The following is a 112662-nucleotide window of genomic DNA, read 5'->3' on the forward strand; positions in this document are numbered from 1 at the left end:
ACATTGTGAGGTGTGCATCAAAGTGTGGACAAACTAGTACATGTGTATCGTTTTCATTCAATATTCCGAATAAAGCATGTAGCTTATATATGACATTACACAAGATTGTGGACCTAATGGCTACACCAAATGAGATTTACTACAAATTAAAATAGTATGTACAGGATTTTTTTTAGTGTCAAAGTCTGAATTGGGTTAGCTACGCGAAATCACGTGGCTCCCATACAGTTGTTTCCCAATGCGCCGGGTTTTCTTTTCGTTTTAAATTCTACTTTTGTCTGATAAGATGACACTACTTACACGTTATTTGATTACATACAATGTACATTTCATATGAAAAATATTCAAAAATATTCAACATAATGACGAATAATAAATTCATATAAATTATAATAAAAACTTTGGCATTGGACCCTATTTGAAATGCAACCACATGTGTCGCAGGTGACTGTTACATATGGACAATACAAGATATATACAGCGAAATGGATCGGAAACTAATATCATCAAATGACGATTCGAAAAGTCATTATATACGACTGTATTACATGAAAGACGAACAAAACCAGTCTTATTGATGATATTTACCGGTACATGATTGTCCTAGGTATCAAGTTGAAGGGAAATTGTTTTAACACTGCACGCTTTTCTCTATTGATTGCTGGTATATGTATGTGTCAAATTAAGCATTGGGCCCATTGGGGGACACGCATATATGAGTCATATGAAAGGAGTTGGCCTAAAAATTTTGTATTTTGACGATGTATTCATCTATTAGTATTTTAAAATTGAAAATAAATATAATAATCAATAAAATTAATACACAATATTTAAATTTCTTTAAGCGTTCTGAGAAATGAAATTGGTAGTAAGGAATTCACATAAAATTAACAAACAAATATAGGCCTAATAAATAAATAAATAATTAAACAATAAAAAAGATTTGTATCAGTTTTCTTTTCTTAAGTAATGATATATTTCTTTAGTAAATGACTCTTCTTTTGTCTGTTACCAATATGTCTTGACATATTTCCCATGATTTTTTTTATTAAACTTTTTTTTGCATTTTTTTTAACAATGCACATGGTACACATATATTTATAAATTGTAGATCGCATGGGTAATACAATTTTTACTTTGATTGACATTATCATTTAGGAATGCAAATTTGTTGCAAATATTCTTATAAATTCTAGCATCAGAAACTATTCGTGATTATCTCTGTTCTCATATTTTTTTCATATATGAATATATAAGCTATAGTTATGATAATTATAATCAATATCAATAAAATTGCATACATTTTTATCGTCGATACACAAGGCATATTGTATGTAAATTATATCCTGCATATCCAAATATCTTTACCATGTTAATATGTGTTGATGAAAACATCAATAATAGATTTCATTTCCAATCATCTTCATCAATCAGAATTTAATTTGACATCCAAGAAAATCACCAACAATTCAAGTCAAGTTTAAACTTTACAATTAGCTTGGTTTATTATGTTTAATATTGTAAGGCTTATGTACATGTTAACAAACAACAGAAAAATCCTGCAGTTGAGTTTAGAAAAAAAATCGAAACACATGAATGCACTTTCCACAAAAAAAATCAACAATCTTGACATTTAAGATTATAATCAATCATTCTTAAAATAAAAACAATAAAAAATAAAACTAAAAAAATCAGATGCTGATGATAAATTGAAGAATTTTTCAAACAAACTATGATTTTTATTTTTTTTTATTTTTGTTAAAATCTCCTTTTTTTAACTGAAAGAATAAAATAAAAAAATCTTTCTTCTACTGTTTATCATGTTTTTTTTATCAAATTGTCTGTCTATCCATTGCATGTGTTAGATGAACATTTTAGGCCTGCAAGTCATCATGGAAATATCATTATCCCAAATGGGCTTCAAAAGTAATGTTCTCTGAGGGTGGCGTAGCGCGGCGGTAGTTTACAAAATGTCGGTCGAGTTTAGCCGAGAAAATTGTCAACATTAGTTTCAAATGCATCTATCTGATTAAAAAATGGTGATAAAGATAAAAACTCGACGTCTACAGCTAGAATAGCATCCCCTTCTAACATCCAGGTACGTGTCAAAGCCGGGTTTGATCGGAATAATTTTTGACAAGACATAATCGATGGTCGGTCGTACCTCATTTGGTTTCCCACGACCTTCCGCTACAACAGTAGCTAGCTACATTGTAGAACACCAAACACCAATGCATGTCAAAAATATGACAACCAATGCTTATATTTACATTCAAAGTAGTCATTATCATTTTAAAAATAAAATAGATAAAAAATATGAAAATAAAACTTATACGTCTGTACAGAGAAAAGTATCAGTGGATGCATATGGAACAGCCTTATGTAATCCTATTATGTAATCGTGTTCGTTTTGTATGTCTTGACAAAGGGGCAGATCGCTTCGAAAATTTGACAATTTTGTTTTGTCCACACGGTTGGAATTATTTCCTTGTCTCATATCTACCATTTGAAGTAATTCGTATCCAACAGATATACGTTTGATTGGATCCCATGTCATCTATAAAATCCTGTTGATATTACTTCTTTGACCCTTATTGGAAAATAACATACATTGGAGTTAGTAGCAACATATAGATACCGGCAGTGGCAACGTAAATATTGTATTTTTAAGCCCCTGACTTAGTGTGTACATGCAAGCTTCAAGGTATAGGTATAGTACGCGGCAAACTTTAGGCTCACTCTAGGTAAGAAAATGTGCTGTAAATATATATATTGTCTTATCTGAAGAGCTCATAACATTTGCCTGCACAGTACCGGTAGGTCGCGTGGCTCACCAAACAATCGTATATATTATTAGAGATACTGCGACCCAGCTATTATCATCCCATAACTACCAAGACTATGTAACACGGGGCACGCACATTCGATATTTTCTGTAAGATTTTATTTTATGTCATTTGTAAATATTTACTTAAATAATCATGTGAAAATCTGCACAAAATGAACAAATAAATTCAGATGGATTCAAATACAGTCATCAGAGAATAAAAGATTTGCTCCCATCGCAGTCTTAGTACATGTTTTTTATTGAAATTTTTTTTATTGTTGTTATGAAGAATATGGCTATACAATTAGATGTTTATCTGTGGCCAATGAAGTTATACAGCTGTGTGATAGAAGGAAAGACTGATTAACAAATCTAGATCATATAAAATGTCTGACATATCAACACCTGGAACTCTTCTACATGCCACCTATATATCAAGTATTTGGTGATCAAATACCCAAGAAAAATAGAACGGTGCCACGCTGCAGCATCAGGTCGATGTCTATCACAGCTATTTTGATATCTTCTTAATGTCAATTTCCGGTTGAGTAAATACTAGTTCATTAGTTTTACATAGAGTGGCCAATGACTTTGCATCAGGTGTTGCAAAACTATTTCCATAACTGAACACGCAATGAATACAAACAAAGTTATCTCAAACGCAAAAATTATCACCAAATTTACAATTCTGAATTTGTATATTACAGAGTTATCTGCACTTGCGGGTAGGTATTGATTGTGACGTCATGTGTTTGGGAGCGTGACATCATACGTTTCGGGGAAAGCGACGTGAATTGCGCTCACAAAATAATGACGTAACAATCGATACCCCCTCGCAAGGGAGCTAAGTCTGTAATATGCAAAGACGGAATAGCTGATTCAATGTTACGGCATCCGCTTTTTTATTTACAGACTCAGTACCATGGGCTCAGTTTTGACATTGAGACTAGTTTCGGATACAATCATTGATCGATATTCTGTTTAACAACATCCTTGGTCGTATTAGACCTGATAGTTAAAACACTGTGTTCACATAAAATCCATAAAAATGACGAGAATATATGTTGGTTTTCAGAACGGTTACCGTAATTTCCTGTGTATTGGCCCGTGGGTATAATTTATGCGGGCTATCTGCCGATCGAGTGCTATCTATGGAAATCTATGTGTGGAAACTATTGAAAACAACCATATTTTTTTTTTAATTAAGATATGCCTAAATTAACAGAAAACAGCAAGTGAATATCTGAGGTACCCTCTTTCAAAGCATTTTTAAATAAGCTACTGATCTTGCATTTGAAGTACATTTTCAAACAAATGTATTAATATTTTTAACTTTACGTGTCTGTAAATGTTCTTGTATGGTTTTTTTCTAATAAAATAACTAATTTACAATAGACTCGCATGCCATTATCATTGCACTCTACATTAATATTTCACCGCATAGAAGGTACTGTGTAATATATATGTCGAGTGCGGATATACGCCGGAATAGGCGCTAATCAGTGAACAATAAATGCCATCATGATAGAGCATTACCTAATCTGACATTAATGGTAATTTGAAATAGGTAAGTACTTTTTACTGATTGCTTTCTTGATGTGATGTAATATACACAATTTTTTAATCAGTATATTTTTAAATTTTTTGATTGATGCTAATAGAGCCTAACAGGAAAACCATTGAATCTATATCAGTTTAACTCAAGCTTTTCGCTAATGCAGCCACGAGAAAAGACAAGCCAAGAGGTCGAAGGACCACAGAAATAACCTTAGTTCAGACACAGATACGCATCCATAGAATTACTCATCCTCGATACTCAAGGAGTTACTATCACTGACGTTACATCCGCCCCTGGTCTATCTCATATTAATGCAGATCATAAGAAAAAATCTGACCAATCATAGTCAAAGACTTCATTAGAAAACCAGTAATAGTAACCCTTGAGTATCGATGATGATGAATATAATATCAGTAATAGTAACCCCTAGAGTATCGAGGATGATGGATATAACATCAGTAATAGTAACCCCTGGAGTATCGAGGATGATGGATATAACATCAGTAATAGTAACCCCTGCAGTATCGAGGATGATGGATATAACATCAGTTATAGTAACCCCTGCAGTATCGAGGATGATGGATATAACATCAGTAATAGTAACCCCTGCAGTATCGAGGATGATGGATATAACATCAGTTATAGTAACCCCTTGAGTATCGAGGATGATGGATATAACATCAGTAATAGTAACCCCTGGAGTATCGAGGATGATGGATATAACATCAGTAATAGTAACCCCTTGAGTATCGAGGATGATGGATATAACATCAGTAATAGTAACCCTTAAGTATCGAAGATGATGGATATAACATCAGTAATAGTAACCCCTTGAGTATCGAGGATGATGGATATAACATCAGTAATAGTAACCCCTGGAGTATCGAGGATGATGGATATAACATCAGTAATAGTAACCCCTGGAGTATCGAGGATGATGGATATAACATCAGTAATAGTAACCCCTGGAGTATCGAGGATGATGGATATAACATCAGTAATAGTAACCCCTGGAGTATCGAGGATGATGGATATAACATCAGTAATAGTAACCCCTGGAGTATCGAGGATGATGGATATAACATCAGTAATAGTAACCCCTGGAGTATCGAGGATGATGGATATAACATCAGTAATAGTAACCCCTGCAGTATCGAGGATGATGGATATAACATCAGTAATAGTAACCCCTGGAGTATCGAGGATGATGGATATAACATCAGTAAATAGTAACCCTGGAGTATCGAGGATGATGGATATAACATCAGTAATAGTAACCCCTGGAGTATCGAGGATGATGGATATAACATCAGTAATAGTAACCCCTGGAGTATCGAGGATGATGGATATAACATCAGTAATAGTAACCCCTGGAGTATCGAGGATGATGGATATAACATCAGTAATAGTAACCCCTGGAGTATCGAGGATGATGGATATAACATCAGTAATAGTAACCCCTGGAGTATCGAGGATGATGGATATAACATCAGTAATAGTAACCCCTGGAGTATCGAGGATGATGGATATAACATCAGTTATAGTAACCCCTTGAGTATCGAGGATGATGGATATAACATCAGTAATAGTAACCCCTGGAGTATCGAGGATGATGGATATAACATCAGTAATAGTAACCCATGGAGTATCGAGGATGATGGATATAACATCAGTTATAGTAACCCTGAGTATCGAGGATGATGGATATAACATCAATAATAGTAACCCCTGGAGTATCGAGGATGATGGATATAACATCAGTAATAGTAACCCCTGGAGTATCGAGGATGATGGATATAACATCAGTAATAGTAACCCATGGAGTATCGAGGATGATGGATATAACATCAGTTATAGTAACCCCTGCAGTATCGAGGATGATGAATATAACATTAGTAATAGTAACCCCTGGAGTATCGAGGATGATGGATATAACATCAGTTATAGTAACCACTGGAGTATCGAGGATGATGGATATAACATCAGTTAAAGTAACCCCTGCAGTATCGAGGATGATGGATATAACATCAATTATAGTAACCCCTGGAGTATCGAGGATGATGGATATAACATCAGTAATAGTAACCCCTGGAGTATCGAGGATGATGGATATAACATCAGTAATAGTAACCCCTGGAGTATCGAGGATGATGGATATAACATCAGTTATAGTAACCCCTGGAGTATCGAGGATGATGGATATAACATCAGTAATAGTAACCCCTGGAGTATCGAGGATGATGGATATAACATCAGTAATAGTAACCCCTGGAGTATCGAGGATGATGGATATAACATCAGTAATAGTAACCCATGGAGTATCGAGGATGATGGATATAACATCAGTAATAGTAACCCCTTGAGTATCGAGGATGATGGATATAACATCAGTAATAGTAACCCCTGGAGTATCGAGGATGATGGATATAACATCAGTAATAGTAACCCCTGGAGTATCGAGGATGATGGATATAACATCAGTTATAGTAACCCCTGCAGTATCGAGGATGATGGATATAACATCAATTATAGTAACCCCTGGAGTATCGAGGATGATGGATATAACATCAGTAATAGTAACCCCTGGAGTATCGAGGATGATGGATATAACATCAGTAATAGTAACCCCTGCAGTATCGAGGATGATGGATATAACATCAGTAATAGTAACCCCTGGAGTATCGAGGATGATGGATATAACATCAGTAATAGTAACCCCTGGAGTATCGAGGATGATGGATATAACATCAGTAATAGTAACCCCTGGAGTATCGAGGATGATGGATATAACATCAGTAATAGTAACCCCTGGAGTATCGAGGATGATGGATATAACATCAGTAATAGTAACCCCTGGAGTATCGAGGATGATGGATATAACATCAGTAATAGTAACCCCTTGAGTATCGAGGATGATGGATATAACATCAGTAATAGTAACCCCTGGAGTATCGAGGATGATGGATATAACATCAGTAATAGTAACCCCTTGAGTATCGAGGATGATGGATATAACATCAGTAATAGTAACCCCTGGAGTATCGAGGATGATGGATATAACATCAGTAATAGTAACCCCTGGCAGTATCGAGGATGATGGATATAACATCAGTAATAGTAACCCCTGGAGTATCGAGGATGATGGATATAACATCAGTTATAGTAACCACTGGAGTATCGAGGATGATGGATATAACATCAGTAATAGTAACCCCTGGAGTATCGAGGATGATGGATATAAACATCATTATAGTAACCCCTGGAGTATCGAGGATGATGGATATAACATCAGTTATAGTAACCCCTGGAGTATCGAGGATGATGGATATAACATCAGTAATAGTAACCCCTGGAGTATCGAGGATGATGGATATAACATCAGTTATAGTAACCCCTGCAGTATCGAGGATGATGGATATAACATCAGTAATAGTAACCCCTGGAGTATCGAGGATGATGGATATAACATCAGTTATAGTAAACCCTGGAGTATCGAGGATGATGGATATAACATCAGTAATAGTAACCCCTGGAGTATCGAGGATGATGGATATAACATCAGTTATAGTAACCCCTTGAGTATCGAGGATGATGGATATAACATCAGTAATAGTAACCCTTAAGTATCGAAGATGATGGATATAACATCAGTAATAGTAACCCCTTGAGTATCGAGGATGATGGAATATAACATCAGTAATAGTAACCCCTGGAGTATCGAGGATGATGGATATAACATCAGTTATAGTAACCCCTGGAGTATCGAGGATGATGGATATAACATCAGTAATAGTAACCCCTGGAGTATCGAGGATGATGGATATAACATCAGTTATAGTAACCCCTGCAGTATCGAGGATGATGGATATAACATCAATTATAGTAACCCCTGGAGTATCGAGGATGATGGATATAACATCAGTAATAGTAACCCCTGGAGTATCGAGGATGATGGATATAACATCAGTTAAAGTAACCCCTGGAGTATCGAGGATGATGGATATAACATCAGTTATAGTAACCCCTTGAGTACGGGTATCGAGGATGATGGATATAACATCAGTAATAGTAACCCCTGGAGTATCGAGGATGATGGATATAACATCAGTAATAGTAACCCTGGAGTATCGAGGATGATGGATATAACATCAGTAATAGTAACCCCTGGAGTATCGAGGATGATGGATATAACAATCAGTAATAGTAACCCCTGGAGTATCGAGGATGATGGATATAACATCAGTAATAGTAACCCCTGGAGTATCGAGGATGATGGATATAACATCAGTAATAGTAACCCCTGGAGTATCGAGGATGATGGATATAACATCAGTAATAGTAACCCCTGGAGTATCGAGGATGATGGATATAACATCAGTAATAGTAACCCCTGGAGTATCGAGGATGATGGATATAAACATCAGTAATAGTAACCCCTGGAGTATCGAGGATGATGGATATAACATCAGTAATAATAGTAACCCCTGGAGTATCGAGGATGATGGATATAACATCAGTTATAGTAACCCCTGCAGTATCGAGGATGATGGATATAACATCAGTAATAGTAACCCCTGGAGTATCGAGGATGATGGATATAACATCAGTTATAGTAACCCCTGCAGTATCGAGGATGATGGATATAACATCAGTAATAAGTAACCCCTGAGTATCGAGGATGATGGATATAACATCAGTAATAGTAACCCCTGGAGTATCGAGGATGATGGATATAACATCAGTAATAGTAACCCCTGCAGTATCGAGGATGATGGATATAACATCAGTAATAGTAACCCTGAGTATCGAGGATGATGGATATAACATCAGTAATAGTAACCCCTGGAGTATCGAGGATGATGGATATAACATCAGTAATAGTAACCCCTGGAGTATCGAGGATGATGGATAAAACATCAGTAATAGTAACCCCTTGAGTATCGAGGATGATGGATATAACATCAGTAATAGTAACCCCTGGAGTATCGAGGATGATGGATATAACATCAGTAATAGTAACCCCTGGAGTATCGAGGATGATGGATATAACATCAGTAATAGTAACCCCTGGAGTATCGAGGATGATGGATATAACATCAGTAATAGTAACCCCTGGAGTATCGAGGATGATGGATATAACATCAGTAATAGTAACCCCTGGAGTATCGAGGATGATGGATATAACATCAGTTAAGTAACCCCTGCAGTATCGAGGATGATGGATATAACATCAGTTATAGTAACCCCTGGAGTATCGAGGATGATGGATATAACATCAGTAATTATAGTAACCCCTGGAGTATCGAGGATGATGGATATAACATCAGTAATAGTAACCCTGGGAGTATCGAGGATGATGGATATAACATCAGTAATAGTAACCCCTGAGTATCGAGGATGATGGATATAACATCAGTAATAGTAACCCCTGGAGTATCGAGGATGATGGATATAACATCAGTAATAGTAACCCCTGGAGTATCGAGGATGATGGATATAACATCAGTTATAGTAACCCCTGCAGTATCGAGGATGATGGATATAACATCAGTAATAGTAACCCCTGGAGTATCGAGGATGATGGATATAACATCAGTAATAGTAACCCCTGGAGTATCGAGGATGATGGATATAACATCAGTAATAGTAACCCATGGAGTATCGAGGATGATGGATATAACATCAGTTATAGTAACCCCTGCAGTATCGAGGATGATGAATATAACATCAGTAATAGTAACCCCTGGAGTATCGAGGATGATGGATATAACATCAGTTATAGTAACCCCTGGAGTATCGAGGATGATGGATATAACATCAGTAATAGTAACCCCTGGAGTATCGAGGATGATGGATATAACATCAGTAATAGTAACCCCTGGAGTATCGAGGATGATGGATATAACATCAGTTAAAGTAACCCTGGAGTATCGAGGATGATGGATATAACATCACTAATAGTAACCCCTGGAGTATCGAGGATGATGGATATAACATCAGTAATAGTAACCCCTGGAGTATCGAGGATGATGGATATAACATCAGTAATAGTAACCCCTGGAGTATCGAGGATGATGGATATAAACATCAGTAATAGTAACCCCTTGAGTATCGAGGATGATGGATATAACATCAGTAATAGTAACCCCTTGAGTATCGAGGATGATGGATATAACATCAGTAATAGTAACCCCTGGAGTATCGAGGATGATGGATATAACATCAGTAATAGTAACCCCTGGAGTATCGAGGATGATGGATATAACATCAGTAATAGTAACCCCTGGAGTATCGAGGATGATGGATATAACATCAGTTATAGTAACCCATGGAGTATCGAGGATGATGGATATAACATCAGTTATAGTAACCCCTGCAGTATCGAGGATGATGAATATAACATTAGTAATAGTAACCCCTGGAGTATCGAGGATGATGGATATAACATCAGTTAATAGTAACCCCTGGAGTATCGAGGATGATGGATATAACATCAGTAATAGTAACCCCTTGAGTATCGAGGATGATGGATATAACATCAGTAATAGTAACCCCTGGAGTATCGAGGATGATGGATATAACATCAGTAATAGTAACCCCTGGAGTATCGAGGATGATGGATATAACATCAGTAATAGTAACCCCTGGAGTATCGAGGATGATGGATATAACATCAGTTATAGTAACCCCTGGAGTATCGAGGATGATGGATATAACATCAGTAATAGTAACCCCTGGAGTATCGAGGATGATGATGGATATAACATCAGTAATAGTAACCCCTGGAGTATCGAGGATGATGGATATAACATCAGTTATAGTAACCCTGAGTATCGAGGATGATGGATATAACATCAGTTATAGTAACCCCTGGAGTATCGAGGATGATGGATATAACATCAGTTAATAGTAACCCCTGGAGTATCGAGGATGATGGATATAACATCAGTAATAGTAACCCCTGGAGTATCGAGGATGATGGATATAACATCAGTAATAGTAACCCCTGGAGTATCGAGGATGATGGATATAACATCAGTAATAGTAACCCCTGGAGTATCGAGGATGATGGATATAACATCAGTTATAGTAACCCCTGGAGTATCGAGGATGATGGATATAACATCAGTTATAGTAACCCCTGGAGTATCGAGGATGATGGATATAACATCAGTAATAGTAACCCCTGAGTATCGAGATGATATCGATCAATAGTACCCTGTATGATTGATATAACATCAGTAATAGTAACCCCTGGAGTATCGAGGATGATGGATATAACATCAGTAATAGTAACCCCTGGAGTATCGAGGATGATGGATATAACATCAGAGTATAGTAACCCCTGGAGTATCGAGGATGATGGATATAACATCAGTTAATAGTAACCCCTGGAGTATCGAGGATGATGGATATAACATCAGTAATAGTAACCCTGGAGTATCGAGGATGATGGATATAACATCAGTAATAGTAACCCCTGGAGTATCGAGGATGATGGATATAACATCAGTTATAGTAACCCCTGGAGTATCGAGGATGATGGATATAACATCAGTAATAGTAACCCCTGGAGTATCGAGGATGATGGATGATATAACATCAGTAAATAGTAACCCCTGGAGTATCGAGGATGATGGATATAACATCAGTAATAGTAACCCCTGGAGTATCGAGGATGATGGATATAACATCAGTAATAGTAACCCCTGGAGTATCGAGGATGATGGATATAACATCAGTAATAGTAACCCCTGGAGTATCGAGGATGATGGATATAACATCAGTTATAGTAAACCCCTGGAGTATCGAGGATGATGGATATAACATCAGTAATAGTAACCCTGGAGTATCGAGGATGATGATGGATATAACATCAGTTATAGTAACCCCTGATCGAGGATGGTATCGAGTATCGAGGATGGATAATAATCAGTAATAGTAAACCCTGGAGTATCGAGGATGATGGATATAACATCAGTAATAGTAACCCCTGGAGTATCGAGGATGATGGATATAACATCAGTAATAGTAGTAACCCCTGGAGTATCGAGGATGATGGATATAACATCAGTTATAGTAACCCTGAGTATCGAGGATGATGGATATAACATCAGTAATAGTAACCCCTGGAGTATCGAGGATGATGGATATAAACATCAGTAATAGTAACCCCTGGAGTATCGAGGATGATGGATATAACATCAGTAATAGTAACCCCTGGAGTATCGCGGATGATGGATATTAACATCAGTTAATAGTAACCCCTGCAGTATCGAGGATGATGGATATAACATCAGTAATAGTAACCCCTGCAGTATCGAGGATGATGGATATAACATCAGTTATAGTAACCCCTGGAGTATCGAGGATGATGGATATAACATCAGTAATAGTAACCCCTGGAGTATCGAGGATGATGGATATAACATCAGTAATAGTAACCCCTGGAGTATCGAGGATGATGGATATAACATCAGTAATAGTAACCCCTGGAGTATCGAGGATGATGGATATAACATCAGTAATAGTAACCCCTGGAGTATCGAGGATGATGGATATAACATCAGTTATAGTAACCCCTGGAGTATCGAGGATGATGGATATAACATCAGTAATAGTAACCCCTGGAGTATCGAGGATGATGGATATAACATCAGTAATAGTAACCCCTGGAGTATCGAGGATGATGGATATAACATCAGTTATAGTAACCCCTTGAGTATCGAGGATGATGGATATAACATCAGTAATAGTAACCATTAAGTATCGAAGATGATGGATATAACATCAGTAATAGTAACCCCTTGAGTATCGAGGATGATGGATATAACATCAGTAATAGTAACCCTGGAGTATCGAGGATGATGGATATAACATCAGTAATAGTAACCCCTGGAGTATCGAGGATGATGGATAAAACATCATTAAGGTATCCGTTAATTGGCATTGTTGATGCCTTATCCTACACAAAAATGTTCTTATTTGCGAAAAAGTAGTCTGTGATCAACAACAAACAACATCAAACTTTTTGTTTAATGAGATTGATCATAGTATTGATGTATGTTGTATTGACATAGGCTCTAAACAAGCAGAATATCGCTTCAAATCTTATAGTACATAGGTAATACAATTTAGACACGGACATCGAATAGATGTTATTTTATAGTTCGAGAAACAAGTTTGTTACGTAATAACAATTATTGTACTGTACTGGATATTGATCAAACATTCTTGCAAACTGTATCTTTGCCAGTACTTAAGGATAATTATTCTTTCGGGCTGGAAATAACATGAAACCATCTTGCCATGTCTGCTCTACAAAAGCCTGTGGTTGTCAGAGTAATCGTGAATTGTTCCATGAAGTGTGTCCAGGACGATGTCTGTTGTTGTAACAACCGCATCCACCATGACATACACTTTCTACTCTGGTGTTCATTCAAACACGGTTTTAATACCAAACACTGGCTACTACGCTCTGGAAAAGTATTTGAATTTATTGAGTAAAAAACATTTTACCTGTGCTTAATGTATCTTTGTGTTTTCAGAACATCAATCACAATTAAATACATAGAGGTTTTCTCAACAAGTGTTTTTTGGGCATGGAAATTATTACAAAAGTAAAGCTCGTCGTGTCTTTTGTAACCTTTAAGAAATAACTTACGAGTGTGCAATAAATTCCATATCCAATAACCCCGAGTTGTGTGACCTGATTCTACCACAATTAAATCATCTAAAAAAAGGCCAAAATAAGACATCATTATCTGCCGACATATGCAAATAAGATGTAGTAATGTTAAAAGCACTCATTGATATCGAAATATCTTTACTGCATAAAGAATGTGTAAATAACAAAATAACAAAAAAATAAGTATGAATACCTTTTCCATACCTTTCTACTTACCGAACGTTTTTTTTTATTCTAGAATTATAACTTAATTAATAACAGTTACTTGAACAATAATCGTTGTCAAACTACATTCGGACATGTTTTGACAAAGTGACAACTACTTCCCGCCAAATAACGATCAGACCATTGTAACCTAACCAAGTTAAGGATCCACACCTCTGAGGCTTCAATCCCGTTGAAGTCTCGTTTTGACATAGATCAAGGAAATCATGAGATTTTAAGAAAGAATTTATCTTTAGCAAGTTGTCAGTTGCAAATTTTGTCAAAACATTACATTTCTGTGCTTAGTAGATTATTGTACGAGGATTTTAAGAAATGAGCCATTTTGCGGCCATTTTATTTTTTAAACTGTGTTTTTTGGTAAGTGGTAAGGGATAGTCCGGTAAAATTGCTTATATAATTAGGCTTTTTCATTTATTTATATTATTATAAAAATTATGTTATATTATTATATATATTAGGCAAAAAGAATTAAAAAGCCTAATAAGATAGGCAGGTTCAGCGGACTTGGTAAGGGAGACAGCTCAGGATCGCTTGAGCTATGACACGTCAAGCATTTCAATAACTATGATTTATTTAATATCCCTTTTCTGAAATTTGAAGATATGAATAAATTATTTTATTAGATTAAAAATAACAACATCAATAGCCCCACCTTATACCGGTACATTTTTTGTATTGCTTTTTTATGTTAATATATTATATATTGATTAAACACTGTTTAAAAAACTAAAAGTATTGACATCTAGGCTGTATTATAACAGGAAACTATACAGTGAATGTACAAAAAGTATATATCGTCCTTCTTGATAGACCAGGCCGTCAATGTTGACGATTTGTGGTCTGTACAGTGACTGAAAGTGAAGGAGTTTTTGGTTATTTTTTGTGCAGCTTTAAGAAAAAATAGGAAAAAAAGGAGAACATTTGAGTTTGTTTGTGAACGCTTCGAGGACTGTATATGGGATGTGTGCCTTTGAGTCTTCGAGTGTTATGGTTTTTACTGCTGCTACCGATAAAAGGTTCCATCGTGTGATTGTATATGGAAAGAAGGAGTATATATATGTGTCATTGGTAGCAGATATGCAACGGTATGCGTGTGAGTGTGCGTGTCTAACTCTGAGGTGTGTTTTCTAGGACTTGTTTGTATATGATTTTAAAGAAAATGTTAGTCTTGACAGATTCTGCGTGTGTGTAGTGATGGTAGTTTGAGTTTGTGTATCATATCTGTAACTGAGTTTGTATTGTGGTATCTATTTAGGATGTGTCTTGCTGCTCTGCGCAGTAATATGATAGGGGAGATAACTCTAGTCTAATCAACGTCCTTATCAACGAAAAATAATGGTTCTATGGTGCTAAAAATGTTTGTCACAATTTTGATCCATTTTCATTGTTGAAAGAATGTTTTGAGTACATGCATTTTTTGCCATATTTCAACCAAAATCATCACCAAAAATTAATTATGACGAGAACTACAGTATTTTTCTTGAAAAGGTATTGATATACATATAAAATACATATATCATAGAACATTTTGTCAAAGATTTTTTTATTTTCGGGGTAGATTTACCGCAGACGAATGCTTTTTTCATGTATGGAATCTACTCAAAAATGACTAATATGAATGTCGATTTACAATTTGTAGAAAACATGAAAAGTTCAATTCCTTTGAAACTTTGACAGAAGATGGATAACAACCTATTTACTTCATAGAACAAGTATAAAGAATATTTAACGACTGGAATTTCTGGGCAATGTGAGACTGAAGCTAATTTGAACTACCGGGCTCAAAAGACCAACGAACATTAATGTTATACATTGTTTTAATGCTTAAATGTCAGACATCTATCGCATCAAGGCAATGTCTGATCCTATTTGAATGCTACGTTTAGATAAAGTTTGTGGTCCACTGTGCACGAGCCTTGTTGATGATTACTATGTTTACTTAGTTTTGTAATATATCTCGTTTGGTGAGTTTATGAAGTCAATGACATTGTGGAATAATGTATACAAACCACATGTTTTCCTAGTAGCATGGGATGAGAACGACACTCATATGTTATAACGAGCACACATCTTGGCACATCTCACGACATTGTCAGCATTCGACAAAACAAATGGGCTCTCCGCAGCAGTTCTTGGTTTTCCACTGACAGCAACCCGTTCGATGAGGACATACCCACAGCTTCGACAGATTTCGACAGCTTGTTTTCTGTAGACGAAGTATGTGTCATTGTTGAAATTGACGTAGAAGTAGCAGTTTGTAGATGTCATCGATGGAGTCGTAGAAGTTGAAGATGGAGTCGTAATAGTTGTCGATAGAGTCGTAATAGTTGTCGACGGAGTCGTAGTAGTTGTCGGTGGAGACGTAGAAGTTGTCGGTGGAGTCGTAGAAGTTGTCGGTGGAGTCGTAGTAGTTATCAATGGAGTCGTAGAAGTTGACGATGGGGTCGTAGTAGTTGTCGATAGAGTCGTAATAGTTGTCGATGGAGTCGTAGAAGTTGTCGGTGGAGTCGTAGTAGTTATCAATGGAGTGGTAGAAGTTGAAGATGGAGTCGTAATAGTTGTCGATAGAGTCGTAATAGTTGTCGATGGAGTCGTAGTTGTTGTCGGTGAAGACGTAGAAGCTCTCGGTGGAGTCGTAGAAGTTGAAGATGGAGTCGTAATAGTTGTCGATGGAGTCGTAGTAGTTGTCGGTGGAGACGTAGAAGTTGTCGGTGGAGTCGTAGAAGTTGTCGGTGGAGTCGTAGAAGTTGTCGGTGGAGTCGTAGTAGTTATCAATGGAGTCGTAGAAGTTGACGATGGGGTCGTAGTAGTTGTCGATAGAGTCGTAATAGTTGTCGATGGAGTCGTAGAAGTTGTCGGTGGAGTCGTAGTAGTTATCAATGGAGTGTCGTAGAAGTTGAAGATGGAGTCGTAATAGTTGTCGATAGAGTCGTAATAGTTGTCGATGGAGTCGTAGTTGTTGTCGGTGAAGACGTAGAAGTTCTCGGTGGAGTCGTAGAAGTTGAAGATGGAGTCGTAATAGTTGTCGATGGAGTCGTAGTAGTTATCGGTGGAGTCGTAGTAGTTATCGGTGGAGTCGTAGAAGTTGTCGATGGAGTCGTAGAAGTTGTCGGTGGAGTCGTAGTAGTTATCAATGGAGTCGTAGAAGTTGACGATGGAGTCGTAGTAGTTGTCGATAGAGTCGAAGTAGTTGTCGAACGAGTCGTATTAGTTGTCGTTGTTGAAGTGAAAGTGGTTGTCGCTTGAGTAATTGCTCTTGATGTTGTGATAGTTGGAGTTAGAGCAATAATAGATTTTGTGTAGTGGTAGTTTTTGTTGTTGGGGTATTAGTTGTGGTAGTTGTTGGATTAGTAGTAGTTGTCATTGAAGGCGTTGTTGGAGTTGTAGTAGAAGTAGTTGTTGGAGTTGTAGATGTTGCTGGAGTTGAAGTAGTTGTCGTTGTTGGAATTGGAGTAGAAATAGTTGTTGGAGTTGTAGTTATTGTTGGAATTGAAGTAGTAGATGTTGTTGTTGTTGGAGTAGAAGTAGTTGTTGGAGTTGTAGTTATTGTTGGAATTGAAGTAGTAGATGTTGTTGTTCTTGGAGTAGAAGTAGTTGTTGGAGTTGTAGATGTTGCTGGAGTTGAAGTAGTTGTCGTTGTTGGAATTGGAGTAGAAATAGTTGTTGGAGTTGTAGTTATTGTTGGAATTGAAGTAGTAGATGTTGTTGTTGTTGGAGTAGAAGTAGTTGTTGGAGTTGTAGTTATTGTTGGAATTGAAGTAATAGATGTTGTTGTTGTTGGAGTAGAAGTAGTTGTTGGAGTTGTAGTTATTGTTGGAGTTGAAGTAGTTGTCGTTGTTGGAATTGGAGTAGAAGTAGTTGTTGGAGTTGTAGTTATTGTTGGAATTGAAGTAGTAGTTGTTGTTGTTGTTGTAGAAGTAGTTGTTGGAGTTGTAGTTATTGTTGGAGTTGAAGTAGTAGATGTTTTTGTTGTTGGAGTAGAAGTAATTGTTGGAGTTGTAGTTATTGTTGGAGTTGAAGTAGTAGATGTTGTTGTTGTTGTTGTAGAAGTAGTTGTTCGAGTTGTAGTTATTGTTGGGGTTGTAATAGTTGTCGTCGTTGTTGTTGCTGGACTAGTATTGGTTGTTGGAGTTGTAGTAGTCGTCGTTGTTGTGGGCAAACCTAAAACATGGGATAAAATGTTAGTGACAAAAGGTGATTAGCTTTATTATATGACTAGTGAAAATTGCGGCATCATAATGATGATTGTGTCTTCAATAAAATCGTCTGAGAAATCTTGTGAAATTTTGGAAAATCATAACAAAAACTATTTTACCTAGATTTGAAAAGTTGGCTTTATACTCTCATTAGCCAAAGCATATTTTGTACACATTTTGTGGCAATTTGAAAATCGGTTTCAATTTATGTGAGCTTTGGCATTGGTTCCATAAAACTCTAGATTTTCAAAACTGTATGATCTAACATTATTGACATTGGCTAGTAAGTACAACATGGCATTACTGGAATCAAAAATGTTCATACATATATTGTATAGGAATTTAAATGTGTTTTCATTTTAAATGAGAATTCGTGAGACGAGTCGAAGAACTTGATTTTACTTTTGCGTGACTATAACTTTTTTTAAATAACTTCGAGATGTGTTTCATAGCATTTGGTATCCAATGATTCTTTAATGATCATCATTAAGATACATTGTTCTTCAACAATATACTTATGAGCCTGTATTCAAATGGCAGGTAGAAGGCGATTAAATTTCCTATATTTCTTATTATTATAGTAACTTATTGTCTTCTTCCTAGCTATTCTCTTGATACAGCCGCACATTTGGATGCAAAATAGATTGATTATGATTTAACTTTCTATTCGTAAGATAATATAGGGAAAACAAATGTATCGTCTTATGGCACACATAAACGACATATCCAAGCAGTAAGAGGATGTCATCATGATCTCATTTTTCGACAAGAAATCAAAAAAATGTAAATTTTAAATATTTCGCTTCGGTTTACGTACCTGATGGAGGATAGATCCAGTTCGCACTAGTACATAAATCCCGGATACCAAGTATATCTTGATTATCCAGTTTTTCATTATAGAGTCCTATACAGATAATAGAGCCCATAAAATAATTTCCTCCGTCCATATCCGCTCCCAGACGAATCCATCCCGGAGTTGATAGGGTTTGGTCGGAGTGATAGTCCCCGTCGTGGTATAAGCTGTGTTCGCCTAGATAGGATTCGTATCTTCCATTACTTCGAGTAACACAAAACAACAGTGTATACCAGGTATCTAATGGAACACTTGTTGAAAATGATTTCGTCTCCACTATTCCACTGACAGTTTTCGACAAGACTTTTTGACCCGCCATCACTGAAGCCTTGACCTCCGTTATCAGACCTGATGTCAGTGTGGATTTGTAATGAAACAAATTGGAGCCTGAAGCAACATTAAAGTGAATGGAGATGGTGAAGTCTGACCCATCGAAAGAGGCAGATCCAACTGCAATGTCGACAAAATCGGAGCCGTCCAAAGCTATCGCCTTTAAATGGCTAGTCTGATGATCCACGTCTACAAATATGAACCCTGGTTGGCTGTTATTTTGGGGGGGGGGGGGGGGGGGGTTGGTATACCTCCCAACCATAGGTATCACTATTTAGGGGCCATATGTAAGTCTGTCCATATTCTGTCCCTTCTGTATAGGACTGATCTGAAAAGGTCGTATAAAATACACGTGATATACAAATACCATAACATGCTCATGTGTCTCATTTACTCAAGCGAATTACTGTAGGAAGCTTTCAAAATCAGACAACGAAAAGTGAAGACTAGGTCTTCAGATGATAACGATGACCAGGGCCAGAAGCTCATTTGAATAATACATGTGCATGTATTTCCTTTATTAAATACATATTTAAATTACAAAATAAGGTATGTACAGAGAAAATGGTATGAGTCTGTATTTGAATATCTTGGTTCAAAATAAAGTCTAGAAAAATAGCGTTACAAAGGCTGAAATATAGCCAGTGAGGTTTTTCTAAAAAGTGTTTTGTCCTAGAGGACTTTAAATTTAAAATTGACCAAAAGCACACTATTAAAACAACAATTAGTGATAGTTTTTTAAAGTAACAAACATTTACATTCTATAAAATTACATGTAGCGCATGTATATGGAACGCCATAGCTGTCTCGTATGTCAGTATGATTGAACTGTTTGTACTGTTTCATTGTATGTATGAGTGATGTAAGCATCTCTGCGACTTTTTACCGGGGTCATTTTCTGTCATGTGCCTGCCACCTAATGAATGACAGAGGCGTTGAAATTCTTTTTTTTTTAATTATAAAAAAGAAAGTAATGCTCTTTTAGTCATGACATACATTTCCATGCGTCTGAGAAAACCAAATAAACGGTTGAAAAAAAAAATATTTATGATATAAAAAAATAATTCAATTTTACTTGTAACAAGCATTTCCGTTAATTTAAAAATTTACTTTATCAGCCTATAATAAAAAAAATTGCGTCGTTTGTAACGTCGCTTCTGATTGGCTTGGATAACGGCGTATTGATTTCATAGAAAAAAAAAGTGCCTCAAAATGAATTCGGAATTTTGGAAGATTATCTGTATGATTGAATGATAAGGATTAATTTGAATAGATTCTTGTGTTATATCTCCACAACATAAAACTCTATCTTTAAATATAAAGTAGATATTCGCAAGATAGTTACATGACATGCGTTATGATGAAGTATTTATAATACAAAATATTTTAAACATGACATGCGATATGATAATGACCTAAAAAACAAAATACTGTTAAACATAAAATATAATATGATAATGTCCTAACAAGTTATTGTTAAACATGACATGTAATATGATAATGTCGTTATGATTTAAACAATACTCACAATAAATTATAACCAGGATGATAAGACTCATTATCGATACAGAGCTGGTCAGTACGGCCATGACGTTTTTGTTACGAAGTATTGTAAAACGTTTCAAGGAATGCGATTACGTGACGTGGTCTCGTGCGTCGCTTCTTAATCATCGATCAATTGGATTTACAAAATATGGTTATACCAGATATGCGATACTAGCAACAAATGTTCAGTTGCGGGACACTTTGATATATTTTTCTACCAATAGTTTCCGGGATGTTATAGGGTAGGTCGATATTGAGCATGCGTGTAAGTAGTATAGAATCCAAGTTATAACTGAAAACAGCTTCTTCAGCAAACACCCACTGACATTTAGATATTTGAACAAATACAAAAAGAGCAATTGCAAATGAATGAAATTAAAGTTCGTGTTTCGATTTTTTCACTTTCTTTCTTTAATGTAGATCTCCTGAAGGTTGTCTTACTTCCTGGTATATGGAGCCTGGGGTACTAAATACCGCAGTTCTTAATGAAATGATTAACAGGTTCGCACTGAACACTGTATCAGTTAAAATGATGAAAATAAAAATGAATATTACGAAAAGAAATTCACTTCATTTTAACCACAGAATCGATATATAATATATGTTCTGAAGGTTCTATCCAGCATCATATCCGTGTGCATTCTGAAGAATCGTGACTTCTAAAAATCAAAAAGCATTATGCTTGTGAATGGGTATCGGTATAAGTGAGTGAGCATTGATCACTGGCGTGTCGATACAAGGTGTCAAGGCGGTGTCAAGGGAGACGTTAGGAAGAAAGGTCTTACCGCATAGCTCCTTTGTTTGATTGGAGTTGTTATTGAACGTATTGTCTGTTACAATGCACGAGCACGGGTTAGTTTTTGAATACTAACCTGTTTCGAGCACGTGCGCGCAAAAAAAGACAGGTTGATTGAAAAAATACACACCTTTCCATCCCTATATCCCACTCTCCCATTGTCCTCGTCATTGTCATCATTGTCATTGTCATTGTCACTCTCCCATTGTCCTCGATATGATTTACCTGTACCTATTATGCTTGTGAGTACTTTTCAGTATTAGGGGTTCTTACACATCAGTTTGTCATTATCCATCGTAAGGAGCACAAGGATTTTTGCCATGTGTAAAGATAAAAACTTTGATTCTGCGAAATGCTGCATCAAAATGTTTTTTGGGGAAATGTACAGTATGAAACAATTGAACTATTATCAAGCTCTAATCAGCAATTGCAAGAAAAATAAATAAATGATAAAAGAAATTGTCGGAAACTTTAAATGTAAGTACATTTTATATAAAATTAATTCCATCTGTGCTTTTAATTGTCAATGATAACATGCATATATATGTAAAGGTTCCTGAGGAGTTAAAACTTCCTTACAATACGGAGTCGCTATCATATCATACTTGAAATAATAATTAATGAAGCTTTTTGATGTACATTTAAATAAATGTTATTTTCTCATTGTATTGTATTTCAAAAATCTTGTCAGCATTGGTTAGTTGGTCTATTGGTTAATTTAATCATTAGAACCAGGTGAGGAACAAGGTGAGTAATGATTATCTCCCCTCTCTTACAACATTTGTTACCATGGCCGACTGCACACATGTCCAGCCCCTGTCATGGTCATATGTAATAATCCTGATTGGCCATGAATGGGGGATTCAGACCATTCATGGTCAAGTAATCCTGATTGGCCATAAAAGGAGGTTATTGTGGAGTCAACTGTGGTAGCAAGACATTTATTGGCCACACTTTTCCTTTGTGAGAGGTTAGAAGTATGCAGTAATAGTATTTTTTAACAGAAGAATGTCAGAATTACAAAATATTAATCTGTTTTTTGTGATGTATGCTTATGACATGGTGTTATTATCTGAAACTCCCGAGGGATTACAAAAGATGCCAGATTCTCTTCTATTATATACAAATAAATGGAATCTTATTGTCAACACTTCTAAAACAAAGGTGATGGTTTTCCGAAACGGAGGTAAATTAAAAAATGAAAATGTATGGTTTTATGATGGAAATGCTTTAGAAACGATAGAGGAATTTAATTATTTGGGAGTTTTTTTAACTTCAATGTAAAATTTAGAAAAGCCCAACAAAAAATTGAACTGAACAGGGAAGAAAAGCTTTGTTTTCTATAACAGGAGTTTCTAAGAAAAACTACTTCAACGTTGAAACTCAACTTCATGTTTTTGATACATATGTCAGTAGTATCTTTAATTATAGAGCTGAAGTCTGGGGGTTTCATAAGGCGCCTGACATTGAAAAACTTCATTTAGGTTTTTTTTAAACGATTATTGGACGTTAAAAACTACAGCAAACTTTATGGTATATCAAGAATTAGGAAGAATATCTTTAGAAATAGGGAGAAAACTTAAAATTTTCAAATATTGGATGAAGTGAGAAATGAAATTTTTAGGATAGGGGTAGGGTATTTGTGGCAGTTTGGGGATGTATATACATCTGACTATATAATAAATGTTATAAAATGTAAATTATGTGATATATTCCAGCAGGACTGTAAAGAAAAAAATTGATTCGTCTTCAAAGTGTTCTTTGTACAAGTTTATTGGTCAAAATTTCTGCTTACAACCTTATTTAACAAAACCAATTGGTGTCATGAATTTAAAAGAAATAACAAAAAATACGATTGTCATCTCAAAAATTAAACATTGAAACAGGGAAGTGTAACAATTTAGAAAGAAATGAAAGAACATGCAGATACTGTAACTCTGAGGACATTGAAGATGAATTTCATTTTATCTTAAAATATGAATGTTATTAAGCTTTAAGAAAGCGTTTTATTAAGAAATATTATTTCATTAGACCGAGTCTGTACTAATAAATTCAACTTTTAGAAAAAGAGAACAAAAAATAGTTGTCAAATTTAGCAACATATAATAAATTAAGTAATAAAATAAGAAATAACATTTTATAACTTAAATATTAGCATAATCCCTCTACACTAGCCTTATATATACTTACGAGAGTTGTTTGTGTGTCAGTGTGTATGTAAGTATGACGAGAGGTTTTTTGGGTTTTTTTCATGGATGTGAGTGTGGTTTTTGTGTATTGTATTTGTATATACACTGTATGTTTGTTTCAAACCGATGAGCCCACATGTACAGGTATCTGAGAATTAGTTACAGATTATATAATCATGGAACCACCAGAGTGTCCTAAGACCATTTTTAGACGTTTTAGAGGTCTAGATCAAAAAACGATAAAAATCATATTCTACATTTTTATTTCTGAATAAGTCAACTCCAATTATTGTTTTACCTGTGTACGACATATATATACACGTGTATATATATGTAATATATATCCCTAGGTATGATCAGGGATATTTTATTTCCATTTACTTTTATATCTTCATTTTAAAAATGGAGGTGACAATAATAATAAAAAAAATAAACACCTAGAGCATAGATGTACGGGGTTTCCATAATTCAAATCACAATCCAATTAACGGATGTCCTAACCTGATTGACAGTAAGAAAATACCAAATACCCGATATAGTCCACCGAATAGAAAATTGCCCGCGGCCAGGTAATACAGGTAAACAACATCCTGGTCCAGGTATAACATAACCATCAAACCAAAGGCATCCTAATTATATATCTATATCGGAGTATCTACTCGTATATCGATTTAAAATTGAAAGCGACCGCATTGTCTAAAAAAATAGTTTGTTTTGCTTAATATTTCAATAATTTAATATTTTATAATATCAAAAATAAATTCTTTCTACCACATGTTGAAACGGATTACGATATTGTAGTAAATGTATGTTTGAAACACACAACACAATGTTTACAAGTAATGATCAATCATCGATGTGTATGTACGTCAAGCATCATATCCTCGATTCTTTAATCAAGGATTTCTTTACTTGTTACGTAAAATGTCATTTTACAGTCACAAACTTTGCAATTTACAATGTATCAATTATCAAAGATACAGACTACAGGAAAATATTATCTAATTAAAGCTTAATAAATTAGAGTAATTGAAACATCGAATTTCATTCTTTTAGTTATTTACATTCGAACCAAAGTTATTGTACGATTAACCTTACTCAAAATTAATCATAAAAAATCGTTGATCGGCTTTTCCTGTGACCGTCGATGATAAGTGATCCGCACAGAAATAAAAGTTTTGGATTATTTTTGTCGAGGAGTTCAGCAACGAATAAGCTTTAATTAGATATTTCCTGTAGTCTGTATCTTGATACATTGTGAATTGCAGTTGGTGACTGTAAAATGAAATTTTACGTAACAAGTAAAGACATCCTTGATTAAAGCATCGAGGATATGATGCTTGACGTACGTACACACCGATGATTGATCATTACAAACATTGTGTTGTGTGTTGCTAACCAAATAAATTGATATACATTTATTACAATACCGTAATACGTTTCAACATGTGGTAGAAATAATTTATTTTTTATATTTTAAAAGATCAAAATATTGAAATATAAAGCAAAACAAATCATTTTAGACAGTGCTGTCGCTTTCAATTTTCAATCGATATACGAATAGATACACCGATATATAAGATATATAATTAGCCATGCCTTTGGTTTGATGGTTAGGTAATACCTGGACCAAAGTGTTGTTTACCTGTACACAACGCCATTCATCGAACTCACCTGTAATTACCTGGCCGCGGGCAATTTGCTATTCGGTGGACTCTATCGGGTATTTGGTATTTTCTTACTGTCAATCAGGTCAGGACATCCGTTAATTGGATTGTGATTTGAATTAGGGAAACCCCGTACATCTATGCTCTATTTTTTTTTTATTGTCAACTCCATTTTTAAAATGAAGATGTAGAAGCAAATGGAAATGAAATATCCCTGATCATACCTAGGAATATATATTACACACACACACACATATATATATATATGTCGTACACAGGTAAAACAATAATGGAAGTTGACTTATTCAGAAACAGAAATGGTTCTAAGAATTATTTCAACTAAAGGTTTAACCTTAAAAAATATTCAAGTCAAGTACTGTAATAACGGAATCGTGGCATATAGCAATCTTCCGTAAGTTCTTAGGTATTAGTAAGAATTCTAAGCATGTATTTTCACCGTTTCGAATCTACATGTATAGTCATACAAGAAGGGTTACAGCATTACTACACTAAATATACTTATTTAAATATCACTAAGTATGTTCATCTATCACACTGTTTTATCTCGGTATGATATACAAAAGGATCGACAATAAATAGGCTATTTTAAGGATTTAGTATAATTTTGAAATAATGATTTTTTTTTAAATCTACACTTATACTGTAATTTAAAAACATATATCAGAAATATCATTGATGTATTTCTGCTTTTTATTTAACGTAATGGATAAAGTTTCAAAGGCAACAATATAGATATATATATTTTTTTTCGGTTTAAGTTCGGTACCGTTATTCCAATATAACATAACTGACAACCGTCCACATTTTTATCTTAATTAAAAAACTGTACCGTGTTTGCATCGTTATGACAGAAGTTTGAAATAAAAACACGCATTCTAGATATATTCATGCTTATTTTTGTGATTTTACTCGTAAAAATATTATACTGTTTTTATTACACAGAAATTTACATAATATGCTATCTAAATCTCAGTCCTGACTGATCCGAACATCATTTTGATATATCTATCAAAATTGAACTGATTGTCTAATCTAAAGTTCGATAAATGCTTGTTTGAATGTTTGAAATGGTGTAAATGGAATGTTTTAAAACTGAAAATATCCACATCATAAAGCTAGAATAACCATTTATTCAAAAAACTCATATTGTAGATCTAACGTATACGTATATATGCTGTATACATTTAAAGTACTAAGCTTACCTATGTGTACCCACGGACTACTCTGACATCACAAGACCACGTGACCGCCTAGCTCATTATCTCTGAACTGCAGTCGACACTACCCGTAAATCACGACCAAAACCAACCGATAGCGCTAGACGATTCGTTGGGTGGGACTTGATTTTTCATTCATCTAGCAATATCCTGACGTATTATCAAAAAAAATTTTGGCTGCACAAATCCATTTATAAGTTTTTTAACGTGTGCCCAATCCTTTTTTGTATTGTAAAAATTGCAAATAAAATATGTTTAAATCAAAATTTCGACGGCTTACAGGTTAGTTTCTACACGTGCTAATAAAGCCATTTCCAGCATAAACTGAAATTATCATTTTTGACTGCACAAATACATTAATCAAGGATTTATACTTGTATCTCGTCTTAGTCCTTGCTTTCAGTATAAGCAGAAACATATATGTTTCTGCAAGGACGTATTTATAAATCCTTGAAGTTTCTGCATGGTATAAGCTTAGATCTATTTTTTCGTGATGAAACAAATTTCAAAATCAGAGTCACAAAACAATAGTGTTCATAAATAAATATTTAAAAAAAATACACATTTACTGAAATCATTTCGAAGATTCACTGTCAACCGCCTGCAGCATTACTCTTCACAATTATAACCTGTACTATTAAAATGTGTACTGCTACCTTCGAAAATTATTAAATTTGATTAGCTCCCTTGGTATAATTTTCAGCCAATCAAATACCTATATTTTTCCAAGCACCGACGTTGCTAAATACAACATGGCTGACGTCGGCGAAGATGGGAGTTCGTCACAAGAGAAAACGGCGCCTCCTGAAGTATGTGTTTAAACAATTTAAAGTTAAAAGTTTAAAACCACATAAAAGTAATCACTAAGTTATTACGAAGCAAAATTCTCATGATCATAGTAAATCATTTACCCCAAGACGCGAGTACACTGCTGTAAACCAGCAATGCACATGCTGAACAGATTAGGCTAACCTATCAGTCATGTATCGTGGCTATATATAGAAACTCACTTCAATGGCAGTAAGTCAAAAACACGCCTATATTCATTTATTTTCAACATATACAGGTACATAACAATTGCCGGTGATGGCCGGATACATGCATAACATGTATTCCGGAATAGTGCAATACTTACAAAGACGACATTAAAATTCTCTACAGTATACTCCTACACTTGGTGGTTAGTAAAATATACATTTGAGAAATACATATAGATCTTTATATCATGACTGAAGGCAAGGCCTTAAAGGGCACAGCCAGATGTTTAAGTAACCATTAATTTTGTGGTGTTAAAAAGTTCAATTTATCACAGGAGTTCGACGTCAAACTCCTCAGTCCTGTGAATTTATGGAAATAACGAAGGGTTTATAAGGATCTGTCATGCAAGGTTTTAGACAAACATGTCGCAAGCGCTTTTGTGTTTGTACACTGATCGTGACATTTACAGTGTTATTTAGCAGATTATATTTAATTCATTTCATATCATCCTAAGGTCCTAGGCCTGGTGTACGTTGCACTATCGCTTACTAACCCGTGACGATAGACTGTTCTAAGATATATTTATAAACTTTCCCAATATCTCATAAGAGAAACAGAATAAAAAACATCATACATGCAATATCAGTCTGGATGCCTGAGCTGTAGATCTGATGTACCCGTTAACTTAGAAGTGCTTTGCTTTTTGTGGGCTACAGTGCTCTTATAATACATGCTCCCAAGTGGCATGATGTTTGTGAACATGCATTCTTCCGAAGTTCCGATAGACCTGTATGCCATGATCAGTGTATATCATAATAGACCTCCTATGGCTGAACTAAAAAAGTGTTGTTGACATGTTTCGGCTCAAAGGAAGCTGTCCTCAGAACCTGGTTCTTAAGAACAACCCCCTTCGAATTTGAGTTGTAACATGTCAACATCACTCTGAGTACCGTATTTTTGCGCGTATAGTGCGCCCCCACGTATAGTGCGCAGGTACGTTTTTGAGTTTCATTTTGGAAAAAAAAAATTAAATGGAAAGCCGACCGAATAGGCTAATCAACCACAGGTGGCCGCCATATTTGAGTACTGACTGCACACTTCCGTATTCTCAATTATTTGAATTAGTATTGAAATCAGGATGAGATCTTACAGAACCATTTCAATAAATGGTAATAAGAGTAAATTTTACAGTCAAGTGCCGATTGGTCTGTGTTAGTGTAAGAAGGTTTTAGTTTCGTATTTAATTTGCTGGCACTGCATGTGGCCATTACACACGCTTCCGTAAACATTTGCAAGTTCAAAAGTTTTTCACATGCTGGAGAAACATATTTATAAGGTAATCTGTTTAATGTGAAGAATCAATTACACACTTATACATCGTTTCAAGCTCCAGACTATATTCAGTTAGACATTTAGATTTGGAGATAGATTACTAGAGATTCACGATCGTAACATGTGTCCAGTCATGAACACATGTGCTCCCAAAACGAACTAGTCGAGTGAAGAGGACTGGATTAAATAACCTCAATCTTTGATTTACAGGATGAGAACTATGCACCTCCACCTGCCCTAGATCTAGAACCACAGATTGTCACCAGTATACCGCAGGTTCCTGTAGCAGCACCACCGAAACCAAAACCTCGCAAAGGTAAAGACAAATTAAAAATAATGTAAAAGCTAATAAAATGTAAACCATAATACAAAGTTGCAGATATTAGGTCAGTTACCAACCACTAATGTCTATCCCGACACAGGGAAAAGGTGACATAAATTATAAAACACTTCTGTTCAAACTTACTGGCTACTGGTGGAAACTGAAGCTGGTAAACTAAAATTTATCTGTTTAATTTAGTAAGGTATTTTTCTGTTGATTACATCTTTGGTGGGGTTATAATATTAATCAGTGCCATGGTTACATGGTTTACGAGGGGTTATGCACAGGTGAAGACAATTGCTGTGAATATTCTATTCATGAACGCCATGTGACCAGTTTCCTCCAATAAATGCTTGAAACTATTGAATTACATCTTGAGAAAAATAGTTTAGATATCAAATATAAAAAGAAATATTTATCTTGTTAAAGCTATAAGAGCTAGCACTTAGATTGTATTATCTTCCATATTAGCTTTCCACAACAGAATTGATATTGGTTTATTATTGTTATACTAATTAAAAAATTTCCAGTTTTAATTTTCATGCATGACCATTGTTTTTCAGCACCTGAATTACCAATCTTTGAAAGGAGAAACTGGCTGATACACCTCCACTATGTTAGAAAGGAATATGACAGTTGTAAATCTCTCATCAAGGAGCAGTTGGCAGAGAGTGGGGGCATGTGTGAATATGCTGTATATGTACAAGGTAAAGTATACAGGTTATCACTGGAGCAGGTCTGCAGGAGCATGAGAAGGTAGAGGTTTGTGTATATGTTTTAGAGCATTAGAGACATTTTTGAGAGAGCAGACACGAGGTATATTTACAGACAACAGGAGCATGTACAGGTAAGTTTTGGAAGGCAATGGTTCACATGGGGGTATTGAAGTGACATAGAACTTGTATAATTGATGTTATTTTTTAAAGTTATCAACCATAGAAAAATTAATAAATTGCAACTCATCCATACAGGGAAAGAACTGCTATGTTTAGATTTCTTAATATTGGTAGCAATATCAATTCAGCAGTCCTTTTATATCTGTATGTACTCAAAACTTGAGATCCTGTTGATCCCAATGTCAAATTTCAACTTTATGTCAAAAATAAGGACGTAGATGAGAAGGATATGTCACTTGGGGTTTTGGACGAATACGTCACAAGCGCTTTTGTGCACTGACCGTGGTGTTGGGCAACAATGGATTTTCCTTTGATATCCGCCAGAGCAATCTTTGATGTAGTGCGAGGGTTACTGTCTTACTTTCTGAACCAGGCTGTCATTTCATGAGATGTCATATTTTTATAATGAAAATTTACGACATATCTTCTAAATCTTCCGTCCTTAAAGCAAGGATTAGACACCATGAAATGTATTAAGCTTAACATTTGTGTTTCATTTGACTTGATAAGATAAATATCTGTCAAGAAAAATGGTTGTTATTCCCAGTTCATAGGCATCTTGCATGGTGTTTTGTAGCGTAAAGAGACAGCGAACAAATGCTTCTCACTTATAAATCCTTGTGTCAAAAACACACCAGTAAAATTTGGTTTTAACAAACAACAAATTTATGACAATTACATTGTATACATATACATATCATGATTCATTTTCTGTCATTTTCTATGTGTGTATCAATATGTGTATTGAACTATGGTTGTTACGAAGTAGTTTTTGGTCAACAGAGATTCGTTATAACCATGTTTTACGGTGCATTGTAATTTTTTTTAATCATATCTATTATGTGCCTTGCTTGCTTTCAGCCCTGATCCTGAGACAAGAAGGTAAAATTCAGGAGTCTCTGGAGATGTTTCAGACCTGCACACTGTTGAATCCAACCAGTGCAGATAACCTAAAACAAGCGGCTAGATCATTGTATGTTATACTTAAATCACTTATTCACTTTCAAATAAACATTATTAGTTTCCTATGATCAAAACTGAAATTGTAAATGTTGTTTTGTTTAATCATAGGCTAGCATATGCATTTGCTCAAGTTACTACATGCAATCTTTACCTTTCTATTAGTTAAAGGGAGGGCCCAGTATATCTATTAAGGGGGTGCCCAGTGTTATAAGGTCAGAATGTGCCATGACAATCTAATTCATCTGCTAATTATATAATAATAAGTATGTGTTAATGAATGTATGCTTCTGAAGCAGTGTACTCTATATGACTTCCATAATGATTTTATTTCAGATTTCTCCTTGCCAGACACAAGGCAGCGATAGAGGTTTATAACGAGACAGCTAAGATATCACAGAGAGACTGGGTTAGTTGTCTAGATACATGTATGTTAGAAAACTGGGTAAATTATCTAGATGTGTAAGAAATACTGGGTATGTTTTCTAGATATGTTAGAAAGACTGGGTTAGTTGTCTAGATACATGTACATGTATGTTAGAAAACTGGGTAAATTATCTAGATAATTCTGATATGTAAGAAATACTGGGTATGTTTTCCAGATATGTTAGAAAAGCTGAGAATGTTGTCTAGATATGTAAAACAAAGGGGGGTTGAGTTGTCTAGATATGTTAGAAAGACTGGGTATGTTGTCAAGATATGTTAGAAAACTGGGTAAATTATCTAGATATGTAAGAGAAAAAAAAAGGGGGGGGTGCATTGTCTAGATATGTTAGAAAGGCTGGGTAAGTTGTCTAGATATGTTTGAAAGACTGGGTTACTGGTAGTTGTCTAGATATGTTAGAAAGACTGGGTAAGTTGTCTAGATATGTTTGAAAGACTGGGTTAGTTGTCTAGATATGTTAGAAAGACTGGGTTAGTTGTCTAGATATGTTAGAAAGACTGGGTTAGTTGTCTAGATACATGTATGTTAGAAAACTGGGTAAATTATCTAGATATGTAAGAGAAAAAATAGATATGTTAGAAATGGTAAGTTGTCTAGAAAAAAGTTGTCTAGATATTGTTAGAAAGACTGGGTAAGTTGTCTAGATATGTTAGAAAGACTGGGTAAGTTGTCTAGATATGTTAGAAAGACTGGGTTAGTTGTCTAGATATGTTAGAAAGACTGGGTTAGTTGTCTAGATATGTTAGAAAGACTGGGTAAGTTGTCTAGATATGTTAGAAAGACTGGGTAAGTTGTCTAGATATGTTAGAAAGACTGGGTTAGTTGTCTAGATATGTTAGAAAGACTGGGTTAGTTGTCTAGATATGTTAGAAAGACTGGGTAAGTTGTCTAGATATTTTAGAAAGACTGGGTAAGTTGTCTAGATATGTTAGAAAGTCTGAGTATGTTGTCTAGATATGTTAGAAAGACTGGGTAAGTTGACTAGATATGTTTGAAAGACTGGGTTAGTTGTCTAGATATGTTAGAAAGACTGGGTAAGTTGTCTAGATATGTTAGAAAGACTGGGTTAGTTGTCTAGATATGTTAGAAAGACTGGGTAAGTTGTCTAGATATGTTAGAAAGACTGGGTTAGTTGTCTAGATATGTTAGAAAGACTGGGTTAGTTGTCTAGATATGTTAGAAAGACTGGGTTAGTTGTCTAGATATGTTAGAAACGGCTGGGTAAGTTGTCTAGATATGTTAGAAAGACTGGTTAGTTGTCTAGATTTGTTAGAAAGACTGGGGTAAGTTGACTAGATGATGTTAGAAAGATGGGTTAGTTGTCTAGATATGTTAGAAAGACTGGGTTAGTTGTCTAGATATGTTAGAAAGACTGGGTTAGTTGTCTAGATATGTTAGAAAGACTGGTAGTTGTCTAGATATGTTAGAAGGACTGGGTAAGTTGTCTAGATATGTTAGAAAGGCTGGGTAAGTTGTAGATGTTAGAAAGACTGGGTAGTTGTCTAGATTTTAGAAAGACTGGGTTAGTTGTCTAGATATGTTAGAAAGACTGGTATGTTATGTTAGAAAGTATGTTAGAAAGACTGGGTTAGTTGTCTAGATATGTTAGAAAGACTGGGTAAGTTGTCTAGATGTTTTAGAAAGACTGGGGTTAGTGGTCTAGATATGTTAGAAAGACTGGGTTAGTTGTCTAGATATGTAAGAAAGACTGGGTTAGTTGTCTAGATATGTTAGAAAGACTGGGTAAGTTGTCTAGATATGTTAGAAAGACTTGGTAAGTTGTCTTGATATGTTAGAAAGACTGGGTAAGTTGTCTAGATGTTTTAGAAAGACTGGGTAAGTTGTCTAGATATGTTAGAAAGACTGGGTTAGTTGTCTAGATATGTTAGAGAGGCTGGGTAAATTGTCTAGATATGTTAGAAATACTAGATATGTTGTATAGATATGTTAGAAAGACTGGGTTAGTTGTCTAGATATATTAGCAAGTCGTATGTATATGTTTTATAATGCATCTTTGATTTATTTAAGAGAAAAAGATAAAGGTCTTCACATGGACATTGGTGCATAGTTATCCCATCATTTTAAGGAACATAGACCATGTAGAGAATTATTATTGTGTAATGATGGATTTTGTTAAAGATGCTCCACCGCTGACAAATGGTATTTTTTCACTATCAAAAACATGAACGAACAATTTAGTATTTTTCTTCAGTTACAAAAGTTTCTTACTTTACTAAATCACTATATAATTATTTTTTTTTGATTATTTTTCTTTGTAATGTTTTAATTTGAGGTTTATTTTTATGTTTCTAGGAGATATCCCATAACCAAGGTGTATGTTACATGTACCTCAGGGACTATGCTAAGGTAAGACTATTGTATAACATAAAAATTACCTGGTCCATTAAATTATAACTGAAATATAGTCAAAGCAAGATAATAAGGCATATCAAAAACACATATTAAATAAGTTTGCCATTATATTTCATTGCTTAATTTTATAAAGCCTGAATTTTTATATCAGTTGTAACTTGATAACATACTTGTATTTCAGGCTAAGGAATGTTTAACCCAAGCTCTGGCGTTTAAACGCCATGAGATATCGTACGTGATGCTCGGGAAAATCCACCTTATGGAGGGAGATATAAATGCTGCTATAGAGATTTACAAACAAGCTGTAGAGTAAGTTAACTGATGTAGGATAACAACTATATTTACTGTACAAAGATCTTCAATTACTTTAACTCTGTTCAGTGCATTGATCCTATTATCTCTCAATAAAGTGTTCAGAATTTGTCTCGTTACTGCTTTAGATTTTATACTGCCAGAGTGGTTACTGTTATGTATTAGCCAGTGTGTATTATTTTTTAGATATTCACCTGAAAATCCTGATATGTTGACCACTTTGGGACTATTGTACATGCAGGTAAGTGTTTTCTTGTCCTGCAACCAATATATTCATATGTGATTTGCCATATGTTTGTAAAATGATTCCTTAACCAAAAAATCTGATACCTTGGTAATGCAAAGTCTGTGACAAAATTCACAGTGAAGAGATCAATGTCAATCTTTTGAATTTGAATATATACCCAGATGTGATTACTGCACAGCTTAATGATATTCAGGTCTAATGAGTATACAAATTGTGACAATAATAATTTTGTTATCTCTTGTACTGTTACAGTAAATAGATAATTTTCTGTTATACATTATAATACATACTCTGTATATTAAAGATGCTCCACCGCAGACAGTGCATAAGCCATACTCTTCATTTGAACAATAATTGGTGTTTAATCCTGTATATATATGTCTAATTAATACAAAAAATAATATAAAATAATTTATGTTGCTTTGTTGCATGCGCAATCAGTACTTCATTCCATATAGGACATAATGCCACTGAATGTTTTCGGGACACTATCAATTTTGATATTTTTATTTTGAAGTAAAACTAAAATCTTAAACTTTTCAATGGTGATAAGGTGTAAAGTAAGTAACTTTTGTAAATGAAGAAAAATTCTTATTCATCTGCTCCTATTTTTTATTGAAAAAAACCCCACTACCATTTGTCAGCGGTGAAGCATCTTTAATATACTGTTACATTACCGGTATCGGGAACAATATCTTTCTAAGGTTATTTTGGTCTGTATGGTCATAAAAACAGTTTGAACTTGTTAGTTTATGAAATAATGAGGTAGGTCCATGAGCACTCATACTAAGAATAATTTACTTTAAAAAATGGTTTAACCAGTTGTTACACATGTACAAATACATCTTTAAAGGCTTCTTCTAAAACATGTTCTGTTCCTTCAGATTGGACAGTATCAGAAAGCCTTTGAAAACCTTGGCAATGCCATGACGTACGATGCTTCTCATGTCAAGGCGATAATGGCTGCAGGAAGCATGATGCAGACACATGGAGACTTTGATGTCGCCCTCAACAAGTACCGAATAGCAGCTGTAAAAACACCAGAAAGTCCTACTCTGTGGAACAATATTGGAATGAGTTTCTTTGGAAAGAAGAAATTTGTGGCAGTAAGCATTATACCCTTTACTGAGAGAAAATGATCGAGGTTGGGACTTCACTCACTTGTTACCATTATATCTATAGAGCTGATATTTTGATGATGAGGTTGACCTGACTTAATTGGTGAACTTATATTTCCTTGGTTCTTTTACTAGTTCGTACAATTCATGCAATTTCAGGGTTATCTCAGTATTACAAGTCCAGATGTCTTCATTATAAGGAGGTTCAACAGCCTATGTTTAATTATCAGAGAATCTTTTGTTACGAATCAGTCAAAATCACATCCCCTTCTGTATACATATTTTGGTACCAATATCAGGTTTAATGTAAATATCTATTGAGTGAGAACAACGATCATATTAATACTATCCAGAAAAAAACTCTGTGATTCTTGTGTTCATCTTCCAACAAGAAACTTTATCTAGGTACTTGTTTGAATATTGACTGATAGTATAAATGATAGGGAATGTGTGCTTAAAAATAGATTTAATGTTTAATTTTTCTTGATATAAATATCAACATTAACTTTTGTAATGCCCCTTTCAGGCCATCAGCTGCCTTAAGAGGGCTAACTACCTGGCACCGTTTGACTGGAAGATCTTATATAACCTTGGTCTTGTCCACCTAACAATGCAGCAGTATGCCTCAGCATTCCATTTCCTCAGTGCGGCTATTAACCTCCGTCCAAAGATGGCACAACTCTTCATGCTTCTAGCAGGTAATTTAAGCACCCTCAAAAGCACCCTCAAATTGTATTCACGATTGATGAGCAAAACTTAGAAAATAATTTACTGTTGTGTACTACAAACAGATTTCCACTGTAATTATTTTATTTCTCTGAGTATTTACTTGTTTTCATTTTTTACTACAATTCACATATTGATTTATTACCAGTGGCCTTGACACACCTGGAGGACCCTGACAATGCGAGGCAAGCGTACGAACAGGCCATCACACTGGACCAGTAAGTACAATATAACTATATGGACATCACAAGTTTGTTTAGATATATCTGTAATGTTGGTACTTTGTTGGTGTCATTGATCATTTTACCAAGTTCTGGTATTGGCGTTAAAAATGCAGAATTTGAGAAACCATTTTTAAGTCCACTTTTGACAAAGGTAATCATATTACATGTAATTGTATTTTACACATATCTGGTATTTATCATATTAAATTGTATTTTACACATATCTGGTATTTATCATATTATATTGTATTTTACACATATCTGGTATTTTAGTGTCTAAAACTGCAGAAAATTTGTGGATTTTGACAATTTCTGTAAATCAATTCCGGTTGTACGGAAACTGTAAATATTCTTTGCATCCATCAGAACACAGAATAAACAATTAACAGAATTAAGTATTTACAAGGTGTTACAAAGTTGAGAATAATTTCTTGATTGGTTCTAGTACTTTTGGGGTGAAGACTTTGAAAGTCTGCGATAAAAGCCTACTTTTTGACAAAGTTAACGAAATCTGATCTTATAGAGACTTGCCCAAAGTCTTACTACTAGTATCACTACAGTGTACTTTCATAGCATCAATCATATGTAGAAATATTTGTTCTGTTTGTCCTCTGTTACATAATTTCACTTGTTGACAGGAAAGATCCGGGGATTTCCTTAAACTTTGCTCTCTACATGTATAACAATGGACAGAAGAAGGAAGCAGCCAAACAATTTAAGGACTTTGAGATGAAAATGAAAGTTTTAAAGGCAACCAACCCCAATGGTGGTGACCCAGAGGTAGTGTACTTAATGTTACGTTGTTGTATATTATCACATATTTATGTTATAAACTATACAGCTATAATAGCATACTGTAAACTTTTATTCGCGCCTATTCGGATGATTTTTGAATCTGATTTTTTTTCAATAACTTATTGTATGCATTGTTCAAAGATTTATGGCATAACAAAATTTCAACTTGTGTATTACCATAGTTGCCATATTACGAAGCCTTCTTATATTAAAATCTCCTAGAAACTCTTAATGTATTGGTTTACATTTATGTATATAAAAAACATAGCAGATGAAATTTCTCTTTTTTTCTATAATCCCAGTAATAATCCAGTAATCTCTGAAGACCAACACTGTTATGGAAGGTGTAATTAGAATTTTTTATATTTTTCAGATCCAAGATGTTGCTAGTAAGCTGGCTGCAGCTCTTCAGGTTGGGGATAGTAATCTTTGGAAACAGACACCACAACCATCAGCACCAACATCTGATCAGAATGCCAACAGTGTGCAATCAAAGCCACCCCCTAGCCTTGATGATACACAGGTGAAGAAGCCGTTTGGGTCGATACCCGACTCAGGACCGTTGCCCCCACCACCTACCGACCCTGCCGGGGACATCGCTGGTGGAAGAGGCGCCCCTACCCCAATTATCCCTCCTTACAGTCCGTACGAGGATGACCGTAGCGGCAGTCGTTTGGAAAGTGAACCAACATTTCACCCTCCACCCAAGATTGATTCTCTACCTCCCATCACTGGCGGAGCTGGGCTCAAGTCTGGAGCATTACCTCCCCTTGGCTACCCCATTGCAGCGGGTCGTACAGAACCGCCGGACCTGGACAACCTACCTGACCCACCATCAGATGGCTTACCATCCTATTCCGAGGCTACAAAGGACACAAAGAAACCAGAGCTGGAACCAGCTACATAACTGATGTATCTTCACCCGCAAATTGACATTAGTGTTATGATCAAACGTTGTTATCCTGTGCCGTCCATTTGTCTGATAACTGGATCATTATTCTCTGCCGTCCCCATATCTCTGTAGTATTGATTTTGTTTCATTGATGTTAAGTGTTTCACGAGTACAATGCACAGTAAGTAGTTTTAGAATCACTATTTCATTTGGCTTATGGTTTAACTGTATTTCAATCCTGATCAAGCATTTTAAAGTACATGTACGTACAGTGTACTTCTAAAAAGATCCCTTGTACAGTGTACAAGTGTACAGGTATCTGTGTACAGTGTAACAGTGTACAGAGTATTGGTCCAGTGTACAGTGCAATGGTGTGTAAGTGTACAGAGTACCAATCAATGTACAGTGTAACAATGTACAGAGTACCAGTGTACCAGTGTTCAGAGTACTGGTGTACAAGTATACAAAGTACTGGTGTACACTGATATGGTGAACCAGTGTACAGAGTACCACATGGTAACAATAAATCTGAATTTTGATGGAATTGATTTAGAGTTAGAAAGACAGAATACATGTTTATTAATTAACTATCTATGTTATTACACTAGTATGGATTTTCCGGCCGAGCTGTATTTGGCCAAACTCGGCCAATATTGAAAAAAATTGACGCAACTCGTCTAATATGATATTGGCCGATTTTTTCTCGTATTGGCCGACTTTGAACTCGGCTAATATTGAAAAACGCGCCAAATCGAAAGCGCCTCGTCATTCGGAAGTTCTCTGTGTTATTAAGTTATTTGACCTAGCATCTAGAGGGTTTACGAGATCAGTCAACAAACAACATGGAGATTGACGAGTCGTCTGTCAAAAGGGCCAGGGACAAATATGCAAAAAACGGCGAAGATATGCATGGTGTTTTGATGGATGACATGACTAGGTATGAAATTTTATCTAGGACTCGGGATGCGCACGTAGATTTATCACTGACTGTGCAGTTAGTAATATACTTAGACTAAGTTATAAATCAGATATCTAGACCAAAAAATTACAATGTTAAATGTATGCAGACATAGATAGTTAATTAATAAAAGTGTCATAAATCAGCTGTTATGATATTGGCCCAGTTATTAGGCCTTGGTCTGTCACATTGGCCCTCGGCCTTCGGCCTTGGTCCAATATCACAGACCTCGGCCTAATAACTGGGCCAATATCATAACAGCTGATTAATAACACTATAATATTAATGATTGAACCACAGCATGCTTGGTTAGAGAGTGACCTTAGTAGTTTAAGGCTGTTTCAGCTTTTTTGTTGAATTTTAACATGAGATTAATTTCTGATAAAATTCTAATGATATGTTATTGAAGTGGAAATGAAGAATTATGAAATTATTTATTTACATGTAGAAAGGATACTGTTTTATTATTAAATGATCACCAGCATTGTGTGAGAATCTGTTGTTTTGTACCATCTCCATGTTCTGTCTGTGCCCTGGGCTCTATATCAAATTTTCATAAAAAGTTCATATTCTGGACTGTTGTCCATGTGATTCAGGCCATGTACCGCCCCAGGTATAGTATAACTTTCTAAAATGAAGAATAATGGGGTTAACTTACAGTACGATAGGTTTCTTTCTGCTTCCAAATATATAGATGTGTACATAATTTTGTAACATGACCAGACAGTAATACAACAATTCACATTTAAGTTCTATTTACAAGTTTATTTACATTATAAAGATAAATCACAATCCACATAACGCACATCTTCAATACTTCAGAGGTTAAAATTGCTATAACTTATGTATCCACCCCTGGGCTATCTCATAGTAAAACTGGAGTCAGCTCAGGAGAACAAATCTGAACCAATCCCATGGCAGGCCTGCAAAATTGTCCTTAGAAGACTACAGAGGTTTGGGTTTTTAACCCACCATCATCAGATGTTGGGCTTTTCAAATCGCCTTCTGTCCATTGCTCGTCCGTGTTTCATGTGTACATGCAGGTTGCCCTGGGGGTCTAGTTATACATATTGCATTCGGACTGATTGGTGAACAATTGCAAGATGACCGACAGGCCGCCATCTTGGATTTTGATAATTAAAGTTTATTGCTGCTATTTCTCAGAAAGTACTTAAGCATTCTGTCTCAAATTGTATATGTAAGTTTCCTTAGGACCTTAGTTGTGCATATTGCATTTTGGGACTGATCGGTCAACAAGATAGCCGACAGGTTGGATTTTGAAAATGAAGTTTGTTACTGCTATATATCTCAGAAAGTACTGAGAGGATTTTTCTCAAATTTCACATGTACTATGTAGTAAAAGTTTGAAAAGCAGAGAAAAGATCCCTCTTCCGTTGTCAGACATAGATCATTCTTTGGTGGGCGCTAAGATCCCTCTGCGATTTCTTGTATTAGTTAATTATAACCTCTTATCAACAGCCAGGGGCATGTAAGGATGTGTGTCAGGTTTGTTGGTGGAAGAAAGCTGGAGTACACGGGGGGGGGGGGGGGGGGGGGGAAACCACCAGCCATTGGTCAGTACCTGGCAACTGCCCCACATGGGATTCAATTCTTTTCTTACCTTGAGCTTTTGGGATTCGAACTTACCCCCAGAGGTGGAGGGCTTGTGGTAATATATATGTCGAGACATCTTATTAACCACTCGGCCACCAGGGGTGGATATATGTACATATGGCAAGCCGTTTTGATATTTAATACATAATAGCTTAAGTTAAAAAGTTATTTAGCTTAAGTTAAAAAGATTTTAGCTCAAGCTAAAAAGATTTCAACTTAAGTTAAAAAGATTTCAACTTAAGTTAAAAAAACTTACATAATCAAAGTTTTTTTTACTTAAGTTGAAATCTTTTTAACTTAAGTGGAAATCTTTTCAGCTTAAGCTGAAATCTTTTTAACTTAAGTTAAATAACATGATAATGCAAAATACTCTTTTCTAACTTAAGTTGAAAAGATAGTTGCACTATGATAATGCAAAAAGAATTTGTCTAAGTTAGATTTCTCATTTTTGCATTAACACTTATTTTAACTTAAGTGTAAAAATATATCGATCGCACTTCCATCGAAATTGTGATCATGCAAAAAATGTGAAGTCAACCGTGAAATCGCCTTTGGACTAGTCCAATATATTCATTCAATGAAAACACTCCATACATAACAGCCAATCATAGTCGCAGTTTCGAAACTGCTTTGCATGCGATGACAACTGCCTAACAAGATGGCGGCCCCAAATATTTATATGCCGAATACCCATTGCCCGTTGCATTTTTCTGTTAATTGTTAAGTCAAATGTTCATTTAGCGCATTCTCTATTTACTCATCTAAAAAATTTCATTTGTTAAAAAGTCATATTAGACCAGCTACAATTTAATCAAAACCAATCTGAAAAGTTTTAAAACCTAATAAGCTGAAAAGTTTTACTTAAGTAGAATTTTTTTTTTAACTGAAGCTGAATTTTTTTTTAACTTAAGCTGAAAAGGTTTTTTAACTGAAGTAGAAAAGTTTTTTTGACTTAAGTAGAAAAGTTTTTTTAACGTAAGCTGAAAAGTTTTTTTTTAACTAAGTAGAAAAGTTTTTTTAACTTAAGCTGAAAAGTTTTTTTTAACTTAAGTAGAAATGTTTTTTAACTGAAGCTGAAAAGTTTTTTTAACTTAAGCTGAAAAGTTTTTTAACTTGAGTAGAAAAGGTTTTTAACTTAAGCAGAAAAGTTTACCGTTCAAATATCAATCTGAATTGCAGATAGTACGTTGCCGGCCATTTATGCAATATGGCTGTTCAAGCTTGTCGGGAACGTACAAATGGACTAGACCAACCCATTATAAATAGAAGGGGATGGCAGGTGGAATGTTGGAAATACGATTTTTTTATCTACAACCTGATTTTTTTTAGCTTAAGTTGAATAAGGTTCATTTGCATTATCACTTTTTTCAGCTTAAGTCAAAAAGATTTCAACTTCAGTCAAAAAGATTTTTTTTTGACTTAAGTGAAAAAAAGTGATAATGCAAAAAACCTTTTTTTAACTTAAGTTGAAATCTTTTTAGCTGAAGCTAAAATCTTTTTAACTTAAGCTAAATAACTTTTTAACTTAAGCTATTATGTATTAAATATCAAAACGGCTTGCCGTATGTACATTGTAACGTCATTTACGGTAATCCCTGGAGTATTGAGGAGATACACCAGATACATAGATAATTAATTACTATTTAAATCTCTGAGTACAGGAGACGACACACACACTCCCCTGGGACCCCCTCTTCACATCCATCCTACCACCTATAACTCAGAGGTGACAGCTCCAGTGTCAATCTCACTCCAAACACAACATAAACACTATAAGGATAAAAAGTCACAATATATACAAAACCTAAATATATCCTAATGTATTCATTCTTCTACAGGTAATCATTAGCTGTTATACATATACTGTAACAAACAGTAGTCATCCCTATACCTTAATCAAATCAGAAACTGTTTCTGATCAAATTATTTATCTTGAGTTCTGCAGGAATAAAAAGTCTAAAATTTTCATTTGAACTTGATTGCTATTTCTCAGAAATGAGTTGTCATCCGTAACTTATCGGTTTACTCTTCGCGGGTCTACCTTCTCTACAGCAAGTCTGCTACAATATTTTTAAAGTTGTATGTTTTTCGTTCTTAATCATTTCAAACCAAGAAACGACGGAAAATAAAATGATTTTCATCGTCTACTGCATATATAGAGAGAGAGTATGTGATTTTTATCGGTATTTGGGCTTCAGGAATTTCAGTGCGGGAGAAAGCACGTGAGCGAAATTTTCAACAGTCCAACTGATGCATGAGGCTCTACGCGTCGCTTATCATTTATTACTTGTGATGTTTTAGCATAAACCCTATTTTTCTTTGGAAAATAACATTGGATGGAAACATTTCAATATATTATTGATTTATATCCTGTAACCTAAAAATTTTAACATTAAAAACAACATTTGTGTTGTTAATCAAGAGTTGCATGGCTATTGGAATTGTCTGAACCTATATGCACGCTTGGCACGGGACACGTGACCTGATGAGGGTCAACTAGCTGTGAAGCTCTACCAGCATCGGACGACAGATATAGACTATTTATAGCTACACCATGTCCACTGTACGTACGTGTACGGTTTAGGTATCGTACAGGAAATAGAGGATACATGTATCAGTACAGTGCGTATAGGTGACCGCGGGCCATAACTAGAACTATAACAATATAACATCTTTCCAGTTCAAGTGGATTTTAATAGGTGTTATGGCAGAGTCTAACATACTAAGTGATACCATGTGAGGATTTATCCAAGTCTGTGATTAGATTTCTGACGGGAACGTTACAGCGCAGGTAAGAATCGCCATTACTCGTTTTATAGGGTAGGGTAAAATTCACAATAATCAAAACCCACATCGTAATTTAATCAGCGTTTTTCGAATATCATACTTTTACATAAATCAAGTTGGATTAATTTCAGATTAACTATTGAGTGTGTTCGAGTGTTTTTCTATCAGCATTCACTTTAGCAGCAATTTAAGATCATAATGGCGGAAATTGTCAAAAACTTGAGAAAAAAAACTTTATCCTAAACTTATGACCACTGATTACTCATAATGCAGTTTATTTCCATGTAAAAATAATGTTGATACAATATGTTTTCTGACAGCAAACAACTGTAACTTTATGCCCTGTTCATTTTGTCAGTCAAGTGCGCAATGGCCGCCTTGCAGACGAGTGGAAATGACAAAACGCGGGAAATGTTCGTCACGTGCATGTGACGTATCGTATGTGAGTCGGAGCCCAATGTTTGATTGTACTTCGTGTTTGTGATTAACATGAAATGCGTGGTTAGATATTATATATATAAAATATATATTATCCCATTCTCTGCTATTATGAAAATTATGTAGATTTCACCAGCGACGTAGATCTATATTATATCTAAAGTCTCTGATATTTTAGACCATGATTTATTGTAACGGTTGTCTCCCCTCAAACGAAAAAAGTAACATTTTACGTTCTATGAATTAATTTTCTTATCTGAAGGGAAGTAACTCTGGCAGTTCAGAATAGTGTTGTCTTTGTGTCGTGTAGTTTTCCATATAAATTAATTATTATACATGTACGATAAGATATAGAGAGATGAATTCGAATGATTAGATATAGAGATGACTATGATATTTGAGGTATTGTATATTTGAAGCAATTCACTACAGACATCCCTTCTTTTGCAGCATTAGTGAACTAAATGTGCTCGAATTACATTTAAAGATATCGTCAAACAACCCACTGTAACTTGGGGCGGCGGAATGGCAAAATGAAGCAACTAATTAAGTTTTTCAGTAAACATACGATATTTTAATATTGATGAAATGTTCGTGTCACTTGGCGATTTATTTACTATTTTTAAATGTGCTGTTTATATATATAACTTCAGTCCGGTTTTGTTTGATTTTTTTTTCGAAAAAATAAGGTATAGATTCCAACACTTGTCTCTTATATAATGAACCCATAGCCTAGAATCGATATCATGGAATTATTTTGATGTTATATGTGTTAAAATTATTTGTTATACTACTATACTATACTGCAAAAAAAATGATATTTCTAGATATTACTATAAACACACGAAATACAAAGTGGCATTATGACGAAAAAAATACCTGCCCCGGGTGAGGATCGAACTCACGACCTTCAGATCGCTCTGTTTAGTGTGATTATGAGACTGACGCGCTACCTACTGCGCTACCGAGGCGGATATTGACGTTTATTCAGTAAATGCTATTGAATTTATTCAATTTTTTGTTGCAATCTCACTTTTATTTGAACTTTGAAAAAAAGAAATTTTCATTACACACAGTAAACCGTGAAATAGTTACATGATATTTCCCAACATTTCATCATTTTTTGACGAAATAACGCTTTTAATCGTCGCCAATGTGGGATCGAGGTTTGTACTTCCGGTCGTATCTACAATTCACACTTCCGGTATCGACGAAAAATAAATCCGAAATGGAATCATTGTGTTTTAAGGCAATATTTTGCGCATCAATTCATATTCAGTATGCATGCATTAGGAATTGCATATAGAGGGAAAGTTAATCAGTTTTCAAATATCATTCGACGCCCGCATGTTGTTGGCATGAGGACAAAGCTTTCCTCTGTTGTTACAGAACGCATACGTTCGTCGGGTCATAGACTAACGGTTACAATATATAACTAAAAATATTAGCATTATTTAAATAATATAACGAGTAGTAATCTGTGTTGTAAGACAGTAGAAGAAAGATATATCACCCCTCTGAATATAAATGCTCTGTGTAAATTTATATTTAGAGAGGCGATTACTCGTGTATTCATAGCTAACGTTAGATCTAAATTCTGAACCTTAACCATAATATGAAAGATATGCTTATATTTTATTATGTTGTGAATAATGAGTGACCATTCATAGCTACAATGTTTGCATAGATGTCTCGATCTACTTTTTATAAACCATTTGTTTGTCTATTATATATATAAGCTTTATCCAATATTTCTGTACAGTAAGACTAAGGAGAGGGCTTATAATACATACATGTATGTACATGTAACGTTTGACCTAATGTGTTTCAAAATCATTTTCATTGTTCCATAAAATCGATTGAAATCAATCGGGAAACATTTACCATGCATATGTGTGCATTGATGGGGGTCTATATCGCGATGTTAAATCTTCCCATTTCCCCAAATTCTATGTGTCCTTTACCTTTTCAAAATTGTATGAGTGCATGACTGATCATGATTGGGTACTCACTGATTGTATGACCGTTAAACTTTACAGTGCACTGCTATTTTTGCTTTATTTTCTAATTATACGTTAGTGTTATGAAATTGTTCTCCCAAAGGATGGATCATCTGCTGTTTTCTTTGACCAAAGTTAAACAAATTCTGTCCTTTTAATTTCAAGAAATTGTTTTTTAAATTGATCCAGAGACCAAAATAAGCGTTTATACGTGTGTAAATAAATACTGGCGTCATAAAATCGAGGCAATGGACTGTGAAATTGTCGCATACATATACTGTCAATATTTGAATCTATGTCATGTGATCTAAACTGCTATGTACATACATTCATTTGATGACCACTAATTCACAATTTAAACGAAGAGTACGTATTTTTTGTTGTTGGCCGCCTTCATCAGAAATCAGGAACTTTAGATTCAGATATTTGGTTTTGAGAGCCTTTGTATTTGTCTCAGTGGTGTGTTAGACATATAAACAAACAAAGATGTAAGATCTGAATTAATTTAATATCATAGGAAATGTAGAAACAATGACAGGTTTCATACGGGCTGATAAATCAATACTACACATATCACAATTGCATATTTAACGTATTTAACGTATTTAATGTATTGCACTCAATGTAAATAAAAATTGCACTTATCGTCTCCGGTCGGGAGAAAGCAATGTGTTGTCCGTGTATTTTGTGTTAGATCTAACTATTCTAATACAACCATCTCTTATAAAAAAAAGTGAAAAAAAGGATTTTGAAAATTGTAATCTGCAGATCATATGATCATGACTATAATTGATTCACAATAAAGATCTAAATTTCATTTATATTAATTAAAAGAATGGGAAAATTCAAAATGTATTCATTTATTTCAATCCAATATTACCTTTATTTTAATATATATCTTTATTTAAATATTAAAAATACTGTATTGATTTGAATAAGATAACATGTTTCATAATAATGGACAATTAATTAAAATAATGTTCTAAATTTACAAGCACTAAATTAAGAAAATACAGATAAGTGTTAGAGTAGTATGCAAAATATTTCAATTTAATCTGATAGAGAAAAAAGTTGATTTCTTTTTAATTTGATTTATTTTAATTACTTTGCTATTAATGATTTTATTATTATTAAGATATCTTTTCTAAAAATAAATTCACACCGAAATTCTAAAAAAAAATAATACCGTTTTCATTTTTAAAAACGTGAATATTAGTAAAATCCTGAAATTCAATACCTCCGGATCTACTATTACAATACACCCAAAATGGCGGCCATTACGATTGCAAATCTTGTGACATCCATCCGATATAGATAGGCCTATTAAACATTAAAAACGTGAGTAAATCATTTACAGTTGTAAGCAGTATTTGTTTTCGAAGTAATGCTCACTAGCTGTAGTCATTATTTTCTAGGCTGCCGATCGGCTGCTTGACTTCAGCTTACGTAATATACACAGACCTGAAAGTGACACCACAAGCCAAGGTGGAAATAGCCCAAGGCTGCTAATTAGGGCCACTGGGGTGTTGGTCAGGGGGTCAGGGAGTGGTCACACTTCTTTTGTTTACTTAATTATCAAGCCACTACCTTGTATTTTGGTAGTTTAGTAGAAGTGTATTGGGGACAAACAGGGCACGGCGTTAGGTCATAGGGGCATGGCGCGGCGCCATGCTAATCGGGGCTGTGGGAAACACTATAATTATAGCGAAAATCAAGCATGCCATACCAATGTATAGCAATGTGGCATGCCACACATCAAATCTATCAATGCCATACTTTTAAGTACCGAAATGTAGCCTCAAAATAATAGAAATTATCGCACATATACCTGACATACAACCAAAATAACTTAATTGAGTAAACAAATCATTATACTAATAACAACAGGAAGGAATATATATACCACTACTATCTGATTAAATTATACATTGTAGGCCTATCTTGACCTTCACGATGTAACGTTATTGCTATACAGATACTTCGAATTCTCCTTACAGACAGTTGACTATCAAGGCGGTCCTCTGGTATTTGATATACTGCAACAAGCCAATGTCTTTCTCAATTAAGGCGACATCAAAACCACAACTTTCGTCTTGATGCTATCGTTATACACGCTAATCCAAATTGTACTATCCTAATTATTAGTGAAGAGAGATGTAGGTACACATATTACATGTATGGTGTTCGATTTAGTTATATGCCTGGTTTACCAACTCAGTGTCCTGTCGACACCACAAATGTAATACGTAACATGTTTATAGCGTAACATTTACATACCGAAGTCAAGCGCAGGTACATGTACCGGGGTACGGACAAAAGCCCCCCTGGACAAAAGCCCCTTAGGACATAAGCCCCTAGGACAAAAGCCCCTTGGACAAAAGCCCCTCCATACTAATGGAAAAGAGGACAAAAGCCCCTTCATTTTTCAAAAAAATTAAATTCAAAAATATAGTAAAAAAAAATATAAAATATTTTCTTATATCAGTTTTTTTTTCTTCAAATATACATGTAGTTCAAAATAAGACACAATGTAATAATTTACTGGATTATTGGGATTTTACTAAAAATTTGATAAATTGATTTCATGATTTATAGAAAAAAAAATGTAAAAAATTATATTGATGTTAATCTAATTATGACACTATATGATAGAAATATTTTGTAATTAAACATACTTTCCTAATTATCTATATATAATCAATGCAAACATCAAGCTGGTAGGTGTGTTATGATAAAGTAAACATTAATGGTTTCTTGTATATATAACATTCTAATGTCTATGTATACATGTTTTTTTATTCTTTCTTTGGTATCAATAACTCAAAAATTAAAAGAATTCAAATGATCACATCATAATTATGCTTTTTTATTATGTTTGACACTCTTCTCTGAAAAATAAATAGCAAATAAATATCTAAAAAAATAGAAATAAGAAAAAATACATTATTTTATAAAGAAGGGGCTTTTGTCCGGAGGGGCTTTTATCCTAAGGGGCTTTTGTCCGGAGGGGCTTTTGTCCTAGGGGCTTATGTCCGGGGGGGGCTTTTGTCCAGGGGGGCTTTTGTCCTACACTCGCATGTACCTGTACCACATTTTTTTAGAGGTATGCACACATCATTTATTTCTCGCCAACAACTTCTATTTCAATTACACCGGTGACGTCACATATTTGTTTACACTGGAAGCAAGCAATAATCTCCCTTCGGCCTGCACGCCTCGGTTTAATCTGGATAGTTTCTCGTATTTCTTCATCCGGAGCAATGGGTTTCCTGGAAATTTTTAAAAGGAAACTATTCACTAACATAACCGATGCTGGCTATTCCAAAAAGTGGATAAATAGAGGTCTGACAGATCAAACGAGATCTTAAGAATAATCAATTCCATAATTTCGATTTGTTTAGTTTAAGCTGACCGGTTAATAAAAAAATCGATGTCGACTTATTGAGAACTTCTTACGCTTCTTCGATGAATGGCTTGATATTGCCTTTTAGAAGAGAATTCTTGCTTTTTTTGATAGATGCCTAACTTTGTTCTTAAAGACAGATGCCTAACTTTATTCTAACAGATGGACAGATGGATACATAACTTACTGGTATGCTGACTGATAGATGCCTAACTTTATGCTGACTAATAGGTGCTTAACTGTATGCTGACTGATTGATGCAAAACTATGGATGGGGACTTACTTGATCTTGACCGCTGACGGTTTATGCATGCCCGGTCCCTCTAGGTTTATGTAGCCCCCAGACAGAGGTACAGACAGAGTGTTGACCAGCTTTATTATCACGTCAAGGGGTTTTCCAACTGTAGCCGTCCCCTCAGCCTGAAACAATATTTATATTGGAACACAATTAAAGATGCTCCACCGCTGACAAATGGTAGTTTTTCACTGTTAAGAAAAGGAGCAGACGATTAAGTATTTTTCTTTAGTTACAAAACATACTTAAATTACACCATTACCACCATTGAAAAGTTTGAGCTTCTAATTTTCCTTCAAGTTAAAAATATGAAAAATAATTAATTGCATCCCGAAAAAATTCCGTGGCACTATATATTCTATATGGAATGAAGTACTGATTGCGCATGCACCAAAGGCGAAATAAATTATTTTATATTATTTTTTGTGTTAATGAGGCATATTTATACACGATTAAACACAGATTATTGTTCGAATGATGAATATCATTTATGCTCTGTCGGCGGTGGAGCATCTTTAAATTCACTTGTAACTGCCAAGTGACATTTGTATCCTTCCTAGACCGTGTTGTCATTATTTCTAACTACGACAACCCTATCTACCTGCGTTATATAATACTTTATTAGTCTTTCCCAAATCTTTAGGTTTTCCTTTCGAATGAGAGAAATAAAGTGTCTTTTGTTTATCATAAATATACTTAGAAACTTTTTTGTCTGTTTGTCCATTTCCTAGCGCATCTGGCTCAATCCACACTTTCTTCCTGAAATCAGATTCTACTTTAAACGTTTACCTTCACAAACTCTATGAATCATTTAACACACGATATGGTACCTTTAGATCCAGGTTAGGGTGCTCAGCTCTAAATATATCCCTCCGGATGAAGTGTTGGCCAGTTTCTTTGACCGTGGCCATGACGTATATGCTCACATGGCTATCCGGGTCAATATTGTTGATGTAGTCTGCACATTTAACAGTAAGTTCAAGCTCACCGCCTGTAATAACGAATACATATACATTTGCAAGAGTTTTAATATATTCCGGATATCACGTTTTCGACATTACTGATAATAATGTACTGTATTACATATGACTTAACTGATAGTCAAAACGGCATTCGGCTTTGTGAGTGATGAACCATTAGCCCCAAACAAACGATGGACTGTATGACGACTTTTGGTTGATGAAATATCCTAAGCTTCTATTTGATGTGAAATATATGTTCACTATAAAGTATGTCTCATTCTCCAGGCAATTCACTTTCCAGCCACTTTTGCCAGGAAATGCAGGTTGCTGCATAAGCATGGCTTCACTATTTATTTACCTGGCGCTGGTTCCATGTTGGTGATGCCACTCTCTTGGAGATCAGTTTCTGACTCGGATCTTATTATGTATTTACCTGATGCGGGTGTTCCACGATGTTAGTCGAGGCTTTCTCAAAGTTATTTTACCTGGTACTGTTTTCATGACGTTGGTCTAGACTCACTCTGAGTTATTTTACCTGATGTCGGTTCCAGGTTGTGAGTCGGGGTTCTCTCTTGGTTGTTTTACCTGACACTGTTTCAAGGATGTTGGTCGAGGCTCTCTCTGAATTATTTTACCTGGTGCGGGGTTTCAGGATGTGAGTCGAGACTGTCTCTGGGTTATTTTACCTGACGCTGGTTCTAGGTTGTTTATTTACCCGATGCGGGTTCCAGGATGTTAGTCGAGGACTCTTTCTGGGTTATTTTGCGAACACAGATGATATCTAATGATGTACTTACCTGACGTTGGTTCTAGGATGTTAGTCACGGGCTCCTTGCGAACACAGATGATATATAAAGATGTATTTACCTGACGCTGGTTCCAAGATGTTGGTAGCTGTGCATTCGCGGAGTTCTGTGGCGGGAACAGATGTGTACTTTGTTGAAATAGCCGTAATGTTTCCTTCCACCACTCGATTTTCAACACTCGTGTTTTGCATGCTCAGGTTGATTTGAATATCGCCATTTTTCTTCATCTCGCCGTTACAAGTAAAGTCTATATCAGAAATGGCCGGAGTTTTGATAGAATCCCAGTTCCGACTAGATAGGTTGTTAGACCTGCCCATAGCAGCAGCGTACTCCTTGGAATCTGTTGGATTGGAAGCGAAATATGAACACGAATAATATTATTATACACGTTAAACCATCATAGAAAGACAGGACCCTGTTTCATGCCGTTTAAAAAATCAATTATGTCAACTTATTGTTCCCTTTTGACATTTATACAAACATGTGAACAGGTAAGAATTTGAGGAGAACTCTATCGACAAAAACCTGGCGATGAATAACACTTGTAACACAACATTTTTCTAAATTTGTATCTTTGTTTTGAAGACGTATGTACATGTCTGACGTATGTTATTCTATCTTGGATTCTAGGCATCCATGCAGTTTCTTAAACTAAGATCTTTTTCGTATAAGTCTTGTTAATAATCCTGCTTGTTCATGTGAGCTTTCATTGAGAATGTCTTTCACAATACTTTAGAATGTCGTCTAACAATACTTTAGAATGTCGTCTATATTCATATGAACGGAATATGTAGAATTAAGTCATAGATTTTGAGTACAAGATATAAAAACATGCATGTTAATTTGTAAATTGTATTGTAATGCTATATTTATGTGAATAGATATTTACATATTCTGAGAGAAAGCGCTGATAATCTGTAATAACTTGTGCCTAATCCCTTTTTGTCTGTTATTATAAACATGTTTAAATCATGTTATAGCGCACCTGTGTGATGTTTGTAACAGTGAGTGACGTCCTCTCGGGAAATGGTTGACGCAGCCTTAGTACTAATACAATGGCCGGCGATGTTCCGTTCTTCCTTTATTGGCTCCATGTTTCCTTCCGCGTCAACTGTCCAATGGACACGAGCACCATTTACTTCGGCAAACAAAAACTTTGAATCGAAGCCCAGATACAGCTCCCCGTCTCTAATGGCCTTCACTGAAGCAGGACCACAGGTAAACACACCTGGAATGGACCAGAATAGAGACAGATGTAATCACAGAAATGGCGAAAGAGTTAGACAGATGTACACGTGGTAGGCCTAGGGTGGTTAGAGAGTTAGACAAATGTACATGTGGTAGAGGTGGTGAGAGAGTTAGACGGATGTACGTGGTGGTGGAGATGAGGGAGAAAGATGTGCACGTGACAGAGGTGGTAAGAGAGCGAGGAAGATGTACACGTGACAGAGGTGATCTGAGAGAGAGAAAGATATGTATGTGACAGAGGTGGTGTGAGAGTGGGAGAGATGTGTACACGTGGTAGATGTGGTGAGAGAGCGAGACAGATATACACTTGACAGAGGTGGTGAGAGAGCGAGACAGATGTACACGTGACAGAGGTGGTGAGAGAGTTAGACAGATGTACACGTGACAGAGGTGATGAGACAGTTAGACAGATGTACACGTGACAGAGGTGGTGAGACAGTTAGACAGATGTACACGTGACAGAGGTGGTAAGAGAGCGAGACAGATGTACACGTGACAGATGTGGTGAGAGAGCGAGACAGATGTACACGTGACAGAGGTGGTGAGAGAGTTAGACAGATGTATACGTGACAGAGGTGGTACGAGAGCGAGACACGTACACGTGACAGGTGGTGAGAGAGTTAGACAGATGTACACGTGACAGAGGTACCGGTGGTGAGAGAGTTAGACAGATGTACACGTGACATAGGTGGTAAGAGAGCGAAACAGATGTACACGTGACAGAGGTGGTAAGAGAGCGAGACAGATGTACACGTGACAGAGGTACCGGTGGTGAGAGAGTTAGACAGATGTACACGTGACAGAGGTTGTAAGAGAGCGAGACAGATGTACACGTGACAGAGGTGGTGTGAGAGAAAGATATGCAGGTGACAGAGGTGGTGTTAGGTGGAGATATGAAAGATGGAAGTGCAGAAGTGTTTAGGATGAGATTGATGCCCACGTGTGCTGGTTATAATAAGTGATTTGAGACAAAAATCAAACTTAAGAAAACTATGGCCGTCTGTCTCTCCGTGTTATAAGAACTTTTCGCTAATCACTATTTGGCATAAAATAATGACATATCTCTTTTCACAAACTGCACGTTTATGTTTCCCATTGTCTCGGGTTGTTTGTTTTGAATGTTACTATTAGCTATATTTTGAAGTTGGACGGGGCGTTACTAAAGAATCTTTACATGTAGCCGCACGTGCCCGAAGTGTTATAAACAAAGGCTTGCCTACATTAGAAAGCCGGCTTACGTGTTTGTAACAAGACGTGAGACGAAACCCCCGAGATATACGACTGTTTCCGTATGACAAAGACGATAATTAAAACCATACAAGATGCTTTTAACAACTTAACTGAAGTATGTACAATATGTTACTGAATCTAACTGTCGCCTGTCACGTGATGGACCGACCAGGAACGGCCAGTATACCGGAAATGCACACGTTATGTATCATTTTGTATAACGCTGGACAACACGTGGCTGCAGTTTCCAGACAATTTATCTGTCTCCCTGAATCAATAGAATTGATGCGAAGTTGTCTTAATCATCCTCAATACTTGTTTAAAATGTTTGTGTAAGTCTTAGACAGGCAAACTGGTCCCCAGGGGCAGGTCTCGAGACAGATTCATTATTACGTAGACATACGTACCGGACGGAGTTATGTATTTAGCAAGTTTATTTTCCCAGTTACGTACTAACAATAACTTCAATTATCTAGGATTGGGTCATATTTACAGTAATATTTTTGTTTAAACGAACACTTTCACATACAAGAAAACTGAGTATTTGCTACAATTTACAAAGTGTTGAAACATCAAGTGTCTTCCATTTTATTCGTTAAATTACCCCCACCCACACATCTCTTTCTCTATCCCACACATGAATCGAGTACTCAATTCTATATCATTTTGTCGTCCGATCTATTTATTTCCATCATGGCCAGTGACAGACAAATTATGGGCCACTCTTATCTTTATTCAACGCATTTTATTGATTTTAAGATTTTTTTTTTTCAAAACATCGAGAGTCTACATAACGACCGCTACTCTGTAGTAGACATTCCCTGTATATCGTCATAGAAACTCATTCTTTTTTGTATTCTTTTACCCAATTGTAGTCAATTATGGCTAAATGACAACCATTTGTCTTGTTAAACGATGGGCCATTTACATAAGCGATGGGGACTATCCATGACGTGCACAAAGCTAGCAACATTTAATAATAAAACACACGTTAGACTCCGTGAAACATATCACCGGTTTGTAATCACGAGTGTAGTCATACAAAAGATCGGTTTCAAGATAAATAGAAAATGCTTCTTCGCAATTTTGGGAAAACATTCCATGTCAAAATAAATCACTACATCCCAAACGGACCTCATCCCTAGCTTCTAGTGTGGTTGTGCTTTGGCCTGAAACGACAATATATACATTGCAAAGTGATATTGTTTTTGTCGCCTTAGGGTTCCCCTTCCAACAACCATTGATCGTTATCTATGATCAAAAACACCAAACGGTCTTCAAGCAACGTCATTCAGATTGAAAGCGTTGGAGATATTTAAGTCTTTTTGTATTTAATACGAAAAAGGTGATTTGAAGTCCTACACTTTAAACCTCTACATGGTAATTAATTATATGTTTGCATGTGGTATTGCATCAATAGCAATATCTCATTCGTATGCCATGTATTGATAATCTGAGAGTTGTTAGAAAGAAAAAGGAGTACCTTCGTAACACTCTTGTGGAGTAGGATCGTACGCCTGCCACCCATCATAACCACTGGGGAGATCCGAACGACGAAACCAGGACTCGTTCCAGACATGGAAATCCCTATTAAAGAGAAAAGTTATTGTAAGAATCTAAATGGTAAATGTTAAGACTCTAAAAGGTAAATGTTAAAGTCATACCGGGTTTGTCCGTTGAGACATGAATGGTATAATGAATCATTCAGAGGAGGAAACCGACCTGTACACGAAACCGGACTCATTATAAACGATATTGCAAGTGTATGTAAATCTTTGCTGTTTATGCTCGTTATTCTTATTTGCAACTTGAACCTCGCTAACTAAGATTGTATACAGACTTTATAAGACGATTGTACCGGATATATTATTATTGTACCTTCTTTTGAGTCGTCCTATTTTTGTCCTTGTCCTTATTTTATGGTGGTCGGGTTTGGGGTGTGCATTTAATTCATTTGTATTTTACACCCTTCATTTACATCCAACTTTAATTTGTCAAAATAATTTGGTGGCCTATTACGTTGTAATTTGGTGGCTATCAAATGTAAAAATTAATGTTTTTTACCATTATACAGGTTAGGTTTTTATCTCGCTCTTTTGCTTTAAATGAATGCTCTGGAATAAAGTCTCGTGAAGTCATGATTTGCCTGCTTTTTAACCAAGCAGAGCAGAATGAAGGAAGATCTATACACCGGTTGTTTACCATATTGTATCATTCATCATTTTCCTGGGTTTGCCACTCTCTGTCCAAAAGTTGTCGATCTGAGTACTAAAATCGCTGTCGTGCGCAGATTTGAAGTTTGTTACACATCTTGTAGGTATTCCTAGGGCACGGAATACTGAAACAGACGGAAAAGATGACCGTCGTGTATGAATACAAATGACAAAGTAATCGGAGACATGACAATTTGTCGGCGGCCAAAAGGAGTCTATAGAACAGGACAATGTTTATAAAAATGTTGGTCAAGTATATTAAATGCATTACTTTGGCCGGAGGTACTGGTACACGTTATAATGTAAAACAAACTCTTCATTTTAGACAATATTTAATTCACGCCCAAACATTTCTCAGCTTGATTCAAATCAAGGTTAGACAGTGTATAATACTGCAATAACCAAATATTCCAATAATTCCTATTCTTGTTAACAATTTTAATGTTACAAATAAATAATCACCAGTCGTAGCCACGGCAGCAAACGTCCAACACTGTCCAAATTTTACGCCTTTTCTCTTCTTCAAAAACTCTTCCAATATGGCGGCACTTCCGTTCCATGCATACGGCGCAACTCCATCGTCATACTTACCGGACCAGTTACCAATCAGTACTCCGCCATCCCGCTCATTATTATTTATCTGAAGTATTAGAGTTAAAAGTGAGGGTTTATTTCTATAGGTTTAAGAATGCAGGTTGAATTTGTTAAATGCGAACAAAGGAGTTATTGCGTTATCCTTTTCTATTACTAGCAATATTATTGTTTGGAATTCGGAACTATTACTGTAGTTGATGAAGAAGTATTTTGCATACACTATACAATTAATATGTAGAAAAAATATCAAACATTCTAATATATTTACTTGACAGACGCATGACGAGTACTAACCACACGTGACAAAGCACGGACGACGAGTAGAGGATTTCCTCGCGCGGGATCCCCAAGCTCGGATTTTTCCATCATGGCTAATGCTGCAACCAGGCATACGTCATCAAACTGGAAAACATATTTCATCAGTAGCAAATGTCTAAATATAGTGTAACAATAATCATGAAATGCCGATAGATTTGCGTCAACTATACGTAATTTTCGTATTATTCATATTATGCATGTACATAGGTATAACTCGGTTTATCAAAATTGTTCATAAATTTAACAAAAACTTTCAGTGAAGTCATAAATTACCAACAAGAACAAATTTACTATGTCAGGTTAGCATGCGTTTGGAATTCATTAAAAACTTTACTGAAATAAATACTTCGAATATAAACCGAAGGTAAACCCTGACTAACTCTAAGAAGCAAAACGATGTTCGGACTTCGCAAACTTCATAATTTGCAAGACCGTCTATGGTCTTTGATCGCAGTTGACGTTTGTAGGTCAAGGTCGTCACTTCGGTAAGGAAGTGGGTTTTATTGCAGAGTTAAGATCAAACTAAAGCAGCGCGGTATAATACACTTAATCTAGATTAGGATAATCTAGATAGATTCCCATTTTGGAAATTGCTGGCATTTTTGAGGTCGCAAAACGGGTTTGGCCTGACGCTCGCTCATCATTTCGAAACAGTTTATGCGTGACAGTCTCCATGAAAGTTTTCCTTCGTGTCTGTTATAGACACAGCACACATTTAGTACGCTGTATATATGTACCAAGGGAGCAATAAAGGAGTACGGGGAACAGTCGCTTTACCAAAATAATAGCAGGCCCGCCGTCACTTACGAGGGCGGCAGATTTAATTGATAAAAGAGTCGTGACCTGGGAAACTAGTCCGCAGATAAACTTGGGATTGTAAAAGGAAGAAAAGGAAATTACATTGGCGATGTTTTGTAGATACTGAAATAAGCTCCAGTAACGGGGTAAAAAAGGAGGGAAAGAGTTTACTATGTAACGATAAGATAGTATCGATTTGTTGGGTAGAGGACCTGGTGTTGAAAGGAGCGAGTTGCGATATACGAGACTACCAGATACATTTTGCGCAGCCCTTATGAGATCGGTGCGGGGCAGACTATAAAACGTTTTATGGGAAATGTAAGTGTCGTTGTCATATTTAAATCATGAAAAAAAGACGACTTTATTCCTATCGGGGATTTTATGGTCAAATATCTTCTAATAAAGAACTGTTCACAGAAACCATATGAGAGCATATGTCATAACAATTCAGTCGTGGAAGAAATTAGCTGTCGTTAACTTCAATCATGTGAAATGATGAAATAAATCGATCTTACTTGATACTGCATCAATGTCGCACGATGTCTTACTTTTAAAATATGACAAACCTGAGCAAAATTCCACGGACGAACACAGAATTTGCGGACGGTTCCCATCCATATCCGTCCTGTCTCATTTACTACATACTCCTGTCTTAGGTTCTCATCGTCAAGGAACACCGGGTCCTCTGTAATATCAACAAAGTGGTCCCCAGACTTCCGCATATAAGTAATATCTTACAGGGCAATATTTATAATGAAGTTACGAAAAGAAACAGTAACGTTCTTCTGTTTGGATGATCATATATTTAAATTTCATATGTATCATATCTCAAGACTTTCAGTTTAGTTGATGTGGAAAATTACACCATTGAGTTTTCCATAATAGGAAGTACCTCGGGTTGAAATTCTCAATGACAAAGGAATTAAGGATTATAATGGTGAAGATGTCGTAAATATCATAACAGGATGAAGATAATGTAAGGATCGTCTTCAGATAAAACGTCTATTATGGTGGTTTGATTTTAATTTGATATAAGGCATTGTCGCGTTTATCATGTATTATTGTTATAATCGTCTGTGTTTTAAATTGAATGTTAATTTTGCTCGAAATTTTGATTTACAATTTGTTTGAGTTTACCAGAACACCATGGGTTGAAGATGACGTAGATATCATCAGGATGACTGTAGCGGCAGGTCTCCAGGCTGCCATCATTCTCCTCGTGTGTCGTGTCTATAAACAGCTGGTATCGCCCCACGATTGCGCTACTCCCAGAACATACTTTGATGTTCACTTTTTTGTCCTCGACGCCCAGAATTTGGTAGCCCCACTTTGCTGGTGTGATCTCTCTGACCTTGGTAACTGGGATAACGGTTCCTTTGCTCTGTAGTGGCTGGCGACCTGTAAATAAAACACTGTTTATAGTAAGTTACTGGTGTTGATGTGTTCTACAAGACATATAGTTTGCTTCTGTTGATATCTCTGTCTGTCGTTCAGAATGGAGTATGACAACAGTATCTCCATTCTGTCTTCTTCCTGTTCAAATGTTACGAAATCACAATACGTAGATTTCTCATAGAAACTGCATGATCCGATTCAGAGAGAGTGTCGATTAAGAAACCAGATGATCGGTAACGATATCGGATCCTGAATCAATTCTTTTGGGGCATTATTACTCAAGGGCTTTACCATAAAATAGGGTTACAAGAGTGACCCTATGACCTACATGTCTCCACGGTCTCTAAAACATGAGAGGAATAGTCAACAACGTAGCATAGATGTTTTGTAAATATGTGAATGATCAATGTGCTTAATCATTGAATTATTGCGAAACAAAATCAATTGTCATTTCTTATATACAAACATAGATTATTTACAGCTAATACATAGTTCATGTCCATTTACATATTGTCGCTCCTTGCTAACGCTTTGTTGTATTTAATTGTTAAATGGTAGATTAAGTAATTAGACTACTTTTCGCAATTTTTTCTCCACAAAAAACCAAGAGAACTGCTCTTTACATTACGAGCTGTACTGTAGTTAATGTTACTTATATACCGAGCCGTACTGTAGTTAATGTTGTTTACATTACGAGCTGTATTGTAGTTAATGTTGTTTATATACCGAGTTGTACTGTAGATAATGTTGTTTATATTACGACCTGTACTGTAGATAATGTTTTTTATATTACGACCTGTACTGTAGTTAATGTTGTTTATATAACGAGCTGTACTGTAGTTAATGTTGTTTATATTACGAGCTGTATTGTAATTAATGTTGTTTATATACCGAGTTGTACTGTAGATAATGTTGTTTACATTACGACCTGTACTGTAGTTAATGTTTTTTATATTACGACCTGTACTGTAGTTAATGTTTTTTATATTACGACCTGTACTGTAGTTACTGTAGTTTATATTACGACCTGTACTGTAGTTAATGTTGTTTATATTACGACCTGTACTGTAGCTAATGTTGTTTATATTACTACCTGTACTGTAGTAAATGTTGTTTATATTCCGAGCTGTTCTGTAGTTAATGTTGTTTATTAAACGACCTGTACTGTAGTTAATGTTGTTTATATTACGACCTGTTCGGTAGTAAATGCTGTTTATATTACGACCTGTTCTGTAGTTAATGTTGTTTATATTACGACCTGTACTGTAGTTACTGTAGTTTATATTACGACCTGTACTGTAGTTAATGTTGTTTATATTCCGAGCTGTACTGTAGTTAATGTTGTTTATATTACGACCTGTACTGTAGTTAATGTTGTTTATATTACAACCTGTACTGTAGCTAATGTTGTTTATATTACGACCTGTACTGTAGTAAATGTTGTTTATATTCCGAGCTGTTCTGTAGTTAATGTTGTTTATATAACGACCTGTACTGTAGTTAATGTTGTTTATATTACGAGCTGTTCTGTAGTTAATGTAGTTTATATTACGACCTGTACTGTAGTTAATGTTGTTTATATTACGAGCTGTTCTGTAGTTAATGTTTTTTATATTACGACCTGTACTGTAGTTAATGTTGTTTATATTACGACCTGTACTGTAGTTAATGTTGTTTATATTACGACCTGTACTGTAGTTAATGTTGTTTATATTACGACCTGTACTATAGTTAATGTTGTTTATATTACGAGCTGTTCTGTAGTTAATGTTGTTTATATTACGAGCTGTACTTTAGTTAATATTGTTGATGTTACAAGAGCTATACTTTAAATAACTGCTGTCTTATTACTACATTGAACGTGTATTTGAAATAATTTCTTCAGTTTTATGGGTTATTACATTATCACAATGTGTATTTTTGTCAATATCATAGCAAAACGTATATTAACTGAATTTGTAAGTAGCTGCTGCAAACACGTGTGTAAACTTATGTTTGTTGGCATACCTTAGTGTTATTTCAGTCATTGTAAATGTATTTTGTCACAATAGTTTAGGTCAAGCAGCTCAAGCCCACAACTAAATCTCATTTTCTGGATTAGTTTTTCAAAACATGCACGTTTGCTCTGCTATCGTCCATTTGAGTTTTCTTTGATGAAAATAAAATTATATTGTTTGGAATCACAAAGCTCTTACACCACGGTGACGTAGACAAGTACATATCATGGATATAAATGAGGTTGAGTCAAACACCACAAAGACACTTAATGCTGCCTATATTAATTGTTTCATAGCTGATCGACTCTTTTTTTAATCCCGAGAAATAACATAGTATCGACGACTTTATTACGTGCTTAGTTTGATTTACTGTTGTTCGTGCATTCAAAGCGTCCGTCGAACATGGACTTTGCATTAACGCTGATACATATAGCGCGCGTTGCCAGCCGGTAAGGTCAACTGTTGTAATATGTCGAGGTTAGCTATTAAGTCATTCCCTCTCCAGACTCGCTACTGTTACACGATGGCTTTTTTTCGCCAACGGAAGAGGAAAAAGATACGTTTCAAATGAAATATAGGAATTGATAAATAGCAAACTAACGCATGTAGTGAGCTGAGTGGCTTTGAGTAAAACTGAAGACTGGCTGGAAACCTCTACCTTAGCATGCACATATAAGGATTGAATCGACTGACTGTTATCCACCGCAACACGTTCAAGTAACACCATCCGGACCGCTTTTCAGCTAATATAAATAACTAGTATAGAAATGTGAATGTAACAAAGATGAACACTTATGTTGGTTTGGGTTACTTTTTAATTTATTAAATGCCGGGCTGCAGCATTTGTCATAATTGTCTTATTATCTGGCATTCATTGCATATAGTATCAAGTAATAAGTATTTGCATATTACGGAGTTACCTGCCCTTGAGGGTATTGACTGTGACGTTATCTGTTTTCGAGCGTAAAGTCATATTTTTAAGAGAAAAATGACGCCACAATGGGATAACTACCCGCAAGAGAAGTAACTCTCTTCATCGTGCTGTTCTCTCCACGAGAGCCGTGTTAATCTCTGCTGCCTTAAGTACACACCGATTGATCAGAGGTTCGATACCCCACTTTTAAACCAATATATCATGAGTTCATGTACATGTTTACGTTGGTTTGCTTTGATATTCGACTACGAAAGATGTGGATCAAAGCACATGAACCAGAGTATTAGTTAAATGTTATGCCTCAATGATTCTTTTCTAAGATTTATTAATATTGTATATATTTTGTATGGATTCAAGAAGGAAGAGAGGAAACCCCGTCATAAGGAAAACATTTACCCACTTCACACCAATTACATACTTTTGTATGTTTGTCCAAATCGGAAACAAAGTCGCATTACACGTCACGGAATTATTATTTAGATACCCAAAGGATTAAAGTCTCACCCTGTTACCCAAGGAGTCAAATCTCTGTCTGTTACCCAAGTAGGAAAATCTATGTCTGTTACCCAAGGAGGAACATCTCTTTCTGTTACCCAAGTAGGAAAATCTCTTTCTGTTACCCAAGGAGTAAAATCTCTGTCTGTTACTAAAAGAGGAAAGTCTCTGTCTGTTACTCAAGGAGGAGAATCTCTCTCTGTCACCCAAAGAGTAAAATCTCCGTCTGTTACCCAAGTAGGAAAATCTATGTCTGTTACCCAAGTAGGAAAATCTATGTCTGTTACTCAAAGAGTTAAATCTCTGTTTGTTACCCAAGTAGGAAAATCTATGTCTGTTACTCAAAGAGTTAAATCTCTGTTTGTTACCCAAGTAGGAAAATCTATGTCTGTTACCAAAGGAGGAAAATCTCTCTCTGTTGCCCAAAGAGAAATCTCTGTCTATTACAAAAGGAGTAAAATCTCTGTCTGTTACCCAAGGAGAAAAATCTCTGTCTGTCACCCAAGGAGGAAAATCTCTGTGTCTGTCACCCAAGGAGGAAAATCTCTCTCCGTTACCCAAAGAGGAAAATCTGTGTCTGTAACCCAAGTAGGAAAATCTATGTCTGTTACCCAAGTAGGAAAATCTTAGTCTGTTACCCAAGGAGGAAAATCTCTGTCTAATACCAAAAGAGGGCAGTCTCTGTCTGTTACCCAAGGAGTAAAATCTCTGTCTGTTACAAAAGGAGTAAAATCTCTGTCTGTTACCCGAGAGTAAAATCTCTGTCTGTTACCAAAGGAGGAAAATCTCTGTCTGTCACCCAAGGAGGAAAATCTCTGTTTGTTACCAAGGAGTAAAATCTCTGTCTGTTACCCAAGGAGGAAAATCTCTGTCTGTCACCCAAGGAGGAAAATCTCTGTTACCCAAGAAGGAAAATCTCTGTTTCCCAAGGAGTAAAAAGGATTAAAATCTCTGTCTGTTACCCTAGGAGGAAAATCTCTGTCTGTTACCCAAGGAGTAAAATCCCTGTCTCTTACCCAAGGACGAAAATCTGTCTGTTACCCAAGGACGAAAATCTGTCTGTTACCCAAGTAGGAAATTCTCCTAATAGATTCCTGACCAATTATGAGAGGTAAGAGGGACTGCAAATTAACAAGTCTGATGATACAGTGTATGTACGTGATATCTATATGATGTCTTATGATATCTATTAATTGTCTCGTGATTAGTTTTGAGATAAGAAGACCTGTAAATCAACTCGTCTATCTAGCTGTGGATATTTACCTGTTACAAACTTTAAGACGATGTTGTCCGTTGATTCGTTGAATGACCTATCAAAGCTAATGCTGATGTCGAATGTTTGTCCCCTTCTTAGAATAAGGTTTGGGATCTCGTAGGCGCTCGTGCGGTGCACGCTCCTGTTGAACGTCCGCTGCAGGTCAACACACTTCGGCTTCAGTTGCGTATCTAACAAGTATAAAATTAATACAATTTATCGTCTTGACAGGGTATATGACAGAATTAAATTTTGTGGACATTGACCGAAAGTCTCATGCTTGTTAGCCCATTGGCGAAACACTGTGTTCGGTGGCCGTCCTTTCTACCATTAAGGGTTAATTTTGTTCATGCTACAGAGTCTGTATATTAAATGTAATTAGGGGTTCGACTTGAGTATAGATGATATATGCACAAAATCAGGACGAGAACGTATTTTCTGATATGATATATAAAAAATCATAAACCTAAACACCATAATCGGCAAAACTGGCCATAATACCAGACCATCATGTTTGAATTAATGTATATAAAAGTAGATGGTGAAGAAAACAATCTATTGACTGGAGGTTCCTCTGGATCTGCCGTCAGCAAAAACATAAGGAGTTTCTAATCTCTATGTATATATGTATATACATCTCTGGTAATTATGTTATAAAATTCACTAGGAGTTTTACACTAGATCTACTGTATGTACAGTATTTAAACATATTATAGGTATGTACAGTATTTAAACATATTATAGGTAATTTATGTAAATAATACTGATCGTAATCTTAACATAGATCAATAGCTTGCTATGATAGTAAATGAAACATTATATAATGATAAATGAAGTTAACTTGTAATTCAGGTCTCTGCTGATGTAAATGCTCAATGTAAATAGCGTGTAGGGTACATGTACATGTGTATGTTAGGCTAGGGTACAATACATTGTGACCTCCTGTGTTATATCCGTTGCTGAGAGTAGGGTTAGGATTGTGGGGCGCATAGTGTTTCTAGTGGTACTGCTATTGTACTGTGTCCTCCTAAATTATCTTCAAATAAACATGTACATGAACTAGTCTATTAATAGACTTAAGCGCGCCAATTACACCCGGAAGTCTTATACAGTTCACGATAAATAGGCGCATGGCAAGATAGATCACTCATCGCGTTTCGGCATTAACAGCCCGGCTAGCTCAGTCGGTAGAGCACGAGACTCTTAATCTCGGGGTCGTGGGTTCGAGCCCCACGTTGGGCGATTTCCTTTTTATTTTCATTTTATATACTATAAAGTTGGTTGAAGATGCTCCATCGCTGACAAATGGTAATTTTTTTATTTATGCTCTGTCGGCGGTGGAGCATCTTTAATTACTGGATAGATCAAACAACTCAATACAGAAGCTTTGTTAGTCATCTAACGAAAAATGTCGTAAAGATATACCCATTAGTGTATATATACATATATATATTATGTCTTGAAACACAACAATGATAATTGTATTATGTACTTATGAATTTGTTACATCTATATGCTGTATTGCATTTGGTAAAAAATAAATTGAAACATATGCTATGTATGGGACATGGAAGTAATTTCAACCGTGTAGTCAATTGTTCAATGCAGTCCGGCTCTTTATCAAGGTATTCATAAAACAAACACAGTCATGTAATTCACAATAAGAAATACAAAGGAAACCGTTCTTATATATGCAATAAACCCTTCGGCGAGCGGAAGTCAAAGGTGTAGTCACGCTACAATGGAGACTGTTAAAATGATCGAAAAAAGTGAAGTAATCAAAAGTCTTCAGTGTAGTGAAAAATTCAGAAATTACTATATACTTGTCAGTTTTGTACAAATTATTTACAAAGGATACCACTCGCCATCAAAACGGATTTAAGGGAATTTAGAATGATTTTTGTTTCGTGAAAATAAGCAACTTTACTTGTTATTTATATTATAAATGTAAGTGTCACATCAAACATGTTTCATTCAAAATTGTGTGTGTACTTGCTAAATTATATATTGTAATTAATTGATTATTACTTTGATTTAAAATAATACTTCGAAATCATTTTTCGGTTCATACTGTATTTGTATTTCAATCCGCAACATGATTTCGTTTAGTGACATGATATATTGACAATATTTCAAAGCTATATATACACTATATATGTAATTACGTACGTACTAGATTGCACAGTACTCTGATTCATTGTGTAATATAACATGTAATTCGGTACCCTTTTAAAACTGATTGATTTACACAGACTAGTCCTACAAGGTAAGAGGACATTTAGGACTCTGACAATAGATGACCTGTCCAGGTACTGACCAGTAACCAATCATTATGTAAGAGTTTTACATGTCAGCTGTCGTCCATTGTCAATGTGTCATATAGGACTCCGCGGGTCAATTTTCTCCGGAATTAGACCGCCGACTTATTGAAAAGTTATCTAATAAAATAGTCGGGCAGCGATTCAGCACTTTGGGATAAATACAAGGTAAGTATTACAACAGAAGGGATTTCGTTGCACGTAACACTATCATATGATACAAGACTCCATTTGAAGATCCTATCATACAAAATTTAAGTCGCAGTACATTAAATATGCCAATCCAATCTTTCAAACAGACATTTTCCTTGCCTTATCGTGGTTAGTGCTATGGCACTTATATTATTTCCATATACCATTGGATTTTACCTTGGCGATACCTTTACTGCTCACAGGCAATATGATTTCCGCGTGAAGATTTGTAAAAATTGAGGGGATAATTGGATTTTCCAGAAAACAAATTAAAATATAGAGGGGATTTCCAGAAAAATGAAACGCCCAACGTGGGGCTCGAACCCACGACCCCGAGATTAAGAGTCTCGTGCTCTACCGACTGAGCTAGCCGGGCAGTTATCGATACGACATCGTGACGTCAAAGGAAGCGGCGATATTTTGCCGATTTGTTCAACCGATGGAATGAAATTGCATAATTAGAATTTATTATCGATAAATCGAATCAAGGAATTTCATCCTTCGTAAATATCTTTGTATTGTTTGTCAATTTGCATGGTGTCGCTAGATTAGAAAAGGTTTTGAACAGTCCGAGAAATACCTCACTTGCACACGAAGAGATTAGACTCAAGTGTAACCTAGAGTTACCCCCCATGGTTGTAACTCTTTTCTGACTTAGTGTTGATTTGGAAGAAGCAGTAAATATACGCTATTTTTACTAAGATGCTATGCGAGTTCACCCAAACCTAATATAGAGGTCCCAAATTATTTAAAGAATGGTCATTCAGCCTTTGGGCCTATCGATACGTTTCGGAGACGATCAAGTCACGTCTTCTTATATCTACTCGGTCTTCATACAGGAAAAAGGGGATCAACGTTAAATGTATGAATTCAAAATCAAAAGCATGTATTTTATTGACCATATATTTCAAAAGTTATTAGGGGATATAAATTATTTATATTAAGGCCTACGGGACTCCCTTTATGTATGTTCTCGATTCTTCTGACGTCACGATCACGTGTTCTTCATCAGCCCGGCTAGCTCAGTCGGTAGAGCACGAGACTCTTAATCTCGGGGTCGTGGGTTCGAGCCCCACGTTGGGCGTGATCTTTTTTAAATTCATATAGGAATCCAGAGATTACATTTCAGCGTTGTTAATGCTTCACATATACTGTTCGCACAAAACGTACATATAATAAAATACACATTTCTTTTTCACAAAAGTTATTTATTTGTTTTATTGTAAGTCGCAAAGGGACTAGCAAAGATTCATGGTCACCACTTTTATTACTACTAGATTATTTAGTACATGTACTATCAAATACCGGGAGTCCAGTGTGGTCACCGGGTGTGCATGTGAGTGATTCAACACGTGGACAGAATGTCTGCTTTTGATAAATTAATTGGTTTATAATTGGACAGTTCCCTGGCAAACACTAAACGCCCTCTTCCTTTCCATCCGCGATAATCCACTTCCAGGGTTATTTTCACTGGAGTTATATGCATCCCTAAACTGAAGGCAGCTCAAGAAAGAAAAAAGCGGCCCATGTGCCTTAATGGTCAACTGATATTAGACACAAATTAGTTTTGTCATTTACTAGCCAGCTGATGTCTTTTGTTCCTTTTGACACAAAAAAAAGAAATAGGAAACATTTTAATGAACTTAAAAATATTAACAAAACATTTTTGCAAAATTTCCTTAAGTTCAGTGAAAGATCAAAAGAATTATTATTGTAAGGGGACATAACTCCATCAGTGATGATTAAATAACAACATTTTCTAATGTTATTCTGCGTACAATGTTTCGCTAATTTTGGTGAAAATTTACACAAATTATCATGTTCAAGGGCTATAACTCCATAAATAACTGTCAAATCAATCTGATTTTCGAACTTGTCCGATATCTTTCCATTGTTAGTCTACATACTCAAGTTAACATCTTTACAAGGTCCAATAATAATTACATGTATTTGTGCAAAGGACAATAACCCTGTAATTTACAGTTTAATCAAGCCGATTTTTGGAAATCGTCCGAGATCTTTCTAATGTTAAGTCTAAATACAAATTACCATTAAGCTGAGAACATTTTACTTGCGTTATCGGAAATGTTAACGAACGACGCACGACGACGGACTAAATACTATCGCAATATGTATAGGTCACCATGACCTATGGTCAGATGATCATGACCTAAATATATTAACCAATCACAGGCCTGCAAAGATTTCCTGTGAAGACTGCAGACATAGAGAGCGACGCCCAACTTCAGAGCCGCACAATCAACCACGTTGTACCGTCGTACGACTCTTTTGATGTACATCAAAGGACTAAATTACCTGTTATGTGCCTCCAGTTTTGTATTAGTCAGGGGTGGAGATAACCTCAGTTATAGTAACCCCTGGAGTATCGAGGATGCTTCTTTTCGAGCCTCGCGTACGCAAGTTGTCATGTACAAATGTTGTCTGTGGTGTTTCTCCACGTACTCCAGTCTTAATCAAATACCAGAATTTTGCAACATCTAGTAATAGTTTTATAGAAACATTTATTTTCACAACATGAAATATTACTGATATGTTTGGTGTCGTGTTAACGTTTATTTGTTTTACACAAATTGTTTTCCTTAATTAAGACTTAAAGTGTTGCCATTTTATTATTTACTACATGTCCAATGGCTAAACTTGCCACTAAAGCCTAGTTTTTTCTTCGCCTTACTTTGTGTTCCCTCTCGGATGCTTCCTTTAAATTTACTTTAATGTAAACTGTTTGCTGAAATCGTTGGAGAGAAATGATGACGGTCATTCTGTTACAATAGTAGGAATGTTCACACGGCGTAAGTCGATTTAGAGGATGTTGCGCGTGAGCACGAATATAAATCTGAGGCGGTGCTGCGTTATCGAGTTTTAGCCCAGCCACACTACCTTATTATTTACTTGCTACGAGGTGTGTAAATACATCTGATTGTTTTATATCTTCCGCATCACATTTCAACAAAAATTAGATTACCGAAATTACTCCGAGGCTATCATCTTACATCTCGACCGTAATTGGAACTGACCATATAATAAGATAATAATAGAAAAGTCCAATCTTTCGTGATCATTGTCAGTACTGTGGCACAAACTGATCGATTTCACAACGATAGTGATGGACTCTATGTCGACTCCCATAATTCATCTTACTAATCAATCATAAAAGAATTTCCTGTCGGACCGGAAGACTCTCGAATAACAGGGACTCGGGGAGCATCAATTAATTGTTACAAGTGTTCACTCCTCTAAAGATAAATGCATTATGATCGCGTCATTTTAATTTTAAACTGACTCAACAGACACAAAAAAGCGACACACAAAGCGTAAAATTCGTCACCAATTGATGCAGATAGCGTTTCATGTCGAGCTGTTGTAATGCCATCATTAATACGGAATGAAAGAAAAATGTGGAATGATTGACAAACACACTTTGACGACTATTTTTCGTTCTGTCTAATATCGAAAGTCATCAATGGCAAGTTTCTGAGAATTTACAGTATTTATGTAAATGTTTGTTACGGCTTTGTTTGTATTTAGCTATGAATATAGATATGGGCCGATAGTTTAGGTTTTAGCACCTCTTCAAAGATCAAGAAAAAACACAAGGAGTAAAATTACGCAATTCCACCACAACATTGGAAAGCTATATTACAATAAAGCATTCGGCAGGCGGAGGTCTAAAAGGCGGGCCCTATAGTGAGGCTCTTTTATGATCATAAATACAATGCTATTGAACGGAAAAAATATTCGAAAAAGTTCCACGGGTGAAGTAATAAAAAGTCAATTCACCCCAAGTTGTCCCTCCTCGAAGAAAACAAAAGGAACCATGAGTATGGGATAAATAAATAAAAAGGAAATAAAATTATAGGAAAGATTGCGACATACAGTGTAATACCATGAATCCCAGATTCATATTTAAACGAAAATTTGAAGATGAGGCAAGATAAAAAGTTATTAATGATACGAATTTGTCCGCCGTTAATGTACACGCATATCTCGTGTGCATATATGAATTTACGTAGATACGAATCGGATCATAAACAAAATTTACCATGTCCTGAAGGTAGAACGTTAGGGTTATATCGGTGACCGCCTTATATCTCTACGGCCCAATAGTCCTAAGGCCCAAGCTCGTTAGTCCGAAAGTCGACAACAGATAATGTAACTGGAATTTATATGCGAACAGTACCCAAAATGAAACAAATATTTATAACAGTTTTCAATAAAAAGGACACTTTTAGTAAACTTGCTAAGATATACTTATCCGACTATTTAAATTTTACACTGAAAATGATCATAAACAACGAAATGTAGCGAATTTAAAGAGAGCATAATCTTGAAAAACACTTCACATTCTAACACTGCAATCCTGCTTAACATATCCCCTAACAAATATCTTCATGCGAATTATTTCCATCATTTAAGAGGAGAATAGGATAAAGAAATGAAGGAAACGCAAACTTAGTCGTTTATTACATATTTATCAATTATGGACCTTTGTCGAGGTCCATATGGTGTTGTAACGCATTGGTATAATTAAATAATGGCCCAGGGTGTAGACTGAAATCATTCATTTAATAGGTATGTAATTCCTTTGGAAAATGTCAAACGAATTTTCCGATTTATATATTAATTACAGGTTACAGGACGTCACCCTGAAGAACTCAACGTTTGAGTAATGATGTCACAGAAGGTATATTGACTCGATGTTGCTAAAATCAGAGCATGTTTAACACATCGAGTCAATATACCTTCTGTTACGCCATTACCAAAACGTTGAGTTTTTCAGGGTGACATCATGTAGCCACTGTTCTTCCTGCCGCTTAAAGAATATATACACCCGATAATTCTTTTGGCATGTGTCAAAGGAACAACATATCTAATATAGAAATTGAGAACCTTTGATTGGTTCCATAATTGATAAATATAGCGACGTTTACAGGTATTTGTTTCGGTAAGATTTGATAATTTATATACATTATCCATTCATGGAGCAATGTCTGTCCTAATACATTCAAATTACAGTGCATATAAGGTTTACATTTGGACATCTGAAAGCTTGTATATTTGTAAGATAATTCATAGAATGTATGCTTATGAGATATCTATACAACGTGAGACATTTTTTCCTTTTTATGACTTCTTCAACATTTTGATGTAAGTTTGATCATGCAATGTTACAAATAAATTAGCTGATCAATTACTTTAAAGGGTGACACCCTTATATCCCTACGGCCCAATAGTCCGAAGGCCCGTTAGTCCGAAGGCCCAATAGTCCGAAGGCCCGTTAGTTCGAAGGCCCAATAGTCCGAAGGCCCGTTAGTCCGAAAATTAGTAAATATTGCAAGTTAGAGAGTTGTTATTATTAACGTATTTTGACGAAAACATTTTTCGGCACTGATGATCTGACAATTTCTATGGACAACAAGTTGTCATTTCTTCATGAGCTATGCCAGGTCAAAATTACATAAAAATAAAAAAAATAGAAAAAAAAAAAAAAAAAATAAAAACATTTTACATTTTATAGGATATCTCACAAGCATACATTCTATGGATTATCTTACAAACATGCAAGCTTTAAAATGTCCGATTGTTAGCCTTTTGTACACTGTATTGCATTAGGATTAACATTGCTTCATGAATAAATGATGTTTATAATCAAATCTTATCGAAAAATGACTTTTATTATACCTGTAAACGTCGTTATTTTGTACAATATATACATATATTTAAGGACTTATTTTTGCTTCCCCATTCTTTGAATTGTTTATTCTACCCATAATGATGGAAATGGTCCGCATAATGATATTTTTCGCGGAAATATTAAACAGGATCACATTGTACATATACAAAATAATACTCTTTATATCAGATACGTTTATGTATTTCAAGATTATGCTCTTTTTGAAAATACGCTACATTTCGTTGTTTCATATCATTTTCCGTATCAATTCTATAGTCACAACCATGTAAGTATACCTTAGCAAGTTTACAACAAATCTTTTGCATCGAAAACTGTAATAAACGTTTGTTTCATTTCAAGTACTATTCGCATATAAATCCCAATTGTATTATCTGTTTTCGGACTATCGGGCCTTCGGACTATTGGGCCTTCGGACTAACGGGCCTTCGGACTGACGGGCCTTCGGACTACTGGGCCGTAGGGATATAAGGCGGTCACCCTTTAAAGCAGTGCCAAAAAATGTGTTCATCAAAAACCACCGAAAACATACCAAACTATGGAAATAACGTGAATTGAAACAACGGTATAACTCGCAATATTTACTTATTTTAAGGCTAACAGGCCTTCTATTGGGCCTTGGGACTAAAGGGACTTCGGACTAACGGGCCTTCGGACTATTAGGCCGTAGGGATATATGGGTGTATATCTGTTATCCTCATTAAAGGCGACTAAAAAAAACTTTGGGATCTTATATTTTCTCCTCGTTCGCCTTGCTTACGTCTAACTTCACAGTGCCCCGCTTTTTGCCTTGTGTAGAGCGTTCGACTACATGAGTAAGGTTCTGGGTTCTGGTCCCTGGCAGGGACAACCAATGTCTATAAAAAGTGTGCTTAGCGTTTAGCATAAAGGAGTGGAACGGCTGGTTTGTCCGTTGTCGTTATGAACTACCGGCGTATATAGCGACGTGCCTCAGTGAGCTAGCAACATAAAAAGAGCAGGAGTGCCACCATTAAAAGGAGACACTACGCGGATATACCACAGCCTCCCAAAAATTCACACAGCACATTACATACAAGGGGACCATCCGTCTGTTTGTTTTTTTGCTTAAATTAACGTCATATTTACTGTTATCCATAGTCATTTAAGGACGGCCTCCCATGCATGCGGTGTGTGAGGTTGATGGTGCGTGTTTCGGGAGTCTGCTGTATGTTCGTGTTGTATCACTTTATTGTGCTATCCTACTGAAGGCACCAAGCAAGGACACCCAGCCATCCGTAAATGACACGGTGACCGCCTTATATCCCTACGGCCCAATAGTCCGAAGGCCCGTCAGTCCGAAGGCCCATTAGTCCTAAGGCCCGTTAGTCCGAAGGCCCAATAGTCCGAAGGCCCGATAGTCCGAAAACAGATAATACAATTGGGATTTATATGCGAATAGTACTTGAAATGTTACAGTTTTCGATGCAAAAGATTTGTTGTAAACTTGCTAAGGTATACTTACATGTATGTGACTATAGAATTGATACGGAAAATGATATGAAACAACGAAATGTAGCGTATTTTCAAAAAGAGCATAATCTTGAAATACATAAACGTATCTGATATTAAACAGTATTATTTTGTATATGTACAATGTGATCCTGTTTAATATTTCCCCGAAAAAATATCATTATGTGGACCATTTCCATCATTATGGGTAGAATAAACAATTCAAAGAATGAGGAAGCAAAAATACGTCCTTAAATACATGTATATATTGTACAAAATAACGACGTTTTACAGGTATAATAAAAGTCATTTTTCGATAAGATTTGATTATATACATCATTTATTCATGAAGCAATGTTAATCCTAATGCAATACAGTGTACAAAAGGCTAACAATCGGACATTTTAAAGCTTGCATGTTTGTAAGATAATCCATAGAATGTATGCTTGTGAGATATCCTATAAATTGTAAGATGTTTTTTTTTTTTTTTTTTTTTTATCTATTTTTTTTTTATTTTGATGTAATTTTGACCTGCTATTACTCATGAAGAAATGACAACTTGCTGACCATAGAAATTGTCAGATCATCAGTGCCGAGTGCCGAAAAATGTTTTCGTCAAAATACGTTAATTATAACAACTCTCTAACTTGCAATATTTACTAATTTTCGGGACTAACGGGCCTTCGGACTATTGGGCCTTCGGACTAACGGGCCATCGGACTATTTGGCCTTCGGACTAACGGGCCTTCCGACTATTGGGCCGTAGGGATATAAGGCGGTCACCAATGACACTAGCTGTTAACAGGACAACGTTAAGCTTGATTAACCAACATTCGGAAGATTATATAAAAGGGAGGGGAAATTGATCGAGAGGTTAAAAAATGGCGAATACATTTGTCGGACAGGTCCATCTAATGAGCTCATGCTTCGAAGAGTCGTTTCATTTCAAGTACTATTCGCATATAAATCCCAATTGTATTATCTGTTTTCGGACTATCGGGCCTTCGGACTATTGGGCCTTCGGACTATAACGGGCCTTCGGAATGACGGGCCTTCGGACTACTGGGGCCGTAGGGATATAAGGCGGTCACCCTTTTTAAAAGCAGTGCCAAAAAAAATGTGTTACATCAAAAACCACCGAAAAACATACCAAAACTTATGGAAATAACGTGAATTGAAACAACGGGTATAACTCGACGAATATTTACTTATTTTAATGGCTAACGGGCCTTATATTGGGCCTTGGACTAAAGGGACTTCGGACTAACGGGCCTTCGGACTGTTAGGCCGTAGGGGATATATGGGTGTATATCTGTTATCCTCATTAAAGGCGACTAAAAAAAAGGCTTTGGGATCTTTTTATTTTTCTACGTAGCTTCGACTTTGATTACGTCTAAATTCACAGTGCCAAGCTTTTTTCGCCATTGAGGAGAGACGGTCGACTACATGTGTTAAGCTTCTTGGGTCTTCTGAGTCGCCTGGCAGGACAACCAATGTCTAGAATAAAAAGTGTGATTAGCTGTTTAGGCATAATGGAAGTTGGAACGGCCTGGTTTGTACGTTGTCGTTTTTTGATACTTAACGGCGTTCTATAGCGACCGTTGACACAGGTGAGCTAGCAACATAAAATAAGTGCAAGGGATGCCACCATTAAAATGAGACACTTACGGAATTATACCAACAGCCCTCCCAATATTTTTTAACTCAAGTGCCCTTTTAATACAAAGGGGAAAATCCAGTTTAGCTTTGTGTTTTTTTTTGCTTAAATTAACGTCATATTAACTGTCATCCATAGTCATTTAAGGACGGCCTCCCATGCATGCGGTGTGTGAGGTTGATGGTGCGTGTTTCGGGAGTCTGCTGTATGTTCGTGTTGTATCACTTTATTGTGCTATCCTACTGAAGGCACCAAGCAAGGACACCCAGCCATCCGTAAATGACACGGTGACCGCCTTATATCCCTACGGCCCAATAGTCCGAAGGCCCGTCAGTCCGAAGGCCCATTAGTCCTAAGGCCCGTTAGTCCGAAGGCCCAATAGTCCGAAGGCCCGATAGTCCGAAAACAGATAATACAATTGGGATTTATATGCGAATAGTACTTGAAATGTTACAGTTTTCGATGCAAAAGATTTGTTGTAAACTTGCTAAGGTATACTTACATGTATGTGACTATAGAATTGATACGGAAAATGATATGAAACAACGAAATGTAGCGTATTTTCAAAAAGAGCATAATCTTGAAATACATAAACGTATCTGATATTAAACAGTATTATTTTGTATATGTACAATGTGATCCTGTTTAATATTTCCCCGAAAAAATATCATTATGTGGACCATTTCCATCATTATGGGTAGAATAAACAATTCAAAGAATGAGGAAGCAAAAATACGTCCTTAAAAACATGTATATATTGTACAAAATAACGACGTTTACAGGTATAATAAAAGTCATTTTTCGATAAGATTTGATTATATACATCATTTATTCATGAAGCAATGTTAATCCTAATGCAATACAGTGTACAAAAGGCTAACAATCGGACATTTTAAAGCTTGCATGTTTGTAAGATAATCCATAGAATGTATGCTTGTGAGATATCCTATAAATTGTAAGATGTTTTTTTTTTTTTTTTTTTTTATCTATTTTTTTTTTATTTTGATGTAATTTTGACCTGCTATTACTCATGAAGAAATGACAACTTGCTGACCATAGAAATTGTCAGATCATCAGTGCCGAGTGCCGAAAAATGTTTTCGTCAAAATACGTTAATTATAACAACTCTCTAACTTGCAATATTTACTAATTTTCGGACTAACGGGCCTTCGGACTATTGGGCCTTCGGACTAACGGGCCATCGGACTATTTGGCCTTCGGACTAACGGGCCTTCCGACTATTGGGCCGTAGGGATATAAGGCGGTCACCAATGACACTAGCTGTTAACAGGACAACGTTAAGCTTGATTAACCAACATTCGGAAGATTATATAAAAGGGAGGGGATGATCGAGAGGTTAAAAAATGGCGAATACATTTGTCGGACAGGTCCATCTAATGAGCTCATGCTTCGAAGAGTCGAAACGAAAGAGATGCGAGAGAGAATCGGAGAAATCTGTAATCAATGTAGGTACTCGGGTATAACATAAGTGTGCATATTATCAAAACAAAAACAGGGTTTCTTCGTCGATGACAATTCGTATCTAGTAATGTCCAGTCCAGTGGCGTTGCATTTTGTTAAATTTGCGAGCGCCGAAGTCGTGAGATTTTGGTGTTTAGGGGTCCGTGGGTATCCCCCGGGAAAAATTGTACGATTTAGAATGGCTGAGAGGAGTTTTACGATGCATTTTGTTGAATTTGCGAGCACCGAAAGCGCGAGATTTTTGTGTTTTGGGGGGTTCGGGGGTCTCCCCCGGGATTTTTTTTTTATTATTTAGATTGGCTGAGCTGAGTTTTACGATGTATTTGATGATATGTGAGCACCGAAGGCGTGAAATTTTGTTGTTTGAGGGGTCCTGGGTTCTCCCCGTGGAAAAAAATTAGGATTTAAAATGGTTGAGATGAGTTTTACGATGTATTTTGATGAATTTGCATGCGACGAAGGCGCGAAATTTTGTTGTTTGGGGGGTCCAGGGGCCTCCCCCCGAGAAAAAAAATATTACGATTTGGAATGGCTGAGATGAGTTTTACAATGTATTTTGATGATTTTAAAGCGTTCTTAACATGCTAATTTTTTTCTGAATTAAAGTTACCTGCATTGAGAAATGATAATTGTGAATGTTGTCATACCATTATGCAACCCAGCTCGATCTGAACATACCGGATTCACACCATCGACACACTGTGTGTAACTCAAAATAATAATAAATTGATTGTCTTGCTAAGACATATAAACAAATTAATCTTTTAAGAAGCATTTTTTGAAATAATCTAATCCCTTGATGGACATTTTAGTCTAGTCCGTGTGTATTGAATTTTCATTATTAAAGGTTTGAACATTACGTGCTTGAACGTATTAGGGAACGCGCCGCGCAGCGGAAAATTTTCTAAAACGAAGTACAAAAATGTGCAGGACCCTTTTTTCTTTCAAATGTGCATTTTTAAAACATTTCACTCGGCGAAAATTGGGGGGGGGGGGCAAAAAGACATGATTGCTCCAACGGGGGGGGGGGGGGGGGGGGGGGATTTGCCGCTTCCAACGCCCCTGATGTCTAAGTGTATATACTAATGTAGTTCACGTACAGTACGTATTTATACAATGCAATATTTCTACCTATTAACACGTATTTCAATCGCAGTAGAGCATTAGACAATGTTAACTCCAAGATACCATTAATGACCAGTAAAATCAAAATGCTGTTTTCCATCAAACTAATTTTTACAGCATAAATAGAAATAAACGTTATCAAAATTCTGTCAGGACATAGAGTGCCATATGTGAAGAGGCAAGAAGCTGATATGGCAACATTTACGTGCATCATAAATAGAATAATTTTTTTTCTTAAAATTGCCTAACTATATAGAGTATAGTTTTCTATTAAATCATAAAGTTCGCCATAAGTTCCTAAAAGGGTACACCAATGTTCTGCCAAACCCAATCGAAAGCTTTCAAAATGAAATAAAACTATGTTTTCTCTGCAGCACTACAGATTATAATTTCAGAAAGTTGCCAATCATCACTATTTATTAATCCTGATTTTTCAATAACATGCAGGACAGAAACTGCTTTACCATTACAATGCTTGCCTGACACACGTCCCACTGTGGACTAAGTACACTCATGGTCACCGATCAGGATACACGCTCGGGTTACGCAGGCTTTACCATATAAGAATACACAGGCTTTACATTATAATAAGTCATCTAGTCTATAATTGTTTGTTTGTTTGATCAATTTACGTCCTGTTAACAGCCATGGTCATGTAAGGACGGCCTCCCATGTAAGCGGTGTGTTGCGTGTATGTTGTGCGAGGTGCGTGTTTTGGGAGACTGCGGTATATGATATATCCATGTTGTGTCTTCTTGTATAGTGGAACTGTTGCCCTTTTTATAGTGCTATATCACTGAAGCAACCAATCAATACACCCCAACCGGTCACATTATACTGACAACGGGCGAACCAGTTGTCCCACTCCCTGTATGCTGAGCGCTAAGTAGGAGCGGAAACTTTTAAACTTTGGTGTGTCTCGGCCATGGGACAGAACCCAGAGCCTTCCTCACTGGGGCGAACGCTCAACTCAAGGCCAAAAGTGAGGGGGTCTCAAGGGAACAAAGTTAGTAAGGAAGGAGAAAAAAGATAAGATCCTAAATTTAGTCGCCTTTTACGATCATGCAATAGGGACAGCAGGTACAATTCTAACGCCCTACCTGCAGGGTAGCCAGTCTATACGCAGACTTTACCATATAAGAAATCATCCGGTCTATACACAGGCTTTACCATAAAAGAAATCATCCCGTCTACACACAGGCTTTACCATATAAGAAATCATCCGGTCTATACACAGGCTTTACCATAAAAGAAATCATCCCGTCTACACACAGGCCTTACCGTATAATAAATCATCCCGTCTGTACACAGGCTTTACATTATAAGAAATCACCCGGTCTATTCACAGGCTTTACCTTATAAGAAATCATCCCGTCTATACACAGGCTTTACCATATAAGAAATCATCTTCTATACACAGGCTTTACCATGTAAGAAATCATCCGGTCTATACACAGGCTTTTCAATAAAAGAAATCATCCCGTCTACACACAGGCCTTACCGTATAATAAATCATCCCGTCTGTACACAGGCTTTACATTATAAGAAATCATCCGGTCTATTCACAGGCTTTACCTTAAAAGAAATCATCCCGTCTATACACAGGCTTTACCATATAAGAAATCATCTTCTATACACAGGCTTTACCATATAAGAAATCATCCGGTCTATACACAGGCTTTACCAAATAAGAAATCATCACGTCTATACACAGGCTTTACCATATAAGAAATTATCCCGTCTATTCACAGGCTTTACCATATAAGAAATCATCCCGTCTATTCACAGGCTTTACCTATTATGAAATCATCCCGTCTATACACAGGCTTTACCATATAAGAAATCACCCCGTCTATACACAGGCTTTACCTTATAAGAAATCATCCGGTCTATACACAGGCTTTACCATATAAGAAATCATCCAGTCTATACACAGGCTTTACCATACAAGAAATCATCCGGTCTATACACAGGCTTTACCATATAAGAAATCATCCGGTCTATGCACATATTTTACCTTATTAAAAATTATCCAGTCTATACAAAGGCTTTACCGTATAAGAAATCATCCGGTCTATACACAGGCTTTACCATATAAGAAATTATCCCGTCTATTCACAGGCTTTACCATTTATGAAATCATCCCGTCTATACACAGGCTTTACCATATAAGAAATCATCTTCTATACACAGGCTTTACCAAATAAGAAATCACCCGGTCTATACACAGGCTTTACCATATAAGAAATCATCCCGTCTATACACAGGCTTTACCATATAAGAAATCATCTTCTATACACAGGCTTTACCAAATAAGAAATCACCCGGTCTATACACAGGCTTTACCATATAAGAAATCATCCCGTCTACACACAGGCCTTACCGTATTATAAATCATCCCGTCTGTACACAGGCTTTACATTATAAGAAATCATCCGGTCTATTCACAGGCTTTACCTTATAAGAAATCATCCCGTCTATACACAGGCTTTACCATATAAGAAATCATCTTCTATAAACAGGCTTTACCATATAAGAAATCATCCGGTCTATACAAAAGTTTTACCATACAAGAAATCATCACGTCTATGCACAGGCTTTACCATATAAGAAATTATCCCGTCTATTCACAGGCTTTACCATATAAGAAATCATCCCGTCTATTCACAGGCTTTACCTATTATGAAATCATCCCGTCTATACACAGGCTTTACCATATAAGAAATCACCCCGTCTATACACAGGCTTTACCTTATAAGAAATCATCCGGTCTATACACAGGCTTTACCATATAAGAAATCATCCAGTCTATACACAGGCTTTACCATACAAGAAATCATCCGGTCTATACACAGGCTTTACCATATAAGAAATCATCCGGTCTATGCACATATTTTACCTTATTAAAAATTATCCAGTCTATACAAAGGCTTTACCGTATAAGAAATCATCCGGTCTATACACAGGCTTTACCATATAAGAAATTATCCCGTCTATTCACAGGCTTTACCATTTATGAAATCATCCCGTCTATACACAGGCTTTACCATATAAGAAATCATCTTCTATACACAGGCTTTACCAAATAAGAAATCACCCGGTCTATACACAGGCTTTACCATATAAGAAATCATCCCGTCTACACACAGGCCTTACCGTATAATAAATCATCCCGTCTGTACACAGGCTTTACATTATAAGAAATCATCCGGTCTATTCACAGGCTTTACCATATAAGAAATCATCCCGTCTATACACAGGCTTTACCATATAAGAAATCATCTTCTATAAACAGGCTTTACCATATAAGAAATCATCCGGTCTATACAAAAGTTTTACCATACAAGAAATCATCACGTCTATGCACAGGCTTTACCATATAAGAAATTATCCCGTCTATTCACAGGCTTTACCATATAAGAAATCATCCCGTCTATTCAAAGGCTTTACCATTTATGAAATCATCCCGTCTATACACAGGCTTTACCATAGAAGAAATCATCCGGTCTATACACAGGCTTTACCATATAAGAAATTATCCCGTCTATTCACAGGCTTTACCATTTATGAAATCATCCCATCTATACACAGGCTTTACCATATAAGAAATCATCTTCTATACACAGGCTTTACCATATAAGAAATCATCCGGTCTATACACAGGCTTTACCATATAAGAAATCATCCCATCTATACACAGGCTTTACCATATAAGAAATCATCTTCTATACACAGGCTTTACCATATAAGAAATCATCCCGTCTTTACACGGGCTTTACCATGTAAAAAATAATCCAGTTTATTAATGCTCCATTATTGAAACCGTCTTGTCTAAACCTTTTTTCACAATATAATACTATTTGGGCGTCTACTAGTTTTGACCGTGGAATCGTTTCCTGATAGACAAGCTCTACAAAGGCAAACAAATTGGAATACGTCGCTATATTCAAAATGTAATTTGGAATGTGTTGGAACTATTCAGCCTTATTTTTCTTTACTAACGAAGCTGTTGTCTTTGCCCTTGAAACTTAAACCTTTTGTTTTTGCTAAGGAACTGTTCAAACCACTTTTTCTTTACTCACGAAACCGTTCTGACTATTCGTTCTTCGTTACTGACACCGTTTGGACTACACTTACTTTACATTCGTAACACACTTTGTATTTTACATTGAATATAACATATAAATCACACCAGAATTTTACTACAGGTAATGGCAAATGGGTTATGTAAGTAATGGCGCAATACACAAAAGGAAATTTCATGAATAAAATCGTAAGAACATGGGTTACTTTAAAAAGAATAACAAATAAGATGGCATGAACAAATACATCAAAGCGTCATTGCTAATTTAAAGAACACTATTGTTCTGTGCGTATACTCTTCAAGGAATTATTTTTCAAAATATTTTTAGATGTGAATATTACATGTGTGAAATTGTTATCCTGATATATGTTTTTCAAGTAATTGGATCTTGTTGCATAACCAATGGAAACTTTCAGAAAATATTTTAAACTAATATTCCCCGAAATTGAAAATTAAAGTATTGTTGAGAAAACAAATTAAAATTAAAAGTTACCGTCCAGTTTGGCACTGTTGATCCTATGGAGACAACTTAACATGGCGAACAGTTACTGGCACTGAGCAGAAAACATTCCTATCACAATCCAAGTTACGTCAGCAGAATGCGCCGTCCAGACCATGACTAAGGTAATCCTATCATAACAAGGTGACGATCATTGGTCACATTCGGAAGTCCTCGCTTACCATTGATCTGACTACCCCCAAACCTGGGGCGATAACACGTCAGGCCAGGTTGGTAGAGATGCAATAAATGTGCATTACTACGGATACGAACACCTGTTGTCCTGGGCTGATTCCAGCGACTTCAGATCGATAGACGTGGTGAGGGACACTACCGGGACGGTCGCAAGTGTCTGCCAGAACTTTTCGTTTGTTTTAGGTTTCATTCCATACCTATTACATCTAAACAAACTTTTTACCTGTAATATATCATAGTTATTGTTATATTATTAAAATTGCGCTGGATTTTTTTGTATTTATAAAATCATTGACAAATATTCTGCGGCAGACATAGGGACTGCAAAACACCCCTTTATAACAATGTACACTGTTGATACCAACTAGCGCCGCCAATGCAACGGAGTATGGTTGTTGAAACACGGACAAGATAAGCCTGTAATTGACTATGTCAAGCGCCTTCAGCGTTCAAATTATGACGATCAATTGTAGTAGATTTTCTTGATCGGCCGTGCCTCGAGTATTTAGCTCTCTGGTATCGGATGGGCATCTCACTTCAAATCTATACTGCAACCCAGCGAACGGCCGAGTCGACATGTATCGACCCGGCTGTCACTTTAACGGCAACCGCTACAAACTTGTAAAGGGTGGAACACAATCAGTCCTAATGTCGAAGTAGTTAAGTCAAGGAGCTGTGAGACAGGTCCATTGAATCAATACCTTACTAATTGGCCGAGCAATTAAAGCAGGCGAGATAAAGTACAGGACAAGGTTAATCTGACTAACAATGAAATATAAGGCGTTGTGCAACATAATTCTAAAAAATATCAACTGTCGCTTAGAGTTGGCGGACTTCGTAGCAATCATTCACTATAGAGTTCCAAATTAGACAGATATATGGTGTACACCAATGATAAAAACAACAAGGACATAGTCATTCAGATCCCCCGCCAATGGAGATATCAAAGCTGAAGTAAGTTTGATTGTGGAGATTTATGTGTATGGGAAAAAAAACCCAGGAAAAAGGAAGTTGAGCTAAAGAAAGATGGAGTATAATTCAAGTAGAGCGGGGCTGCAATTGTTGAATCAGATATACAGCCTTGACATTTATATTAGACTATATACACAAAGATGGGTGGAGTTTTGCATAGTAACATTTACCATGATATTTTCAGCATTGTTTCCATGGTAACGAAAAAAGTGCAAAAAATGAAAACCTAAAAATAGCAAAAGGTACTACTAGACCATAAAAAGAATGTGTCTATGAAGTTTCATGGAAATATCTCTGCTGGTTGTAGAGTTGGGCTCCGGAAACGATTCTTACACAAAAATCTGCCATTTTCAGCAATGCTTCTATGGTTACGGAAAAAATGCAAAAAATGAAAACCTAAAAATAGCAAAAGGCACTTCTAGACCATAAGACCAATGTGTGTATGAAGTTTAGTGGAAATATCTCTACTGGTTTTAGAGTTATGCTCCGGAAACCATTCGTACGGACGGACGGACGGAACCCATCCGGAAACCATTCGTACGGACGGACGGACGGAACCCATTTGTATATCCCCCGCCAACTTCGTTGGGCGGGGGATAATTAGAAGATTTCAATAGCTGAACAGCTTATCCATTGATATAAAAGTCGAGGGAGGAAAATATTGCCACTGGCCTAGTTAAATGGTAACCATCCTCGATACTCCATGGGTCCTCTACACCCCTGGACTATCTCATAGCAAAACTGAAGGCAACTCAGGGGAACAAATCTGAACCAATCACAGGAGAGCAAAACTTTTCTTTGAAGACTACAGAGAGAGCGACGCCGGACTTTGAGCAAAGCCACACAGCCAACCACAGTGTACCGTTATACGACTCATTTGATGTACATCGAAGGACTAAATTACCTGTTCTGTTCTGGTGCCTCCAACTTTACTATGAGATAGTCCAGGGGAGTAGAGATCTTAGGTGATCGGAACCCCTGGAGTACCGAGGATGAATGGTAATGTACTAAAAACATTCACGAAAAGAAGAGAAAAAGCTTTATTGATTAAAAACAAAAACTGAATCGCAAGATAACATCAAGCTATAGCCAACATATTCTCCAATACACAGCACCAGGTACCGCAGTCTGTGTTAGGTATAAACAAGTTTGGAAGTATCAGTTTGTAAAAACGTATATCGCTTAAGTAAGGCTTATTAAGATTTAAGTTGTACACCAACAAAACAATCAAATTTGATACTGTTGATGTTTGCGCTCATTGATGGGTACTTGTGTATGTATGACACAGACAACTAGAGCGTGCCTAATACAGCTGGATAGACTGACAGCTCACGCGGGACTAATACACATACCAAGCAGACAACTCAACCAGAAACGGACAGCTTGGCGCCAATACCTTAGGAACAAAAACACAAATGGACAAATCGACAATACAATAGGGACAAACAGACAAATCGACAATGCAACACGAGCGAACAGACAAATCGACAAAGTAACAGGAGCGAACAGACAAATCGACAATACAACAGGAGCGAATAGACAAATCATCAATACAACAGGAGCGAATAGACAAATCGTCAATATATCAGGAGCGAACAGACAATCCATCAATACATCAGGAGCGAACAGACAAATCGACAATGCAACAGGAGCGAACAGACAAATCATCAATACAACAGGAGCGAATAGACAAGTCGACAATACAACAGAAGCGAACAGACAAATCTTCAATATATCAGGAGCGAACAGACAAACCATCAATATATCAGGAGCGAACAGACAAATCGTCAATACATCAGGAGCGAACAGACAAACCATCAATACATCAGGAGCGAACAGACAACCATCAATATATCAGGAGCGAACAGACAAATCGACAATACATCAGGAGCGAACAGACAAACCATCAATACATCAGGAGCGAACGGCCAAACCATCAATACATCAGGAGCGAACATACAAATCGACAATACATCAGGAGCGAACAGACAAATCGAAAATACATCAGGAGCGAACAGACAAATCGAAAATACATCAGGAGCGAACAGACAAATCGAAAATACATCAGGAGCGAACAGACAAATCGTCAATACATCAGGAGCGAACAGACAAATCGTCAATACATCAGGAGTGAACAGACAAACCATCAATACATCAGGAGGGAACAAACAAATCGACAATACATCAGAAGCGAACAGACACACCATCTATACATCTGGGGTGAACAGACAAAACATCAATACATCAGGAGCGAACAGACAAACCATCAATACATCAGGGGCGAACAGACAAACCATCAATACATCAGGGGCGAACAGACAAACCATCAATACATCAGGGGCGAACAGACAAACCATCAATACATCAGGAGCGAACAGACAAACCATCAATACATCAGGAGCGAACAGACAAACCATCAATACATCAGGAGCGAACAGACAAACCATCAATATATCAGGAGCGAACAGACAAACCATCAATACATCAGGAGCGAACAGACAAATCGACAATACATCAGGAGCGAACAGACAAACCATCAATACATCAGGAGAGAACAGACAAATCGAAAATACATCAGGAGCGAACAGACAAACTATCAATACATCAAGAGCAAACAGACAAACCATCAATACATCAGGAGCGAACAGACAAACCACCAATACATCAGGAGCGAACAGACAAACCATCAATATATCAGGAGTGAACAGACAAACCATCAATACATCAGGAGCGAATAGACAAATCGACAATACATCAGGAGCGAACAGACAAACCATCAATACATCAGGAGCGAACAGACAAATCGAAAATACATCAGGAGCGAACAGACAAACTATCAATACATCAGGAGCGAACAGACAAATCGTCAATACATCAGGAGCGAACAGACAAATCGTCAATACATCAAGAGCGAACAGACAAACCATCAATACATCAGGAGCGAACAGACAAACCATCAATACATCAGGAGCGAACAGACAAATCGACAATACATCAGGAGCGAACAGACATATCATCAATACATCAAGATCGAACAGAAAAACCATCAACACATCAGGAGCGAACAGACAAACCATCAATACATCAGGAGCGAACAGACAAATCATCAATACATCAGGAGCGAACAGACAAATCGACAATACATCAGGAGCGAACAGACAAATCGACAATACATCAGGAGCGAACAGACAAATCCACAATGCATCAGGAGCGAACAGACAAATCCACAATACATCAGGAGGGAACAAACAAATCGACAATACATCAGAAGCGAACAGACAAATCTTCAATACATCAGGAGCGAACGGACAACTCGACAATACATCAAGAGCGAACGGACAACTCGACAATACAACAGGAACGAACGGACAACTTGACAATACGTCAGGAGAACGAACGGACAACTTGACAATACGTCAGGAGAACGAACGAATAACTCGACCACTCGCATGCTTCAACTTGTGTTTGGTTTATTACAAAAATGTATGCATCACACAGACACAATAGTGTCTTAACAAACAGCTGCGTTTCTGGTTGCAAGTTATTGTTTGAGTCTTAATAAAATAAGTAGTATATGCTTGAATCCATTTATCATGACTAACCACAGGCGTTTGGCTCTATAGACATTTCTCTCTCTTGATTTATGCAATACTATGTCAGTATTACATATATAGGGAGAAAAAAATTCTATAGAGCCAAATGCCTGTGAAGTAACCTTGCAATTCTAAATTGAACGCAGCTTAGTCATCACTTAGTATGACCATCATTGGTTATATGAGCAGACTGCCAAAACATATCATCAGTTATTTGATAATCAATGGTATTGTTTTGGATGTGTATCTAGTACGAGGAATCGTCCACGCATAGTGGCGTACCAGTCTCACAGACTACCCTATATTTAGTGCTTGTTTAGTCGACTTCCTTTGAAATTGGGAGCAAGTCTGCTTCGTATCGTAGTAGATCAACAATACGTAAAAAAATTAATTTTATGTCGCCGAACCCAATCAGTCTCGGTTTTAGTAATATGTTCACAAATTATGATCGCTAGTATTGAACCTTTTATCTGGCGGTGTCGCGCGCCACTGTTTGTTTGGGCGTACCGTCACACTGTCAAATGAGGGGGCATGTAGATAACTTATGTAAATATGATTTTAGATGACAAACATGTCTTGGAGTGTTTTCGAATTAGGAATATGAAACGTCAAAAAGACAATGTTAGATTATATAACATGTCAAAATCGCTCAAAGTTGTTTTGATAAAGCAACACATCAAGAGTTATGCGGATTGAATGGAAACGTGCTTCCAAGCTGAGAATTTCCTAGAAAGCAAAAAAGCTGATTTCAGATTAGGTTAATTCTGCTACACTTTGATTGGTTTCATCACTGCAGCTTTCCTCCAACATGTATGGTATCATGTGTTGTGTTAATGACAACAATGAGGTCATCTCTGTGTTTTGTGATACTGTTGGAACAGTTGTCGTGAACTCTTTGATCCTGAATGTGTGGGTATGAAGCACGCGAATCGTAGAGAGTACGGCATGATATCCAGATCACGTGATATGCAATATGAGCCAGAGACAGGAAGTGGGCAGAACGTTATCGTTACGGAATGAAATTGATTAGTCTGTTAATGACGATGCAAAAGATATTTGTAATCTTACAGAAAACATACTGCGTCTCCTATTCCAACTCGACACGACTCTGTTGACTTACATGCCAGTATACAGGAACCTTATTATGGCTTACACGACCAGCTTTTCTAGATGGGGGAGTTTTTTTTTTTTTTTTTTTTTTTTTTTTTTTTTAAGGATACAAGTTCTTAATCCTCATGCTACTGCCAGGTATGCACGTTATTGGATGACCCATCCATAAGTGTGATCCGACATAGACCTGATTTATATTGATAGATTTTTAAACCGGTGACGGCTGAGTAGCCAAGCGGCTGAATCAGACATTATAACATTGTTGGGCCCATTTCCTGTAGATGCGTGCACATTCCCCTGCTAACTTCCGTTACTGAGATTACAACATGCAGATATTTGCCAAATGAAATCAAATCAGGTAAGGATTCAAAGCTATCTGGCCTTAAATTGCAATCAGTCCTTGATAGCGAGATCACTAATAGAAATGAAATTTGTGTGGTGCCTATATGTATACGTATCAGCTTCTTCTTTAATTAATTACGTATATGTAGGAAAGATTTATTAGCAAGGAGAGGTTGATTACTGTCGAATCAAGACTACTGACGAGTGTATACTGCCTGGTGAGTGATTCCGTGATTGACTCACACGTTTGTAGTTACTGTCGAATCAAGACTACTGACAAGTGTATACTGCCTGGTGAGTGATTCCGTGATTGACTCACACGTTTGTAGTTACCGTCGAATCAAGACTACTGACGAGTGTATGACTCACACGTTTGTAGTTACTGTCGAATCAAGACTACTGACGAGTGTATACTGCCTGGTGAGTGATTCCGTGACTGACTCACACGTTTGTAGTTACTGTCGAATCAAGACTAGTGACGAGTATAAACTGCCTGGTGAGTGATTCCGTGATTGACTCACACGTTTGTAGTTACTGTCGAATCAAGACTACTGACGAGTGTATACTGTCTGGTGAGTGATTCCGTGATTGACTCACAAGTTTGTAGTTACTGTCGAATCTAGACTACTGACGAGTGTATACTGCCTGGTGAGTGATTCCGTGATTGACTCACACGTTTGTAGTTACTGTCGAATCAAGACTACTGACGAGTGTATACTGCCTGGTGAGTGATTCCGTGACTGACTCACACGTTTGTAGTTACTGTCGAATCAAGACTACTGACGAGTGTATACTGCCTGGGTGAGTGATTCCGTGATTGACTCACACGTTTGTAGTTACTGTCGAATCAAGACTACTGACGAGTGTATACTGCCTGGTGAGTGATTCCGTGATTGACTCACACGTTTGTAGTTACTGTCGAATCAAGACTACTGACGAGTGTATACTGCCTGGTGAGTGATTCCGTGATTGACTCACACGTTTGTAGTTACTGTCGAATCAAGACTACTGACGAGTGTATACTGCCTGGTGAGTGATTCCGTGATTGACTCACACGTTTGTAGTTACTGTCGAATCAAGACTACTGACGAGTGTATACTGCCTGGTGAGTGATTCCGTGATTGACTCACACGTTTGTAGTTACTGTCGAATCAAGACTACTGACGAGTGTATACTGCCTGGTGAGTGATTCCGTGATTGACTCACACGTTTGTAGTTACTGTCGAATCAAGACTACTGACGAGTGTATACTGCCTGGTGAGTGATTCCGTGATTGACTCACACGTTTGTAGTTACTGTCGAATCAAGACTACTGACAAGTGTATACTGCCTGGTGAGTGATTCCGTGATTGACTCACACGTTTGTAGTTACTGTCGAATCAAGACTACTGACGAGTGTATACTGCCTGGTGAGTGATTCCGTGATTGACTCACACGTTTGTAGTTACTGTCGAATCAAGACTACTGACGAGTGTATATTGCCTGGTAAGTGATTCCGTGATTGAATCACACGTTTGCAGTTACTGTCGAATCAAGACTACTGACAAGTGTATACTGCCTGGTGAGTGATTCCGTGACTGACTCACACGTTTATAGTTACTGTCGAATCAAGACTACTGACGAGTGTATATTGCCTGGTAAGTGATTCCGTGATTGAATCACACGTTTGCAGTAACTGTCGAATCAAGACTACTGACGAGTGTATACTGCCTGGTGAGTGATTCCGTGATTGACTCACACGTTTGTAGTTACTGTCGAATCAAGACTACTGACGAGTGTATACTGCCTGGTGAGTGATTCCGTGATTGACTCACACGTTTGTAGTTACTGTCGAATCAAGACTACTGACGAGTGTATACTGCCTGGTGAGTGATTCCGTGATTGACTCACACGTTTGTAGTTACTGTCGAATCAAGACTACTGACGAGTATAAACTGCCTGGTGAGTGATTCCGTGATTGACTCACACGTTTGTAGTTACTGTCGAATCAAGACTACTGACGAGTGTATACTGCCTGGTGAGTGATTCCGTGATTGACTCACACGTTTGTAGTTACTGTCGAATCAAGACTACTGACGAGTGTATACTGCCTGGTGAGTGATTCCGTGATTGAATCACACGTTTGTAGTTACTGTCGAATCAAGACTACTGACGAGTGTATATTGCCTGGTAAGTGATTCCGTGATTGAATCACACGTTTGCAGTTACTGTCGAATCAAGACTACTGACAAGTGTATACTGCCTGGTGAGTGATTCCGTGACTGACTCACACGTTTGTAGTTACTGTCGAATCAAGACTACTGACAAGTGTATACTGCCTGGTGAGTGATTCCGTGATTGACTCACACGTTTGTAGTTACTGTCGAATCAAGACTACTGACGAGTGTACACTGCCTGGTGAGTGATTCCGTGACTGACTCACACGTTTGTAGTTACTGTCGAATCAAGACTACTGACAAGTGTATACTGCCTGGTGAGTGATTCCGTGATTGACTCACACGTTTGTAGTTACTGTCGAATCAAGACTACTGACGAGTGTATACTGCCTGGTGAGTGATTCCGTGATTGACTCACACGTTTGTAGTTACTGTCGAATCAAGACTACTGACGAGTGTACACTGCCTGGTGAGTGATTCCGTGACTGACTCACACGTTTGTAGTTACTGTCGAATCAAGACTTCTGACAAGTGTATACTGCCTGGTGAGTGATTCCGTGACTGACTCACACGTTTGTAGTTACTGTCGAATCAAGACTACTGACGAGTGTATACTACCTGGTGAGTGATTCCGTAATTGACTCACACGTTTGTAGTTACTGTCGAATCAAGACTACTGACAAGTGTATACTGCCTGGTGAGTGATTCCGTGACTGACTCACACGTTTGTAGTTACTGTCGAATCAAGACTACTGACGAGTGTATACTGCCTGGTGAGTGATTCCGTGATTGACTCACACGTTTGTAGTTACTGTCGAATCAAGACTACTGACAAGTGTATACTGCCTGGTGAGTGATTCCGTGATTGACTCACACGTTTGTAGTTACTGTCGAATCAAGACTACTGACAAGTGTATACTGCCTGGTGAGTGATTCCGTGATTGACTCACACGTTTGTAGTTACTGTCGAATCAAGACTACTGACAAGTGTATACTGCCTGGTGAGTGATTCCGTGATTGACTCACACGTTTGTAGTTACTGTCGAATCAAGACTACTGACAAGTGTATACTGCCTGGTGAGTGATTCCGTGATTGACTCACAAGTTTATAGTTACACAACAGATCTAAAACACATGTGGAATCATCCTAGCTTGGAGAACAATATTAATATTCCACTTCTGTATCAAAGAAAAAACGAAGAGAGAGACAGACATCCTGATTACTATAGGGGACCAGCATCTCGATGTGGTGCCTAAATAGTAATATATAGTTTATGAATGCATCTCGGTAACTTAGTAATTAAAAATTGAATATGTTGAGAACTCTTTGAATATGCTGTTCGTCATTTGCAATAACGATCGACTCCATGTTGTGTTATACGATACGGTATGGGTACATGTATATTTCACATTTTCTTAGCTGTGCGACAATAGTTATCTTAAACACATTTTCCAGGGAATAATTTATTAATAATCGATTATCGATGTACTATAAAATAATCGATTACAAACAATACTAATCGTTGCAGCTCTAAAAATGAAGATACAATAAGTTGTGTACATCATCAACCAAGCATGACGGAATACTCCATTCACCCGATGTGCATTCGCCGTACTTTGAAATAAAACAATTAAAATTTGTTGTCACAGCGGTTTAATTAATGTCACACTGACATACTTTTTGTTTGGCCTGGTTTATCATACTAACAGCCAGGGACATGTAAGGACGGCCTTCCATGTACATAAATGTAGGTATGTGGTGTTTTGGGTGTGTGAAGGACTGTGTGTTTTGAGAGACTACGGTATGTTCGTGTTGTGTCTTCTTGTATATCATTATTGTTTGATACATGTAACGTTATCTTTACAATTTGCTTTCGATACTTGTTTGTGGATGTAAAAATGCAAATAAAATGAATTATATAGTGGGAATCTTATAGTGCTATATCACTGAAGCCTGCCACCATGCAACACATCCCATCGGTCATAATAGTGGGAATCTTATAGTGCTATATCACTGAAGCCTGCCATCATGCAACACACCCCATCCGGTCATATTATGCTGGATACTAAGCAGGAGCAAAGACTACCACTGAGGTGTGTCTCGGCCAGGGACAGAACCCAGAGTGTTTCTCACATGGGCGAGCGCTGGCCTGGAGGTCCTACCTCCAGGCTTGGGCGAGCGCTCAAACGAAGACCAAAAGTGAGGCGATGTCATGGGAGACATAAGGAAGGATAAAGTCAGTTCGGAAGAAGAGTAAAGGTAATATCCACAAGCCAGATTGAACTATAGATAACTAATTAACTAAAAGGGAGGTGACTATATACCTGTCTCAAAATATTGAGGAAAATCTGAAATATACAAATGTACTTGAACAGGTAAACTCAATAGTTGAGAAATCAAGAGTTGGTTCGCAAGCCATTTTGAGGAATCTCAATCGATTTGTTGAAATTCTCAGATTTATTTGTCAAATTCTTTAAAAACTTATTTAAAGTTCATTTTGTTTTCAATTACGCATCAGTCTTGTATCTATGACTCCAGGCATATTTGACAGATAAACTATAAATTGATTAATTATTGGTTAGAGTCATTAGTGTTAGGATTTTCACTAAACACGTGGTATCGATCTGTACAGACACTTTAGACCTTTATAGACTATTTGTACTAGAGTCTGTAATTACTAGTACCACAATATTGACCAACTCTCCTCCAACTTTTAGAATTATGTGGTCAATACCAACATGACAAAACAAGACTGGAAATGGTCACAAATGGTGGATTCCGGTCATTTTAAAACTTCCAATTGATAAACCTTGTTGGTACTTAAAACCTCCATCCGGTGTATTCAGATTCTCAGGCGACACTCACCCCTGTGATTGACGTGTATGGAACTCATTAGTGTCATTCATAAAGCTACACTTTAAGTAAAACTTTAGTAGAATTCGATTTTATCGCATTTTTATTAACAAAAGAAGGCCGATTAGAAAACTGAAGAATAAATAAGTTTAACACTTGTTTTTTTTTTTTTTAATAATTTGATTTCCACTCTTTTGAATCACAAACCATAAATATGACCTACAGAATACCAAAAATTCAAATTGGAATTTTTCTATATTTTATGGGGAAAAATCTATGGTCTTAGTGTTTTTGATCAACAATGAAAAATAACAAATATTGATATGAACCAATTAATAACATGATCCCAAAAACGTCTGAAATAACCAAGGTTATTCCTATGGCATTATGACTTCGATAGTAAATTAGAAGTCGTCAAGGGAAAAAAGAGACCTACCCTCTTTCCCCTCCTTCTCCTTCCGGTAGCATGGCGCATGTCCCTCGTCCGGGAACTCGTCCACTTGGTAAGTTGACCTTCGACCTGTTAAAATTCCACCAAGCAGAAGACTTCGGATGTTCCCGTAATATGAAGTCAGGCGATCTGTAAGCTTGGTCCTGTAAAAATAAATAGCGAAATACATTACGGAATTGGATATCAACGATCGACGCGCTCTTGACTTCAGATGTCATTGACTGTTACGAGGAAACTAAATTAAAAAGAAGTGTAAATAGAATTTATTGGCTATATGAATGGGACTTTTAGAATATATACTGGCTATATGAACAGTTCCTGTCTTGACCTCTATCATGACATCCTGATACATAGATATTTTGATATATAATCTCAGTAAGATACAATCGCCTGATTTGCTACTTAGACACCCCGTACTAAACTTTTCTTAAGACGACTTCCTCCCTAATCTACTCAAATTTTAGTATATCTTCTACAGTTACATAGGTCAACCACAAAGAGTTTGCCGTTATTGCAAGATGAATATCACTATGTTTAATCTGTTATGATTGTCATGTTATAAGAAAGAAATATGTCAAAAATTTTATTGGCGTAACCCATATATATAAACAAGTTAATACAACTCTTTATGTTGCGGTGATAGAAGTGATCTTCGTAAATTAGCAAAATTTATATTTGAGTCCCTGAAATTTTAGTGTAGCTAGTCTAGCAGTGTATGATGTTAGCTGTAAGTTGTGTATATGTAGCTTTTGTATCGTTAACAAACATTATTTCAGGACTACTTTATATTTTAGTGTAATTGCAATTGTGAAAATTTGCAAGGATGTAATTTGAGGACTTCTATTCTAACTATGAATGTATTTTGCACGACCAGTGAAGAATTATTAGAATGTAGTATGTTTTTAATGTTAATTATTGAATATTGGTTGAATTATTTGTAATTATTATATCAAATAAGTTTGCTAACTTACGAAATGCAATTTTGATTGAATTAAAAAAAACATTATTGATTTCTTTCTAATGTTCTTATATTTGATTATGCGAAATTCTGATCACCCAGTTCATAGTTTTTAATGCTCGATTTCCTTTTACATCGCCATCTAACACTTCTGATTTCTTCCAAGAAAGCTTTCAAAGCAATGGACGACTGATTCTGTGCCATCCAACATTATAGTTGTCCTGTAGATGCCTGTAGAAAATAAAAGCTTTGCACTATACGCTAATGGTATCGCTGTCCTCTTCATTACAGTTCCTGTTGCCGCATTACCGGAACTAGAGTGTGTGGTAATGGAGCGAGGATAGACACCTAACCTCGTCCACGTCCATGACATCATTGGATAAAAGCGTGCCTTTGACTGTACATGTGACTACCTTTGATTGTACATGTGACTACCTTTGACTGTACATGTGACTACCTTTGACTGTACATATGACTAGGCCACTGTTCCCACAATAAGAGAAGTGCCACTGCTTCTAAGATTTGTAATCAGTTCTCTATAACAATGTCTTGAGAACAAAATGGTTTTAAACTGTAAGTTTAACGCGAATAAATTACATGTTTATGTGCTATTCTTGGGGATAAAATGCTGTATTTATTTCTTTCAAATTAAAAATAAACGAGCTTAGTCGCCGTACATTATACACAAAAAACTTTACATTTTCAGTGTAAGGCCTTTTGTCCAAGTTAAAAGGATGTTTGAAAATAAAAATGGTCCTTATTGGTAATACATGTTATAGCTGAATCCACAAAAATGAATGAAATCGTTTAGAAGTGCAGTAAGTTCATAAAGCGTTTCAAGATACGACGGAATATATACAGTATTTCAAGGAAATCGCTTGGTTTTGAAGTACAAAAATCTTGTACATGTATATGCTAATTAGGAGAGGACGCCATCGTGTAGAATCTATGCTTTATGTATCTCCGTGGCGAACTAATCGTGTGTATATAAGCTACATATCGACATGTTATCTATATAAACTTGATTATAAGTTCAACCCTCGATACTCTAGGATTAGCATCACTGTCGATAGAAGGTCCATGAGATCCAGTATAAAGGGATACATACTATCATTTTGAGCAAGATTTCATTTTTGTTTGAACTTAAGAAATGTATGATAATAATGCAATTTTGAACAATATCATACTAAAATGATATTTACAATATATACATGTAATTGTACTCGAGATTTCTATGCGTGAACTACACATGTCATATTGATAATGCTAATGTGATTTACACCACATTTACTCCATACTATCTTAAAAATACTTGTCGATTACCAGAACTCGAGTTAGCTGGTTTGAAAACATGCTAAGGGAGTTAACTTCTGTTATTGACCATTTTGTTGCATGGCCTTCATGTACTCCGTATGTGTCGCACTAGTTCCATAGACTCATGATAGACTCGTTCACGTGTCTGTTCTATCAATTCACCCTAACTACCTGTTTAGGATGCCCAAATAGGAGCGGAAACGTTTATAATGAGTCGATTTCCAAATATAACTATGACCACAATAAGAACCTTCAATATTAACTTGTATTCAAGGTACAGGCGCAAAAAAAAGTAAATCTTCAAATGACTTCTTTTGAAGTTCTAGAAGGCTTAGAGACCAAATATCAGGCCTGTAGCATACTGACAGATATGGCTACCAAGTTTGTAAATATAAATTACCTTGACCTTCATTCAAGGTCACATTGGCCAAATATCCTATTTTTTTTCAAATAACTTCTTGTGAAGTTCTGGAAGGCCTAGAGACCTAATATCAGGTCTGTAGCATACTGACATAAATGGCTACCAAGTTTGTAAATATAAATTACCTTGACCTTCATTCAAGGTCACAGGGGCCCAAAATCCTTAAATCTATAAATTACTTCTTGTCAAGTTCTGAAACATGGGACATGAAATCGGACCTGTAGCATGTTGAGATATTTCTTCAAATATTACGGTATGTGCTGGTGTCAGCTGAATGTTATACTTTACGGTATGTCATGGTGTCAGCTGAATGTTATACTTTACGGTATGTAATGGTGTCAGCTGAATGTTATACTTTACGGTATGTAATGGTGTCAGCTGAATGTTATACTTTACGGTATGTAATGGTGTCAGCTGAATGTTATACTTTACGGTATGTAATGGTGTCAGCTGAATGTTATACTTTACGGTATGTAATGGTGTCAGCTGAATGTTATACTTTACGGTATGTGCTGGTGTCAGCTGAATGTTATACTTTACGGTATGTGATGGTGTCAGCTAAATGTTATACTTTACGGTATGTGATGGTGTCAGCTGAATGTTTTACTTTACAGTATGTGATGGTGTCAGCTGGATGTTTACTTTACGGTATGTGCTGGTGTCAGCTGAATGTTATACTTTACGGTATGTAATGGTGTCAGCTGAATGTTATACTTTACGGTATGTAATGGTGTCAGCTGAATGTTATACTTTACGGTATGTAATGGTGTCAGCTGAATGTTATACTTTACGGTATGTAATGGTGTCAGCTGAATGTTATACTTTACGGTATGTGATGGTGTCAGCTAAATGTTATACTTTACGGTATGTGATGGTGTCAGCTGAATGTTTTACTTTACAGTATGTGATGGTGTCAGCTGGATGTTTACTTTACGGTATGTAATGGTGTCAGCTGAATGTTATACTTTACGGTATGTGATGGTGTCAGCTGAATGTTATACTTTACGGTATGTGATGGTGTCAGCTGGATGTTTACTTTACGGTATGTAATGGTGCCAGCTGGATGTTTTACTTTACGGTATGTGATGGTGTCAGCTGGATGTTTACTTTACGGTATGTGATGGTGTCAGCTGAATATTATACTTTACGGTATGTGATGGTGTCAGCTGAATGTTATACTTTACGGTATGTAATGGTGTCCAGCTGGATGTTTACTTTACGGTATGTAATGGTGTCAGCTGGATGTTTTACTTTACGGTATGTAATGGTGTCAGCTGGATGTTTACTTTACGGTATGTAATGGTGTCAGCTGGATGTTTACTTTACGGTATGTAATGGTGTCAGCTGGATGTTTACTTTACGGTATGTGATGGTGTCAGCTAAATGTTATACTTTACGGTATGTGATGGTGTCAGCTAAATGTTATACTTTACGGTATGTGATGGTGTCAGCTGAATGTTTTTACTTCACGGTATGCGATGGTGTCAGCTGTGTTTAACATTACCGTATGTGCTGGTGTCAGCTGAATGTTTTACTTTATTTCATATTGAATTTTAACCATACTTTTGAAATTCATGTGAATATCTGGTCAATTTAATGTTAGAAAACTTTGCCTGTGATGGATTGGCTGCTGCTGAAACAGTGCGAAGGTTGTATATACTCTAAGTAATGACCTTAATTCGCTTCCCATCGAAAGCTCATTTCTAAACGGGACACGTTCCAACATTTACACGTTATCATGTTCAAGTCCCTGTGCTCACCAACTGACGCACGTGCGTGTAGCCTGATGGTATACAGCAGATTATCTCGATACAGAAACAAATAGACGATAACCTCATTTATAGAACCAACACGTAGCTAATTTTGTAAAAGATTGCCAACTATCTCATTGATCTCAGGTCTACCGTACAATGCACAGTCTATAGGGCTACCTACAACTTCTGTACATACCTCTCCACAAAGTAAATCTTATTATTGTAATTTTGTCATATCATACAATACGGCAATTGTCAGTTCGAGGCTAAACGTTTTGCAAACCAAGTGTTGGTACTCTCCTCCTTAACATTTAACACCAAGTGTTGGTACTCTCCTCCTTAACATATAACACCAAGTGTTGGTACTCTCCTTCTTAACATATAACACCAAGTGTTGGTACTCTCCTCCTTATTATATAACACCAACTGTTGGTACTCTCCTCCTTAACATACAACACCAAGTGTTGGTACTCTCCTCCTTAACATATAACACCAAGTGTTGGTACTCTCCTCCTTAACATATAACACCAAGTGTTGGTACTCTCCTCCTTAACATATAACACCAAGTGTTGGTACTCTCCTCCTTAACATACAACACCAAGTGTTGGTACTCTCCTCCTTAACATGTTACACCAATGTTGGTACTCTCCTCCTTAACATAAACCAAGTGTTGGTACTCTCCTCCTCCTTAACATATAACACCAAGTGTTGGTACTCTCCTCCTTAACATACAACACCAGGTGTTGGTACTCTCCTCCTTAACATATAACACCAAGTGTTGGTACTCTCCTCCTTAACATTTAACACCAAGTGTTGGTACTCTCCTCCTTAACATATATAACACCCAGTGTTGGTACTCTCCTCCTTAACATACAACACCAAGTGTTGGTACTCTCCTCCTTAACATATAACACCAAGTGTTGGTACTCTCCTCCTTAACATATAACACCAACTGTTGGTACTCTCCTCCTTAACATACAACACCAAGTGTTGGTACTCTCCTCCTTAACATATAACACCAAGTGTTGGTACTCTCCTCCTTAACATATAACACCAAGTGTTGGTACTCTCCTCCTTAACATATAACACCAAGTGTTGGTACTCTCCTCCTTAACATATAACACCAAGTGTTGGTACTCTCCTCCTTAACATTTAACACCAAGTGTTGGTACTCTCCTCCTTAACATATAACACCAAGTGTTGGTACTCTCCTCCTTAACATACAACACCAAGTGTTGGTACTCTCTCCTCCTTAACATATAACACCAAGTGTAGGTACTCTCCTCCTTAACAATTAACACCAAGTGTTGGTACTCTCCTCCTGAACATATAACATAACTCTCCCCAACATAACACCAAGTGTTGGTACTCTCCTCCTTAACATATAACACCAAGTGTTGGTACTCTCCTCCTTAACATATAACACCAAGTGTTGGTACTCTCCTCCTTAACATATAACACCAAGTGTTGGTACTCTCCTCCTTAACATATAACACCAAGTGTTGGTACTCTCCTCCTTAACATATAACACCAAGTGTTGGTACTCTCCTCCTTAACATACAACACCAAGTGTTGGTACTCTCCTCCTTAACATATAACACCAAGTGTAGGTACTCTCCTCCTTAACATATAACACCAAGTGTTGGTAACTCTCCTCCTTAACATATAACACCAACTGTTGGTACTCTCCTCCTTAACATAAACACCAAGTGTTAGGTACTCTCCTCCTTAACATATAACACCAAGTGTTGGTACTCTCCTCCTTAACATATAACACCAAGTGTTGGTACTCTCCTCCTTAACATATAACACCAAGTGTTGGTACTCTCCTCCTTAACATATAACACCAACTGTTGGTACTCTCCTCCATAACATATAACACCAATGTTGGTACTCTCCTCCTTAACATATAACACCAAGTGTTGGTACTCTCCTCCTTAACATACAACACCAAGTGTTGGTACTCTCCTCCTTAACATATAACACCAAGTGTAGGTACTCTCCTCCTTAACATATAACACCAAGTGTTGGTACTCTCCTCCTTAACATATAACACCAAGTGTTGGTACTCTCCTCCTTAACATACAAACACCAAGTGTTGGTACTCTCCTCCTTAACATATAACACCAAGTGTTGGTACTCTCCTCCTTAACATACAACACCAAGTGCTGGTACTCTCCTCCTTAACATATAACACCAAGTGTTGGTACTTCCTCCTCCTTAACATATAACACCAAGTGTATGGTACTCTCCTCCTTAACATATAACACCAAGTGTTGGTACTCTCCTCCTTAACATACAACACCAAGTGTTGGTACTCTCCTCCTTAACATATAACACCAAGTGTTGGTACTCTCCTCCTTAACATATAACACCAAGTGTTGGTACTCTCCTCCTTAACATACAACACCAAGTGTTGGTACTCTCCTCCTAACCCTAACATACAACACCAAGTGTTGGTACTCTCCTCCTTAACATACATAAACCAAGTGTTGGTACTCTCCTCCTTAACCCCTCTTAACATATAACACCAAGTGTTGGTACTCTCCTCCTTAACATTATAACACCAAGTGTTGGTACTCTCCTCCTTAACATATAACACCAAGTGTTGGTACTCTCCTCCTGTAACTTACATATAACACCAAGTGTTGGTACTCTCCTCCTTAACATACAACACCAAGTGTTGGTACTCTCCTCCTTAACATATAACACCAAGTGTTGGTACTCTCCTCCTTAACATATAACACCAACTGTTGGTACTCTCCTCCTTAACATATAACACCAAGTGTTGGTACTACTCACCTCCTTAACATACAACACCAAGTGTTGGTACTCTCCTCCTTAACATATAACACCAAGTGTTGGTACTCTCCTCCTTAACATATAACACCAAGTGTTGGTACTCTCCTCCTTAACATATAACACCAAGTGTTGATACTCTCCTCCTCTAACAACATATAACACCAATTGTTGGTACTCTCCTCCTTAACATACAACACCAAGTGTTGGTACTCTCCTCCTTAACATATAACACCAAGTGTTGGTACTCTCCTCCTTAACATACAAACAAATTTGTAAACATAAACACCAAGTGTTGGTACTCTCCTCCTTAACATATAACACCAAGTGTTGGTACTCTCCTCCTTAACATATAACACCAAGTGTTGGTACTCTCCTCCTTAACATACAACACCAAGTGTTGGTACTCTCCTCCTTAACATATAACACCAAGTGTTGGTACTCTCCTCCTTAACATATAACACCAAGTGTTGGTACTCTCCTCCTTAACATATAACACCAAGTGTTGGTACTCTCCTCCTTAACATATAACACCAAGTGTTGGTACTCTCCTCCTTAACATATAACACCAAGTGTTGGTACTCTCCTCCTTAACATATAACACCAAGTGTAGGTACTCTCCTCCTTAACATATAACACCAAGTGTTGGTACTCTCCTCCTTAACATATAACACCAAGTGTTGGTACTCTCCTCCTTAACATATAACACCAAGTGTAGGTACTCTCCTCCTTAACATATAACACCAAGTGTTGGTACTCTCCTCCTTAACATACAACACCAAGTGTTGGTACTCTCCTTCCTTAACATATAACACCAAGTGTATGTACTCTCCTCCTTAACATACAACACCAAGTGTTGGTACTCTCCTCCTTAACATATAACACCAACTGTTGGTACTCTCCTCCTTAACATACAAAACCAAGTGTTGGTACTCTCCTCCTTAACACCTTAACATATAACACCAAGTGTTGGTACTCTCCTCCTTAACATACAACACCAAGTGTAGGTACTCTCCTCCTTAACATATAACACCAAGTGTTGGTACTTTCCTCCTTAACATATAACACCAAGTGTTGGTACTCTCATCCTTAACATATAACACCAAGTGTTGGTACTCTCCTCCTTAACATACAACACCAAGTGTTGGTACTCTCCTCCTTAACATACAACACCAAGTGTTGGTACTCTTCTCCTTAACATAAAACACCAAGTGTTGGAACTCTCATCAATAACATATAACACCAAGTGCTGGTACTCTCATCCTTAACATATAACACCAAGTGTTGGTACTCTCATCCTTAACATATAACACCAAGTGTTGGTACTCTCCTCCTTAACATACAACACCAAGTGTTGGTACTCTCCTCCTTAACATACAACACCAAGTGTTGGTACTCTTCTCCTTAACATACAACACCAAGTGTTGGTACTCTCATCAATAACATATAACACCAAGTGTTGGTACTCTCCTCCTTAACATATAACACCAAGTGTTGGTACTCTCCTCCTTAACATACAACACCAAGTGTTGGTACTCTCCTCCTTAACATATAACACCAACTGTTGGTACTCTCCTCAATAACATATAACAGCAACTGTTGGTACTCTTCTCCTTAACATATAACACCAACTGTTGGTACTCTCCTCCTTAACATATAACACCAAGTGTTGGTACTCTCCTCCTTAGCATACAACACCAAGTGTTGGTACTCTCCTCCTTAACATATAACACCAACTGTTGGTACTCTCCTCCTTAACATATAACACCAAGTGTTGGTACTCTCCTCCTTAACATATAACACCAACTGTTGGTACTCTCCTCAATAACATATAACACCAAGTGTTGGTACTCTCCTCCTTAACATATAACACCAACTGTTGGTACTCTCCTCCTTAACATATAACACCAAGTGTTGGTACTCTCCTCCTTAACATACAACACCTTAACATACAACACCAGCTGTTGGTAGTCTCCTCCTTAATATACAAAACCAAGTGTAGGTACTCTCCTCCTTAACATATAAAACCAAGTGTTGGTACTCTCCTCCTTAACATATAAAACCAAGTGTTGGTACTCTCCTCCTTAACATATAACACCAACTGTTGGTACTCTTCTCCTTAGCATAAAACACCTTAACATACAATACCAAGTGTATGGTACTCTCCTCCTTAACATATAACACCAAGTGTAGGTACTCTCATCCTTAACATATAACACCAAGTGTTGGTACTCACCTCCTTAACATATAACACCAAGTGTTGGTACTCTCATCCTTAACATATAACACCAAGTGTTGGTACTCACCTCCTTAACATATAACACCAAGTGTTGATACTCTCCTCCTTAACATATAACACCAAGTGTTGGTACTCTCCTCCTTAACATATAACACCAAGTGTTGGTACTCTCCTCCTTAACATATAACACCAACTGTTGGTACTCTCCTCCTTAACATATAACACCAACTGTTGGTACTCTCCTCCTTAACATATAACACCAACTGTTGGTACTCTCTCCTTCTTAACATATAACACCAAGTATTGGTACTCTCCTCCTTAACATATAACACCAAGTGTAGGTACTCTCCTCCTTAACATATAACACCAAGTGTTGGTACTATCCTCCTTAACATATAACACCAAGTGTTGGTACTCTCCTCCTTAACATATAACACCAACTGTTGGTACTCTCCTCCTTAACATATAACACCAACTGTTGGTACTCTCCTCCTTAACATATAACACCAACTGTTGGTACTCTCCTCCTTAACATATAACACCAAGTGTTGGTACTCTCCTCCTTAACATATAACACCAAGTGTAGGTACTCTCCTCCTTAACATATAACACCAAGTGTTGGTACTCTCCTCCTTAACATATAACACCAAGTGTTGGTACTCTCCTCCTTAACATATAACACCAACTGTTGGTACTCTCCTCCTTAACATATAACACCAACTGTTGGTACTCTCCTCCTTAACATATAACACCAACTGTTGGTACTCTCCTCCTTAACATATAACACCAACTGTTGGTACTCTCCTCCTTAACATATAACACCAACTGTTGGTACTCTCCTCCTTAACATATAACACCAACTGTTGGTACTCTCCTTCTTAACATACAACACCAAGTGTTGGTACTCTCCTCCTTTACATATAACACCAACTGTTGGTACTATCCTCAATAACATATAACACCAAGTGTTGGTACTCTCCTCCTTTACATATAACACCAACTGTTGGTACTCTCCTCCTTAACATATAACACCAAGTGTTGGTACTCTCCTCCTTTACATATAACACCAACTGTAGGTACTCTCCTCCTTAACATATAACACCAACTGTTGGTACTCTCCTCCTTAACATACAACACCAGTGTGGTACATACAACACCAAGTGTTGGTACTCTCCTCCTTAACATTTAACACCAAGTGTTGGTACTCTCCTCCTTAACATATAACACCAAGTGTTGGTACCTCTCCTCCTTAACATATAACACCAAGTGTTGGTACTCTCCTCCTTAACATATAACACCAAGTGTTGGTACTCTTCTCCTTAACATATAACACCAAGTGTTATGTACTACTCTCCTTAACATATAACACCAAGTGTATGGTACTCTCCTCCTTAACATATAACACCAAGTGTTGGTACTCTCCTCCTTAACATATAACACCAAGTGTTGGTACTCTCCTCCTTAACATATAACACCAAGTGTTGGTACTCTCCTCCTTAACATATAACACCAAGTGTTGGTACTCTCCTCCTTAACATATAACACCAAGTGTTGGTACTCTCCTCCTTAACATATAACACCAAGTGTTGGTACTCTCCTCCTTAACATATAACACCAACTGTTGGTACTCTCCTCCTTAACATATAACACCAAGTGTTGGTACTCTCCTCCTTAACATATAACACCAAGTGTTGGTACTCTCCTCCTTAACATATAACACCAACTGTTGGTACTCTCCTCCTTAACATATAACACCAAGTGTTGGTACTCTCCTCCTTAACATATAACACCAAGTGTTGGTACTCTCCTCCTTAACATATAACACCAAGTGTGTCTCTGGTACATATAACACAACTACTCTCCTTAACCTATAACACCAAGTATAACATAAACACAAGTATAGGTACTCTCCTCCTTAACATATAACACCAAGTGTTGGTACTCTCCTCCTTAACATATAACATCAAGTGTTGGTACTCTCCTCCTTAACATATAACCCAACTATTGGTACTCTCCTCCTTAACATATAACACCAACTGTTGGTACTCTCTCCTTAGCATATAACACCTTAACATACAACACCAAGTGTATGGTACTCTCCTCCTTAACATATAACACCAAGTGTTGGTACTCTCCTCCTTAACATATAACACCAAGTGTTGGTACTCTCCTCCTTAACATACAACACCAAGTGTTGGTACTCTCCTCATTAACATACAACACCAAGTGTTGGTACTCTCCTCAATAACATATAACACCAAGTTGGTTCTCTCCTCCTTAACATACAACACCAAGTGTTGGTACTCTCCTCCTTAACATATAACACCAAGTGTTGGTACTCTCCTCCTTAACCTTAACATATAACACAAAGTGTAGGTACTCTCCTCCTTAACATATAACAGTGTTGGTACTCTCCTCCTTAACATACAACACCAAGTGTTGGTACTCTCCTTAACATATAACACCAAGTGTTGGTACTCTCCTCCTTAACCTTAACATATAACACCAAGTGTAGGTACTCTCCTCCTTAACATATAACGCCAAGTGTCGGTACTCTCCTCCTTAACATATAACGCCAAGTGTTGGTACTCTCCTCCTTAACATATAACGCCAAGTGTTGGTACTCTCCTCCTTTACATATAACACCAACTGTAGGTACTCTCTCCTCCTTAACATATAACACCAAGTGTTGGTACTCTCCTCCTTAACATACAACACCTTAACATACAACACCAGCTGTTGGTAGTCTCCTCCTTAATATACAAAACCAAGTGTAGGTACTCTCCTCCTTAACATATAACACCAAGTGTTGGTACTCTCCTCCTTAACATATAACACCAAGTGTTGGTACTCTCCTCCTTAACATATAACACCAACTGTTGGTACTCTTCTCCTTAGCATAAAACACCTTAACATACAATACCAAGTGTTGGTACTCTCCTCCTTAACATATAACACCAAGTGTAGGTACTCTCATCCTTAACATATAACACCAAGTGTTGGTACTCTCCTCCTTAACATATAACACCAAGTGTTGGTACTCTCCTCCTTAACATATAACACCAAGTGTTGGTACTCTCCTCCTTAACATATAACACCAAGTGTTGGTACTCTCCTCCTTAACATATAACACCAAGTGTTGGTACTCTCCTCCTTAACATATAACACCAACTGTTGGTACTCTCTCCTCCTTAACATATAACACCAACTGTTGGTACTCTCCTCCTTAACATATAACACCAACTGTTGGTACTCTCCTCCTTAACATATAACACCAAGTGTTGGTACTCTCCTCCTTAACATATAACACCAACTGTTGGTACTCTCCTCCTTAACATATAACACCAACTGTTGGTACTCTCCTCCTTAACATATAACACCAAGTGTTGGTACTCTCCTCCTTAACATATAACACCAAGTGTTGGTACTCTCCTCCTTAACATATAACACCAACTGTTGGTACTCTCCTCCCTTAACATATAACACCAACTGTTGGTACTCTCCTCCTTAACATATAACACCAACTGTTGGTACTCTCCTCCTTAACATATAACACCAACTGTTGGTACTCTCCTTCTTAACATACAACACCAAGTATAGGTACTCTCCTCCTTAACATATAAACACCAAGTGTAGGTACTCTCCTCCTTAACATATAACATCAAGTGTTGGTACTCTCCTCCTTAACATATAACCCCAACTATTGGTACTCTCCTCCTTAACATATAACACCAACTGTTGGTACTCTTCTCCTTAGCATATAACACCTTAACATACAATACCAAGTGTATGTACTCTCCTCCTTAACATATAACACCAACTGTTGGTACTCTCCTCCTTAACATATAACACCAAGTGTAGGTACTCTCCTCCTTAACATACAACACCAAGTGTTGGTACTCTCCTCATTAACATACAACACCAAGTGTTGGTACTCTCCTCAATAACATATAACACCAAGTGCTGGTTCTCTCCTCCTTAACATACAACACCAAGTGTTGGTACTCTCCTCCTTAACATATAACACCAAGTGTTGGTACTCTCCTCCTTAACCTTAACATATAACACAAAGTGTAGGTACTCTCCTCCTTAACATATAACAGTGTTGGTACTCTCCTCCTTAACATACAACACCAAGTGTTGGTACTCTCCTTAACATATAACACCAAGTGTTGGTACGCTCCTCCTTAACCTTAACATATAACACCAAGTGTAGGTACTCTCCTCCTTAACATATAACGCCAAGTGTCGGTACTCTCCTCCTTAACATATAACGCCAAGTGTTGGTACTCTCCTCCTTAACATATAACGCCAAGTGTTGGTACTCTCCTCCTTAACATATAACGCCAAGTGTTGGTACTCCTCCTCCTTAACATATAACACCAAGTGTTGGTACTCTCCTCCTTAACATATAACACCAAGTGTTGGTACTCTCCTCCTTAACATATAACACCAAGTGTTGGTACTCTCCTCCTTAACCTTAACATATAACACAAAGTGTTGGTACTCTCCTCCTTAACATATAACAGTGTTGGTACTCTCCTCCTTTAACATACACACCAAGTGTTGGTACTCCTCCTTAACATATAACACCAAGTGTTGGTACTCCTCCTTAACCTTAACATATAACACCAAGTGTGTAGGTTACTCTCCTCCTTAACATATAACACCAAGTGTTGGTACTCTCCTCCTTAACATATAACACCAAGTGTTGGTACTCTCCTCCTTAACATATATAACGCCAAGTGTTGGTACTCTCCTCCTTAACATATAACGCCAAGTGTTGGTACTCTCCTTCTTAACATACAACACCAAGTATAGGTACTCTCCTCCTTAACATATAACACCAAGTGTAGGTACTCTCCTCCTTAACATATAACATCAAGTGTTGGTACTCTCCTCCTTAACATATAACCCCAACTATTGGTACTCTCCTCCTTAACATATAACACCAACTGTTGGTACTCTTCTCCTTAGCATATAACACCTTAACATACAATACCAAGTGTATGTACTCTCCTCCTTAACATATAACACCAACTGTTGGTACTCTCCTCCTTAACATATAACACCAAGTGTAGGTACTCTCCTCCTTAACATACAACACCAAGTGTTGGTACTCTCCTCATTAACATACAACACCAAGTGTTGGTACTCTCCTCAATAACATATAACACCAAGTGCTGGTTCTCTCCTCCTTAACATACAACACCAAGTGTTGGTACTCTCCTCCTTAACATATAACACCAAGTGTTGGTACTCTCCTCCTTAACCTTAACATATAACACAAAGTGTAGGTACTCTCCTCCTTAACATATAACAGTGTTGGTACTCTCCTCCTTAACATACAACACCAAGTGTTGGTACTCTCCTTAACATATAACACCAAGTGTTGGTACGCTCCTCCTTAACCTTAACATATAACACCAAGTGTAGGTACTCTCCTCCTTAACATATAACGCCAAGTGTTGGTACTCTCCTCCTTAACATATAACGCCAAGTGTTGGTACTCTCCTCCTTAACATATAACGCCAAGTGTTGGTACTCTCCTCCTTAACATATAACACCAAGTGTTGGTACTCTCCTCCTTAACATATAACGCCAAGTGTTGGTACTCTCCTCCTTAACATATAACACCAAGTGTTGGTACTCTCCTCCTTAACATACAACACCAAGTGTTGGTACTCTCCTCAATAACATATAACACCAAGTGCTGGTTCTCTCCTCCTTAACATACAACACCAAGTGTTGGTACTCTCCTCCTTAACATATAACAGTGTTGGTACTCTCCTCCTTAACCTTAACATATAACACCAAGTGTAGGTACTCTCCTCCTTAACATATAACACCAAGTGTTGGTACTCTCCTCCTTAACATACAACACCAAGTGTTGGTACTCTCCTCCTTAACATATAACACCAAGTGTTGGTACTCTCCTCCTTAACATACAAAACCAAGTGTTGGTACTCTCCTCCTTAACATATAAAACCAAGTGTTGGTACTCTCCTCCTTAACATACAACACCAAGTGTTGGTACTCTCCTCCTTAACATATAACACCAAGTGTAGGTACTCTCCTCCTTAACATATAACACCAAGTGTTGGTACTCTCCTCCTTAACATATAACACCAAGTGTTGGTACTCTCCTCCTTAACATATAACACCAAGTGTTGGTACTCTCCTCCTCCTTAACATACAAAACCAAGTGTATGTACTCTCCTCCTTAACATACAAAACCAAGTGTATGTACTCTCCTCCTTAACATACAACACCAAGTGTTGGTACTCTCCTCCTTAACATATAACACCAAGTGTTGGTACTCTCCTCCTTAACATACAACACCAAGTGTTGGTACTCTCCTCCTTAACATGTAACACCAAGTGTTGGTACTCTCCTCCTTAACATATAACACCAAGTGTTGGTACTCTCCTCCTTAACATACAACACCAAGTGTTGGTACTCTCCTCCTTAACCTTAACATATAACACCAAGTGTAGGTACTCTCCTCCTTAACATATAACACCAAGTGTTGGTACTCTCCTCCTTAACATATAACACAAACTGTTTGTATTTTCCTCAATAACATATAACACCAAGTGTTGGTACTCTCCTCCTTTACATATAACACCAAGTGTTGGTAAGACTATATATTATTAAATATTTTGGGCGTGAACTATGATTCTGCACGAGACTTACTTGCCTTGGCGATTATTTGATCACGAGAAAACAAACCGTTGCTACGATACTTGTACATGAACGTACATCATAGATTTATATAATTAGTTTGTGTTTTCATCAGAAGCCGTGACGAGAGTGTATAATAGAAAGAACGTTTTGTATTATGCAGTAAATTATGATACATGTGTTAAAGTTCGCTCATTCTAGAAGAGTAAGGCACAAAGACTAGAATTGTGTATAGGGTTTAGGGACGTACGCGTGATGCCGACGCTCCTGCTGAGTAATATCAGTGGGGTTTTTCTACTTTAATATCCCACACATTGCTTCCTAGATATCGCGGCGAAGAGGTAACAACCAAAGTAAAGTATAAATATCTATATTCATGTATATATAGTTATACTGTACCTAATTCTCTGGCCCCTATGTAATTAAAGTAGTCGGATATATATGACCATTACAGTATGTTAGTAAAATGATGTGGGTGAACAACATGTACAGCAACATAAACACACTGACGCACCCTACACACACGCAAAAGAACATAGTCGTTTACATTACCCCTCTCCCTTCCTCCCACGCCGTGCAACCCTTCCTGATATATTACATGTGTTAATATGTTAAAGCATAATCACCGGACACTAAAACGTATACAATTTACCTGTGTTCTGGCGTGATTTCATACTTGTCTTTGTGCATTTTAACGTCGCGTTACTTTACAACACTCGGCTGGTAATCCTGAAGAATACCACAGCAAACTTATCACATCCGACTAGAGTAAATAAAAAAAACACTTGTAAGTTCCCTAAACACCAGAACTGATGTTTTGGACTACCGAACCAAAAGTAATGTAGAGCTTTCCCCCACTGCCCTGCACGCACGCGCATTACATGTGTCCGCATCTGTATTTACCATCAGTCGAAACTGCCTACACGTGTAAGCGTGCGAAAGGTATATCTATAACATAATATGATTTTTGTAATGATATTTTTGGGAGAAAGAAAACATTTTAATATATCGAGTTGAGATGTGAAAACGATGTAATCTGGAAAATTATGAAGTCAATGGCAACAATGACGCGTCGGTAATCTGCACCTAAACCAGCTGTCTGGTGTCTAAACAAATTACAATTATCTAAAAATACAGGGCCTAGGGAAGCTGGCCTTACTATGGCCTTTCAAAATTACGGAGGAGCTATGAAAGTTGTTGCTGCATTTGTTTTTTAGCCCACCATCATCAGATGGTGGGCTATTCAAATCGCCTTTCGTCCGTGGTCCGTCGTCCGTCCGTCCTTCCGTCCGTCCGTCCGTCCGTTAACAATTCTTGTTACCGCTATTTCTCAGAAAGTACAGAAGGGAGCTTTCTCAAATTTCACATGTAGGTTCCCCTAGGGCCCTAGTTGTGCATATTGCATTTTGGGAGTGATCGGTCAACAAGATGGCCGACTGGCGGCCATCTTGGATTTTGATAGTTAAAGTTTGTTACCGCTATTTCTCAGAAAGTTATGAAGGGATCTTTCTCAAATTTCACATGTAGGTTCCCCTAGGGCCCTAGTTGTGCATATTGCATTTTGGGACCAATCGGTCAACAAGATGGCCGACTGGCGGCCATCTTGGATTTTGATAGTTAAAGTTTGTTACCGCTATTTCTCAGAAAGTACTTAAGGGATCTGTCTCAAATTTCACATGTAGGTTCCCCTAGGGCCCTAGTTGTGCATATTGCATTTTGGGACCAATCGGTCAACAAGATGGCCGACTGGCGGCCATCTTGGATTTTGATAGTTAAAGTTTGTTACCGCTATTTCTCAGAAAGTTATGAAG

At 36.8% G+C, this 112662-nt stretch overlaps 3 protein-coding genes, 1 long non-coding RNA gene and 4 other non-coding genes across 9 annotated transcripts; 4 read left to right on the forward strand and 4 right to left on the reverse strand.

Annotated features, from left to right (window-relative positions):
• Nucleotides 1-16344: 16344 nt before the first annotated feature.
• On the reverse strand, nucleotides 16345-19666 carry LOC138316587 (mucin-2-like). Its single transcript, XM_069258268.1, has 3 exons — nucleotides 19312-19666; nucleotides 17717-18459; nucleotides 16345-17280 (listed from the first exon to the last, which is right to left on the reverse strand). Exons 1-3 carry the CDS (start codon nucleotides 19664-19666, stop codon nucleotides 16345-16347), a joined length of 2034 nt encoding a protein of 677 aa, XP_069114369.1.
• An 8182-nt stretch (nucleotides 19667-27848) lies between these two features.
• LOC138315105 (BBSome complex member BBS4-like) lies at nucleotides 27849-40177 on the forward strand. Its single transcript, XM_069255849.1, has 13 exons — nucleotides 27849-27921; nucleotides 29633-29738; nucleotides 30308-30451; nucleotides 31502-31613; nucleotides 31937-32009; nucleotides 34359-34412; nucleotides 34600-34727; nucleotides 34917-34971; nucleotides 35862-36083; nucleotides 36622-36793; nucleotides 36970-37039; nucleotides 37684-37825; nucleotides 38214-40177. Exons 1-13 carry the CDS (start codon nucleotides 27865-27867, stop codon nucleotides 38745-38747), a joined length of 1869 nt encoding a protein of 622 aa, XP_069111950.1. The 5' UTR covers nucleotides 27849-27864; the 3' UTR covers nucleotides 38748-40177.
• Nucleotides 40178-43721: 3544 nt separating this feature from the next.
• Nucleotides 43722-59668, forward strand: LOC138315107 (uncharacterized). Its single transcript, XR_011207460.1, has 3 exons — nucleotides 43722-44095; nucleotides 52976-53213; nucleotides 59537-59668. It is a non-coding gene; the product is annotated as an uncharacterized lncRNA (long non-coding RNA).
• Nucleotides 45410-45500, reverse strand: Trnam-cau (transfer RNA methionine (anticodon CAU)). The gene is given in 2 exon segments: nucleotides 45410-45445; nucleotides 45464-45500. It is a non-coding gene; the product is annotated as a tRNA-Met (tRNA).
• Nucleotides 49008-111733, reverse strand: LOC138315106 (protein-glutamine gamma-glutamyltransferase K-like). Of its 2 annotated transcripts, XM_069255850.1 has the most exons (14): nucleotides 111504-111733; nucleotides 94668-94825; nucleotides 64481-64663; nucleotides 59534-59794; nucleotides 58963-59081; nucleotides 57575-57682; nucleotides 57149-57326; nucleotides 56676-56811; nucleotides 55957-56060; nucleotides 52981-53223; nucleotides 52057-52335; nucleotides 51058-51218; nucleotides 50216-50352; nucleotides 49008-49798 (listed from the first exon to the last, which is right to left on the reverse strand). In XM_069255850.1, exons 1-14 carry the CDS (start codon nucleotides 111539-111541, stop codon nucleotides 49648-49650), a joined length of 2256 nt encoding a protein of 751 aa, XP_069111951.1. In that variant the 5' UTR covers nucleotides 111542-111733; the 3' UTR covers nucleotides 49008-49647. The 2 variants fall into 2 exon arrangements, with proteins under 2 accessions (XP_069111951.1, XP_069111953.1); XM_069255852.1 differs by lacking the exons at nucleotides 94668-94825; nucleotides 111504-111733 and adding an exon at nucleotides 83004-83158.
• On the forward strand, nucleotides 65642-65714 carry Trnak-cuu (transfer RNA lysine (anticodon CUU)). The gene has a single exon. It is a non-coding gene; the product is annotated as a tRNA-Lys (tRNA).
• Nucleotides 67286-67358, reverse strand: Trnak-cuu (transfer RNA lysine (anticodon CUU)). The gene has a single exon. It is a non-coding gene; the product is annotated as a tRNA-Lys (tRNA).
• Trnak-cuu (transfer RNA lysine (anticodon CUU)) lies at nucleotides 67994-68066 on the forward strand. The gene has a single exon. It is a non-coding gene; the product is annotated as a tRNA-Lys (tRNA).
• Nucleotides 111734-112662: the final 929 nt, after the last annotated feature.

This window comes from Argopecten irradians, chromosome 2, assembly GCF_041381155.1.
Source record: "Argopecten irradians isolate NY chromosome 2, Ai_NY, whole genome shotgun sequence".
NCBI lineage: Eukaryota > Metazoa > Mollusca > Bivalvia > Pectinida > Pectinidae > Argopecten > Argopecten irradians.

What these genes read in the sequence shown, in the direction of transcription:
- LOC138315105 (XM_069255849.1), top strand. Translation starts at nt 27,865, where the DNA reads ATGGCTGACGTCGGCGAAGATGGGAGTTCGTCACAAGAGAAAACGGCG. An exon ending in AGAAAACGGCGCCTCCTGAA is followed by an intron (nt 27,922 to 29,632) that starts GTATGTGTTTAA and finishes TTTGATTTACAG; the next exon opens with GATGAGAACTATGCACCTCC. An exon ending in ACTCTTCATGCTTCTAGCAG is followed by an intron (nt 36,794 to 36,969) that starts GTAATTTAAGCA and finishes ATTTATTACCAG; the next exon opens with TGGCCTTGACACACCTGGAG.
- LOC138316587 (XM_069258268.1), bottom strand. Translation starts at nt 19,666, where the DNA reads ATGGCGGGTCAAAAAGTCTTGTCGAAAACTGTCAGTGGAATAGTGGAG. An exon ending in CTGGATCTATCCTCCATCAG is followed by an intron (nt 18,460 to 19,311) that starts GTACGTAAACCG and finishes CCCATGTTTTAG; the next exon opens with GTTTGCCCACAACAACGACG. An exon ending in CGACAACTACTTCAACTCCA is followed by an intron (nt 17,281 to 17,716) that starts GCAACATCTACA and finishes GACTCCACCGAG; the next exon opens with AACTTCTACGTCTTCACCGA.
- LOC138315106 (XM_069255850.1), bottom strand. Translation starts at nt 111,541, where the DNA reads ATGCACAAAGACAAGTATGAAATCACGCCAGAACACAG. An exon ending in TCCACAAGAGTGTTACGAAG is followed by an intron (nt 53,224 to 55,956) that starts GTACTCCTTTTT and finishes GGTCCATTCCAG; the next exon opens with GTGTGTTTACCTGTGGTCCT. An exon ending in CATCTTGGAACCAGCGTCAG is followed by an intron (nt 51,219 to 52,056) that starts GTAAATACATCT and finishes TCGTTATTACAG; the next exon opens with GCGGTGAGCTTGAACTTACT.